This window comes from Pygocentrus nattereri, chromosome 23 (genome assembly GCF_015220715.1).
Source record: "Pygocentrus nattereri isolate fPygNat1 chromosome 23, fPygNat1.pri, whole genome shotgun sequence".
NCBI classification, from domain to species: domain Eukaryota; kingdom Metazoa; phylum Chordata; class Actinopteri; order Characiformes; family Serrasalmidae; genus Pygocentrus; species Pygocentrus nattereri.
Window position 1 is genome coordinate 12,601,615 of NC_051233.1, and position 144,179 is coordinate 12,745,793.

General features: G+C 39.6%; 1 protein-coding gene across 1 annotated transcript; it reads right to left on the reverse strand.

Annotated features, from left to right (window-relative positions):
• Positions 1-5,152: 5,152 nt before the first annotated feature.
• Positions 5,153-118,356, reverse strand: spns2 (spinster homolog 2 (Drosophila)). The gene is made up of 13 exons (XM_017701737.2): positions 117,840-118,356; positions 90,442-90,507; positions 51,719-51,855; positions 44,305-44,456; positions 36,209-36,275; positions 30,596-30,738; positions 29,805-29,957; positions 29,348-29,537; positions 24,630-24,695; positions 22,355-22,453; positions 15,936-16,099; positions 11,742-11,778; positions 5,153-8,258 (listed from the first exon to the last, which is right to left on the reverse strand). The coding sequence occupies exons 1-13, from the start codon at positions 118,072-118,074 to the stop codon at positions 8,247-8,249; spliced, it is 1,521 nt and encodes a 506-aa protein (XP_017557226.1). The 5' UTR covers positions 118,075-118,356; the 3' UTR covers positions 5,153-8,246.
• Between the last annotated feature and the right edge of the window lie 25,823 nt (positions 118,357-144,179).

Genomic DNA, 144,179 nt, shown 5'->3' on the forward strand with positions numbered 1-144,179 from the left:
TTCAGGTTCCTGGTCATATTGAGCGCAATCCATTATATCATATCAAAATTCTTGTTCACCAGTGACTGGGGGAAATAATATTGACTAATGATATTGTGGAGTCGCTGAGTCTGGCAATATAAGGCACTATTGTCATATTCTCTGTAGCTGCCTGTTTATCTGAGGATTCAATGTCTCTGTTTGGTCAGCATTGCAAAAAGCATGTTTTCTGGTTTTCTATACCAGTATGTGTTCTGCCCTCACATTATTTTTCACATTATTAAGTGTTTATGTCTAACATCAGTGAGAGTCTAGCTTCTCAAGTTCTGTGGCTAAACCACTAAGCAGACAGTTTTATGCTGTTTTGTGTTGCCAATAAAGAGCGATTGTTAAGCGATGCTTCCAGGTTAAGGACCGTCTTTTACTATTAACTACTAATTGAGATTAACAGTAATACACATCAGAGGAAAATGAGTGTCTCCCAGAATCATTTTCCCTAAAAACAGTTTTATTTTTTAAGCTTATATGAGCATCTAAAAGAATCTGCAGTGTAGATATTTTATTTTACTGCTTTATTTTAACAGTTCAGGGTAAACAGCATGTAGAATTTCTAGCTGACTATATGGAACCATGATTTCCTGTCTACGCCCTGCGGTTTCCTGTCTGACCTGTGCTCTGGTGTGTTGAAGTTTGGAAGCACTCATATTCCATCTCTTTATGACTCCATTATTGATTTATTAAAATGAATATGCACCTACTTCATAATCTCTTCGTACAATGTTGTCATTTAGGGGTGTAAACATACATCAGTGCGTTGTGATTTTGAAGGTGGCAATGAAACTGCATCAGGTTTGGAATGTTATGATAGAATCTAATAATAATAATTATTGATCATGAGAGTATTTAATGAAGTACATGCTCATTTTTTGCCAAAAAAGAAATGGTTTAATCTTAAAAAAGCTAAGCAAATTGTTTCGTCTGGATTGCGTATGTAAGTAGTTCCTCCAGGAACATTTATGTGGTTTATTATTTTTTTTAAATGATCCTGGAATCCACTGACAGAATGAAATAAAACAATTCAAAACCATGGTGAAGTGTGAGATTTCATGATACGTTAAGTTGCTTCATAAAGAAACAGAATTGTACTGAGTTCAGAGATTTACACCTTTATTATCAATAGATTCATAAATCTTTCGCTTACTGTGTTTGTCTATCAAAATTTTCCCTATTTGTGGATTTTGCAGATATTATTCAGCTAATATGTCCACATTTCAGGGCTTTGAAATTAGTACCCCAATGATGTGGCTGTTTGATGCGTGTTGTTTCTGACAGTGCTTTCTTTTTCTTTAAATGCCAGGCATCTGGTCAATTAGTGGATGGCTTTGGGGATGGGAAAGGCTTTGTAATCGATAGCTTTGATTTGGTCTGAGCTCAGTAAGCACATCTTCAGGGCAGTAAAAGCCATGCTTGAACTTCAGGCCTTTTGAATCATCAGCAGTTAACTGCAAGAAGCTCTGTTTATTGAAATCAAGCTCTGTTTGGTTGCTGATGTGAGATTTTTTTATGTTTTGTGTGTCTGATGGGTGTCGTCAGTCCTAGAACACTGAACAGCTGCGTATACCATACATGTAGTTTTAGACCACGAGCACCAGTGTATGGTAACTGGGTGTGTACCTTAGGCTCATGTGCAGCTGATATTCTATGGACAATATACTAGCTCTGTTTGCTCATTTGAATGCCCGTGTCAGCAATGTGTGAACCCAAAAGTAGCTGAACTCACTAACTGGAAGTGCTGTTGGTACTTGTGGACATGGTGCAACGTGAAAATGCCTTCAAATATTGTGATGTTAGGTGTTTTCCAGATCACCCTGCACCTCAGAAGGTTGCTGGTTATGACGTAATTCTCTATGCAGCTGTGGCGACTTCAAACAGGTATTTGTGAACTTTCTCATTTTGCTTTCAGATGCACTTTGGTGTGAAACGGTTCCGCCTTGGGCAAATATTGTTTTTTCATATGTGATATGTGCGAGTGTGAACAGGGCCAGTGTGTGGCTGGCGCAAGCTTTTCTGTATTTCCTCCCACATAGCAACACTCCTGTGCTTTGTACAAGGGTTTTGTGTGTGTGTGTGTGTGTGTATCCTAGGGTTTCAGTCACAAGACTTTTCTGTTGTGGCTGCCATTTTTGGCACCAAAATTCTGCTGTCACTGCTCCATACAAACATAACTGGAGGTGAAAGGTGGTTAACTTTACTCACCTTACCTTGGAGGAGAAAAAAAGTTACCTTGACAAAGTCCATAAATTAGGCTGCAATCCTTATACAGTTTCCCCCGACCTTCTGGTCCCACTTAAACTGGTGGACAGCTACCAAATTTGTGTTCTCCTGACATGTATATACATTTATATTTATCTCATACAGAGCCCCTCTCCCTATTCTGGAGAGTCAAAGCATTTAAAAGCACAGAAGCCCACCAGCTCTTCACAGTTCAGCTCCAGTCCTGCAACCCCTGCACTGCGTAATTGTGGTTTCGTTTCCCTGGTTAAAATACCTGATATTATTAGCAAATTAATCCCTTCTTGAGCTGAACGAGGTGTGAACAGGAGAGAAAAACACTGAACTATACAGTGCAGTGGCTCCAAGCCTGGAGTTTGAAAACACTGAATTAAATGTCTGTGTAGCCTCTTGTCATTCTCAGCTTCTGTCGTGCCTTGCAGGTGAATGCTACACACATACACACACATATATATGTGTGTGTGTGTGTGTGTGTGTGTGTATGTATATAAACTATGCATATCTTCTCAGCACGTTGCTGAACTTCTTTGCAGGTTACCAGCTAAACACTTCTGTCCTGGGTTAACAGAAACCGTGCACCTTTGTAAACAATGTAGGGCTTCATTCAGGCCTCTAAATCTGGACTGCCTCTTACACTGCCTGATCAAAAAAACTCCTCCCTCACTTGGAAAGAAGTGAAGAAGAGAAAGTCTTTTCTGTTCTGAGTCTATGAAAGTCTCCATTCTGACTCTCAGGTATTTGCAGTAGGCTCCTCTACATTAGAGCCCATTCATGCATGTGGCTTCTCTGTCTAGACCCCAGATAGAGTATCCTGCCACAAATGACCGTGAATGAGTTACATTTAGTGACTTTCTAAATGTGACTGAATTGGTCATTGATACTCTGTTGACAGGAAGAGTGGTAATGACTCAGGCTTTGTTCATCGTAAAGCTTTTGGTGGTTACAAAGAAAGGTTATAATTCTTTTAATAGTGATGCAGATATGCACACTAAAGAGTGAAAGTGTGTAGGTACACTAGCTAGTAGTGTCCAATTTCACAACTTTCATACTACAATTTAATGGAGAAAGTGAAATGTGTATGAAAATGACATATTGCATTGAGACTGATTAATATATTACCAAAATAGTAAAAACATTATTTTTAAGACTTACACTTGTTCCTGAAATACTATATTTATTAAGCAATACAAAATATTTAGCAGTGCCCTCGGCTTTAGTTTTTTTCTAAATCTACACTGCTTTACTGCATAAACATTAATAAGACAAATGACTGTGAAGATACATTTTATTATTATCATGTTCTATCAGAGTGGCCCAAACTTTTTATTTTAGTGGGCCAGTGTTCGCGGTGGGTCTAGACAAAAGACAAAACATACATATATGTAGAATAGCAATGTCATTCATAACATTGTACTATATTTGTTTTTAAAAATTTCAAAAACAGTTTAAAATGATATTCAAATGATATTAAAAGTTATATCTATGGACAAATGGTTATCCTCTCATTTGTTGAATGAGAGACCAAACACTCTCATGTGTCAAGTTTCTGGTGGACCAAAATTAAATGTCTCTCATTTGTCATTGGTTAAGAGGTTAGGCCCACACCTCTGTGATTGGTGTGATTAGAGGTCTTGTGTTTATTTGCTAATGACTGTGTCTTTGTTTAGCGCTGATGAAAGTCTGTGGAATGAAATCTGCCTTGTTTTTTCGTTCACCTATGCACTTTGTGCTTGAGTATATGTGTCTGGCAACAAAACAACAAAAAAACGCGTATCTCAGACTTTTTTTTGTTCGTTTTTTTTTTTTTTACTTTGTGGCTTTTTGGGCCCGTTTTGTTACTTGTTACAGGGCGGAGGTGGAGGGCAGCAGAAGCTGTGGATGTGGCTGAGTCACGAATACGACACAAGGCACTGGTGGGAGTAGTGACTCATCAAAGAGCTGGCCTGGGTAGCGGTACAACATCTCGCTACAACAAGGCACAGGGGAAGGTGAGTACTGGTGCAGTGAGAGGTGCGGGCATCAGTAGAGGAGGAGCGGGCCAGCAGGATGGTTGTAATGCGGCAGCAGGGAGCATGGACAAGATGGGAGCATGCAGTGGACCGCAAAGTCTCATGGGCGGAGCTGTGGAAAGCTGAACCCCATCGTATGCATTGCCTGATCCAGGCTGTCTACAATGTACTACCCAGCCCATCCAACCTGTTCAGCTGGGGATTGGTGGAGTCACCTGCCTGCAAACTGTGCCTGAAGAGAGGGACCCTGGAACACATCCTCAGCTGCTGTTCGAAAGCCCTGGGCGAGGGGTGCTACCGCTGGCGCCATGACCAAGTCCTGAAGGCCATAATGAACACATTCAGCTGTGGAATTGGCCACTGCAAGTGCCTCAGCCAGTTGAAGAACACCATTGCTTTCGTCTAGGCTGGGGAGAAGCCACTATCAGCTGCCAGGGCCACCTCATCTGGCCTGCTAGCAACAGCACAAGACTAGGAGTTGAAAGTTGACCTGGGGAAGCAACTGAAATTCCCAGAAACTATCACCACTACAAACTGTGCACGGGTGAGAGTGTATGATGTTCGAAAGACCCAAAACACTCCATGACCCCAGGTAACATCACTGATGATGTGTCCAGGTTGCATCAAGTTGATGTATGTTACAAGTGTGGTGTGTAGTTGTTTTTGATCTACACACACAAATCTAAATGTTTTAAATATAGTGTGGTGGTAGTGTATCAGAATATACTTTGGTTTCTTTTTCCTGTTTTGTAAAGCACCTTTATTTTCTCTTAATTGCATGAAAGGTGCTATATAAATACATTTCATTAAAAAAAAAGAATTAAAAAGAAAAATGAAAAGGAAATAAAAAAACAAAGCCACCAAACTCAATATTCTGCTTTGATTAAATAAGTTTATTTTGATCATTGACATATATGTTTACATCTCATATTACTCCCAGTCGGAGCATCACAGTAACTTCCTAGATAGCAATAATAATGGTTTCTTCTATTTGACCTATTTGTTCTTTTCCATCACGCTCGCTCTTAAAAATAAAATCCCCTTTTTTAGTTTCTGCACAACATCAGAAACATTTTCTTTGTACAGAACTCTTGTATGACAAGAAAGAACACATTCTCAGTACACACCATCACCCCCATGACTCTTCCATTAAAACAGTCTCACAAATAATGGATCTAAATAAGCAGGCTGTGTTATTAATGATCTGAATTTGGTGTTGAGTCTCAGGCCTGCAGTTTCAATGGCAGGATCACAGAGAGCGTCTACGCGTGGACAGACAGCATGTCGCATGAATGAGAAACGTGACTTGGATACTTAGGTACAGTCCCTTTAACACTTACAAAACGCCAGTGTACAACTAACAAATTGGAAAAGAAAAGAAAAACAACCCCTGAACATGGCACACCCAACCGCTTGTGCAAAATCTAAATAACGTAAAATAAAAATATAACATTTCATTGGTCTAGAAAACCTGTTGGAGGACTCAAGTGTGCTGTAAATCTGTGCTGTGCTGTCTTGTGGTGTAAGAGATGACAAACTATCCAGGATTCTTCACTGACAATGATACATGTAGATTCATTTCAAACCCCCCCAAAATTGAATATTCATAATATTCAGAAAATTTTTGTCCCTTTGTAAAATCTTCCTAACAGTAACAAATAAACAACAAATAAATACATTGCATCAAAGCTGTAGTTTACAATATATTAAAATCGCTGCATAATATAATTGTCCATCTTTATAGCATCATTATATATAAAACTAATATCTGTAAAAAGAAAGGAAAAAAAGACATCCATAAAAAGAATGATAATACAAAAAAAAGCTTAATTATAATGAATTTGCATGTGTAAACACATTGGACAGAATCACATTCAGATAGCTTTACACCCGGCATGATGAAAGAACTTAACTGGCAAATAAGGACGGTATCCCTCACTCCCGGTGATGAGTCACACCTTCACAATACAGATGATGTCAGAGCTTGCTTTGTTTTGTTTTTTTCCCTCAATCTCTTCCAGAACAAACAACACCTTGATCCATATGCAGGATGCCCTGTTTTTCAATGTGAAAAAGGTGGTCTGCTCGTCTCTGAGAGGACGACTACGCTATACAAACGGCTTCAAAGACAGATCATTTCCATTTGGTAAAAGGTCTCAAAATGTGACTGATATGCACCAAAATGAAAAAAGCTTAACGTCTGATCAGTAGAGCTCCAACTGAAAGTGAAAATATATCAATTATTGCCTTTATCAAAGCTTTTCACATCTGCAAATGATGTCAGTTCTATGAAATTGCATATGTTACAAAGTCCATTTGCAAAGAATTTGCGAAATCAGCAATAATATATATTTTCACAAGAGAAACAGTAAACATGGCCTAGTCTAGTAAGTTTTCCCTCAGTTTGTCCTCATTTCCCCTCTTCCTACTTTAAAAGCAAAGTGCTTCAGCTAATTTAACATTATTTTTATATTCACATCTACTGTGTAGTGTTAAAAATATTAAATCCATATCTTTTGACAGGATTCGCCTCTCAAACTGTGAACCTTTCATAGTTTTGTTACAAAGTTTATGAAGAAAGGTTTTCTACAAGAGGTCAACACCTTTCCAAATTTGATTCTGATGCTTTTACAATCCAACTTCATTTGGATAATATAACCCAAATGTAATATTGTCCCTTAATAAAAGCGACAGATACGGCTTAAACTTCAGAAAGATGGATTACGTTAGCTAATTAACTTGCGACTGAGCTAGATTCTTATCAGCTATTCAGGCTGGCTCTTTTGCCTTTTCAGAAAGGGGATATCTACGACTGAACGAGTAAAAAAGCCCAGTGCACAAAGATGACCATTATTATAGACTGGTGCTTGTGAATCTTATCCTCCGTTAAATAGAAAATGGACTCTTGGTTCACATGGGTGGGCGAGCCGCTGCTGTGTGAAGAATCCATAAGAGGAAAACAGTATCACAAGAAAGGCGTCCAGTGCCCAACAGTACTTCTGTTCCCCCTTTTCTCCTTGGCATGTTAGTTGAGGTGCCTACGTCCTATTAATTCTAATATGTAGTAATTCATCATTTGTGAAAATTTGGTAGAAAGATTGAAAAAAAAATCATTTACAAAGTTGATAAAAGTTCTAATATTTACACTCCAGTGTTTCTCTACTTTTATCCAGCAACCCCTCTGAAACAATCATAGGTAAAGACCTCAGGTTTCATATTCACACACAATCAGATAAGTGTAGCACAAAAAATATGAGTGGATTATGTTGGCTGACTGCATTAATAACTGGCACTGCATTAAATCAATAAGTGCTAAGACAAATAGATAAAAAAAAAGGAAAGACACAGGGAAGCTAAATGAGCAGGGGACCAGACGTTTGCCTGTGTTGGCATTATTAAAGCAGGCTTACCATACAGCCGGTCATCCGTGAGATTTCGTCACTGATTCCTTCATTTCCATATTTACACAATTGTGGCTTATCAGTGAGCTCCACTTGGCTGTAGGTGTGGACTGGACCCGTATAGGAATGTGATGCTATGGCACTTGGTGCAGATTGACAGGCAGCGTGACTGGACAGAGTGTGTCCGTGTTCAGTAGTATGGCACTAAAGAATTGACGCCCCCCCCCAAAACCCTTTACTGTACATTTCCATATGCAAGCTGCCCAAAAGCTGCTTATTGGCTGCCTTTTGCACGCTACGCCACCCCTTGCATCTTGCCCAGGACTTGGTCATTCTTGGGCAAGCAAGGTGTCTCAATGGCTCAAGTTCAGGTCAGCCTCCATTTGACTGATGAGAGAGAAGTCAGCAGTGAAGTTGATGGGCGGTGATGATGTTGGTGGTGATGGTGGTGTGCAGCATGGTTATCCTGTGGGTCTATTAAACTTTATATATTTTTTCCTTTTCCTCCTTCTCTTCATCTCGGTCCTTCGTCTTGCTCTTCAGTCCATCCACTCCAGTTCTCCTCTCATTTGGTGACCTATGAGACAACAAGAAAGAGGGTGAGTGAGTGAGTGAGAGAGAGTGAGTGGCTTCCCAACAGGATGTTCTCATGTAATTATCACTTAGAAGCCACTGTGCCATCTGTCTGCTGTTCCTTGTGGGTCACACTGACAATATACACAAACACAGCTCTTCTTCCTGGCCACATACAGGCACAGCATTTCTCCTTATATTGCAATTTAAAAGCGTATTGCAGTGGGGAACAGTGAGGACCTTCAAGGCCTTCAGAGAAGGCCTAAAGATTTCTTTGAATTAAAACAAAATTTCTGTGTTAATTGTTATTTTATAGAATCACAGTGCTTCTTGTATTTAAACTCTGTAAGTGTTGTAGTAATATTCTTATTTCTTATTTAAGCAACACAATATAGTGTAATGGTAAGATGCACATCCCAGAAACTTCAACAGATTACTTCTTACAGTTGACTGAGGACTCCTGGTGATGTCGAGAGATTCTGTGTCTTTCTATGGACGGTGCTTCGTACAGCCATTTAATTGGATCTGGGTTTATCTGATCTCTGTCTAGGACTACATCAGCTAAAGCTAATGGATCATGATGCGGCAAGACTTCAGCGATTAGCACACCCTTCCAGCTGCCTTTTACATGGACTAAATTACTAAGTTTCTTCCTTTCTCTGTTACTGAAGAAATGTGCCTCATTAATCTTCCTCCCTGGACATACCTTACATTCTTGCCTCTCATTATAATGTCATCTGTAATTGTCAGTGTGGGGGCTGCTGTTGGTTGTGTAATATACACTGCTGTCTTCACAGAGGGCTCTGACCCCTAAGGAACCCACCGATTTGGAGCAATAACCAATTTACATAAGTAACCAAGACAGGGCAAAATCACTGTTACCTTTTATATGCTAATAACTGCATCTGGTTGGTCAAGCATCATGTACAGGGTAGCGCCAATCACTAATAGCTGATTGATTTCCTCTTAAATGGCAGAAGGGGAAGGTTGTGTTGGACGTTATGGGTTGAGTCTGCACTGGTTTTTATTACCGTTCTTATGATTAGTGATGCAGTTTAGCCTCACAGTCAGCTTGGCTTTAAATCAGAATAGTAGTTTCACTAATTAGAAGCTGGAGAACGACAAATAGAAGGAGACGTGTGCATTATGAATAGGACACTGCTGGCAAGTATTGCTGCAAAAATATTTCCTTCCATTTAGTCTCTGGCTCAGAACTGGATGAGTTAATATTGTAATATGCTCTGCTAACTTGGCTCAGACTCAAGAGGTCATGGGTTCAGTCCTAGCTAATGGCTGTTGGCTTCAGCAAGACAAGGCCCCTAAGGCCGTGGCAGAGGGAGCGGCAGTTTGTTAATGTTGGATGCTTTAGGCAAGCGTAACTACAGCTACTGTAAATGTAATAATGTCTGCTACAAATGGTGATTTTTTTGTCTCAATACTATAATGTTATACATTCTGAAAGGTGAGTGAAAAAAGAACATACGGCATTTATTACTTGAACTGTGTTGAATTGAAGCACTGTGTATCATGGTATCTTAAGATCTGGAGACTTTAAATCTCCCCTTAAGACTTTTCTCTTTTCTTTGGCTTATGATTGTGTTTAATTTGTGTCTTTTTATGTTAGTCTTTTTTTTTATTTTAGCTTTATATATTACTTCATGTTTTTTTTTATTGTTTTTACGTTTTAATTGCACTGTTAGTTTGTGTTTTTACGATCAAATTTGCTTCTATTCATAAATGTTTTCACTTTGATTAGCTGTACAACACTTTGGTCTGTACATATGTGCTCTAGACATAAACTTGACTTGACATGTGAAAACAAGACTAGGTGGCTAATTAACAATGTAGTCAACCTTAAATGGTAGACTACAGTGTTACTGTCTGGAGCCCACCACTTAGGTTTTTTACAAGCCACTTTTTGTCAAGAAATAAAAGATCATCTACTGTACTACTACTATTACTTTTGAGTGTGTAAAACAGCAAAAACTACTCGCTCTCTTTGCCATCATTGGGTAGTAGCGCTAATATTATAGCTTCTGAGCTAACTACATTACACTGGCAGACTCTACAAAGCAATAATTTTTAAAAATGGCAATCACTCACATCAAAATACTACTCCAGTTTTCATTCACGTAGTGGTTATATACCAGTGCTTGGAGACTTTATTCTCACCTGGAAGAGTGAAAATTGCTAAATAAGACTGCTTATAAAACAAGGTGAGCCCTACATTTGGAGTAGAGTATGTGGATAACAATGTAGATGACAGTGTCACTTAATTTATGTTTGTATATCACCATCCTTGTGTTTGTTTGCGCTTATACATTTTGACCATGGGTAACAGTCAGTTAGTCAGTGACTTAGAAGGAGAAAGGGACTCTCACAGGAATAAGCCTTGTAGCATTAGCCCAGAATATCAAAACAGTTGTTTTGACGGGACTCATGGCTTTCATGTCTACGCATGTGACGTATGACCCCATATTCACAAATTCACAAAGTCATTAACACCCCTTTTTCACACCTGACATTATGTTCTATGACATGACTGTCCTGAATGTAGTTCTATGTAGAGTTCTTATTTAGAAAGACATTGTCAATATCCACCGCTGCTGATACAAGTATGTCTGAAAAGCTTCTGATATTATTTAATTTACACAAGTCTGAGTCAGTGCAACCAATCAATGTCTATACAAATACAACAGAAGGTCCTGGTGTGGTGACAAATCTTGTCCTGGCTTGATAACCTTCCAAAGTGGAGCCACAAGAACATAAAGAAAAAACTCTGGTCTTGTTATTTTTAGAGAGGTACACCCAAAGGTCTATTGTGAGTATCTACAGAACTGGAAAGCTTGGAGTGGCTAGTTCCCTGTCTGTAGTGTTTTTTTTTCTCCTTTTTTTCCTCAATCTTTTCTTTTTCTGAACTCCGGTAATTACATACACAGGCTCGAGCGAAGTGTGAGTGTGTGAGGCTGATAAGAGAAGAAGGAGGAAGGGCAGGAACGTGCTGTTAAGAGTGCAAGATACCAGAGTGAGGTCAACTACTCCAGCCTTAACCCTGGGCCATGAATAACAGGAATACAGGGAGATCAAGTACACCGAAGGTTAAGAATCAAATTTGGTTAAAGTTTTCTATTATATTCTATTCTAATCTAATATGTCTGCAGCTGGAAACCCAACCCTACCATGAGCCTCTGATATCTAAGATTAAGATCAGAAGATTTTTTGTCATCCGAGTCAGAATGTTGTGAGTAATTTGAGGAATCAGAGGAAACTTTGTTTGATCTCTTTTTGAGTTTCAAAAAGCAGGATGTCGTCAGTCCTCTCCTCATTTTTCCTCTGTAAACTTTCCTCTGTAAATTGTTACAAATAAGTATGAATCATCAAATTCTCTTCGGCTAAATGTCACTGAAATTACAGATTGTGTAGGGAAATTACTTTGAGAGCTTTCAGAGGACAGATAACAGTGAAATGCAATTTGACTCAGTCTTACCTTTACTGTAGATGGGGGCAGAGAGAGCTGATTTGTCCTTGGGAAACAAAGAAAAAAGGGAAAATATGATGAGATATGGCACTATCAAAGTTACGATTAGAGATTCAAAAGAGTTGTGCATCTTAGAACAGTTACACACTCTAAGACAGACATCACTTTGAATTGTAGAGGTCAAGTTAACCAATACAAATTACAGGGGCTGTGGAGAGCAACATTATTGCTCTAATGAAGGGATAAGTGGAGCTTACATATGTCTGGTCTCTTATATAAAATGTCAGACTATACACTCGTTTCCCTGATATTCTTGAGGTTCTTTAAAAAAAAAATATATAGTATTATGGCTGCCCCAAAATGTGATCTTTTCTGTTTAACCTGATTGGATTAGATCAAATAACTGCACTAATTTTGTACAAAATTATACTAAAATATATAAACTATACACATTAAAATTACATGATTTTCTGTTTGTTTTTCTTTTTTTTACTTCATCACCAATAGAAATTGTTCAAAAAGACATATAACTTGCATTAACAGTTAAATGCCAGTAAAGTCGCATAACTGCTGGGTCATTTTTGTCCTTTCCAGTTCAACAAACCACAAAAAATCTTTGTATTTTGTGTTGAGTGTTATTGAGTGTAAATGTTATTACATTATTACATTTTAGCCATATCGCTCACCCCTAGTGCGATGTTCAGGCCAACTCTGGATCTTTCTATTTAGAATGAAGACATTTTTTCATCAGGTTTCAGAGAGGTGTTCTTTCCCCTGCACTTAAATACATTTTCTCCTAATTTTGACTTTGATTTTGACTGCAGTTCCTAATATAACTGCTCTTTGCTATAGGTTTTACATATTTTTACATATTTTTTTTCCTCACCCTTTCTCTCTGTTGTTGGGTAGCCACAATTAACCAGGCAGTCTGCTTGCTCCTGCCCTACATGCCAGTAGCGGTTGAGACTATAGTTCATCTTTACTTATACACATGGAGGCCTCTGCAGGCACTAAGCTACTTGATGCCACAGCAGCAAAGTAAATGAGACAGATGATGTTCTCACGCGTGTGTATGTGAGAGTGCATCTATGAACAATGTTGTACTCTGTTCTATAAATGGCCTCCTCTCAGCCAAAAAAAGCTAACAACCTAGAAATAACAAGTCACTCTTCTGGCCCTAGGAATAGATGGCATCACGCGAGCGAACGCTGTTCATTCTGCTTCTTGGGCCTGTATAAATAGAGGGGATCTCTGAGGACAGTGCATTTTTGTGTTGATTCCTATTAGAGATACGTGTGAATCGAGAGCTAGCTCCAAGCTTGAAAAAGCACAGCAAAAAAAGGATCCTATTTTTGGACTGGCTCTGATCCCCTGTTGTTGCAATTTTTTTAGATGCTGTTAGAAGCCGATTATGTAAGACGGTAGCAGTTCAGTTTTGCAATATTTTTGCCTTTAGTATATCTTCTTTGAACATCAGCACACTGGTGTACCCTCTGCAGCAAGTATCATAGCAAATTATTAAATGAATGATCAGTTATGAATGCCCCTGTCAGTGCAGTACAGCCGAGCTTAGGAACACTTATCTATGACTACTGTATGTGATAAAGCTCTTTGGAATATATGAGTTCTGCAGAAGTATCCGTCCCTTGCTCTGTATCAGGCCTGCAGTGTTATCTGTTACTGCCTTCATGGCACAGAGGTTAATGTGGTTAATAACACAGGATGCAATACAGTGGCATGGCTAACCTACGCTGTACAATAATATGGTAATACTTAAACCACAAAAGGAAGGTCTATGGTGCTGTAAGACAATGACGTAGTTCTTTGGCAGTGCCCTGCATTAACCTCTAATGTTTGCCTTCCAAACATGTATGCAGTCATATGCAAAAGTTAGAACATCCCTGGTCAAATTATATGCTTTCTTGATTTTGTAGGTGAAAATAAGTTAATACATCCTCCAAAATTTTTGGCACAATTTCTATTTATTTGCCGAGTTTAATATATTGGGAAAAATATACATATAATGTAAAATGTGTCACAATTATTGCACAGGCCACATTTTATGTTTTACTTTTTCTCTGCTTTGTTAAATTTGACAAACAGACATCAACTGTGCATTGAACTGTGTATAAATGTGTTCTGAATTATTAATTTTCACTTACAAAATCAACAAAGCATGTAATTTGACCAGGGGTACATACAACTGTATGTTTAACCCTTGCAGTGATTGCTATTTTAATCTGTCACTCATAGCTCACTCAAAGCTCTGAAATTTGCATATTTATGTCATTTCTTTTTAAAGTATTGAAGTATTTTAGTACTAAAACCAGCAAAAAAGTCTGCCAATACAGAATATACAATAAATTTGTATAAAACAAAAACGATTTGACTTGATTGAGCAACTAAATAGCTCCTTATTGATATAACCTTCAACACTAAACTGTAAATATTAACAGAGATTCAAACCCTGTGACATTATTGATTGAATGAATTCCCAGTTCAGTCATTGATTATTGCTCTAGGGTCAGTGCTGTTCAGACTGATTAGTTCACTTAGGATTCCTGGTTTAAGGCCAAGTGCCACTGAGATCCCATCGTGGGAAACTGAGGAGCCCTAGTCTTCAGGGAGCATACATACAGACGGCAGATGGCCGTAGACGTTAAGACTGCCACCCTACCCAAAAATGTCTATGACCAGAGTGGAAGGAAGTCATTTCAGAACGGAAGCAAACACAGGAAGTGCACTTGATAAAACAATGCAAAGGAGAATGGCGTCTCGCGCTCTAGGTTCTGAAATTCTCTTTGCCTTTTAAGGCACTGAGATTCTTCCAGCTCCTGAGGGATATGTGTCATGTGTTTTTGAAATGGATCATTTTTACTTTAATATATATATAGTCAGAGGCTGCCCTCCATTTATACCATTTCCAGTCAAAACTGTAATTAAACAAAAGTTAATAATTTTAGGGAGATTTCTAAGGATATTATAGATCTGATCTCTTTGCATAAGGTAGTGGAGCATCAAAGGATGCTAACTGAAAAAAAACAAGAGTTTCAAAACTGGAGTGTATTTTTTTAAAAGATACAAAGAAAATGGGACTCCATTGACAACCACGCAAGATCTGGGAGACTGTGAGAAGACTGCTTGACACTAAGAGGATATGTAGCTATCAAGAAGCTGTTCCTAAGAAAAGGAAACAGAAAAAAGGAAATCTGTGCTAGAACATAGGAACTGGACATCAGAGATGTGGAGTGAGGTCTTATGAACTGAGGAACTATATTTGTAATTGAGATTACTTGGAAAGTGCAGCCATCCTATTTGTGTATGTATATGTGTGTGTGTGTGTGTGTGTGTGTGTATATATATATATATATATATATATATATATATATATATATATGTGTGTGTGTGTGTGTGTGTGTGTGTGTGTGTGTATGTATATATATATATATATATATATATATATATATATATATATATATATATATGTATGTGTGTGTATGTATATGTACATATGTACACACACATACACACACACATATTAGTGTAGTTTTCTAAGTACAATCTAAGCAATGTAACATAGCATGTGTGTGTGTGGTGTGAGAACAGCTTTTGTCAGCAGTGCAGTTTCACTGACTTACAGCTCTTTGTCTAAGATTCTTGTTTTTACTAGACCAAACGTCGCCCTGAAATTCCTGGGGCATGAACTCGTCTGACCACCCTGTTGAAATGGTAACAAGATGTTGCTCTTTTATGCTGCTCTGACATCTGCAGTGTTATTTCTGGTCTTGAATTAGCACCACTACTGCTATTCAAGTCTCCTTTGCTCTTCTAGTTTTTTGTCCCCATTGGAAGTGAAATAACCTCCTTTAGAGGTTATTATCCTGTGTTACCACAGGCCCATTGCCTATGTGATGCAGAATCTCTTTGTTTGGACAGAAGCGGATTTTAATCTCCCTTACTCTCATGGATTAGCTAGCTCCACCTGAGGCCTTTCAGGATGAGGGCTGCCAATGTTGCCTCAATCACCATAGCAACAGCCATTTTTCTAGACTCCCATTATGTGGTGAAAAGCGAAAAATTATAGCCCTGTGCTTGGATACAATGGGGGGTTTCATTGGGATGGAAAATGTGTTCAAGTGTCAGTTTTCATAAAAAGAATATGCGTATTATGCATTTGTGATGAGTCAAGGAAAAGCCACTCACTGTTGCTCTGCCTTGTCTCGGTCGTCGAGGAAGAAGAGGGCGGTGGCAAGGAAGAACATACCCCCAAGGACGATGACGAAGGGGCAGAGCATGAGGGCGTAGCCTAAGCTCAGGAACTGCCACAGCACTGACGTAGCATAGCTCTTCTGCAGCGCATCTGATATCTGCAGGAACACAGACAAACATGCATTAGGAAACAACGACATGCTGCTACTCATTCTTGAGGCCTATGACCAAACATGGTTTGGACTGTTGATAATTCTTTTAGAAAGTCAGTGCAGTATCCTTATGCAATGGTAATTGACGATGTGAACAGTCATAAACACGTCGCCTGATCAATGAAAAGGTCATAACAAGGTAATGATTAGAGCCTGGGTAGCCTACATGAATTCCCTAGTTAGGGAACTCACAGTGTCAAATTAGTTGTTTTGAGCAATGCTATAAAGCAGTGGTCACCAACCCTCCTCCTCTACGTTCCAGATCTTCAGAGTGTAGTTTCAACCTCCATCTGACCTGCAGCTCCACCACCCTTATGTAATGTGATCTAATGTGTCTGATTCAACCCATCAGGAACTTCAGGAAGAAGTTTACTAGCTGGAGTAGGCGTGGCTGATTGTGTTTGGAACTACACTATGCAGGAAAATAGAGATGCTTTTATGTTTGTAGCTCGATTCTCTTGGTCCAAGCAGAAAGTGATTGTTACATTTTAATTTAATTTGACATGACACCAACAGGTCATACGGATAAAAGTTGCAAGTAATTTGACAGATTTTGTGACATACATTTGGCAAATTCTACTGGAATACTGTCCAACAAACGTTCTGAAGCATTTTGTTAGTAAGTCTGGCTTAACTGTGCTTGTGGGATTTATGCATGTTTTAAAACTGAAACCATGTATTTTCAAAGGATTCATTCATCAATGGATGCTTCTTTAAGAATTTTGTTCTTTTGTATTGTAATGAAATGTCCAATTCTGAAGAATTTACTAAAAAAAGTCTGAAAAACATTGCAGCTCATGTTGCACATCATATTAGCACAGCTCATCATACCATATCATTTTAGTGGGAAAACAAGAAATATGTCATCTTTCATCAAAATATATAGATTTTTAGCCACCTCTAAAACATCTTGTCACAGTGAGGAATAAAAATGTATTACAATTCACATTGACTTTTAAGGCTTTCCACTCTGGAACCCTACTAGGAACGAGTTAGGAGCCTTTATCTTTGTGATAAAGAAGAAATTATGAAATAGGTCTTTGAAGGCATGACCGCTAAAAGACAACAAAGAAGCATGTAAGATGATTCTTACATAAGCTTGGCTAGAAGAATGCCTCAGACCATGCTAGCATACTGTGAAGCAAAAAAAAGTTCTGTGGAGCCAAGACTCAGTACAATCACTAACCTCACTGAAGTGATGTTATGGAATTGTACTAAGAATCACCTCAAACGGCCTGAAAATGGAAGGGCACACTGCCTGCCGTGATTTGCTAATGTGTTAGCATCAGCACTAATGCATGTCTCCCTTGGGATAGGAAGGTCTGCTGAGTCTAAAATGTGGGAGACTGTGCACTGTGCTGACAAGTGAGGTCCAATGTGTGAACTTGGAAATAAGTGTGTGTGTATATGCGTAGCAGGCTCAGGTAGTCTGCCAAATCACATTAGCGTTTAGCTATTTCCACCGACAAAATGGAGGCTAGGCTGAGATTATGTAGCTAGCGCGTGTCTAATTACGTTTCAGAATAATGTTTCTTCTGCGGTAGATCACTGCTGATAGCTTATACCTGATTATACTGCCACCCACCAGGCTGAAAAATATTTTTCATACACAAGCAGGTGTTACAAAGGAGATAGGAATTTTTTATGCTTTGAAAATGAAGTGAGCCATTTTCTGGTAATCATTTTTTGGTGTTGTATACAAATTACCCTTCAATTACTTTAATTTCTAATCAAAATGGTTGTCAGCCAAAAGAAGAAAAAAAATGTTTCAGAAAATTACACAGAACCCTATATATATATATATATATATATATATATATATATATATATATATATATACACACACATATAAGCATTTAATGTATCCACCATTTGCCCTTATTATAGCTTCCAGCCTTTTCAGGAGACTTTTCCTCAGTTTTTAAAGAAATCCGCAGGGATTTTTCTCCACACATCCACACACACCTCCTCCTAAGCCACTTCTCCTTCTGGGTTGCGGGGGATGCTGGAGCCTATCCCAGCTGTCACTGGGCGAAAGGCAGGATGCACCCTGGACAGGTTGCCAGTCCATCGCAGGGCTCCACACATCCAAAGTTCTTACATCTAATCTATCCGAAATATGACTTATCATCTCTTAATGTACTTTACGATTGCATATTTATCTTAAATAACAAAGAAATAAGAATTTTTAAAGATGACCAAAATCTAAGGTACACTAATCTTGCAAAAGTGTCTTCAGACTGAAAAAGACCAAGCAGTCAGTCAGTTATATATATCTATATATATCTATATCTCTCTCTCTCTCTCTCTCATATATATATATATATATATATATATATAAATATAATCTATTTGTCCACTCTTCATCTTGAAACATTTTGTTCAAGACACATCATTCCAATATGCATTCTCCTGCAGGGATTTTATTTACCCAGCTCTCTGTAATTTTGCATTTTGAGGGCAATTTGTGAGCTCTGTACGTCATCGTTTTGCTCACACCAGGTTGCTAGACCTTTGGCGTGAAATAGTCGAGTCACAGTTGACGCATATTTCTATCCGGCCACTGACAGACCTGATATGTGTAAAGTCATCTGAGGGAGAGTTTTTTGGATGCTTTTCAGAAGCATCCAAAACCATTATTTGCTGGGTCACCAGTTATGCGACATATGACGCAGACCTTTTACGGACCTTCCTAAAGCAGCAGCAGTGTCGTGCTAAAGTCATCTTGTGCTTTTCAAATGTCAACATGGTGTGGACATTTCAGCTGGGTGGAATGTATCAGTTTGGTGGGACTTGTCCTCAAAATATATCTGTCAAATCAGGTAAGCCAGTCAGACCTTCAGGCTCCAGAGCTGTCAGGTTCAGGAGATGGTGGAGGGTGCAACAATGCATAGTCAATCTTCTCAGACACTTGAGGAAATTTGACATTATTAGCGCATTATGTAATAAAGTATTCAATGGCTCAGGTCCAGTCTTTTGTGAGCCCAGATTTGCAAAAACAACAAAACCACTCAGTTTGACTTATCTGTGTTTTCTGTTTTTTTTTTGTTTTGTTTTGTTTTAGTGTTTGTTGTCACACTTAAAAAGCCTGTTACTGCAGGGAAGCGGTGCATGCTTTAGGGCTTGGATAAGTGCGTGCATGTTCCATAGCTAATTGCTCACTGAGCTGGCAGTATTAGGAGACTGCCTCATCAGCGTGCACATTTCCTAAATACAGTCATAGCATCCTTTAGGCTTGTTTTGGAAGCAAGTACAATGTATCTGAATATGATGTTAGCATCTAGTACAACATTCCAGCAGAGTAAAGCAGGCTGGAGGCAGTGGCTCACCACTGAACAATAATCTGACCTAGGGCCTGAACGCTGAGATTCCTAGTATTTCTACAGTAATTCTGAAATGGCCTCTGACTGATGCCATTAACTGAGTTACGCTGATGGGCAAACATACAGCACATTCTTGTCTGTGGTAACTGAATGGTTTGCTTCAGAATGGTAGGCTGTTAAGACAAGTTAGCACTCTGAATGCAGATGTTTTATACCACAGTAAGGAGTAAGGTAGGAAAGCCACATAGCTAAGTTGCTACACAGCTACTGCAGCTGTCCACACTAGCTTTATACAGGGCCACACTCTAGCTTACAGTGACAGCAGGATATCACTAGTGTGAAGATTTTCTAGAAAGTCCTTTTCAAAGATACATTGAAATAGGCCTATTTAGCTTTTTTGACAGTCATCTTGTGAGTCATGACCTCTCCCATGGTCTAACAGCGTGTGCTCTGGTGGATTTAAGAGACTTAACATGAAGTTGGAAAGTTAGCAATTACTGCAGTTATCTTTATCTTTTTCCTCATTTTTTCTGGCAAATAACGATTTATGATGCAAAATGTAAACATATTACAACATCTGACAAATGCAAGGGAAAAATTCAGATCCCATATGACAGCCCTAGTATGAAATGATTCTATTATGTTGCTACTGCTCTACAATTTAACAAATTTCAACAAATTAGTAGGAAATAACTATAGCTGTAGATGATCCTGAAAAGGCTGTACAACAAGGATAAATTAATGATTACATAATGTAAAGCAAATGTAGAGCTTAATGTTAGACCTTAAGGCTTTGCTGGCCTATGAGTGAGAGTTTCATCAATATCTATATAATGTCTAAATGTGGTTACAGATTTTTTACCATACTTGTCTATTTGGTATGAAAAGCCTGTAAATACGTACGTTATCATAAGGAAGGAAAGGAATTTTGAAAAACAGTGCGCGGTAAGCAGAACAATGGAGCTGACCTCAATGCTAGCTGTCAGGTCAGCACCACGCAAGGCAGGGGTTATGAACCTGTCGAGAGCGTGTACAGGAGTTGTTGTTTAACTTGGAAAAGCTTTTGACATTCCTTCACAGAATGCCAAGAACACTGAATGGGTGTCGGTGGGGGAAGTCTGGTCTATTGCTGTGGGGTTTTTCCTGTGTTGGTGGAAGTACTGGTTTACCAGTTATGCCATTCTTGTTATAATGTGAACCGGATTTGGTTGGCTGCTCCAGTATAGGTGCTTAATGACACGTTCTACACAGACCACCTTTTTCCTTTGATAGCCTAAAGAAAGCACAATAACACTGGGTGTAAAAGCATGGAATGACGGCCCATTGTCTGCCAGAGGTGTTCAAAGAGGCCAAAGGGAACAGTTTTGTGTATTTATGTCCTTGAGTGTGCCAGTAAGTGGCATTTACAATAGCTGAATCTGCATGGAGCCCTCTGGGTGGAGGCATTACTGGAAAGAGAGCTGGCACTCCAGGATAGGAGAAGGAAACACGTTGAGAAGCCTTTTACTTACAGCACATACTGAAGCCTTTACTTAATTCATCACATTTCCACTTTAGGTCACTAATGGCCTCTGGTACTGGTAAGGCATGATTTATATCAGTGAGAGAATCCCTAGGTCTTCTAGGCTTTCAGAAAGTGACTTAATGAGAACTAAAGAAAATATGAATTTTAGTTCATTTATGTTATTTCTTAAAATCATTATGCTTGCATTTAAATACAGCAACTATTGTAATAATACTCAGGAGTTTCAATAATCAGGAGTTGTTTTTTCATGGTATCTAGGTAGATACAGCTAAGCAACTGTTTGGTTAGGACTTCAGGAACTAGACAGAAGGCCTCACACGTCAGATTTATCACCATCATAATTGGGAAGTAACAGTGGAAACAACCAATTGATTTTAATTTTATTGGGTAGGACTCATTTAGCAAAAATTATTTAGTCCTACCCATTAATATGTACAATGCCAAAAATCACACAAGCAAATCTGAGATTATTTATGTAAATGTTTTTGTTAAACTGAAAGAAATAACCTACTGAGTCAGGACAAATTAAAAGACACTACAATTCCACTGCTGCAAGTCACCCTGTAAAGCCTAAAATAATATTTTTTGACTTTGCAGGGTTTTTTTCTAGATTGCCTCATTTATCTTTACGTATTAGCATCACACACACAGACTCAAAAAGGAGGTCCAGCTCTATTTTATGTCTCAAATGCAAAATCATTCTTATAGTGATAGACTTGATGGCAATACTAGATAAGTCACTCACATCTTCAGAAGACACGTTAGCTAACCTTGTAGCTCCAGTGCAAAATTAGAGAAGCACTCTTCAGACACCAAGCATGTTCAGCCTAAATTTGATGTATGGCCAAACTATTCCTGTAAGCCTTCACGTTATAGGCTTCTTTCTCATGAAACAGACCATCTCTTTTATCTCTGAGAACTGCTTGTCTTCCAATCTGAAGAAAGAGGCCATCCATTTAAAGTGCTAGGCAAATATTAAGTATTGATTTGTGTGGATATGTACAAACACTCAATAGTGGCGCTCAATACACACAGCAGTTACCCAATACAGTGGCTGCAGAACTCACTACTGCAGTGCTTTCCAAGTCTAAACATAGGGGACCCCATGTTCTGAACATTTTCATGTTATTTTTCTTCAAGCACACTCTCTGCAACTCATCACCTCATTATCGAGCCATGTGTAAGCTGGTTTGGGTGTGCTAGAGCAGGGAAAATACAAAAAACATGGGATCACCAGCACTATGATAGAGACCCCCTGCACTAGGCTGAATGAAGTCATTTACATGTGATCAATCATTCTTGAGGCATTTCAGTACACAGAGGTGGGGGCTGTCCTGTGTGTGTGAGACTTACCAGGCCTATTAGATACGGACTCCCAGCATCCCCTAGCAGATGTGAAGTGAAACCCTGAAAGGCTACAGCAGTGGCTCTTCTGGTTGGTATGACAACGTACTGCAGAAATATAGAGAAAGAGAGAGAGAGAGAGAGAGAGAGAGAGAGAGAGAGAGAAGGGTGGGAATGTTGGTATATAATAGAATTTGAATCTTGTATTTTGCTATGCTGGCTCACCTGCATGTAACTGTGGTCTTATATCTGCAGGTTGTGTTTGTTGTGCTGTATGTTTGTTGTAATATTAGATTGTAAGTGTATAAACTCTCTTTATTTAACTTGGATTGTTAATGTTAAATAACATCAGGGCTCAGTTAATTTATGTGCATTGCCCCAATACATGAATTAAAAAAGCAATAAATTAAGCATGTCATAATCAGTCAATTATTCTTTTAACCAATAAATGATATAAAAAAAGATCTTCTCAGTGAATCATTAACAGGTAGTGTGCAGGATAGTCTCGTACATTGAGAAACAGCCTAATGGACCTCCACTTATATGCATTTCTCTGGCACATAGTGTTTTATATAGTTTTAGTGAAGTCTTTTTAAATCTTTAAGGCATGTCTACATCTGCTTTTCTCCATTGTGATTTTTCAGTGCTGCTGTGCATTAATTTCATATGTAAACATATATGATCTAAAAAGAAAATCATAGATTTTTGTTGTTAACATGATTTTTCATACTCTTTCATGCTAAACCCACTCAGTAATAAATGAGCTTTCTGTTAAAAAAATCACAGTGCATCTATAAAAGAAGTCTCACACATCTTTTATCCACGCTAGCATGCAGAAACCCCAATTCTTTGTGTTGCCATGTTGCAAATGCTGTAACTCCTCTGGCAGTAGATTTAAACGTGTTTAACATGACATTTCCAAATTTCAGAATGAATAGCCAGCGAGGTGCTTGGTATGACGGTTAAAGGATTCCAAGTTGCCTTTGTATCAGGAAGTCTTCTGTAATTTTTGAAAGGGTATGCATGGCTTGTTATCATTCAGTTAAGTCAAATGTTATTGTTTGGGCTTCTTTAAGGTCAGTTTTTCAATTAATAATGTAATAATGTAACTGACAGCACTGAAATAAATGAATTAATAAAATAGAATAATTCCACAAATCCCTCCACAGCAGAAATACAGAAATTCCAGGAGTGCTGGATTATGCAGAGGTTGTTCACCTAATTGCTGTTGACTTCCAGCACTGTCAGTTTGAGTTAAGCTGGCTGGAGGTGAACACTGAGTGGAGCCTGACACTGCAATGCTGGTGTATCTCTGAAACAGTGCACTCCATAACCTCTTACCACACACACACACACACACACACACACACACACACACACACACACACACACACACACACACACACACACACACACACACACACTCTCACTCTCTCTCACTCTCTCACATTCTGCTGTGTTTGTCCGCTGGGCAGGATAAGAGGTCAGCTGGTTCCTGCATTTTGCGAGAAGTCCTATTTCATTTAGGTCAGTCAACTTTTTGCTCCTGTCCTGTCTATGTCTGTTCTCTCTCTGACTCTCTCTCATCCTGCCTCTTTCTTTCTTTCTTTCTTTCTTTCTTTCTTTCTTTCTTTCTTTCTTTCTTTCTTTCTCTCCTTCCCCCTCCTTATCACTCACTCTCTCTCTAGTCCTGTCTGTTTCTCTCCTTCTTTCTCTCTAGTTTGTTCTTTTCTCTCTCTCTCTTTCAAGCTCTTTTTGTTTCCCCTTCCCCCTTTCTTTCCTTTTCCTTCTCACTCCTTCTGCCCTCTCAAGCTCTTTCGCTTCTTCTTCCTCACTTTCTCTCTTTCTTTCCTTTTTCTTATTCCTCTTCATCTTATCTTCTCTCTTTCTCTCTCCCTTCCTTTCAACTTAATGCAATTCAGTGAGGTTTATCAGAATGACCATATTTAGTTTTTGGTTTAGATTTCATTTGAAATATTTCTTCCACTCTACTCATTCGTTCTCTCTCTCTTGGTGCTCAGCTCTGTCTAGCTCTAATGCCCATCCCTCAGTCTTCACCCAGATTCAAAAACATGGCCTCTCCTGAAACTGTTATTCCGTTTTATTTTCCGCGAGTGGTGTTCACATTAAGCTCAATCAGAGGCCGCAATTATGGCCTGAGCTCCACCCAGCCTACAGCTACCACGCCAAATGAGAAACAAGCCTGAGAATACGACCAGCCTTCTTTCTGTGAGAGTTATTCCCTTTAAGCCTGGTGGATAAATACAGGCTTCTCGATACATACCATTAAAATGTCTGCCGTTATGGCCCAGTTTAAGAAGAGCAGCGTTTCTCCTATGAAGATGCAGACCTGATGGAAGAGAGAGACAGAGAATTTGTGAATTTCATTATCTTTGCAGTGAAACGCCACTGAATTTATCATCTAAGATCATATTGCTGTCAGCTAACTGCAGGTCAAAGATGAAGCTTCGCTCGAATCAAAGAAGAAAAACCCACAGAACTGTTTTGGAATATGAAAACATGCTATTATGTTGTGGTCGCATTATTTTGGAAAGTAATACTCAATTTGGGGTGATTGGGCATATTTCTTTTTTCCTCCAGACCACAGAAACAGAGGAAAAAATCACCTAGAATGGAGCTTTCAATGAGATGCTCAATTTAATGACTTTCTTTTGAGTCTGCAGAGAAAATTAAACAAGTTCCCACAGCAAATAACAGCTATTCAGCTCTGTCTGCTTGTTGGGACATTCATTGCTTAACGGTGAATTAAAATGCAAGTATTGAGTTTCGTAAGCGATCGCTGTGTGAGTCTCCAAGCTGCAGACACAGCTGGCAGCAGCTGGCAGGCCTTGTGTCATTGTCTTTAGGGTCAGCCATATGAGTGTTCTAGCAGAAAGTCCCTAAAACCAATATTGTGTCTGTATCATTTCAGTCTGCTGCTGCAAAAGACTGGAACACACCGCAAAAAACATTCAAACTGGAATAAGAGCTTAATTTCTCAATTTAAGATACAGAAAGTTCCATGCTTTTCTTGACTTTCTATGCACAAGTTATAATATATTAACATGTCCTTTTACATATTTTAATACACAATTACTAGTTATTTGCCACATTTAACATATTGGAGGAAAAAACATGGCCTGTGCAAAAGTTACAGCACATTTTATATTTTATGTTTCTTTTTTTCGCCCCAATATGTTAAAGCAGTATCTTTATAGGAATGTCTGCTCACTCAGCGGCCACCTTGGCAATAGCCCAGGGCAGTTACATCCAGTCATATAAGGCCAGGCCTTTCTCTTTGAATAAGGAGTGACCTATTAACTTATTTTCATTTCAAATCAGGAAAATTGAATTGTTCTGGGAGTATTCCAACTTTGGCATAAGACTGTATATAAAGCATATTTGTATAGATGCAAGTACTTGCTTTTTTGATGAATGCAGACCCATCATTTGTGTTTATTTTTCCTGTTTGTCAGTTTATGTTGACAACCTTTTTTGTACTGTAATTGATTATATCATTGGATTTTTTTTTGTTGCTTGTCAGTTATTTTATCCCTCTTTTGCATTTCACTCTCCCTCTAATAGCTTCTCAGGCATTTGCATTGAAAATAAATATATAACTACTTTAACGCTTAAAAGGGAACTTGAATATAGCATTTTCCCGCAAACTGTAGTCTATGAAATGTGCCAGAACTTTTGCAAATGTCCGGATTTATATTTTCCCAATATGTTAATTTCAGCACATAAACAGTAACTGTGCATTAAAACGTGCAGAAGTGTGCTCCAAAATAATTAGATAAGGGGCGCCCAAACATTTGTACACGAGCGTATGTGAAGCCTGTCTTTAAGGAGGATGTCTCCCTGCACGCCTGAGTGGAATGTAAGAGAGTGTGTGTTAGTTAAGGTTCAGACAGCGTGACTGACACACTGAGAGAGTAATCCTGCTGGACTGTGGAGGCCTGAAGTCTGATCAGCATCTCAGCACACAAGATGGCAGCTGTCTCAGCTGGAACTCTCTCTCTTTTTCTTCCTTCCCTCATTCCCTGCCTCTCTCTCTCTCTCTGTCACATTCTCAGACTCCACATCTGTCGCCATCACACTTCCTCTGCTACTTGAAGTTTTACATTCCCTGACTACTGTTTGTTATTCACAATATGGACACCACTACAGCCAGGTCGTCAGATGGAAAATTCCAGAAGCCTCTATCAACTTCTTGAGTGACAAAGATCTGCATTACACACGATACATGTATTACATTCCTGCGTCCTGTGTTAAAGGAAGGGTTTTTCTCTCTTAGCCCAAATAAAGTCGTTTGGCCAAGACTTGTTTGGTGTCTGAAATGTGCTTTTTTATGTGTAAACTAAAGCTATGAGGCTAATGTAGCTTACACCAGAACAATTAGCACTGTGCAAACTACACATCTAAATCTAAAGATGTTACATAATTTCAAATATGTCTGAAATTGGGTAATTTTCAGATGCCAGCTGTTATTGTTCTTAACTATTCAATTTACTTGCTTCAGTTTATAAATAGGTCTAAAATCTAATTGTGGATTTTCTAACCAATTCTGTAAATTGCGATTTTGATATAATTCATCATTCAGCCCTAGATATTAAAAGATATCTACAGTAACCTATTCCCACCAGATAGAGGAGGGAAAAAATAGATTCTGAATTATTTTGAAAGAATGACTTAATTTCTCAAGATTTTCCCTTTGTTTTAAAATAATGACTAACCTGAATAAATGAATTACACTTGTGGGGTATTATGATCGGTTGCATTAACATCATAACTCCAGTACAAACCTAAAAAAGTAACAAAACATTTGGAGGCAAGGTGGAAATAATTTTTTTCTTATTAGACAACGGCTTAAAGCTGAAGTATCAGTCAGGTATATTATTGTTATAATTTACACGCTACAATATGAACTGAGTCTTAAAGTGATGCTGAAAGGAAAACTGTTTACGAGTAAAATAACGCCAGGGCGTTTCAGTAATTTCCTCCACTGCATGCGCAGGATGCTGTAAACTGAATAACAGCACTTGAACTGTTTCTCAAGACCTGACCAGACCATTAAGTGTCACTAAAAATATTGAGCCTTTTAATCACAGTCATTTTTTCATATGGGAACTCCGGATGCTTTGGAGTTTTTAATTTCTCAAAGTGTTGACAGTCATGTTCCAACTTTATTGTCTCTCTCGGCTGACAAAACGCAGCCAGGGGTGACTTGTTTTCTTGTACAACTCAAGTTTTCCCCTTTGTCAGAGTGGTCTGTCCAATAAAATGCCACAGTCCATTGTTTTCCACCGCTGCCTGGTGAAACTGCACCCTTTTCCTGGTTAACATATCCATTAAACAAGCAAACAGCAGCATACATTCCACAAGGCTTCCCCTTATTGCACACAGGGGTCCTTTCCACCTGAAAGGACCAGAGCTTTTTAGACTGTTTTAAAATAATATAAAACATAATACTCTTACTTCAGTGTACTTGGGTGAATCCAGTAGTCATTATAGAACTGTGCTTCCCGGGTTTTAGCATTTGGGCATTATTTGCATCAATGGAGCAGAAAGTTAGGCTAACTCTTGGCCTTGTGTACAATAGGATCATTATATAGAGCTCATTTTGCAATGGAAAAGTTAATGTATGTTCTAGGGGCTAAAAAAGGAGGCATTTGAAGAAATGTAGTGTCCTTTTACTTTATTTCATTTTAAACATTAATTTATTTATTTAGGGTCTCTTTTTTTATTATTTGTTACTTCGTAAGATTATGTTCATTGTTAGAATAGATGCTAATTGCACATTTGCCTGTTTAATGTTTGGGTACTGTGTAAAAATTTGTATAAATATTGGAGGAAAAAAACAACTCGGGAACCAAACTGTCAGCCACATTTACAAAACCCCACTTGTACTTTACCCTTATGTCTAGGTAAATAAAGTAAAATAAAGAAACATGAAAGGAAAAACCCTGGTGAACCTTTAGTTTAAGATTGTTTAGGGCAAAAGAGGACATTCGATCAATAACAGAAGGCCATACATCCTTAGCTGAGGAATGACTTTGTTTTGAGTGTGAACTGAGTAAGGACTTAGTGTAAAGTGCCTCACTGTTCAATGTTTTATGAGGAAAAACCCCACAAAGAGGTACTGAGCTCAGCTCAAATGAGATCCATTGCAACTGGTTGTTGTTAGGTTGTGGTTGGCATACTTAAGAAAGAGTGTAGTTTGTGTCCTATATGTAGCACATTCAGTTCATCTTTAAAGAGCTTGGTAATGAACTGGAGACTTGAAATGGAGTAAAAGAACTGGGAAAACACCAAACTATGTGATGCTAGAGTGACACCCCTGGTTATAGAAATAATTTGCCAAAAAATTATTTTCTCATATCCCAAATGCCATCAATCAGCCAAGATGTTTAGTATATGAAGTATTTAGCCTTACTGCAGCTCTGATGATAATATAGATTTAGATATAAAATTTTATTTCTCATTCAAAGCATTAGCATGCTTAAATCACTGCCAAAGCCATGTCAAGTTCTTAATTACTCAAAGCCCCCATTTACGCCTGGTCGTATGAGACGTGCGGCTTGTATCTGTATTGTAAGCTAAGATTTTAACAACCTGCATTCACTCTTTGATATTAATTTTGTATGACACACTGTTATCTATACAAGAGTACAAACAAAATTCAGGCTTTACGAACGCTGTCACTAGAGTGTTTAGTTATGCAGTGAAGTTCTGTTTAAACTCTGGCCTCTACTACTGCTGTTTTGCAGCAACTTGAAAATGTAGAACATTTTAGGATATGTTCCTCTAGACATTTTCAAGGTCTGAATCAAACAGCATCATTGCTGGAGCACCTTAAAAAGCATGTTAACCTACTTTGCCGTTCAGAGATTGGCCATCCAATAGAGTCCAAATAGATTTTTGTGTTACTACACAACAAACCCTAACCTGACTCCTGTCTCCTGTTTACTCCACTCTAATCCCCATGACTGAGGTACTTACATATGCTCCTATGATGCTCTTCTTGGCCACAACGAAGATGAGGCAGATGAAGATGGCTGAACCCAGCATGCTGACGGCACACACCAGCGGGTCGGCTCGCTCCGTCTTCTGCCGGCAGAACCGTGTGGTGGCTGCGCCTATGACCACACCCAGCAGCCCCGTCACGCACGTGATTGCCCCGAAGATCAGGCTGGACAAAGAGAGAAACCACACAAAGACTATAACTTAACCTGCTTTTTACCAGTCATTAAATGACAATTACAACGATAATAAAACAGTTATATTTGGATGTTTCTGTTAGCCTAGCCATCTAAGAAGCAGTCTTTAACCTAATCAGTTCCACCCATCCTCCCAAATTACTGCTTCTCAATTCTTTGAAAACAAAATATTCCCAAAAACATTCAATCAAAATATATACATAAAGTCCCTAACGTTTGCTCACTCTGTGTGTGGTTACCTGTCTCTGCTGCTGCAGGGCTGGATAGTGCAGCTCACGGCGGTCTTCTGCACCACCTGAGCTCTGAACAGATACTGCGGGATCCAGATACCAAACGCCCCCGTTGCAAATGACACGGCTGCCGAGGCCAGAGAGGAGAACATGTAACTCCGGCTAAAGTAGACAAAAACAAATAAGGGTAGAGCTTCATGATATAAGGAAAAAAACATGATGTACCATGGTTAGAGGTTGCCTTGCGTGATTTCTATTCAGTGGTGAGCAATATGGCATTGTATCATAATCATGATTAATCACACGGTTTACATCAATCATAGAGAGCCAGAATAAACAACCAATGTTATCGTGAAAATTGTGTATCGTGAAAAGTATTATGATGTTATATTTTTGACCCACCTTTCTTTCGTTAGAGGGCTCATTTACACAATGCAATATCAACATTGCAATAACTTAATTTATACGCTAAGTCTGAATTCCCCTCACAAATTTAAATGTTCGTTGATTTCCAAAGTATATATAAAGTATACACGGGCTCCTAAATGTTTGCATACAACTGCATACATTGTGCAGTTCTATTTTCTGTTTCAAGGGTGTTCTTAGGGGTGTTCTCTCTCTCTCTCTCTCTCTCTCTCTTTCATACCTTCTGAAATTAATTAAAACCCCTCCACAGATCTAGAATAGTGTGTGATTTCACAAGCCTGCTTCACAAGCCGCCTCTACTGCTTCTGCATTTCAGCATTTTTTCTCCTACTCTAAATTCCACAAAGAAGACAGAAAGCAGGAGGATGTCTTACTTTTTGCCAAGGGCCCTCATGTCACAGAACCAGGAGGTGCGAGTTTTAATGCGGCCACTGGGCTGGTCAACACTGCCTCTCTTGGGTTCAGGAACGAAGAGCAGGATAAGCGCTCCGGCGGTCATCCCCAACAGTGGAGACACCTAGACACAGGAGAGGTTGGCTCTTTAGCTACTTGCCAGCTGGAACTAGGGATGGGCAAAATAACCATTCATGTACATCAGGAATTTACATTATTATGCAAATTTGTTGTGTATTCAAAGAGAAAACTATAGTATATAGTACAGCTTTAAGTTTACAGACAAAGGCAGAAAAGTGTTTCAGCACACAGCCTTCCTCAGCATGCATCACAACCAGGTCACCAACCCACTAAACAGTTTTACGGAGTATATGAACCCACCCACTGAGGACATCATCAAAATAAGTGACTATTACCAAATACAAAACTGACCTTTGGTTATGTGTGACATTTATATTGTGCATAGTCAAATATTGATCAAATATTGATTTATAGCACTTTTTCCCCAGTTAAACTTTAAAGAAAAATATCAGCTCAGTATCAATATGGGTGGATACTGAAGGTTTCAATAAAAGTATTAGTGTGCAGAAAAGAGGAAGTGATATCATGTCATTTCTAACCGTTGTACTTTTTTTTCTATGCCGACGAAGTTGACCGTTTGGTGCTCGCATTGAAGACCAATCTGCGTTTGCAAATCTGGCAGAGTTTTCATACCTTAATGATGCAGCTCAGTGATGCATTTGACCCTGCAGTGTTCAATAGACTCAACTCATGCTTGGTCTTCTCACACTCTTTCTCTGTCTTTCACACTCACTCTCTCTTTCCATGGGGAAGCAGCTGCTGTCCACCAGGCCACTAGCTATTATTTTCTTTAGCATTTTTTTATAATAGTCTCTGCATTGTGTGCATGTGTGCAAATGTGTGTATTTATATGGGTGTGTGTGGGGGTGTGTGTCCACAGAGAAGCAATGCTCAGAGGTCCATTCCCGTGTGAAAGCAAAACCAATTTTGTCTGTCAGATGGAATCCTCCTGCAGATATTTTATGCCACTTTAATTCTCAGCTCTGGTGTGTGTGTGTGTGTGTGTGTGTGTGTGTGTGTGTGTGTGTGTGTGTGTTTACTCTCACTTGCTGCATTATGAATCTGCGGACAAGAAGAAAGAGTGAACGCGAGTCTCATCCACTTGACTGCTGCTGTTTGATGCATTAAGCCTTGCTTCCTTTGCCATGCCTGTGTGTGTGTGTGTGTGTGTGTGTACTGCAGGGCTTTGATGAGGAGCTGTAGTCTGTGCTGTAATTCAGGCTTTGGTTTATTAGCCCTGTATTCTAACACACCCTAAACACAGAGACCTTTACAGAAGCACTGTTGTCCACTCTCCCCTCTTCCTTTTGTCTTCACTGCAACATTAAAGCAATTGTTCATTTAAAAATCCAATGTACACAACTCCAAATGTACTTGAGTAGCCAAAATATTGATGTCTGAGGATGTTTGATGTTCAAAGATGACTTCTTTAGTTTTGGACTGGAGCTACAAAGCTAATGCAGCCATTAAGCTTATTGCTATTGTGTGCTCTAGTTTTGCCATCCCAACAGATTCAAAACATCACAACCAGTGGCAATCATGGCAGATGGTGGGTTCAGTCATCAACCAAGTGATGCTTTACAGAGGTACTATATTATTTTGTGATGTAATAAACTATCTTTCTTATAACCGTATGTGTAAATATAAATAACTGATTGATTTTTTTACAAAATCATACAGTGTCAGAAACCACAAATCCATTTAAGATTAATTCATGTTGTGCAAAAGATGAAAAATCTAGACAATAATGTCTATACAATAATGTGGTAAAGGAAGATTCTGCATAAATTGGATTTACATAGCGATTCCCTTAAAGGTAACATCTGGACCAACTACAGTCCAAAGAGCCAACAAACAACTAGGCCTGCAGATGATTAACATAAAATATGGCAGCCTCCTTCCTCCCTAACTCCTCTATAGTTCTCCACAGGTAATTCCATCTTCCAAAAACATTTTGTCCTACATTCAATCTCTCTACCTCCCTTTTTACTTTAAAGGAAGACTGCCACGTCCTCAGGAGGGGTGCAAACAAGCGGAAAGCAGCACACAGTGTTTTTTCCCCCCCTCTAAAGCAGGATACGGCTGGTAGGGAGCCCTTTCTCATCTGATTGTTATTTTTCTGCTTGTTTAAAATGCAGTCGATGATTAACTGCCCTCAGAATCCCGAATCCCTTTGCAAACACCCCCCCACCCCCTTTCTTCTCCAGAAGTCTCTTTGGCAGAAGGTCACTCTTGAACAATGTGACAGAGAATTTCTGTTTGGATGAGAACTTTGAAAAACAAGCCGCACAAAAAAATGGCGCCGACACTTCCGAAGCCCTCTTAACTGTCATGTGGAGAACAGCTCTTGTTGATTTGAGACCACCCTGAAGTGCATGGCTAAGACAAGCGTCAGGTGACAAATCCCATTTATGAAGCATTCCCTCAAATCCAAATGTTATCTGGAAACCCAGTGGTTCTCAGACTGGTCCTCAGGGACCCCCAGACAGTCCACAATTTTGCTCTACTCCTATGTGTTATAAGTTGGATCAAAAATCACTAAGGACTGCTTTGAGAATCACTGGATTATCTACAGTAGCTGGAGAAGATTATATACCCTAGTTAAAACAGTAGTGGCATCTTGAAGCTTGAATTTTGTCTATTTTTTTCCCCATTTTTATTGATATTTCCATCTCTTGCAGAAAACACATGAGCATAAATATTTGAGACTAAGAAATGTATGTGTTGAGACTAAGGCACATAGTTTGTGCAATGCTATCTTCTCCTGTTAGCTATATTAACCACCCTGATCCAGTGAGCAACTAAAGCAACATTTGGACAACAAAGCTGTGTAAATTTGGCTCTTTGCCGAAGTTCATCCTTTATGAGGTGGCCACACACTGTGGTTACCAGTGGTGGACAGTAACTAAGTAAATGTAATTCGTTACTGTACTTAAGTAGTTTTTTCATGTATCTGCAAGTATTTCCATTTTGGTCGACTTTTAACTTTCACTCCACTACATTTCAAAGTCAAATATTTTACTTTTCACTCCATTACATTTTGAGTCGTTCCTTTTGGTTTTTGTGTGTATAAAAACGTAACATGTCAAAACAAAAGAAGTGCAAATCAAGAACACCAATCAGGGCACAGCGGTCACTTTGTTCTAAGCATGTTTTGACCTGTTGGTCAGACCAACCCAGTGCAGCACATGGTTCAACGTCAGTGCAGCAGTGTAAAAATTTGGGAGCACATACGTCACCTAAATGATGGAACTAACCTAACTTTGTGTAAATAGACCACAATATAGAAATATGTACACATATGCAGTCGTGACTGGCATGTTTCTTTTTTCTGAATTCATACAAACACTTTCATTTTATAGTAACTTAGTTTCGGTTTGTTGATGTTTATGAACAGAGACCTACAGATCAACATAGTAAAGGAAAACGTATTTGTGATCCTGAGTTTAAAGACAGTTTTCATTAAACTTGTAACTTGTAAATTGCAAATAAATCTTAAACTGAAACTTTGCTTGTTTGTAAAAAGTGATTTCAGAGCCACTCGGTTCTCCCTGATGGAAACTGTTTGCCTTCAGTGTTTTGTACTTATGATCATTTTAATAGACATCAGCTTCACTAATTAATGATGTTCTATTAAAAGACACGTTTACCAAGAGAGACACTGGAGGATTTTCACCTGAAATGAGTTCATAAAGCGAGTCTCGTTACAAAAAATGATAGCAGGATATCAGAGCCATAATTAATCTTTTAGTACTTTTACTTTCGATACTTAAGCCAAATACTTTTGTACTTTTACTCAAGTTGAGGTCTAGAGTAAGGACTTCTACTTTTACTGGAGTAATATTTTACCTTGGGTATCTCTACTTTAACTGAAGTACATGATTTGTGTACTTTGTCCACCACTGGTGGTTACTATATAGCCATCTATATAGTACTATATAGCTTTTTCACTCCTTAAGACACCACAATAGGAGCTGGTAATGAACTACACTTGTTAACTTTAACACTCACCTGTTAAAGTTTATGGAAAGGAAAGAAGATGAAAAAGAGACCAAGCTTGTGTGGTGGAATGGACTTATGAAATGAAGCAAAAGGAGAAGAATCCAAAGTACATCCTTGGGGGCCTTTTGCCATTACAAGGCTCTATTAGAGTTTTCCTTTCTCCCGTTTCACTGCTTTTCAGCCTGAGACTCTCAGCAGCCTCTGCATCTCCCATTTCTTCCCTGCACCTCCTCTCTGTCCTCACAGAAGGTTGAGGACAGTGTCTATTTCTCTTCCTCTCATGCCTAAATACGTTTGGCTGGTAGCATTACAGAGAAGGTGGCTATTCACTGTGTTATTTTCAGAAAGGAACTGCAATATATCAAGCGTAGTGAGAAATTTCCTGAAACAGATGCGTCTTTGTGCTTCTCCTGCCTAATCGGGAAGAGTAGTGAAAGCCTATCTTTGGGTGGGAGCTAGCAGTAAGACCTAAGTGTAGTGCTAGTGGGGATATTTGATATGTCCGGCGTGAGTAGGACCCCAGAGAGATGGCGGTAATGTGGAATTAAAGCGCTGCTGTTTGCTCGCCTGTCAGCACAGCCCCTATACAATCGCGGAGTAATGAATGCTCTGTTGCTTTTTCCAGAAAGTATTTTGGGATTCACCTGTCCACTCTGGGTACGATGGGTGTTTAAGAGTAGGATGTGAGGAAGAAGGGGTGTGCATGTGTTAGAGATCTGCTACCTGACTCGAGCCTGATAGGACCTGAATAAATATTGGGTTTCAGGTTGGGTTTGGGACGATTTTTCATGTGCAAATTTGAGCTTCTAATAAGTGATTTTCCGCGGCCCTGACGGAGAAGCGGCTTGGAAAATGGATGGATGGATAAGTAATTTTCTGTATTGGAGATGTTTTTCATTTGAAGGAATATGCCTCTATCACACATAAGCTCTCTCTCTCTTTCATTCTGATGTGATGACTAGCAGGTGAGCAGATAAAGAAGGAAACACAAGATGGAGGTGCTGTCTTTCACTCTGGGTCGATGAGAGTACCAAACTTAACTTGTATTGTAATGGGAGCAGAAGTAAAATGGAAAACACTGTATGTATTGATGTGCTTTTCACACTGGGAATTGCACATCACTACATACAAAGTAATACAAGGTAAAATTGGATCTGATCTGGTCACACTGTGGACACATTTTAGTGAAAAGTATAAACAGAATCTGACCAATGTTTATCCAGGTACATCATGAATACTAAACACATGCAAATGCAATGGGTAAGAACAGACTAGTGGTCATATTTTAATGGCTCTAATTACAGATGTGTAAAATACCAGTTCATCCCAGCTTGACAAATCCATAGTAACATAGCAAAGCGGTGTAAAATTATAAATATATTGTGTTTTCATTTGTGAATGTGCTCTTTTTTTCAGCACTGCTCCACCACTCCATATCCAAAATGCCACTTTTGTCCTCATTTACTGTCACACATACATAGATACACACTTCAAACAGAGCTAATTCTTACCCTCAGAGCCCAGTGCCAGTCCCCTGCAGCATCCTTAGCGCTGGATCCCAGGATGTAGCCCAGTCCACTGAAATGAGAGAAAAACATGTTTATGTAAACATAACAGAGTAAACAAACATTTCATGTTTGAGTCAAAGGCTAAAACAGATTTTACCACAGCAGTTATCCCTAAATAACTTTTTCAAATGTATTTGCCTCTCTCTCTCTCTCTCTCTCTTATATCTCTCTGCTCTCCCTCATTCTGTCACTCTCTCTGCTCTTTATTCCTCTCTCGTTGCCCTCTCAGAAGAGCAGAGTCACGCTAGGTGAAAAATTCATGCTGTGGGAGAGCAGGCTGTTCTCAGATCAGACACTGTGCATACTAATGACCTGCACTGGCGATCACCTCTGGCAATAGAAGGGCTTCAAGCACTTATCAGTGCTCTTTAGAGAGAGAGAGAGACAGACTCTGGCCTTTACTTGGTTTTGGTCATTTTCAGCTACGTAAATGATTAATACCTCAACTTGGTGGGTGAGCTGCCCATATCTCTCAGAATGGAACATTCAGCACATTCTTAAAAAACGCCATCTACCCAAAGTCCACCTTAAATTCCTCTTTGCTAAAATACAGTGGTTGTTAAGAGTGGACGATATGGCAAAAACACACCACATTGTTTCATGATATTTAGTTTTTCTGAAGTTTATAAACAAGCTGTATTGGACAGAATGCACCAGCAAAATCCATGTTTACAAAATGAAAAAAATCCTGACTTTTTTTTATTATTTGTTTTGGCTCTAAATGTGTTGTTTTATGATACATTTTGTTGTTCAGTGTTTGAAAAGTGGAAAGTATACTGTAAAGCAAATTTGTAAGTTATCACAATAACATCATCATATCAGCCGCACACAGTGAAAGCCCACAGTTTTTTTGTTTGTAGAAACAAATCTATCTTGTTTGCTGTCTCTGTGGGCTCCACCCACCAGATTTCTTGTTTACACATTTTTGATTGTTCTGCAGAATCCAATATCTCTAATAACGACAGCATGGGCCTCTAAAATTCTTCTAGGGAAAGTCTTTGTTGTTAGAGTGTTTAGCTTGTAGTGTCTGAGACGCACTTAAGGTGAACCAACGGCTGTTGATATCTGAGGAATCTGAGTCACAGCTGCTCAGACGCAGACCAAACTCTCTCAGCTTTGTGTCCTGTTTACTTTCTGATAATGTTCAAATTTACTCTGTTATGACCCGACTACTGAGGAAACCGGCACATTCACTCTGATTGCGGTGACTCCTCTATCTGCAGACAGTCTGAGGGATTATCTGACAGTGTTGCATTGTTACAGAAGTTAGCAAACCAAACTGTCAGTGTTAATATAAAGTTTGCGAACACCTGATTGAATGGATGTTTTTATAATTAAAGACATTCTGATCTACAGGTGGATGCGTAAATGCTTAGAATTTGCTTCTAAAGATGGACTCAAATGGATGGACGCATGGTGGAGGGGTACATGCAGGGTGCTGTAGGGCAATACAATCCCCAATGAAAACCCATTTTTTCAGATATCCCACTGTTTTATCATTATAAACATTATCCATAAAAACTCAGACACATGTAAGTTTACTATAATTTAATGGTTACATTTACATTGTAGACATCACAACCTCTGGTTCCTGTTCACACCACTGTACAGGAATCCAAGTCAGTGAGTTACTCTACAATGAACCATTTCACATTAAACCATTATAACTGACTTTGTTTATATAGCAGTGATTGAATTATGTATTTTGGTTTACGCAAATACATTTGATTCTCATCAATAAATAAAAAAAATAATTGGAATAGGCCTGTAACAGCATCTCTGGTGGCTCCTCAAGAAGTTACCTGAAACACTACAAAGGGTTTTGGGACCCTGCCAAGTCCATGTGTTATTATGTGGTTTTGATATCTTCAATATTATTCTAAATTTTTTTAACATGAAAATGCGGGGAACCGTTTTTTGAGCAACACTGTTCCTGTTGTAGCAGATTGCAATTAGATTTCCATGTTGATGCCTAGGTTTCATTTACTCTCTGATGTCCTTGGACCTTCACATCATTGTATGAAAAAGAACTTCATGAATAGCAAACAGAGGTTGCAAGAAATTACAAAGTACATTTCTGAATGGTCACCGTGCCCTCCAGCTACTGAAAAAGCTCCTCAGTGCTATCATAACCATGAAGATTTATGATTATGACAAATTGCAGATGGTCTTACAGCCATTAGGGCAAGTGTGTTTTTATGTCACAGAGATAAATACTTTCACTACGATCAGAACAAACATTCTCCAGCTGACTTATGATAAGGTTGAAATATTTTAGGACAAACATTTATCTGCAGGAGCCAAAGAGTCCGACCACCATAGAAATATGAGGACTGGTTTTGATAATATAGCAGTATAATATTAAAACAGGAAGGGCGTCGCATTCCATAAACTCCATTTGTCTTGTGTCTGAAAGGTCTGGCAAGTTTAGCCTAAGCTGTTCCAAAACATTCCTCGTTTTGCCGATTCATAGAGACAACGGATAACATCATAGCTCCTGAAGGACAAAAGGGATTTAGATACCATTTGGAGACTCACACTGAACCTGTAGAGGAGAACAAGGCAAATGAAGCCCCTGAAGGCACAAATGCCTCACTGATGGAATAACCTTGATGTTTCTACTGACAAATGTGCTTAAGAGCTATTATGATCAGAAATGCAAATAAAGAACAGTATGCTGTACATACACTGACATCAATAGTCTTGTACTAGCACATTTCTTTTGTAATCAAGCAAACTAGGAATGCATCAATATGGGGATTATGTGCCGAAGCTGATATTTAATATTTTTCATGTATCTGCCAATGCGGATACATAAACATGTATAAAATATTGAAACTGGGACTAATCAGCCTGAAGAAATTGTCATATGCCTGTAAAAATACATGTTTTGTTGAAGTAGAAATAAGTTAACACATCAGCTACAGGGAACAAACTTAAATAGTTTCATATTTTAACATGTTGGAAAAAAATAAAACATAAAATATTGAATGTGCTATAACTTTTGCACAGGTCATACTTTTCTTTTCTGCCCAATATGTTAAATTCAGCAAATAAAGAGTCATTGTGTACTAAAGTGTGCATAAATCTGTTCTCTGTAGAGGATTTATACTTAATTTCACCTCAAAATATTTCAATGGGGTGTCCAAACTTTTGCATATGACTCTATATTATTTCTGTGGGGTTACAAATGCAGGAAAATACAATGAATAAAAAAACATTTTAACACAATAGGCCAGTGTTGCCTAAATACTGCTTTTTTAAAGAACAATCAATGCGTCATCAAATATAAGCTTGGATGAGCGGTCAAACTTAAACGTCTGTCCAATAATTTTTGTTCAAAGAGCAGCTGATACCAATATGATATGATCGTGTTACTTGATATTACATATTCATCAAGATCTTCTACACCCATAATAAATGATCTTAGTAATGTTCAGTAATTTTCAACCACTGTGGTAACTACATGTTTACAGTTTCTTGAATTAATGCTTAAGTTGTTGTTACCCAAGCATTATGTTTTAACTAAATAAAGCTTCTACTAAATGTGAACCAGTGGACTCCAAATTTAACAGCAGTATGGAGAGGGCGATTATCTAACATACCTACAAGTACTGATAATTACCACTCTAGTATCATAACAGGCTGTCAGTTACTATTAGCTTTTAAATAATTACTGGTAGTTAAATTATGTGTTTGCATGTTTAATGGCTCTGATTTCCACTTTACTTGTTCAGTCGCAAAGAAATATTGCCATATTAGTAAGGAATATCTCAGTAATCTTAAAATAAGAACTGTGTAAATCAATAGACGACATGTAGATAATACCAAGGGTCGGTCTCTCAGATGGGGATTAAGCTTAGTCCTAGACTGTATACCAATCCCAAAGGTTCAAAATTAGTTATCCAGACTATACACTTTTTTCAGCACAGTAGTTGGTCTTAAAACATGTAGTTAAATATTGATTGGTTAAAGACTGATTACTAAATTATTACACTTTTGTTCACACTGCAACTCATTACACAGAGGAGAATGTGATGGTGAACTGATATACTACTTATCACTAATTTAAGCACTAGTTAAGGACTCTTGTAACATACGTTTACATGTGTGGTAAGTTTGATACCTAGACGTATAAACTTTAGTCAACCTGGCAATGAAGAACTACTATGGCAGAATTCAATATCTTTCTACTAAGTTAATAAGAACTTAAACATAATATAATGAACCATCTTATAAAAATGATGCTGAACTTTTCACTTAAGTGATTTCTACTAACTTTTTAAAAGAACCATTCATTGAAGTTCTTTAGAAACCCAAACGTAGAATCCTATTTGGCACTTTGTATTTTGAAGAATATACTGTTTTATGGGAACAGCATGATATGGTGACAGCCTTGTGTCACTGACAAACACTAAACTCAAACAGCCTTTGATAACCTGTTGGCCTTGTTATTTTGCAGCAGTGTTTTTATTTCATTCCATTCAGGTTGGAACATTCCATCTCACACACGCTTCCTGTGTTCTCAGGCACAGGGCGACAACCAGACTCAATGCAGGTAAACCTCATCGTTGACAATTAACCGCCCAGATTTGGCAAATAGTGTAACAGCCAGCCAGGCCCGAACATGCCTCACAATGGAACTGTGGGCATAATTGTGTGCACACATGCTGTTTTAATGCAATACTTGGTGAAAAAGTTTACACATTTTTTCCCTCAAATTTAGCCACTTAACCAAGACACACTTGGTAAGTTTGTGGCTAATAATTGTGATTGGTTTGAGTTGTTGAGTAATCTGTGTGGTCTCAGACACTGTATGACATACTGTTATCTATAAAAATGGCTATATGTTAAAAAATAGTAGTAGCAAATGTGCAACACCGAATGGCTTATCGACTAATTCCTCCCTTTCCAGACATGTCATATGCCTACTGACTGAATGACTAATGACTAACCTAACCGAGAAAAAGGCCACAGAGGAAGAAAAGAAGTGAAAGTGACGGAGACAGATACTGGAACAAGGTGGAAATATTAAGCCAGTTTTGGGCCTTGAAGCATCAGTTCTGTTCGATCCATACGAACAATGTCATTGACCTCACAGGCTCTTTCTGGAGAGATTAACTGGCCAGAAAGAAGTTTTCCCTCTCATGAGGGGAATCCATTTCCTGATGGGGCTCATGCTGAAGCCTGAGTTCACTTCCTGGAAACGGTCATAACAAACTTGCAGATAAACAATCGGTGCCTGGAACAGGAAGCGGGGCGGCAGCATTCGGAGTTCCAATCATTGGCCACTTATTGTTTCGGCTGATGAACGCTTTGTTGGCTCTGAACCTTGTGGGCCTTTGCATACCGCAACCCTCATGTGCCACCCATTTCTTCTTCCTGACCTTTTCTTCAATTGCAGTCTGTCTTTGTCAATACTATTAGCAGCTATGCTGCAAAAACTACCATGGCTAGATATCTGAATACACATTGTAGAGTTGTTTTGCTATGCAACTGTCAGACTTGTAAAAACTACAGGCAGTGCAGATTTATACTGGACTAAAATCTTATATCTTCATTTTTTTATAATTGAAGTTGTCTGATGTGAAATGCCGCATCGTAGAGGAACTTACTGGCTTGCTGACTGATTTCTTTATGGTGGTGGTGATAGGAACCAGGGGGTACAATGTCTACAATTCAAATTCTTCCACTGTATCTGAGTTTTTTATATAATGTTTTATATAATGTTTATATAATGTAAAAATGTTGAGAGCAAGTGTTAAACCTATTTTTGGGGACTATTTTGCCTAGCACCTTGCATGTACATCTCCACTATGAATGCATTTAATAAAATCTGTTTAGGCCAAAAGATTTTCTCAAAAATAAAACAATATTTCAGGCTTCAAGCAGTGTATTAGTAGCCATTTAAAGTGATGGTTTCTTTGTTTTGACTGCTGGGATAGCCCCCCCCCCCGGCGGAGAAGCGGCTTGGAAAATGGATGGATGGATGGATGGGTTTCTTTGTTTTAAAATTTTTTAAAATTCCCTTTAAATTATAAATTCGAACTAATCCAGCTCCAGTAGAGTTTTAATCTTTGACTTTATAGCTTGAACTGTAGCATTTGCGAATGCATGTTCTCTTGATTCCCACTTGTCTTGTGTTGTCTTGAGAACATAGCAGTGTTATGAATGTTGCAGTATGTGTGGTTGTCATTTTCTGTGTCTTATCTCTCACCCTCCTATGGGTTTTGGGCTTGGAGCAAAAAACCTCATATAGCTCAGGAAACAGCTCAGCCACAATGCACTGTGGGGAGTTTTCACGGCATGTAAGTATACACCCACCGCACGCATCCATTTTTTATCGCTTTTTCTATGTTTGTTTTTCCATCTTTCTTCTTCATGCTCATCTTTTTCCATCTCAGTGAACAGAAGAAAAATGGCAGCACTTTTCATAAGTGACTAAGAATAAGGGCTTTGAGTCTTTTTACTAACATAGCCATCCATGCGCATCCATCTCTATTTTGCTCATCCTGCCTATCTTTCTGCCTTCTGGTCCATGGCTGGGACCACATAAAAAGGTCCCCGTGCCACTGCAGACCTGACCTTTACTGAGCTGAGATTGTTGTGCAGATAATGCTGCTGTCAAAAATCTCAATTTGCACAGGCCCTCTAATTTCAATGTGGCCTGCCTTTTAAAACTATTCTGGCACAAACTTTTTTAAGAATGTGAGAAAAATGGAACTGTGGTGAAGTACCATGGAGGCCTTGACAAGTCCTAACAGTTTGAAATTTGAATATGCTTTCAAAGTCCCTTTTTTATACTTTGTATGATCTTTCTAAGGCAAGTCAAGTGGCAGCCTTGTGTCCATTGTTGCCATTACTTTTAGCATTAGCTTTTCTCTCTCTCTTTTTTTTACTAAAAAAAAAGGTCTCACTTTATTTGGGTAGTCCACTATAGTCCCTTATAGATTATCTACAGATGTTCAAATTGTTAACAAACTATCTGTTGACACTCAGTTGATTCTAAGCAGTGGTGGGGTTAGGGTTAGTATTTGGACCAGGATTAGGGCTAGGACCAGGGTGAGGGATGGGTTTAAGTTTTAGGTTGAGGTTAAGGTTAGGATTAGAGCAGGTTTAGCGTTAAAGAAAATAATGACCAGTTTAGTATTTAGTTGAATGTAACTTGAAAATAAATTAAGTATCTACAAAGCATCTAAAGTTGACTATCCAAATAAAGTGTTCCCAAAAAAAAAGAATGAGGCAATATGGTTTGATCCCATTATGGTCCCTAAAAGACACTTTTCCCCGTACTTCCAATGAACAGACTGCCTTTATAACAGACGCCAATGGGCAGAATCAGCAGTTTTTCTGCCCTTTTGTAGTCCACTATAATTGATTTTAAATTACAGGTGCAACAGAGAATTACAATTCAGTGTTCCACTACCCAATTTAGCTTGAACCTTACCGTCATATTCGGCTTTAGCCCACCTGGTTGCTAAAACAACCTTTAGATGTTCTACATGCAGTCGTGTAAAATCAGTTTAAGTGTTGTGAATAGCCTGAATTTCCATTTCCACTTTCCAGTAGCATTGGTGGGAAAGTTCAATGTGTACTGCAGTGCCTACCTGCAGTGCTCCTTTCTTGACTATTAATTGACAAGTAGATAAACACAAGAATCCAATTTAAGAGAGCATGATTGACCAAGACAAGTCATAAATATATTTCAAAATAAATTGAAAACTATTTTTTCAGTTCTCCTTTACACTAAGTGTTGATAGCCCCAGGAGTTTGAAAACAGACAAAGCTATTTTTTCTCGATTCATAACTAGGTCATCTTTTATACCGACCTATCACCTGTGATGACATATGGTGCTTTTTGTGGCACTCAGCAGAAATTGCAGGCTAGAGCAGTGCTTTTTAGTCATGGTGCATGCTGCTTCCTGGACAACATTTAAAAAAGTATGCTTGACAGAGATACGTTCTTATATAAGTTCTATGTAAGACCACAAAGATTCCATAGAAACTTTTTGGTACTATTTAGAAAAGATGAAGCTTACCTTCCCAGTGGAATGGCCAGGTAGAAGACAGAGAGCATAATTGTCCTCTTGTTGCTGGTGAACAGGTCACCGATGATAGTGGGAGAGATAGAGGAGTAGCTGGACTCTCCGATGCCCACCAGGCCTCTGGACAGCACAAACAGCCAATAGTACTGAGGGATGAGAAAGATCATGGGGTCAGATAGAAGGAGAATGTAGCAAAAGGATGTAGATATACAGAATATAGCTATGTATAAGCTTACCATTTGGATTCTCTAAAATACATATCATCATTTTCTATTTTTGAATATTTGACACTTTCAACATGTTTCTTTTGCTAATTCTGACACGACACTAAGTCATGATCATGAAAGAGACTTCATTTTCCAAAAATAGATCACTACTCCCACCCTTGCCCAGAAGACCTATCTAGCTTATTCAGCAACATTTCTTCATAAATCTGTTCTCTTCTGTTGAAGGTAACGACACTGCTGGGTGTGGATTTCCCAAGAATACACAGATTAGTTAAAAAAGCTGAATGCAGAATGAAAGGAAGATGACCTTTTTGTATGACCTTGCTATTAGGAGGCTAAATATTCATAGGGGATATGGTTTATAACAATGGGCCTTGAATTAGCATTTAGCTGTGGTCTTGGAAAAGGAGAAATTGATTTAGGTTTTCAAAAGCGCTGCTAACATGTGGACAATGCACTCTGACCCAAGAGCGCTGGTTTAATGGTTACAGCAAGGGGAAGGAAACTAAAAGAGCCCTTCCCAGAAAGGGAACTAGACTAGGTGGGGTACATATATAGCCACCCGTGTGGAGTCATTGTTGAAGCGTATGTGCGTGGGCCCAAATATGAGCATGAGCTGGCTTAAATATGGGTCAGTATATATGGACCCTTGGAGAGGCAGATTTCTCTACACCCCTGTGGCCCTGTCCTCTTTGCGTTCAGCTTCCTCAAAGATTTTTTCCCTCAACTACCAGTGTATATTTTACTTGTAATTCTATGGGAAGTGGCCACAAAGAGGTCAGAAGCCTACAATAGACAGTCTACAATATTTCGGCTTTGTTAGGTCACGCTCTTTACATATCATGCAACAACAGCGCTAATGGAGAGTATGAACTGGAGAAATAAATATAAATATAAATACTAGATGCTCATTTAAAGTTATTCATAGCTAGTGTTGGATGCTAATGTTCATTTGACAGTGCTATAGTGAATGTAGCCAATATGGGAATTCTCCCGGGAAGTGGCACATAATCAGAGAGAGAGTGAGTGAGTGTGTGTCACTGTGTGTGTGTGTGTGTGTGTGTGTGTGTGTGTGTGTGTGTGTGTGTGTGTGTGTGTGTGTGTGTGTGTGTGTGTCCAGGTTTGTGTAATGTCTCTTGGGTCGGTTCATGTAGCTACCTGGGAAGCCAGCTGCTGCTTCCTGTAGATGCTAATGACTGAGTGTATGTGTGTGTGTGTGTGACAGAGAGAAAATAACACCTTTAAATGATGATCAAGGAAGGGATTTCTATGCAGTGGCATAAATTAAATGTAATAAATAAAGTGATCTATCTAAAATGTATTTATTAATATGAAAAAATTAAACGTTTAGAATGTATTTTGGAATGAAACACGCACACAGATTGTCTAAGCTGCTTATCCTTCTGGGTTACTGGGGGGAGCTGGAGTGTTGTTACTACACAGTATACATACAGTATTTAATATAAAGTACACTGTACATCACTAGCAAAAATGTAGTACACTTTGTGATTAGTGCAAGCTAAACCTGGCCTAGAACATTACAGTACATCACACCTTGGGTCAGCTGACACCAATTAATAGTGGACTAGAGGAGGTAATTGATTGGGGCTGGAGGTTAGGGATCTGACCCTGTGACCGGAAGGTTGCCGGTTCGATCCCCAGTGCCGACAGTCCATGACTGAGGTGTCCTTGAGCAAGACACCTAACCCCCAACTGCTCCCCGGGCGCCGTGGATTGGGCTGCCCACCGCTCCGGGCAAGTGTGCTCACTGCCCCCTAGTGTGTGTGTTCACTAGTGTGTGTATGTGGTGTTTCACTTCACGGATGGGTTAAATGCGGAGGTGGAATTTCCCCGTTTATGGGATCAAAAAAGTATCACTTAATCACTTATTGTGCTTCTTAAGGATTTCAATACATTATCCAAAACATCTAACATTTAAATAATATTAAAAACAATGTTTGAAAACTATGTCACCAATATGCCCTGCAGTCATTTCTGAAGGTCTTTTGTGGAAACTACTGTAAAGGACCAAAAGTGCTCAATTGCACTGTTGTATAAGGTCTTGCTACTTTGCTTCTTTTGTTTTAAAATAAAATTGTATTTATTTTTCAGAGCTATACCAATCTGTGTAGAATAAAATCAGAGTTACATTTTTAGCTGTTTGTTTAAATTGTCTTAAATTGTCTAAAAACTGTACTTGATCTCAGAGCTGAACTCAAAAACTGCAATGTGTTACTCAGTATGTGGAGCTTTGAACAAGCCGGGATGCCACTGCGTTGGAGCAATGAGGTGGGACAGCCGTCGCAACATTTAACCTCCGTTTGCAATTTATGTGTGCATGCCCTGTACCCCTTCAAGTGTCTGGCAGAAAACAGAGATCACTTCCAGCATCGCATGTAATGCAAAAGATTACACATAAATCAAGGTATATAGCATATTTGGGGCCTCTTTCGAGTGAATCTCCCTGCATAAAGTATATTGTGTATAAGTGTGTGTATATGAGTGTGCTATAAGTCTATTTTTACTGAAGAACAATGACATCCAGCACAGTGCCCAGTGTTATCTACTCTTTACCCCATTACTGGATATCCTTATTTTCTCTCCCTCCTTTTTTCATTCCTCCATTCTGTTTTACCTGTCAGCCTTCAAGGGTGCCAATCCTGCTGTATGTTGAAAAAAAAAATCTCGCTTATTGTGGAGTGTTACATAATTCCCAGCAGGCAAAGGGAATTACTCTGGAGTACGTGACAGGAATCGCCACTAAGAGTAAAGCTGGGCAATCCACTTCCTCCACACACACGCTTCCCTCCCCTATACACTACGGCTTTATATGTGTGACAGCAAACTCGTTTGCTTGGGAGCAGACAGCTGGTGAGCTACTGGAGCCCCTGCAATGCAGAGACAATGATGGAGGGAGGAATGGAAAGAGGAGGAAACAAAGGGAGGATGTGGGTGATATGAACACCAACATGAGCATATATACTGCCCATCAAAAGCTTGTGGACACCAAGCAGTTCAAGTGCTCAAGAGTTCTCTCCTCTCATGCAGTCCTAGGATGTCTTCCCACACTACCTCCACATGTTGAAGGTGGGGTCTGAATGCTAACCCCACACGTTTTACCCTTTTCTTGTGATGTCAGCACTATCAGCACTCAAACCTTTCAGGTGTTTAGACCACCTTTGAGACTAAAATAGTTTTAATATATTCTTTTAACAATAGCCTGGAAAACTGTCGATTATTACAGGTAAAACCATGCTGAAATAAAGGAAGCTGAGTGCTGCAAAATATATGCAAGTGTATGACATTATATTTTGAAATATCTTCAAATCTGGACCTTGAATCCTGGCCCTGGATTTTGTTCACAAGTAATTTCATGTGAGTCTGAGTCATGTTTCGAGTATCTGGGGCAAGTCAAGAGCATGGAGTCAGGTCTGGAGGCTTTAGTAGAGAATTTTACTTTACCTGCAGGCAATGCACTGTACACAGCCTCAAATACCATTTTATTTTAGAAAAATATTGAGTCTGATAGAGAATAGATCACTGTAGTTGTGTCGTCATTTTGTATTCAGCGCCATGCTTTTATGCCCATATTAGGAACTCCGAATGAATAAGGTTTTTCAAAATAGCCTTTAATGCACCCTGTGTTAAATAAAAATGTTCAGAGCCCGATACGTTTTGTCCTGTGAACATTCTTCTTTCAAATACCAGCTACTGCGCATCAAACTAAGCTACACAAAACTAAGGAAGGCTGTGTCGGTGGTCTGACGTGATGTGCTACCTTACCTTTCAAGTTGTTGTGCCTCTTTCCTTTAAAAATACTGCATTTACTGTGTTTAGCTCTTCATTCTGGCTTTCAGACTGAAGATTCAGATGTCTAACCTGACAATACTGCGAGAGGCTACATGATATGTTAAAGCATGGTTATCGTCATTCAGTTTACACACTTTTGGTGATAACTGTGTTAATGTAATATGTCTTTATACTATTAACTATATGGAACCAGTGTACACGTTTGAACCAAGTAAATAAATGGTTTTTCAGTCCACACGCATGCTGAGTAAATATACCATTATCTAGCTTTGCTGTCACTCTTTCCAGAACGAAAACTATGTTCCTGAATCCTTAATATAAAACCTACTTCATTTATTTTTAACTTGAGTTAGTTCATGAGTCAGTCAGGTCAAGCTTATTTATTTTAAATTGGCGAGCCAGCCACGAGGAACAGGGTCTTGCTCTCTTCTTTCTTCCACATTAAAGCCATGAAGTGGAGAATGCTAAGCGGCATTCGGTCCCATCCCTCAAAATCACATGCATAAACATGAGTTTCTGAAACATATTCCGCTTGAATATGTGCATATTAAACCACAGCCCTGCCACCAGCATCAGTCTTTTGTCAAAAAGAGACAAGATTATGCTAAATGTAGCTGGGGAAATAAAAGACACTGTGCAATTGTAGACAAGCAGACTTTGGCTTTAACTGCAGTCTAATTTCTGGTTAATCCCCCCAAAACACTTTGTTTAACTAATCCTTTAGGACTGTACTTCTTATTTAGGAATCTCTTTCAGGCATGTCGGTCTGTGGAGGCCTATTGAATCTCCACAGCCATGAACAATCTTGTTAAAAGTGTCTGGCTCCAGGAGATCTGGGGGAGTTTTGGGAGATGAGTTCATCAGCTGTAGGGCAAGAGGTCAGTGTAAAGTAATAAAAAGATGTGTCAGAGATATTCGCACTAAAAGACAGAGTGACCCAGGAGGGAAGAACCTTAAAGGAACTAGACCAAAGCAGGTGATTTTTTTTATTTTGATTGTGATCATCTTTATCATGTAGAAAACTTCATAATTAAAGGTGGTTATCTGATCTGGGCTAAATTTTCTTCCTGTAAACAATTATTCTATCAGCTATTATTCAATCAACTGATTAACCAAAACCTCAGCTATCATCATTTTTGTTTTAATATTCACATTTTAAAAAAGGATAGCTCCAGTTTGACTAAGCCACTTTTGAAGTCACTCTAAAAACTGACTAAAATGAGCATGCATTCATGACTGTACTGAGTAACCTACTTAGAATTAATTAGTTGTTAGTGTAAACAGCTATGCTACCTTCTTTACATTGGATCGAGTAGTGTTGCAGTGAAGGAAAGCGGATTTTGGTTCCATTTCAGAAAAGCACTTCTATACAGCTATAAGTAAAATATGTTTCATAGCTTTGATCCTCTCTGATCGTCTCTTTTAACAGCAGTCTTTGTAGCAAAGTGACAGCAGAAATCACATCTGAGGTTTTGTCTTCTTTTCATTCTGGCTGGTTGGCCATTTGAGCTGTAGTTGAAGGTCCTATAAAGTCAGCCATACACTTACACTGTACATTTGAATAGCCTATATATGGTCCCTCCTAAACTTACTGCTTTAACTACAAAAATGTAGAAGCCCAATAATCCAACACTTCCTGTAATTGCCCAATAATCCAACACTTCCAACACTCTGTCAGAATGACCATGTGTATCATATTAACATTACAGAGCATAAAGTGTTTTTTATGTAAACAATATGTCTTCCACCTATAATCAAATCTAATTAGATTTGTTGAATAACATGCACTGACCAAAACACACATTATGTCACATTCTCGGTTCAATTTGGCGGTGTTGAAACATTGCAGTTGCAATAAGGCTAAATACATACAACAGCCAAAGTTATTGTGTATATAATGGATTTTACAATATTGTTAACTGTTAACATGATTACGTAAGCGTTGACAGCTGTGATGTGTTCTGACTGACAGATATTAGAATACTTCACACTCATGACTGCATATATATAAGTGTGTGTGCTCTGAGGCACGTCAGGAAGGTTAGTGTGATGCGGAATGGCTGTCAGTGTCAGTTCAGTTTTATAGATTCTGGGGAATTTATTCTGTTCTTGACCCCAGGCAGGGGACAGCCTTGATCCCGCCAGAGAAAAGAACATACAAATACACTGAAGAGGTCAACTGGCAAACATTCAAACGCATGCACACATGTCCAGTGGCATATCGTAGGAATCTGTTCTTCCTCCAGGCTGCACCAAACATTCCTCAACCATCATTTTGCTGCCATCTCTCTGTTAATGTGGCCTTTTAATTAGCAGTCACTGGAAATCACTGTCTCCATGCCCTCCCTTGAGACTAGGCAACACACACACACACACACACACACTCACACAGCCTGCAGATGTGTACTTTCCTCAATATTGTCTGAGTTTGACTGAAAGCGTCTGTAATGAATTGCAGACAGCGTTAATCAAAAGAAAGCTATCCAGTATCTCTGCTTGAGCTGCCTGCTTGTGTTCCCCTAGGGCCTAAATGTCCCTAGAATTTGTGTTGTGTCAACACTTGCATATTTGGACCACCACAGAGTCATACGCAGCCTTGTTGAAAGGCCTATTCACTTATTAGTGAACTGTCTGATCTCTGTTAAAGCCCCTTCACCTCCGTTTACACAGTGAGATCAGAATATGTCTAAAAGCTAAAGCATGAGGAGATTGTAAGTTTACCTTTGAGATAAAGGCTGCAATTTTTGTTACTGTTCTTTTTATAAATCATTTTGAGTTATGTTTATAAATAGAAACCTCCGCTCATAGCAGCCCAGTATTATATGTGGTTATTATCCAACACCTGGGTTGTATAATAAATCCTTTTTATATTAGATGAAGTGCGTTGGTGATGAAATTTGATCAATCTAGGTCATGGCTGGGGGCATTCAGGAGACATATGGTGCCAAACTCTGTTCTTCAAAGTTAACTGTTTTTTGTTAAAAAATCTGTTACTATTATACTGTATTAATTTTTACTTTGTTTCACAATATAATGAATCTTTCATTGTTCATATAAGCCCTTTAAGGTTGAAATATCTTAATGGACCTTAATTATTAAATGGTAGAGCACAGGTCCTGATTTAGCTGTGAAGTTTTATAAGCTCAGGTGCCAAAGTACAAAGTTCCACGGTCATTTCAAATCTGCCCTGATAGTTTTTCACTCGGCTATTAACTTTAAGTGTCATTTTACAGTCGTTCTAAACGAGCTGGCTTAAGATTTTCATTTGAGTTCAACAAAACCTTTAAGTGCTTTTGTTTTAGCTGCACTAAATGGAGCGCTATTTCATCTCCAACTCCATGATAGGATTGTCATGTGTCTAGGGCTCTTACCTCTTTGGTGATGAAGGAGCTCAGCAGCGTCACAGCTGACCAAAAGAAGATGCCGCAGCTCAGAATGATTTTCCTGTTAAATCGGTCGCCTAGGTAACCAAAAATAGGCGCAGCCACCATGAAACTGCAGATGAAAACTGGAAGATAAAAAGAGAAATTTCATGTTTAGTTTGTTTACAGTCATAAATTCCTGCTCAAATGACATTTTTGGGGGGTAAAATTAAGTCGAAATATCCTGTACAGAGAACCTAAATATGGTATTTCTGTGGACATTGTAGTGCAAAATTGCACCACTTTGTGGAATTTAACATTTTGGAAAAATATAGACATGCATAACCTCTCCGAAACGGTAACAAATTCTATATATAGGCAAATTTCTTAAAGGGAAATTCCACCTATTTTTTTTATTTTTCAGTTTAATGTAAAATGCTCTATCTTTTTACAGTGTTGGTGACAGAGAACAGAGGCTGTATTAAGATTTTCATATTAAAATAACTTGTGATAAGATAAGATGTGATGAGTTATGATTCCTAAATTAAGATAAAACTTGCTTCTGTAATAAGCTTTTGTAAAATATCCTTTCTTGACCTGAAACATCTTAAGTTCACAGAAAAAGAGCAGAGGTTTCTGTAATACGGTCCAAGGTGTCACAATATCTACAGCGCAAATATAACTATTTTATTTGCTATCCAAAATAACCAGTGCAGCTACATGTGTCTTAAGAGTTTTTATATGTAATGTTGATGATGGTAAAAGAAGTGGAACGATTTTGCTTTACAGCACCATTCATGGACACCTCCATCATGAATGGCTTTAAAAGAAGTACATTTTAGGCCAAAAGCTTATGTAAATGTGTAAAATAACTTTCTGTGAGGGAGCTTTTAGAAGATTTAAACTCTTTAGACATCTGTTTTCTATCACCAATACTGTGAACATTTCTGACACTCTGAATTACTGAATTAGGATTTTATTATGTACAAGTGTTGAAAACTCAATGGATTTCCCATTGAACTTAAAGTACGTTAATGTAATAAGCTTTGCTTCTAAGTCATTTGGATGGTTCTATTGATCTGTTGGTTGTGAAACGTTCACACAATGTAAAGGGTAAAGTCACAGCTATTACATTCCTTTGAATCTGCCATCATCCTACTTAAAAGTCCCATACTGTCAATTCTGAGCCTAAAGCTATATAAAAAACAACACATATGGTACATATAAAAATTCAAAGAAGAGCTGAAAATGTATGTAGACCCTTCAATATCTTTCACTATGCTTTATCAAATTGACTGTGCTGATGTAGTGGGGGAGGAGGCTCCAAGGCTGCTCAATTCAGATTCCCTGCCCACTCCCCACCCACAAGCCCCTAGTGTCCAAGCAACAGCCGTTCTTGGATATTAACATATGATCAAGTGCATCTGAAGGTCTACAAAGAAACTGGTCACCGCTGGCTTGAATACTGCTGTTGAGTATGAGTGTATGCGGAAAAGCCACTGCATTTCATTTGTAATTCATGATATTACTTAGTGATATATGACTGGATCCAGATCTTTTCAGATTCCACTGGCACTGCCTCTGAAAGTCTTGCGAAACTACATGGCTGACCTTTCATTTTCTGTGCTGTCTGCTGTGGTAACAGAGGAACTGGAGGTACTGAAAAAAAACCCTCTTATCTTTGAATGGAACTTGCTGGAAACATGCTTTTATCACGAGCAATAGTGGGCACTTTAAGGGTTTTTGCTCTTAAGACTGGTCTCTGGGCAGGGCAGAGGATATGTCCACTCATCTGAAGGTATTAGAGGCCAAACAGTAGGATTTGAATTTCATAGTTTAATCCCATTGTGCATTGTCCACTGAGAACATCATCCAGCATGATGTGCATAAAGAGATTCTGCAGGGCGGATGAGTGTTATGTAACTCGGAGATGTGTGTGTTGCATTAGAGTGATGTTTAATGATGATGCAGCCATGACCTTGACCACAGCCTTAAGTGAATCTCTCTCTCACACATGCACTCTGTATAAATATATAGGCCTTTTTTTGCAATGCATCATGAAAAATGATGTAATTAAAATAGTCGATTTCCACTTAGATCATTTATAAAGAGTGCACATGTAGGCACCAGCTGAAATTGAAATAACCAAGAATCTGATGGCCAAGATGCCCTCATTTCACCCTGCAGTCACTATCACTATTTTTTCAGAGATTCCTTCTGTTATTGAGTGTATTTCAGCAAGCAAAGAGCTGTTTCTCTAAGAAATGACAGCAGTGAGTAGTGGAACAAACCCCCCAACCCCTTGCTTTCCCCCTTACTGTCCAGGCTGAGCTTGGCCACACACAGCTCCAACAAAGCCAACATGGAGCACGCTGCCAGATATTGATGTCTGCATTTGGATCTTTAATAACTTCCAATTTTTGTGAGGAAGGCTGAAATTTGCTGAAGCCACAAGAATGATGCAGTCTTGGCTGCCTGCATCAAGGCATCTCTGGGACTTGAGCCACATGCGTGCAAATATTCCATCACTGCAATACGGTGCTGGTTTGATCAGCGACAGTGTGATATTTGGCAATAATTTTAATTATTTGACACAACTTTGATTTGTCATGTAGCAAAACAATACATTGTATTTTATAGTGTTGTTTTGTATCATGATTTGTATGGTATGTTGTGGCTAGATCATTAGATTGTAAAGTTTACACACTACTAGACGCTACTCCTTATTTTTGGCATATTGAAATATATATGTATAATAATTTGAAAATACCAGATAGCCTTTGTATGTAAATTTCATGATGAATGGACCAGAACAAAAAGGCCCAAAATTATTTGGAAAAAACTCTGGTTCCATTAATATTTTATTATGTTTGTATTATATGTATTATGTTCTGCTTTAGTACATTTTAGTACTGCTTAAGTCCATTTATCCTTTGCAAAGTTTTGTAAGAACAAAAGCAACAAAGATTGAGCAACGTTTAGAACTAAAACATCTGTCAAAACTTAAGTATTAGTACATTTTTAGATCTTATTTAGACTTGGAGATGGGCTTGAGATCACACTGAACACAAATGAAGACTGAAAGAGTGAATTCAATACTGGGGATTCTGCTGGATAATAGAGAGGACCACAAAAAGCATTTTATTTACTAAGAACATCTTCAGGATGCCTCTCAATGCTAGTAATATGCAGTAACGGGATATTATTGGATGCTTCTTTTTAAATGATGTTTTTAGAATCACTTTAATAGCTGTTGACTTGTTTTTATGCTTGTGTTTTCAGGCTATGCTCTGTTTATTGCTATTGTCTTACGTCTTTATGCTGTTTGTTGTTCTCACATTTCAACACTGCACATGTATCCGAGAAGGCCAGTTTTAGAGAAGATTTTCTATCCAGGCTGAATGTGGTAGACAAAGTTTTTTACTTCTGATTCTGATTTGAAGTCCGCTTTGCTAAGTAAGCAAATTTTCCCTCAGTCTGCTCGTTGCGCAAACAAAACGTAACAAGCGGCTTTGTGGCGTCTGTGGGGTTCGCTTTGCTAAATACAGTTTTAGTTTGCAAGACATGTATGTCTTAAACAATATGTATTCCAGTAAATGTCGATCGCATAGCTGGCTCATTACAATGAGGTTAAGGGAGTAGGTGGCGAGTGGTGGGGGTGACTTCTGTTTTGGGATATTTTTTTTAGCCCATCAATCTTTCCTTACCCTTTTTGTTGTAATAATGGCATACCCCAGTAGTGTTTCTCTCCTGATCTTGTCCGCTGACCTCAGTAGTGGTCATAATGACTGAAAAACAGCCACTGCAGTTTTTCATTTCTAACAACTAACTGAAATGTGGCAGAAGGCCTATAGTAACATTACTTCTCACAAAATCTGTCCCATTCAATGTAAATCGAAACCTGACTGGTTGATTCCACTGTCACTTTTTAATTATACTGGTGGTCAATCTGATGTGTGATGTGTTTCAATCCAGCTCCTGAAAAACTAACCAGTGAGAGAGGCAGTATCTGCTTAGATACCAAGGATAAAAAACCTGGACAATTTTCTGTTGAGCATTTCAAGAGTTTTTGGTTTTAGTTTTCACCCAAAACTATGCAACGAGATGACTAGAAAAGATTCCCCACTGACTAAATTCAGAAATGGAAAACATGAGATATGAGACACGAAACCACCACATGAGCCTCAGAACCAAATATTCAAGTCTGATTCTTGTGTAAATGCAAACACACAAACAGCGGAACAAACACCACGTTGCCACTGTTGACTGACAGATGGACTCTATGAAGTTTCTGCCTTTAATTTAAGTGTCATTATTATCTACCACACCTTATCTTGAAATCCTAATCTTGTCAACAATAAGGCAAGACATGCTGCTCTCTATGACTTACTGGCTGAGGAATGCCCAGTGGGCTGGCTCTCGATGCTCTCAGTGACTAACCCGTCATTGACAAAGACTGAAGGCCAGTATGTTGACTGAAACCAAACCTTGTTTTCTAACTCTGTCTTGTGCTGCATTACTGTCATAAGCTGTAAATCTGTAAGGCCTAACTACACTGCTTGATATGTTTGTGTATCTAAATTATCTACCAAACTCTGAATAGGCCTTAAAAGCATCATTGTTGTTGTCGTACAGGAAGGAAGTGCTCATGCTCACTAATGGTACGCGGCACATTTGCGCTGTGTATTGTGCCTCTGATCTATTGTGTAATGCTAAATTAAGCTGATGAGCATACAGCTGTACTCTGCTGAAGGGCTTTTAATTCATTCCCTCCAGGCACTGTAGAGACATCCCAGAGAGCTAGAGAGAGAGAAAGCGAGGTCTTGAAATTTTATATTGATGCTGTTGTGGGAAATAATCTCTAAAATGATGACTACACAGATAGAAGTTCTTAATTATGATATATTAATGTCATGTATCTTAATCTGGGTAATTCTTTACCATTTCTATTGGTCCATTCATCCTGAGATGCTTACTCAATGTAAATTGGAATCTGGCATTTTCAATTTTACTAGAAAAACAGAAGGAATGCTATATACAATATTGTGTAAAAATCTGATATTTTTAAAAGGAAGGGGAAGTCAAAGTAAAATAAGTGAAAAAACCTGGAGTTCAAAAAATATACTGTTATAGAAAAATGGAGACTGCTAACACCTGTACAAGGCCTGACAGACCACCAGAACAGTCACCATCAGATAAACAGAACTTTTATCTCTGAGAGATAATCAAGCTTCACTTTTGCTACAGATCTAAAAAAAAGTGTTTCTGTCCATCCTTCCACTGTGAGAAGATAACTCTATGGGTCTGAAAAAGGATTAGACAAAAAACAAAATTTGCAAATCAAATAAAAAAGCATTTGGTGTTCTCCAAACAATCGAATGAGTACCCCAGAGTCCAGACCTCAACACTTTAGAATGTATTTGGGATTCTTTAGAATCTGGAGGTGTTAAAATGATCAGCTTTCTCTGAAAAAAACTGAAAGCAAGTCTCTAGAAAACTAGGAAAGGTGTAAAAAACTGGATACTTTAAATAATAAAAAAAATGATATATTTAATTGTTAAGGCTGTGTAATGTTCTTCTTTCTCTTTTTTCCCAGAGGCTAAAAAAATAAAACCTGTACTTTGTGTCAGTTTTGACTGGAAGTAAATAATTTTGCACAGTATTATGCAACAATCAGAATCAGAAGATTGTGTACAATTTTCTCTCCTAATTCACTTCATTCAGGCCATTATCACCTCCACAAGTGCAGAAATCTACTGAGTCTCTCCAGCCAGTGTAAATGTGTGAAGAAAGAGAGGTAGTGACAGACACAGAGAGAAAGAGAAGCGCTAAATGTGAGTTAGCGGCATAACCCTGCCATTAACCTACTTGCGTGTGAAAGGTCGAAACTGTCTCTGATAATGACTTTGACTCCCTGTGTGCATCCGTCGTAATACAAGTGCTTATACCACATGATCTGTATGTGTCTCAGAGTGAGACAAAAGACATGAGACAAGGCACGGCACATTACAAGACCAATTGCACAACATGTGGTGGAAAAAGACTACTGAAATATTCATCTCTGTACCTATGTTATCTATGTATTAACGCACCATTAGGCACGAATATTCAAATCATTGTGTAGCCATGCTCATTTGTCTAGCATGTTAAGATTGCATGGGGCCACGAGGTCAGAATCAAATAGATTCCCCGGTGAAGAAGCTGAACTAGTAATGGGACATTCTTCTGCAGTTAAGCTCTTTACCTCCACAAAAGCGCAGTTTCACCCACTTTGCTAAATGTCACGGTCATTATTTTACCTTGCAAACATGTTTGACGTGGAATACAAGTGCTTAGAAATGCGCCCTAATGGTCCTAACTTTAAAAAAGCTAAAGCTAATCCTCAGAAGGTGGCATTTTGCCATTTTTGAAAATCATTTTTCACTTTAAAACCAAAGAAAACCTTTAAATACAGAATATATGAAATTAATTATGTAACAATGCAATAAATATGTAACTGCATAACAATGTGGTAGTGATTACACAGCCTATTTGGTGCATTATGTATTGCAAAATAACAATAACAGACATCTAGATGTATAAGGATTTAAAAAGGCGATACCACTAGCTTGTATGTAGTTATTACGCAGCTGAATGAGGTGAGTATAGTTTCTGTTTGCCGTTGTATCTGTTATACATGCTTTCATCTTTAGTCATCTGGACTACTCTAATTCTCTCCTTGCAGGCATTAGCTCTTCCTCCCTTCACACTCATACTTGCTCTCGCAACCACATTACACCTCTTCTCCATGATCTCCATTGGCTTCCTGTTAAGTACCGCATTCCCATTTCCAACTCTCGGCTCACCCTCAGCTGATCTACTAAAAGACCAGAGTTTTGGCAATCAAACATTTCCTAGCTTCTCTCTGGCCTATAATTTTTCCTATTGTGGTTTCTTGCTCATCTTCATTACAACTGTTAGCATCTTTGGGGTCTTGAAAAACACTACATAAGAATCATGCAGTATTACTGTTTTTATTATTAGAATGTATTACATTTGTAAAGTACACTAAATGTACTGTACAATAATAATGCTGGTCTTCTAATATTAATAGGATTAAAAAGACAATTCCATGTTTCTACAGAAGCTTTTCTGTGATGCTGGAATGTGGACATTGCTGGACTTGACCCACTTCACCGGGCAGTAATCCTTATTGAAATTCAGGTGGCGTGGCCCCAAGAATGCGCTTAACCTTTCACAATCGAGAAAGAGAAGGAAATTGGTCTGCCTCTTCACCGCACCCATTCTGATCAAACGGTGGCTCACCTGAACATGGCCCACATGCAATATTTCTCTTGAAATGAACTGGCCTGAAGGTGTAGCGTCTCTCTCTCTCTCTCTATCTCTCTCTCTCTCCGCTCTCATGCCAAAGTAGAGATGTGCCAATACTATGATTAATCGCCAAAACGCAGTGTAATTTTTCAGTGTTTCTTTGAAGGTGTGAACCTTAAATTTCTTTTGTTTATTTATTTACCTGTGCGTTCACATACATCCCTGTAGTTCAATCAATATAGGTGAAGTGCCTACATAACCCCTGTAGTGGCTGCAAAAGGCCAGTAAATGTTGTAAACCTTCTTATTTAACTATTTTACATGGTTACATATTTGCCATGTTGGAGATACAACCAGCAAACAACGTTAACCGTCATGATCCGATTATAATATTATGATGTATGACAATATATTGAATTATGGATGCAAAAAACCCTAATTCTGTGATAGTCAACTATTCACAGAGATGTACTGACTAATAATTGTCAATATAAAGGTTTAGAGCTGTAATAACAAAGTAATTGCCAATGTTCTCACAAACTGAGGCAAAGTTTACCAAGAGCCAAATTACCACCACAGAAAAAAAAACGTGGTTTGTTTAAACTTGCCCATTACTTTGAGCTAAAGTAAATAATAAGCAATAGCTAAAAATTAATATTTTAACATGCTAGTTGACAAGCTTCAAAACACCGGCATGGAGGGAAAGTTAACAGAATCGACACCAGCATTTTTTCTTTTCTGGAGGTCGAAAGTGGCGCTGTGCTTCTGTGGGAAGCTAAGTCAGGCTTGCATGTGTTGTATGCGACTATTTTCGTTTAGAGAAAATTCTGCCAGACTTTATTTCCTTATTAGCTTTCAGCTAGAATTGTTCTTTTGCTTTCACTATCTGCTCACAATAGTTATGACACTATGAATGAACTGTCCTCTTCAATTGGCTAACTAACAGTAGGACATCACTGAAAATGTAAACGAAAAGTCAACAATGGAAATATTTCTGCATCTCAGCCCTAGGTTAAAGGCACAAAAGTTAAATGGTAGATCTGCACCTTTAAAAACATGCAGGTCATTCTTTTCAGGTTGTTCTGACCTGGAGCTTTCTGGCTTAGTAGCAAGTAACACCCTAAACACTCACGTTATCTGAGTTTATGCAATTATTCTGCCATTTGGCTCACCTGACCTGTCCATCCAGTAGATTTATAAATGAGAATTACAGGTCCAGGGTGAATTTCTTATGAAAATGCTCATGGGCTTTGTTCACTTTATCACTTTCAAAGAAGAAAAATATAGCAAATGTTTCATACTGCTTGTCTTTGAGCCGCCAGACAACATTTTTTGACGCTTGAAACGGACCATTGCTGCTGACTCACTCTCCAGCACTATCAAAGTGCTGCCTGTTGTAACATTAGAGAAGTCTCTTCTGGGAAATGTTACCACGTTTCTCTGCCAAACATTGGCCTTAACTTGCAATTTTGGATTGACAGTGAAGCCCAGAGAAACAGCAGGAACAGGAGTTGCTGTCACCTTCCTCTTTTTCTACTTCTCTGGTGTGAAGTAAATAAAAATGGGCCTGTTCCCTTCAACATGTTCTTTAAAGAAATGTGAATTTCTACTGTGAAAGCTACTGTGCCCCATTTAGCATAGTTTACATGGCTAAAACATCACATAAAACATCAGGTCTCAAATAACATTAAATTGTTGGCAGGCCAGAACAATTTAACCACTGCTACATCTGTTATAATCATGCCTACTCAGAACCAGCAGTAACGTGTCTCTAAACCAAGAATTTTGAGCTTGAAGTCGAGGAAACCACCTTCTGGTGATGTATCTTGAAGGAGTGATTCCCATGTATTTGTGCAATGCATGTTGGGTTTTGTAACGGGAGGACACGGATAAGCAAAAATGCAACAAGGATGAAATATTAAACTGTTGGAGCTGATGGATGTAATTTTGCAATACAGAATTTCATAACATAATATGACAAACGGCATATTAAAGGCTAATTCAATCAGGTTTTGCGGTTTCTGATATGATAGCATACTGTAATCTGTAATAATGAACAAAAGTATGGACAAAATTTAGGCTTCTGAAAGCCTGCCATTGCTTTTTTATAAAATATGTAGCTCTACTCACCCTGTTTCCAGTGGAAAGCCACAAAGTTAATAGCCATTGTCTTGGATTTCTCTGTTTATATATATTGTTTCTTACTGCTATGGCTCTTCTCTTAACCAAACTTAACGTTTTAATGACGTTATGCTGGCAGGGCCAACAAATTAAGATAAATAAGACACACAGACACATGCATCAGGGTCCAAGAGTCTGCCCGACACTTATCTCCAGCCATGTTTTCTTCTTGCTTTCCGCACATTTCTATTGAAGTTGCTGAAGTGTTTATATTGTGAATGCTCTGAATACGCTACAGGAAACAGCTTTGATGACTGTAGCACAATGGCCTGTAATGAACTCTACAATTGGCTCATTTCAAACAGAAATAAGAAAGCTACAGTCACTGCCACTTTCGGCCAAGGAGAGAAAGACTCCCTTATGTAAGAATTCTGCTACTGCAGTTCACTTCAATATGTAGAAGTAGAAGTAAACATGTTTACTGAAAATCTACTGGGGTATTTACTTTAAGTTACTTCGTCTACTGCTCAAGTTTTCACTCGGTTTAATAAGCTACCCTATTTGCTGACCCTCAATATTTGTTTTTTCTTCACTAGCATTAATGGAATATATTTTGATGAAAGGTTGATTTACAACCTGATTTACAAAACTGCCGTTGGATTTTTGTTGTCGTAGGTGAGCAAGTCGTGTGTTTTTATTGTGTATTTTTATTTTATTTTTTATAGTGTATTTCAATGCTGTTCTTTTATTATGGCAGTGGTGCGCATTTTATATGGAGAAAGCTGCAGTTGTGCTGTTCACTGTGTTTTGGCCTGGGTTTCCTCTTTATCATTCCTCGCTAGCAGTTCAACACAAACACACAACATATCACACATAGACAGCTATCGATGTCCTAGTTCATCTGATAACAGGACTATGGGGGAAACTATTTTATTTGATGATACGAGTTAAAAATAACTCTATTCCACCAGCAGATTGGCTCCTGGGGGTTCTGCAGAAAGAGAATTGAATAAATATACATTGATATAATTTGACTCAAAATTTTATTGTTACAGGGGAAATGCAGTCAAGTACTGTAACATAATAATTATTTTCTTCCTATCACTTCATTTGGTCCAGTTTGAGCCAAGCTGCTCTCACATTCTGCTGGCAACATGAGGATCTGTACTACTCCAGTACTACTACTACTCCAACTATCTAAATATTTAACATTCTAATTATAAAGGTTTCATTTTGTTGAAATATCAAGTTAACCAAGCCTTGTGAATAATGCAGCCATTGTGTAGTGACAGGCAACGAAGTCACTGTAATTATTTCAGCGTTATCTGAAATGGATCTTAATGATACACATCAGACGACCGAGGACATCCCGTGACAAACTTAATTACTGTAAATGCTTCATCCCTGCTCTTGCTCGGTGCTTGTGTGTGTGGCCATAATGTCTCATTCTCTGACACACAATCACTCAAAAGTCACTGCAAATGTTAATTACAACCCCAATTCCAATGAAGTTGGGACGTTGTGTAAAACATAAATAAAAACAAAACCTTGCAAATCCTTTTCAACTTATATTCAATTGAATACACTGCAAAGACAAGATATTTAATGTTCAAACGGATAAACTTTATTGTTTTTTGCAAATATTCACTAATTTTTTAATTAACAGATGCCTTTAACTAATGAGTTATGTTTGTATTTGTTCCAGTGTGCTCGTCTATATGTGTATCATTTGATACACCAAGATATCAAAGCTGCGAACTGCCTTTTGTCACACTCCTACTTGCAGAGGTTGCATAATGACTGGTGTCTACATCAAACCACAAGAGAATTTATTTCATATTCAAATTTCTTTTTCCCTGTGATGTAACACGGAGGCTGTATTGCTTCCTGAGATGAAAGCCGTTGCTGATCTTTCACTCAGTGTATTAAGCTACCAATGGATTCCTAAGCATGATGTTTCTGATGAATTCCAACCTGTCATCCTCCTGCTTCAAAGTCATAATGTCATAATATGTATCATTGTTGGTTTGAACACTTTATTCTCACACTGTACACTAGAAACATCACTCTCTAGTTCTGTAGGATAGTATTGTCTTAAATGGAATTGACTAAACTCAAACAAGACAGCAGAAAATTGGTAAAATCTCTAGGTGTTTTGGTTTCTGTTAGCTCTGATTTTTTCCTTTTTGTTCATCATTCTCTTCACAGAGAAAGTTTTTTTGTGTATTATAGCATGTTTTCACATGCTTATGGGTGAGTTTGACATGTTTTGTTTTTCAAGCCATGCTACATTTTTAGATTGAACAGTTCAGCCTGTATTTCTGACATTTAGTTGAAAGTTGACCATAACTTTCTAAATTCATCTTTCTATTAATCTAAGTTCAAGCTGCTATTCATTGCCACATTGTCAGTGACATCTTTACCAGTATGAATAAATAGTTTATCAGCACTGGCCGATATACTGATTTGCCTCTAATTTTTACTCCTAATTTACCACCTTTTATAAAAATGAGTGCAAACTGCACTAAAATGGGCTGATACACTATGGAAGTGCTTCATCCACGATAGCCGCTGTCACACATGACAGCAGGATGCACAAAGTTCATCCTTTTCAAATTAATGTGGCCTTTTTCAGAACGCCCAAGTTATCCTTCTGCCAAAGCAGCGTTGTTTTCCATTCTGACTACTGTCTGACGCCTTGAGAGAGAATGTGGTAATGGAATAGCGAGGATGCTGCTCATGCTTCAGATTCAAGAACAGAAAAAGATTGGCTTGAATTAAAGCCATTACTTTAAACCATGTAATTAAAGTGCATACCTGAGGCGTAACAGGAACTGATGCGGGTGTGACATAAAGTGAACCTGGCATGTGCATGAATGTCTCATTTTCTTCCAATGCTGTCAGATGTTTTTGGAACATACCGCTGTTTATTTTGCTCTATTCTTCAAACAAATCGTTTGTCAGCTTTATCTTAACCTCTAATGCTTGTTTAGATTTTCTTTAGTTTTTTACCAAAGTTCATAAAAACATGCTATACTCTGAAAAATAAGGGTGTCAAAAAGAAGTTTTCGTGCAATGTCAGAACTATCGTTGGTTCCCAAAAGCAGGGGTTCCCAGTCTTCTGTCCCCATGCTCTGCATATTTTTCCATTCTCCATACTCAACACACCTGAACGAACCCATGAGAAGCCTGTTAATTTACTAATGTTGGTTGACCAGGACTGAGATTTTGAACCCTGCTGTAAATGACCTTTCAACTGATTGTTCTTTAGAGCAATTGTTCTCACATTGGCCCTCAAAGACCTAAACGGCCCACATTTTTGCTCTATCCCTATAGTTGCAGTTGTAAATTATAGGTGGAAAGAATCGTTTAACCCTGTAAAACCAACAAGTCCATTGGCGGACCGAAGTGCACTCATTTAAATTGATGGAGTATCTGTGTAGTTGTCCATCTCTGTCTGTCTATCACATAATAAACACCACAATATGCAAAGGACCACAATTCAATTCATTCCCTTAACTACATGGCATACTAGTTATATTAGTTTCCTCTTAGTTACCCAATAATTTATGTTTACTGACTAAGTTTTAAAATTAATGTTGTAATAATAAGCCTCCTGCTTAAGGAGTTATGCTACATTAAATGATTAAAATACATCTCAGCTCAACTGCTTACATAAGTTTTCATCACTGTTTCATCAGCCTGATGTAGTCTTATTCAATCATGTAGATCTGGATGATGCCATAATGGCAGGCACAGCCTTTGACTATCGACACTTTCCAACATCTTTTGATTGGAAAAGACTATAAAACTTTTTGAGATGTTTCATTTGACAGTTTCAATTGAAATGTAATCTCATTTGACAGTCTGTAACTCATACAACTCACGCAGGACGTGTGTGTGTGTGTGTGTGTAAGTGGGAGCTGTCATGTAGGCAGATTATGACTAACCACACAAGCTCGCCAATGCCAGATTACTGCCTCTCCTGTTTTTATCAGAAACACGTTACTATGACAACACAGGGAACAGTACCTGTGTGTGGGGGGTCTGGGTGTCTTTATTGTTGCTGTAGGCAGCTTGTGACTCTAGTTCTTCCTGACCAATCGATAAAAAGCATGGTCACACATGCAGCCTTCACCTGAAATGAATAATGGCCTGTTTGTCCAGTGCTAACAGGCTTTTGGACATGAGTATGTGTGTGGGTGTTTGCGTAGTAGAAACATCGTGACTAGCAGACATAAGAGAATAAAAAAACTTGGTGCAAATGTTTAATCCACTTACGCAATGCTGGATATTCTTCGTCCACCCCAGTAAGTTCAAAAGATGTCACTGAACCATCCTACTCTTTTCATTCATATCCTCATGCCTGTACGCTGCACTTATGCACTATATGTCTTGCATGCAGTACTGGGTTTGAATGACTGAAAATACACTGCAGAATGACGTAACTACACTAACGCAAACAGTGATTAAATATAACATGTTAGCACTAAGCTAACGCTTTATAGAGAGAGCAGTATTCTAACAACTACCTAAAAATTGGCTAGGCCACCAGTCACATTCACAGTTAATGTCATGTTTAGCACCTCCAGGAAACCTAGAGCGGTGTTTTTTCTCATTTTTTCTCATTTCCCACCCATTAGAAATCAAAACAAGATTACTGGTTAATCTGACATATAAGGACTTCACTTATTGTCCTAAACAATGGGAGCGCTAGCTCGATTGCATCAACCAAGATGCTACTGAGAAAAGAAAGCTGATTGGACAAATTCCCATTTCAAGAATTTAAGCCTTTTGTTTCTAACCAAAATGTAACAATGAAGGCAAAGTAATATTACATTAGCTGTAGAATTTAAAAACACTACAAGCGTGATGATTGTAATAAATAAAAATAAATATAAAGATACATGTATCTTCAGTTCCCACAAATCATTAGGTCTTCTCAGAAAGCATACTCTTGGCATTCTCAAGCAGCCTAATGAGAAGCCACCTGGGATGCTTTTATAACAGACTTCTTCTTATGCTCTCTATTCCTAAATACTACATGGTGGGTGAGCATCTTACAAGTTAAAATTTTAGGTAGGCATCATTGTCACTACTTAGTCTATAAGTCCAAACATTTAGGTATGAGTTTGTGTTTAAGCTTGTGAACTTTCAACCACTCCAGACTTTTGATTACTGATAACTCCAACAACTCCAACAGTGTTTTTCTGTAGAGGTGAGAAAGTTAGAAGATTTGCGGTGAATTGCAAGCGGTGAAGACATCACACTTCGCCTGCAGAAAGCTGGGGACCACCCCCCCACACGCACGCACTCTACACTGATTAAGAAACACACAGCGCTCTGTTCTGATGCTCTTACAAAGTGATTAAAATCTGCCTTTTCATCTTCCATGAATAAAACATTGGCGCTGCTGAGGAGACTGCAGTCAGTGAAACAGAAGCTCGCTCTCTCCTGTCTGGATGAATTACTTATTGAAGTATCACTCACTACATCGCACTTAACTCTGTGCTTCGCACTCACTCTCTGGCCAATCACTGCCCAGCCTGCCTAACTCAAATCATAAAATCCAGTGACTCTCACTTATGCTAGGCTATCTTCAGATGCCAATTTATTAGAAATGCCCACCTTCTACCAACAATGACTGGTCTTTTTATCAGAAGCACCTACAAAGTCTCTAATCACTTGCCCTGTTGTCAGGGAAATGATTAACAACAATGCCAAAGCCCATACTGCATAAATGGGCTCCTGCTAGCTAAAAAAGTGTATGGGTACTTGTTAGAGGTGCTAGTGTTCAAACATGGAAATCACTATTGAGGTATTTGTTACATTTCATTGTAGGAAGATGGAGAAAATATGCAGGCTAACAATTCAGTGAAATATGAAATTCTGCTTTATGAGTATTTGTGAGTAAGCATGTTATGTTATACTTTGTTACTCCAAAACATGAATGCCTGAATATGAGCCTGTTGTCAGGAATGTTTTGTTGAGAATGTGGCTGAGAAGGCAGAGGTAGTGCTGTTTTATCACTAACAAGGAAAACAGCTCTAGCTGATGTTAGCTGGGTCCAGGGTATTGATAATATATGTCTCTGGCAAAGAACATGTTGACAAATCATCCACTGAGGAAAAAACAGTGAACTCTTCTGTATAGAAGAGCCTCCATTACTCATCCAACACGAAAACTCACCAGTATGTTTGAGTAATAAAACATGTTCCTCTGTGTGCTGCTGTTTTTTGTGCAACACCAGTGCTGTTACCTCAAAAGGCAGGCCTACAGCATTACATTATTAACATTAATTGCACTGCAATTAACTGGATAGCCAGTTATGAACTTTTACATATACTTGAATATCAAAATTGGTTGAAATGCACATTCCTACTGTTAGCTGGCATATATGGCAGTTAGGGTTCTCCTCAAAGTGACATGCAATGATGTTGCATTAGTGGCAGTTTGAAAAAATGTGGTGCAACATCACATGACTTGGAACAATCACAAGCTAGGTCTTGGAATTAGGGCCAAATTTGAAAGGAAAACTGGGGAAAAACAAATAGATAGCATATAGAAACACTATAAGTTCACAATTACTGACTGCATCCCATCTGTGGCTGCACAATTTATCACCCCCCAGTACGCTCAAATGGCTTGTATGTTAACAAAAAACATAATTTATTAGAAAAAGTTAATTAAAAAACAAACATATAGTTTGGGTGATAGTGATACTGTGGCATGGTAACAGTGTGTGAGGTTACTAGATGTGCGTCAGGCAATGTTGTTCATTGTCATTGCTGGGTTGAAAACCAAAAAATGTGGTGCTGTGGTCGGAAAGTGACCACTGGTGAAAGGCTGGATGACTAAGAAAAACTGTACATGGAAAAAGCTAAGCTACAGTCTCTAACTGTAGTCCTACAAGACATACCAGCAAGATAGGTGGATAAGGTGGTCAGTGAGTGTGCATGTTCTGTCTGTACTGCACTGCGCTGTGGCCTGTACCACATTACATTTTGCTGCCAGAGGAAACTCCATTTTTGCATTTACTTTAAACCAGAAGCAATTTAGATTGTGTGAACACTGACTGTCTAATACATGGCTAGATATGCTGACCCTGACTTTGCATTAATGAACATTAAAAATAAGAATGAGTCTTCTTTCTCTTTTACAGTTACTGTTTTTATGGCACAATTTTTATGTTTTCTTACGACAGCAACAAACTGTATTTTACATGTCGCTGCTGTTGGGAAGAAAACCTTTTGCTCCATTTTTGTCACTTTAAAGTATTTGACATAATCTGAAAATGTCTGTTGCCTTTATATAGTGTGACTTTCATAAAGAATGGACAAAAAGAAATGGCCCAAAATTACGTGGAAAAAAGTCTGGTTCCATTGACTTACATTAAAAGTAAAGATTTTTCCTTTTGCTATAAAGTTACCATTTCGAAGATCAGTGGTTTTCCTCCAACAATAGTGATGTGCAATATTTGTAATGTATAACTATTTGTTATCGGTTACACTGTATCAAAGGGGGATCTGTCTTTCATCCTTTCAGTATACTTTGGGTGTGCAATGACACTTTAGCATGACTGCATAGAGAAGATAAGATTATCTGTCACCGGTGCTTGTACTTTAGAAACACATCACTGAAAAACTACAGTGATATTAATCACTATCTGCTTAGCCATCAGTGTGTTTTCAGTGTTTGAGTGTTCACTTTCGCATAACCTAGGTATGCTGTCAAAAGTTTGGCAATACCTTGCCTCCTTTTGAAATTGGAATGTTTCTACTATTACCTTTCAATTAAAAGAAGAAAAAATTCTGTGAAAGTTGTGTTAGCATAAAACAGCTTTGCTTAGTGATGCAATAATAATAATAATTCTGAGATGTGCTGACATCACAGCAAGAGGATAAAAAGCACAGGGTTTGGTATCATTATTAAAGTAGATTTATGAGCTGATAAATAGGAACTCGTGCAAGTTTCTGCATAATTACTCAGAGAAACTGAGTCAGAATAGTTTATAGTGGTGGTGATAGGTGGTGATAGGTAGAAGTCTGAAGCATTTAATGCCCCTAAAAGCATCTTCGCTGATGCTTGCACAACAGCTTTGAAATACCATTTTGGCTAAAGCGTGCTTTTTAAAAATCCATTCATGGTGTAGCTGTTCGTGCAGGGTGTTGTAAGGCAAAGTAGCATCTAAAGAAAACCTATTTCATTCAGATTTGGCACCATGTTACCATTTACAACACTGCATATAAAAAATGAAAGGCACATGTAGGGTTACTGCTCATTTTGGACAGTACATAAAATGCCTATATTTGTGTTGTTTATCTTGCGACTTCTGGTTCTCATCACCACTACTGTACACAAACCTCTGGTTAATTTCTCTACAATGCATCAACCTTTCCAACTGACTTTCATCACCATCATTGAGTTACGTTGAAATTCCAATAGCAAGGAACTTTTGCAACTTTTGCAACCTTTGCATTGAAGGTTATATGTAAGGTACATTCCAGTTTTACTAAATAATTCAGAGAAGCACCTGTAAGAGCAGGTGTGGCAGTTGCACTACAGCACAAGGACAACCGAGACAGAGAATGAGTAATACTGTATTAAAGGCCTCATACATGCCTCGACATGTTTACTGACTGCTGTCTGTGGCTGTGAGTTGCCACATCCAGTATGGTTTAGTGACATGCAGTATTATAGTACACATGTCACATTCAGAAGTGATTATGTGTCTGAAGTAAAGTTCACTGCTATCCATCTCCGTCCACTCAGAATGTGTGTTTGGGCCGTTGTGCACAAGATTTTCAAGCTTGGTTAGTTTATAGTGATTGTAAACACTCCTATAATTATCCCCAAGCCATTGTCTCTATCTTACTGTCTTGCTTTATTTACTGCCGTTCTCACCTCTTCTCAAGGATATCTGCTCTGGGCTAGTGAAGTGTGCTCGGCTTACTAACTACACATGATCACTCTTCGCTTATTCCCTTTATCCACAGCCTGGAGACGTAATGATTTCATCTGCACTTAAAGAATTAGGGGCGATTTTCATATTTGATTACGGACTCATATGCACTTTTCTCACTTTTTTGTGAAATAACAGAATTTGATGTCATTTGTAAACCCTTACAATTTTTAAACATACTGTTCACTCTCCAGTCTCATGCAGTCACCATGTGGCAAAATTTCCTGAATTCATTGTTTTTGTGATTTTGCAAAGAAGCAACTCATTCACATATCACCTATTCAACCTACAGTACATTAGCTCATTAACGCTGAAGTTATAAGGAGTGTTTCGGCCTGGACTGCCTTTTTTTTCCAGATTTTCTCGCCAATTTTAGTCGTTTCCAATTCCACCTGCTACTTAGGACTAGCCCAATCACACGATGCCACCAACGCTAGGAGGGTGGGGCTAGCACAGGCTTCCTCCGAGACCTGTGAAACCAACCACCGCTTCTTTTTCGAACTGCCGCTCACGCAACGTCACGGGACATCTGAACGCGCTCGGAGGACAGTGCCAACCGCCAGATATGTTACGTCAGCTAACAGACGCCTGCGCTGACTAGCATCGTGCTGAATGATGGGAGGAGAAGGGCAGCAATCCTACCCACCCAGAGAGAGCGAGGCCAATTGTGATCTCTTGATCTCCCAGCTAAGGATGGCTATAGCATCACCAGGGATCGAACACGCAATCTCCTGATGATAGGGCCAATGCTTAGACCGTTGCGCCACTCGGGAGCCCCCCCATGACTGCCTTTTGTGCCTTTTCTGTGCACAAGGCACAATACAGGGCAGCCAATTAGGACAGAGCTCATTTATATACAACCCCCATTCCAATGAAGTTGGGACGTTGTGTAAAACATTAATAAAAACAGAATACGATGTTTTGCAAATCCTTTTCTACCTATATTTAACTGAATGCACTATAAAGACAAGATATTTAATGTTCAAACGGATAAACTTTATTGTTTTTTGCAAATATTCACTCATTTTGAATTTGATGCCTGCACTACGTTCCAAGGAAGTTACATCACCTTTCCTTTTAATAACACTCAATAAGCATTTGGGAACTGAGGACACTAATTGTTGAAGCTGTGTAGGAGGAATTCTTTCCCATTCTTGCTTGATGTACAGCTTCAGTTGCTCAACAGTCCGGGGTCTCCGTTGTCGTATTTTGCGCTTCATAATGCGCCACACATTTTCAATGGGAGACAGGTCTGGACTGCAGGCAGGCCAGTTTAGTACCTGCACTCTTTTACTATGAAGCCACACTGTTGTAACAAGTGCAGAATGTGGCTTGGCATTGTCTTGCTGAAATAAGCAGGACGTCCCTGAAAAAGACATTGCTTGGATGGCAGCAGATGTTGCTCCAAAACCTGTATGTACCCTTCAGCATTAATGGTGCCTTCACAGATGTGCAAGTTACCCATGCCATGGGCACCAACACACCCCCACACCATCAGAGATGCTGGCTTTTGAACTTTTGAACAATTTGAAATGTGGACTCAGGACCCTTTTCTACTTTGCGTCAGTCCATCTCAGATGAGCTCGGGCCCATAGAAGCCGGCGGTGTTTCTGGGTGTTGTTGATATATGGCTTTTGCTTTGCGTGGCAGAGTTTTAACTTGCACTTGTAGATGGAGTGACGAACTGTGTTCACTGACAGTGGTTTTCTGAAGTGTTCCTGAGCCCATGTGGTAATATCCGTTACAGAATGATGTGGGATTTTAATGCAGTGCCATCTGAGGGATTGAAGGTCACGGGCATGCAATGTTGGTTTCTGCCTTGCCGCTTACTTGCAGAGATTTCTCCAGATTCTCTGAATCTTTTGATGATATTATGGACTGTAGATGATGAAATCCCTAAATTCCTTGCAATTGCACATTGAGAAACGTTGTTCTTAAACTGTTGGACTGTTTGCTCACGCAGTTGTTCACAAAGTGGTGAACCTTGCCTCATCATTGCTTGTGAACGCCTGAGCCTTTCAGGGATGCTCCCTTTATACCCAATCATGACACTCACCTGTTTCCAATTAACCTGTTCACCTGTGGAATGTTCCAAACAGGTGTTTTTTGAGCATTCTTCAACTTTCCCAGTCTTTTGTTGCCCCTGTCCCAACTTCTTGTGGTGCAGGTGTCAAATTCAAAATGAGTGAATATTTGCAACAAACAATAAAGTTTATCCGTTTGAACATTAAATATCTTGTCTTAGTAGTGTATTCAATTGAATATAGGTTGAAAAGGATTTGCAAATCATCATATTCTGCTTTTATTTATGTTTTACACAACGACCCAACTTCATTGTAATTGGGGTTGTATGTGTGTTGAGAACAGGCTAAAATTTATATTTTTAAAATCTGAAAGGATTCAAAACATACCATTCACGTCACAGTCCATACAGTCCATATGGAAATGAATTAATTAAATTAATTATTTTTATGCTCCAACATCCAACTATTCAACCTATATAAACTCAGGACTGCTTTTGAACAAGACAGAATATAGGGCAGCCAATCAGAACAGAACTCAATTACATATATTAGTCTTGAAGTCACAGTAAAAGAAACAGACTCTTTTAAAAAAGAGACAAAAAGTGGGAGCAAATGGTCACGTAAATCATTGTAAGTGGACCTCGGGAGAAAAGGCAAAATCCTATACGAAGAATGCAAGTACTTTATTGAACAGAAAACCCATTGACTTAAAAACCATTTGTAATAAAAGGCAGGTACTGAAGTTTTAGCGCATTTTGAATAAATCTTTTGACAAAATTAATATTGATTGTACACTACAGATGGAGCAGATGGAGATCAGATTAAAAAATTTTGGACTGTTGCTTTAACCTTTTGTGCTGTGGTAAACAGTCATTAACCGTTCATGCTAAGAAGCACTTCTAAGCAATACAAAAATGTGGTGTAACCGCTTCAGTCAAGAAACAGTTGGAACTAGACTATGCAGGTAGGCCATTCCCTTCACCTCTTTAAAAGAAACATCTTTATGTGTTATTTTTCTTGCGAAATCTGGATGAACATCAAAATTACATTGCATTTGGTTTCCAAAACTAAACAAACTAAATCTAAGGTACTACAGGTAGTACAGTCAGTTGGTGCTGTGATCCAAGAACATAAGATTCTCGTCATAAAGGGTTTTTTTTTACTGTTCTTGCATCTTTCTGGCCTAGCATGTAGGTGTTGAGTTAACCATATTTATTCACCTAGACGGCCGACACTAAATCCATGAGACTTTCACAATCACCTCCCCCTACAAACTATGCAAAAATATTGGGTTGTGATTGGTCGTTTTACATGTCAGTCAAAAAGCCCCTTTCTTCTTGGCCATGGTTTGCATGGTGGTGAGATGGAGAGGCGTTACATATTACTTTAGGGCAAAACTCACTACAGTTTGCAGGAAAACTACAGGAAAATGATATTTTTTCATCTTTTAAATTATAAAACTGTACTTAATCATATCCCTTTTTATACTAAATGTTTCAATAATTGGCATAACTGGAAAGCTAAGTTTGTGCTGAATCAATGGACATAGATCACTTAACAGTAAAATATCTCGCCAAGGTACATTCAGAAATATGAAGATAAAAGTACACAAATAATATAATTTAGATGTTTTCTTTGGAGTTATCATGCAGAGATTTGTTTTGTGAGTGGATTGTTGTGTGTGTGTGAATGTATTTCTTGAAGCTTGTTGATGAAATTCCCTCTTTGAGACAAATACAGCTTTTTAAATTGATGTACATAGATTGTTAGTCAGTTATCAAGTTAGTTAGACAATTGAAAGGCCAGGTTGGCCTCCTCTAGGCTTAGGTCAACTGGGATAGATTTTTCAGAGGGTCCCTGTCACACCACAATAACGGAAGAATAGCTCAGCCAGTTTGCATTGCTTTTCATGTAATTACTGAGTAAAGTCTCAGGATGTCATAATCCTGATTTTTTAAGGGGTTCATGGGTTAAGGAGCTTACATTCTGTGCAAGTTTGAAGAAACCTACTGTTCTTACTGTACTTAAATAAGACAGTCCTCATGCTTTAAGAAACTACATTCTACATCTGTTAACATACACTAGTGACCAGATACTGTCATTTAGTCATTAATTACTGAGGTCAGGTGTGTGTGGCTTTATCAAAGCCCATGCACACAGTTTGGCTCTGGAGGAAACAGGATTAGGTAAGTCATTATGCCTGAGTGACAAGCTGCCACAACAGGGCAGCTTTTTTACATCGCTAAGACACCACACCTTCAACCAAAAGTGCTGAGGAATCCCCTTCAAACCCGGAAAGAAATTTGATATTTCCTACTGAAACAAGCAAACATACCAACTGCTAAGGTTTGAACCATTTCAAATATGACAACAGCAAAAAGTTCTCAAGAAGGATCAGATGAGTTTTGTTTTACTTTCCATTGCTGTGGGTTGGCTGTTTGCCCTGAGATTGGTGTACAGATTTGAAAGGTCTAAACTAAGACTAAAGACCAGCTCAAACAAATGACTGAATAGACCCTGCAGGTGCACTGCGCTGATGCAGAAGACATGGCATTTTACAGGAAACTCTACGTGTCGACAGATTTTCCATAAGCCTCACTGTATTCTGTAAGAGCCCGAACAGTGCAAAGCGGATGTCAGACTAAGATAATCTATAAAAAACAGAAATGAATAGAGTCTAAACAAACAGACAGAGCGCCAGTGGAAGTGGCTCTTTCTGAGAACAAAGAGAGGCCCTCCCTCAAAGTTCATCTTTTCAATCGAAAGATAATGGCATTCAAAAAAAGGCAGCATATCACCCACTGCTTCTTTACCTCGCCACTGTTTACGAAACTTCAAACGAAGGGTCACTTATTTAAAGACGAGTCTCCCCGTTCTCAGAGCCAGTGTCATGTATATGGTCTATTTACAGGAGTACAATACAACTTACAAAACAAGTCAAAAGCATGAAACACCTTAAAGAAGAGTTTTCTTCAGTTTTAATGTTTTATACCTTGAGAATGATGAAATAACACACCTGGACTCCAAATAGCCCACCATTTACAGTGTTCCAGGTTTATACACTAGGAAATCTTACGGAGCCACACAAGATGCTTTGCCAAAAGTTTTGAAGAAGTTCTTCACATGCTAAGACCTTGTTATTCTGTTAATACTTCAGTACAGGAAGGCATTATAATGCCCTTGCATTTCTCTTATTAAGCCTTAAAAAGCCAGCATTTGGTAACTAACTGACAGCTTATTATTAGTGTATTAAGCGTTAACTTGAGTGAATTAAGCATTTCCCAAAGCACATTTATTTGTACACTGTACATCATAATCTTTGCACAACATTTTAGATGTCTGTTATTATGCCTATAATAAGCCATAACAAGCCAATAACAGGTCTTTAATTGGCTGTTCATTAGTACTTTATTAAACAGTAACTGTGCATCATTAAGCATTTTCAGCGCACTTTTATTTTGTTATACTTAATAAATCTTTTTAACATCATTTATTGATGTGAGATAATCCTGCTAGTGCTTTGCTAAGAAAACCTGATGGCGATCTAACAGATATTGACTAGAATCTATATACGCATGACAACCATAGTTCATGCAGACGAACTGTTCCAACATGCATATACCGAGAAATCTTTACTTTAAAAAAGGTCAGTTTGTCTTTAACTGGTGATTTATTACTGAAGTACTGACAGGAATCAAAAGGAAATAGGCACATTACTGACCCAATGCTTAGATAAAGGCACACAAGAGTGTGACTATATATATAAACAAAGGAGCTCTGAAAAATGTTTAAATCACCCTTGTGTAATAAAGTAGTAATCAGCAGCCAGTTAATTACTAGCTACTGGGTTACTGTGCTGCCGAAGATAAAAGCTACAGATCACAGAGACTAATTATAATGGACCCTTGTACTCACTTAAAAATGAAGGTACTGCAAAGAGCTCTTTGGAATGATTCCACTGTAGAACCATCGTTCATTTCAAATGTACTAGAATCCACTTTCTTTAAGAAACATTCTGTGGCCACCCTGCAAAGAGCCTGTTTGGCACCTTTATTTTTAAGAGTATAGACTTCAAACTCCAGTAAGTCAGTTGTCCTTTGCTTCTAAGGAAGGAAGATGCTCAAGCTTACATAACTGTGTGGACACTGGAAACTGGAGAGTGCCCAATGGTCACCAAGTTTGACACTCCACTTTGACTAACTTGGTGTGTTGTTTTCCTACATGACGAATAAGCTTGGGCCCAAGAGAAATGAGTGTGTGACTAATGCCAGCCATGTTGGGAAGCTTTTAGAGTGACCAATTATTCTCCTTCAGAGCAGAGAGCTTTACAGCTGATGACGAATGACTCTTAGGGGCAGCTTCATGACAAACCCCCGCCTACAGTACTGCCCACAAACGTCATATTATACAAAGAACACTCACAATATGGATGGAGTGTTTTTGTGTGTTAAGGATCCTTACGAACAAAAGCCTTTATCACAAAGGTATAATGTCTCATCTGAAACTTATGAACCTATAATAAAATAATTATTCCATATGACAGAATTCCAGCATCCATAGCTAAGTAGGTTCTGGGAAGCCACAGTTTTCACCTGCCTTAGCAGTGTTTGAATCAGAATTTAATACAATTGTTTTAAGCATCCAAAAGAATTAATCTATTTCTCTGGTCAGTGTTTGTTTTGCACAGAAAAAAACACTTATATTAGAATAAATACAATTAATATTAATATGATCAGTAGTGTTTCTTAACTTTTTTAATCTTTGTATTTATTCTAATGTTCAAATAGAGTTTTAAAAGTTTTTAAAAAGTTGCTTAGGACTTCTGCTCAGTATTGTAAATGTACATAATTATGTAACTCACTGCGTAATGATGTTTAAATAGTCAAACAACTTCTAACTTCTAAGTGTAAAGCTACAGTGTCAAGCTCTGTTCACGCTGAGAGGTGATGAGAGATGAGTGGACTGAAGTGATTTAGCACATCATTAGGGACCACACTCACACTGCACTGACACATTCACACTTTCTTCATACAAAGTGGGGAGCTGGGGGTATGGGTGTGGTATTTGAGTGCTGGGGATCCAGAACTGATGGGATCTGGCACTAATGTGTGCCACAGGGATCTTGTATATATATGTGTGTGTGTGTGTGTGTGTGTTTGTGTGTGTGTGTGTGTGAGTGTATATATATATATATATATATATATATATATATATATATATATATATATATATATATATATATACACACACATACACACACACACACATATACATACATATGTGTGTATAATATGCCCTGTACATTGGCAGAAAATGTGAACATGGGAAGAAAACATATAAGTGTGTAAGCCTCTTAGTCCTAGAGTTGAGACGGGTTTCCCTAAGCTCCTCTTTGGGTGCACTATAATAACTGCAGACGCAAAGCTGTGATTTTAAACAGACATTATCTTGATAAACACCACAACACTTTGAGACATTTTAGATTGCTTCATTTATTCTATAGTGCCTTTAATGAGAATGGCAGGATTATTAGGAGAGAGAGGCTGCTCGTTCATTTTCAGTCTCCGCAGTCATAAATACAGAACAGAGAAAATCTAACAGCCATAAAGCTGAAAGCTAATGCCTTGGGGCAAAATGTACTATACTACAATTTAAACAGTTTGTTCTGTAAACAGAGAATAATCTGGGAAGCGCACACACAGTTAGAGAACAACTGGCTGTGGGTTCATAAAAATATGAAAAAATGTTTGTGAAAGAGGAACCTTTGGTGTGACACAACATCAGTCTTCAGAATCATGTTTTCAACGGCGCTGAACTAAATCTGGCAGTGGGGTGCGATATGTTCTCCCTGATGCGTCACATAAGCATATAGACAACAGCAACAACCAAATAAGCGCTGATGAAAAAAGAAAAGCACTGCTATATATAGGAGCAGTCGTGGGCTGGAAGTTAGGGAACCAGCCTTCTGACCAGAAGGCTGCCAGTTCGATCCCCTGAGTTGACAGGACATGGCTGAAGTGCCCTTGAGCAAGACGCCTAACCCCCGGGTGCTGCGGATAGAGCTTACTGCTCCCTATTGTGTGTGTGTTCACTAGTGTGTATGTGGGTGTTTCACTGCACAGATAACTTACTTACTTATATATGCATGTGTTTATGATTACATGAATATAAGGGTCCAAACTTCAACGTCACCGAATGTGTTTAAGATTACTTGGATTGTGAGAAGCAGAAAATGCAACCAACTTCTTAGACTGAACTTTGGAGGTATGGAAAAATGTCACTGCAGATTTCTTTAGAAAACAAAGTCTCCAAAAAATGGATACAGTATTAAAGGTACAGTGTGGACACTCTAAATACCAAGAAAAAAAGAATATTATATTTAGTTGGTGAGGCTTCCAGGAAATTTTCCTGTTAATATGCTTTCAGCTTTTCCTGATGCTTGTATTTAATAACCATTTTGACTGGAAATTAAATACATGAAGGGTGGTCTCTGACTATTGCACAGTACTATATAAGGTACTGTAATACTGTAAATACCAATGTACAGTAGATAGACATAGTATGTACAATAGGACACAATTCCTCCTTAATCTCACAGAATGACTAGAGAAAAGCAGCCAGCGCATGACAGCTTGAGTGCAATGGGGTTGAAATGGTGCTTATGTTGGACCCTTACAGGTTTTAGATAAAGACACTCAAACAAAGTAAGCTGAGGAAGGCGAGACGACAGACAGTAAGAGGCTGTTGTCATATTTCTCTGACGAATGTGTCTAAGCAGCTGAAGTTCTCAAGATTTGATCCTCTGCTCAAGATTCTCGCACCTAACCGTCCTGCTTCCCACATACCTCATTCTGAATTCCTCTCACAGACTCACTCTGCATTGGAATATGCGGCAAACATCCTTAACATTCCATTTGCCCGGTGGATCCCAAAGCCACTTCAAAAAAGCAAACACATGTATGTGTGTATGCTTATGTGTCTAAGCTTACAGCAGCCCATAATTTGATGGATGTTCTTTATGGCTAGAACTTCACTCTGTACCTGAAACCAGGCGTGTTTAGGACTAACCGGAATGTTGTGGTTGAAACCTACTTTCAGAAACACCCATGCAAAGCAATGCCAAGTTTCTGGAGTATGTGACTATAGAGTGCATATATCTGGAGCTGCCTCTGCATGGTGTGACAACCAAGGCTGTAAAATGATATCGATGTATGCACTCATTCATTCCAAAATAAAATTTCATGATGGACTGAATCAAGTCCAAAAGAACTGTAAACACAAAGTCACATTGTGGTGAAATCTGAGCTGCAATTTTGATGCAATTGGTTACTAATGAATTATAAATTAGTTGGATTATAGTGAGGTCAGAGATTTACACAGTCAGGTCCCCTCTTCGTAGATGCACTCCTGGCTTTTCGCAGATAGCAGGGGGGCTGTTGAAAGTAAAGCCCAATTCAACACTTCACAGCTGATGAGTTGTTTGGATGAAGTCTGAGGTACATGCATGTGCTTCAGTGAGAAATGGCAAATGTTTTTACACCCTGTCATATAGCAACACTATTTAGGACACCTAAGACCTACACCACGAGTTTCTGGACCTACAGTGATGCTCACAATATATTCAATCAGTGTTTTCCATAAAGAAATGCTACACATGCACATTCCCAGTACTTTCAATTAACTGCAATAAAATAACAGAACAATATTTGCTCTATAATGGGAAAAAATGGCATTTTGAATTCTTAAAAGAAAAATCTGCTGCATATAGTCGAGTGTTATCTTTGTTGTGCATTCCCAGTATTTATCAACACTGAAACGCTAAGAGTATTTAGCTTTTTTTGTAATACTACAGTGCTGTGAACATCCTATCATTTTTACTTGTTTTTCCACTGGGAACATTTTCTTCGGGAGCTGGACTGAGAAGCTGGGGGGAAAAAAGGGTGCGGCATTTTCCTTTCCTGCTATAACTAGAGGTACTATACATCTAATGACAGAGCAGAGCCTAAATGATAGAGCGCACTCTCATATGTGCGTTTGTGTAGTCTCCCTTCCAAAGCTATTCAAGTTAATAGACTAAAACACTTACGCTTGCACAAATACTCTGCTGCTGTGCTGTGCTGTCATGTGGACATGTGCACGCCTGCATGCTGCATGCGCAGCACAGACACACACGCACTCTCCTCTCTCCAAAGAAACGATGCATATGACCTTGATAGATGGAGCTGTATATTGCAGGGTAGTGTGTCCCATGTCTTTGTGGGGGGTGTGGCTGAGACTTATGGCTCATATTGATTTGTTGATGTGCTCGTCAATCAACAGGAAATACCCAAGCCAAGCTGAATTATTGAAGGTACTGACTTGGGATCAATGCAGCGTAGGTCAGAGAGAGAGTGGACATTGCATCAGGGAGACAAATCTTGTAATTATTGAAGAGGGCTTGAGAGTTAGGACAGAATCCTGTCAATCTCATCTGATGCACTCTCTTTTCTCTTTGTTTCCTATTCATATGTTCATATGTTCATCTTCAAACTCCACTAAATCCTAACAGATTCCCCAATGGAACCTGTGTAACCTCTTTATTTAGCTTAAGGGAAATTAATGGCACTTTATTTTGTTGGCCCAATTCAGATAATTAGTAAATTAGTCCATTTTAAGAGAAATTGTGTACTTAATATAAGTGTGAATTTGTAGCATGCCAAATCCCAAACTATGTCCTTCACTCCCCACTCCATACAGTCCACATACAAAAATTAAGCTGCAAAAACAGCTTGAAACATTTTCAACCCATTTACATATATCAGCTATTCAGCTTAACAGAGTTTAGCTCCGCCCATTCAGGCTGTAAGCTATAAGGAGTGTTTCAGCCCAGATTGCTTTTTAAATCAAGCACGATACAAAGCATCCAATTAGAACAGAGTTCATTTACATATAGTCATAAGTTCAGTTAGTAACCATTTAGAATTTTTTTTTTACGTGAGCCATAACTTCAGCATACTCTTACTGATCTCTAGAAATACTGTAACTGTATTCTTCTTTAACCATAAAACTACTGTTAGTAGTTAGTAGAGAAATGAGAAATTGTTACAGAGGAGTGTTTCATGGACAAAATCAAAACATCGGAACAAAAGATGCATTCTGGAAGTCATCTGATTGGCTGAGCCACTGGTTCTGTGATGAGGTGAGTTGGCTGAGGATCAGAATGCTTGTAGCCTGTTTGAGTTACGATGGGGGTGGCTAGTTTGGTGGGGGTATTACCCCCTTTGGCCTACAAACAGAGCCGTAGATAAAGCACAGGGAGGGGAATTCACGATTAGCATTCGGACCACATTAAGCGCTTGACGCTTTGCGTCACTGGTCCCTGGTCTGAATAGGACCTGGCTGGCTATTCATAGCAGGCAGAGATGGAAGATGGAGACAGACTCTTTCCTGAAGTCTGAGAGAGAGGTGAAAAAAATCAATAAAGCCAGGGATCATTAGATCTAAGAGTCATGCACGGTGGGAGCGGCGAGCAGGTGCTTGGTTCTATTCCACTCCTTCTTTCAATCTATTTCTCAATCACTATTATCCGTCTCTCTCTCTCCCTCACCCTGTCCCTCTGTTTTCCTCTTGAGAGTGCATGTTTTTTACAGAGTGCCCATCAAATTGACAGCTGGGCAGAAACAGCTGCCAAGCAGAAAGGATACTGTGTCATGTCAGGTGCCTAATCACACAAACACAGAAAGAGGAGAGAGACAGAGGGAAAAGAATAAAATAGGATGGCTATACTTTGAGATTGCAATACTCCTACAATATATTAAAAACTCATTATTGGCTGACCTGCATTATTTTGACCAAACACCCCATAAATTGTGGGGTGGGGTGGAGTTTAGGATGATCTCAACCTTTTCATGACACCTTTTTCAGATTAGACCTTTTTCATGACATTTGTAGGATTACAACAAAGATCTTAAGTGAAATGTTTCAGTCATTAGGTAAGTAAAATACTTAAGAGTATTTTGCTTTAAGATGATAATGTTCAGAGTAATGTGGAGGTGAAGCATCTGGTCAGTTATTTTATCTGGTCAGTTATTTTTTTGATGCATTCACTTGATATTTTATTAATTATTTGTTTATGTGTTTATTTACTCATTTGATACCCATGCCAATAAAGTCACTGGAATCTGAACTTCAGAGACTGTGAAACAGAGGGAGAGAGACAAGAAGAGAGCGAAAGAGAGAGGGAGGGGAGAGAGACATAGAGAGACAGTATTAGAATTAGAGCGCGAGAGCGAGAGGGAGAGAGAGAGAGAGAGAGAGAGAGAGAGAGAGAGAGAGAGAGAGACATGCACAGGCAGCTGTGGTGTGTGGGTGTGAATGGTTAGCACAGCTGATAAGACATAGACAGCTATTCTCAGTCCTAGCCAAAGAAATCAGGAACTGGAGCAGGCTCCATTAAAATGTAAGTTGAGAGTAGGACATTTGTGACTGTGTAAACACACAGTGGACATACAGTAGCATGACACAACTGGCCGTCTGTGTGTGTGTGTGTGTGTGTGTGTGTGTGTGTGTGTGTGTGTGTGTGTGTGTGTGTGTGTGTGTGTGTTTGTGTGTGTGTTAGTCCCTGCTTCTTGACTTTGGGCAAGACTTACAAGACTGTGTAAGCCAATCCACTGAAAGTCTCTCTTGAAACATGCTCACTTTTTAATTCCCTCATCATCTTCTACAAAGTATCATATCATATTCATCAAATAAACTACACTTAGAATAGCCTCAGTGTCCTTAGGGGACGATCCACCTGTGCTATAATAGCTCACCCACAGCCAACACACCCTAGTGTGACAGCACACACTGTAACTGAATCAGACATGCGGTCCAGACAGAGCGGCTAGACGGGGCTGCAGACGGAGACCTGTCACGTCACGGTTTGGGCCGGAACACACACGGACTGTGGCTCCGGACACACACCTCGCGCACAGACAGCACCTGCCTCCTTTAACTTCAGCCACTGACCTCCTGACCTCTTACACCAATGCAGGCCGAGCTGGGAGCCTTACTCTGTAAGAGACCTCAGACCTGTATCCCTTTTGAACTGTGATAAGTCAAACCTCCCACTGTTAAAGTTTACTTACAAAGTCATCTCTGGATCTGTTAAAGTACTGGGTTTACGTTAGTGATCTGATGCACCTGTAAATCTTTAGAGCAGATTCTACCAACAATCATATTCAAGCATTTTTACACCCTCATTCAAATGATGTGTTTTATAGATGTTCTAAGTGAAAATAAGTTCACACATGCTATACGGGGAATAAAATTCAATAAGGCATTTTTTCTGAATATTTTTGTGCAGTTACTATTTATTTGCTGAGTTTAACATATTTGAAAGAATAAACCATGAAATGTAAATGTAAAACTTCCACACATTTTATGTTGTACTCTTTTCCAGTATGTTAAATTCAACAAATAAACAATCTTTGTGCATAAAATGTGTATTAAAATCTGTGCATGATTCTCAAATCTGTGCATTATGATTTTCACATAAATATTTTCTATGCCTGCCAGCTAAACAGGCAGTTTTTTGTTACTGTGAATTTAAGATTGATATGATTGTAAATAACCTTGGTTTGTTTGCTTGAATGATTAAGACTCAAATTCTGAGAACACTGGAGAAAATAAACTTCAGCCACTTCATTAATATCACTACAACATAAACACTCTAAACACTAGGCTAAACTGCTGTAATCTGAATGTAAAAACGTCATCATGGTTGTGACTTCACAACTCCAAACGGGCTGTTTTCGCAGCTTAGTTTCCATATATAGATGGTATATGTTAGAGCGTCATTAAAATAGTTTCAGTTTCATCTCCCAAATGGTAACTTTTACATTTGAAGAAAAAATGGTCTCAACTTCTAATGTAAGTTAATATAATTAAAATGTGTATTTTGAGTAATTGTAGTATTTCTACTGGTCCATGCACTATTCAATTTTGACACAAAGTTTTCAAGTGGGACAAAAAAGACAAAAATGAAGTTTTGTTCTGACAGCGACAATATGTCTCTAAACTATAATTGTCTGATGTAAAGACGCATTTACTCTATTTCGGTGCTCCCCCCTTCTCAAATACCCCTGTCGCCCATCAAACAAAGAAAAGCTTGACATTGCTTCAGGACTGTAACCTCATCCAAGTTTCCCCCTCTCCATTTTTCCCCATTCCATCCCCCTATTCATCCCTCTCTCTTCATACCATCTTGTCTCAGCAGCCAGAGGTACCCTGCAGGTATCCTGACTACCAGCTTGTTAGATTTGTCTCATTAGGAGCCCCTGATTGCTCCCTCCTATTCATTAGGTCACTGTTTTCCTGGGGGACTGTCATTTAAGGCTGTTGCAGTTATCTGAGACCAGCTGCAGTGCATCTTTTAGTGTTTAAGCTTAAACTGACCTTCATAACACCTTTATGACACAACTCATAAAATTTCAACATTTACTGAATAAAAATGTGAGAAACAATTTACAAAGTAGTGGATTGTAGATGATAAAAATAATGCACCACGTATTTTCTTTATTTACATCTGAATTTGAGGATTTATTTTTGCTATGGAATGCTATAATCATCAGTTATAACATTCCAGTGCCGTTGAATTGACATGTTCATACTTGTTTACACTCCTAATTAAGTTTGACTTTTATTGAAAAGCATCTTGGTCATGTTAAGCAGTAATCTGTTAATTAATATCCCCCAGCATCACTACTTTGACAGAATTCAAATTTCTATACTGTTTTCTTGTTCGCACTGATAATTGTTCTCTCGCTACAATTCCTAGTTCGTATCTCTATGTAAGCTAGTATTACAACCAAGCTACAGCCATTACCTCATACACTTTTAGCCAGATAAACAGAGACAACATATCTCAATAGCCAGAAAAGTTATCCCTGCTAACCTTTAGTTTGCTGTTGTCCTCATCTAACAAATAATTTCTCTGCTTCATGTACTTCATTCTCTCCAATGTAATGACAATTTGAAGATCATCTCTATATAGTCACTGTTCAGCATCCTTACATGTGCTGTTTGGCTTTATTCATCCAACCCCAAAGTTAAGCCCATAACAATTGTAGTTTTTCAAAAGGTCCTTCCACTGTTAAGACATGTCATTGGGTGGGAAGGATGTGAGGTTTGTTATCTGTCACCTGAAAAAGCTCACTTTTGAGACTCCTTTGGTTCTGCTGTTGGATGTGAGGAGGCCTGCTTACAACAGATGTAGCAATGGTAAGTTTTCATCAGAGTGCCCCTTTAAGACGGTAGCAGTTTTAACACAGTCAGTTTCAAGACATTAATAGGACTGAGCCATGAGATGTGACAGGAGCCCAGTGATGAGGAACTGGCTGAAGGGAAATGGTTATGGAATGCTTACTGTCTTGGAAATGGAGCTGACTGACAGGTGTGTTGTGTACAGGCAAATGCTCACACCATACAGCTGAGGAGAGGTGCTTTAGAGTGGATGAAGTTACACTTTGTCGAAGTGATGACACATAGATATGTGACACACTCTGTCACTTGGGTGACATTAACCAGACCTGTGTTAGACTAAGAGTCAATCTGAGCAGTTTCAAGCAACCATAAAATTTAAAAACAAATTTACACAATTTTCTCTTTTTCCCCAAAATGTAGCAATCCAGCCAAGACATGTTTGGTATGAAGTTTGCTTCTTTAGTTTTACACTGGAGCTATGAGGCTAATGTAAAATAATGAAAGCTTTCAGCCCAAATAATTAACATTAGGTGAACGGCTAGATTTGCTTATGCTGCTTGTTCTAACATGGTATCGCATACCGTTCTCTATAATAATGGACAACAATTCAGATTTCGAGATTTATTTTCACTTGGTTTTACACTGAATAGTTACAAGTGACCAAATCCAATTTGTATGAGTGGACTGTAGTCACATTTGCTCGCATATTCACACTGGTTGTCATAGTAACGATGCAGGTGTGCGCACGCTGACTAAGGCAGGGGAAGCAAATGTCGGACGTTGAGAAGCACAATACACCAAATCAGAGAATGATGAGAAAAAAAACATGAAATCCAATTGGTCATACAAATATGGTTGTCAAGCATGGCTGCATGTCCAGAGATCCAGTTTCAAACAGATTTTAAACATAATACAAATGTGTCTTAAATCAGACTGCAGAAAGGTCTGACTTCATGTAGATTCTAGCCATTCAGACTAGGGATGCACTGATATAGACTAAGATGGGAATTCCGCATTTATCAAATCCAGAAACTTGGATTAAATCCAATGGGGTCAGCATGAAAGAGAAATTGGTTTATTTGAAGCGGGCTACAGTAAAATGGATAAAATGCAGACGCCACTATACCCTTAGCATAGCAGTGTAGCACTAATGCTCTTCATGAATGACAAAACGCATCATCAAATGTTTAGAACTATGCAGGAGACGCTTAGATGCTGATTTCTTGAAATCTGTCCATATTGAAATGATCCTGATATCATCATGAATCCAGAAGATTTTTCCATTGCAACAAGGTCTGTGGCTGCCTGTCAGAACAAAGACAAATATCATTCTGCAAACACAGATTATTAGGCACTTACTGTATCAGATCAATCACGTCCAGGTGTCATTTCTCAGAGTGTCTGGTGTCGAGGTCAGGCAAATGTGTGTCACTGTTTGCTGTATGACCTCATGGTTCAGACACCTGATACTTCAGTCTAGCCACAGGCGTGCACTCACTGGTACTGCACTATGCAGTCCTTTATTGTGAAAACTGAAGACAAACTGTCACAACAGATATTAGTCCATCAGTACTAGACACACAATATGTCCAGCTAAAATCCAATAGAATATTGAGCTCCTCCTGGCTGATTGAACAAATCTTGGGTAAGGGAGGAAGTTTGATTATTAGCTGAATTATGTTATGTACATTATTGATCTTACAAGTGAAATTTGTCATTGTGCTGCCTAACTATGCCCAGCACAGTGTTGCCAGCTGAGCAGAGGGTTAGGTGCCTTGCTCAAGGGCACAACCCTTTATGCAGTCAGTTCTGTGACATGCTGGCTCACCTTGAAGTAGATTACCAGCTATCCCACAAAGCACAGAGCTATTGACACAAGGTTGCAGTGTTTTCAGAAAGAGATATTTCTTTCAGAATGATGCAGAAATTAGTGGAAGGTTCATTAGTGGCCCTACGTAAATATCTGGGGTACATTAGAGCTGACAGCATTAAGATACTCACTAGCCTGGATGGTAAATTAACACCATTCCCCAGCCAAATGCAGATACATATTACATCTGGTAGGTAGATTTACTATTATCAGACACTGTGGTGGGTTACAAAACATAAACTACATAAAATCAGTTTAGAAGATGACAGCGCACCCTGGTACACCAACTCACAAATGCAAAGACTGCTCTGATTAGACAGGAATATTTAATAAGCTTTAAACAATTTGCCTATGTTTAATCAATAGTTATAGTACTAGCAGTACTATGATAGAATGTGATTCTAGTTTTCTGAAATCTGAGTGACTAATAAAACTGTGTCGTTCACCAGACACTGCGGCAGGTGCACTAAAAGGTTAATTTGCCATTGTGCTGCCTAACCACCCACCCACCGCAGCTGCTCCCAAGTGACCCCACTCTTTCCTCTAACTGCTCACTCAGCCAGTGGCCGAGGCATATGAAATTCTGCAGCAGTGTGTGAGACTGAGGTCAGATGGGGATCAGAGGCCACACAGAATCTGATCTAAATACACAGTCGTTCTTCATACACTCTCCATTGCAACCTATTGTCATCTCAAACACTCACAGTGTGTGTTAGTTCGTTTCACTGTGCCTCCTAATTATTGTGTACAAGTTCTCATTCTGTACCTGATTCCAGCATGTAAAGGATGTTTATAGCGATATAAAACAGCCTTTCTGAGACTTTATTGTTTCAGGGTTTTTTATGGAGAAAGTTTTGTGACATTTACGCTTGCAGGCACTCGCGGAGGCAGGAAGCCAGTCATGCGCAAAAAAAAAAAGTCCAAACAAATGTCAACCTTGTCTCTAACTACTCAGTGCACTGCTGTGAGCATCCAATAGCTGCCTCCGCCTGCTGGGTATAAACCAATAGTGCGCGCTCCCTGCTGGGAATGAACCAATAGCCTGTATCTCCAAAGCAATCATTCAACCACTAGTTGGCCTGAAACAAAAAACTTTCATACAGATTTAGTATCTCCACTGACAGTGTAATTCAGCTCACATCTAAGCCAGACAATCTAAGCAACTCCTGCTAACCAAAAAAGGTTCTGCTTGATGATGTCAAACTGTTTTGGTGCTATATAGAACTATTTTCAAAAAGAAAAAAGTTAGAACCTTATAAAACACATTCTCTGACAATCTGAATAAATATTTCCCCAAGACATTTATGCATGAAATGGTTCCATATAGAACCAATACCTTTACTAAAGGACCCTTAAAGACTTGAAGAACCATCTTTTTAAGTGTAGAGTTAACTAGCAGCAAGTTTTGCAAAGTTCTGCATGAAAAATGCATAAAGCTTGAGCCGTTCAGACTAAACAAAGATTACACAAAATCCAGTGAAAGATTTATTTGAATCTCTTTTTTTTTGGTCCCAAAATGAAAACATCTAACACTTTGCAGCTGAAAGTTTTATAAGTAAATGTTTTTTCAGGCGCCCATGGGCCAGTGATTTTAATACTTTCAGACCAAGTGAACAGACAAACATTGGCTGGATCTGAATCCCAGACTTCCCCTGCCTAGCATGCGAGCACTCAATGAGGCACTGTTTATGCACGTGTACATAAGTGTGTGTTCTTACAGGCTGATGTACAGGTGTGTGTGCATGTGCACTTGTGTGCATGTGTTCAAGTTTGCCTATGACATTTAAAGCACTAAACAGACTCGTCTACCAGCAGCCAATGGGATTTCCACATAACGGCGTTCGAACACAAAAGCCTAATTGAGGTGGTCTCGGCATCGGCCTGGCTCAGGAAGCCCTACCCAAAGCCTCAGAATACCCATGCCTGTCCCTGCTTGCCCACCCCCCCCAACACAACATTGGGCTCTCCACACTGAACCCACCCACTGACCAGAGCCTTTAGTGATGCACAATATGCTTCTACTGTCTGAATACCAGCTGAAAATAGCCTTTAAAGTGATAGTTCAGTAAAACACAAATGTTTGTCGCTTACCCTGCTTACCCAAATGTAGTCCATCGGCCAAGACTGGTGTCTGGAGTTTACTTTTTCAGTTTTGCACTGGAGCTCCAAGGCTAATGTAGCTAACAGGTAAAGGATGCTAGAGGCTACAAATTAGCTTTGTGTAAACTGCACAGCTGTTCTTAGTGGTACAATGTAGTTCTGTCCATATTTATAGAAAACAGTATGTCTCCAAGAGTCAAAAAGCACATAAGCAGGAGAGTATATAACAGCTCAACACCATTCGAAGACTGTTTGATGTACTAATTGATGAGGTAAAAGCTTGAATTACTTGCTACCTACTTTAACTTTGTAACTGCAGGACAAAAGACAAACTTCAGAGAGACATAAACTTCAGAAACCAAACTTTTTTTTTAAGTGGCCTTGCTTTGAGATAAATAGATTGGCTAAAATCTGCATACTGCATAGTGGAAAAAAAAGGAAAGAAGAGAAAAAGTGAATGCATCGAATGAATCAAATGCAAGAACGTACTGTGCTCCAGTATAAACCAGGCTTTTCCTCCTGGTGGCAGGAAGCAGAGAGTCAGAAACTTGGGAAGCAGAGAGCTCTGTGATTACTTGTCCTTTTCACAACCTCACTTAGAACAACATTCACTGCAGTTACAGTAGTGAAAAGGTTTTTTATGGAGTCCAGAATGAGTCTGTCACACTGAGCTATCCTGCAATGCAGGGGAAAGGATATCTATACCTACAGTGTGACAGCTGTAGGCTGAAAATGAAATATCCTGTTATATGTATATGTGTGTTCAGAGTACGCTTTGATATGTCTACAACATTTGACTTTTTATAGAATGGGTGGATCTCAACTGGTCCAGAATAGCACTGCATTACCCAAACAAGAGCCATCCATTTCCCAGGCTTAAACCAAGTAAGAAGGAAACTGAGGGGAGAATGGAGAGGTCACTTGTTTAGGAGAGGTGGCAAACCTTAGCCAGATTTTTTATCCCTTTGCTGTCCCAATAGCTCTGGATTTAAGAAGCTTAGTGGCTGCTGGTAATAGGTCCCCTCATGCATGAGAAATGTGTTTTGGCATGTGTGGGTGTGAGAGGCATCTGTGGTGGATGTTTGCAACACTACGTAATTATGGGATTTTGAGACACTTACCTGTTTGTAACAATCCAGCGCCGCTATCGGGTACCTTGAAGTGGTGCTGAATGTCAAGCAGCACACCTGAGAGAAAGAGAAAGAGAGGATTAGTGTTGGTGTCCCGTATGCAAAGTTGCAGCAAATGCTTTCATTTCAAGAAAAGCTGTCACCTGCGCTGTGAGGAAGTAGCAGTTATAAGCAAATCCACTGACCTTTTTCAAAAATTCTAAATATGTCAGTCATTAATGGAAACAAAGTCATCCAAGGGTGGTTTTCTTTGAAATGCTCTGTTCTAAAGAAGCCCATCAAGTCAGAAAAGTTTACAGCGATGGTGACAGGAACCAAATGTCTCAATGTCTCTACAAGCTCACAAATTTCACACAAGATGGTTATGAATCCATTCTCTGACGTTTGAGACATTGTTTTCCGGTAGTTTTCAAGATGGGTTTTTAGCCTAAAACATATTTTGTAAAATGCATTCATGGAGCAAAGGTACATGCAGGGTGCTGTATGGCAAAACAACCCCATTCATTTTTCAGATTTACCACTATTTTATCATCATCACTATTACATAGAAAAACTCAGAAGACGTATAGGTTCACTGGTCATTATATAGTAAATAAAATGGCTAAATTTACTCTGTAGACATCAGAACCCTTGGTTCCTATCACCACCATTCTAAAGGAACGCAAGCTGCTAGGTTTCTCTACCGTGCAGTGAGTTTTTTAACATCTAAGTTAGCAAATTTCTCTTTAACAACACAGAGCATGTGTAAGTAAAGAATAGAATGATAATAGCCATTAATACTTAGTGATATGTTACTTGAAAACCAACCTAAGAGCTGACAAGTTGCATATGTAATGAATAAAAATCTTCTTTTGGGCAAACAGGGTTTTTAAAATGTTGACCTCTATATATTTGACTGTCTTTACAGAGGACTTTTGCTTCTGCATTATGACACACACACACACACACACACACACACACACAAACACACACACACAAACACACACACACACACACACAGAGACCAACCCCATTCCACCTCATAAAAGACCATAACAAAACCAAATGACCAAATTAACTCTGTACATCTGAAGGCCAGAACATAAGAAATTAACTCAACTATGAAATATATTAGCTCTGTTAGGTTCTCATCTATCAAAGGCAATAAAAATAATTCTTTGACATGCAGGTAATTAATCATCTTTTAAAATTGACTTCCTGTTTCCGTGTGAGACAAATTTAAGTTACCTGCATACCAGCAAATGCTGATTTAAGGAAGCAGTAGTGTAGCATTGCATGATCCCAGAATGTACCTGCAAGAGGTACCTAAGAGATTACCCTACCAGGGAGGTTACCAATCAAACATGCCTAGAAAGGAATTGCAGTTATTTTTCTAAATGTTTAGTTAACGGTTTGGTTTGGAAAGTTCACAAAATGGATATATAATCCTTTCACATTAAACCACTCTGATGTTTACATCTCAACAATCAAGCTATTGCAGGAATTTTAGAAAAATCGCAATAGCACCCCTGCAGGAACATTGACACATTAAATTCAGGCTTCCTCAACATAAGAGGTTTTGATCTGTATATGTGTAATAGATCTGCTTATCTCTAATATTAAAACTGTCCTTTTCACCTCAACTAACCAGATCAAGACTAGCACTAAGCTTGGCTCATCGTCAGTACGTAGACTTGGTCATCTTATGTTTGGCAAGAGTGAAAAACCCTGATTTACCAATAGCACTCATTATGACTATGTGTGCAAGAGACATGGTCTAAAAAAGCGAACCCGTCTGAAAAAGAATCTGTTCAAAAGAATCGATTTGTTTACGAGTCGAACATCGCAACTGCTCTCTTTGCTACGCAACAAATCGACATAATTCATATTCAAATGTGATTATAAGTCTTGAACCTATATCAAGTTTGTAAACATTTTGTACAGTCTTGCTACAAAATAGTTCGGTTCAACTGGGCGTGTGAATCGGTGTGATTGTTTTACCGGAGACTGACTGTCGAGCTCTCCTACTACCCGCTTCAGACCAGCTGCCCACGCCCCAGCTACCGCCATCAGCCTTGGACTAGCTGCCCACCCTACATTGAAGTTTTCATAGACTCCTAGATATTACTACTACTAATAATACTGCTATTAATATTAGTAGTATAATAACTTTGTAGGTAGTCTGACCAGAGGAGGATGGGTCCCCCCCCAAGGTTTCTTCCTCAGCTCTGAAGGAGTTTTTCCTTGCCACTGTCACCCCTGGCTTGCTCACCTGGGGGTTTTTACATTCATGTTAAAACTTTGTCTTTTCTGGATTTCTGTGAAGCTGCTTTGTGACATCAACAGTTGTAAAAAGCGCTACAAATAAACTTGATTTGATTCGATGATTTGTTTTTAATAGAACAGAACCGATTCAAAAGAACTGATTTATTGACCAATCAAACACAGTTACTGCCCGCATAGCAACACGACTTATCTGTGTTTACTTGACTACGGAACGGAGGTAAATAGGTTTTTTTTTTTTTTTACTTAACTCCAAATTAGGCTCTGAAAAGAGGAAAAAACCTGGAGTATTCTTCCTGTTCCGTTAATTTAAAGCCCATTTTGTCGTTTTTTTTTTCACGCAACTAGCCTAGCTTGCTGCTTAGCAAGTGTTTTGTTCTTTAAGGCTGACAGAAACAGGTCAGTGCTGTTTGGTGCCGCCAGATGTAGTGTTGCTAACGCCTGCTCGGACACGGCCCTTCTATTTCTCTGAGAAAGGGGTGCTCTAATTAGCCTGGTCACCCACCTCCACAGCCCCAGCCTTCGCTCTCCCCGTAGGGAGGGGGATTCCTGTGCCAGATGGCGCCGCGTTCTCCACGCTCAAAGCCCGGCACCTGCCTACCCAACTCCCGCCAAGAACCACACGCTATCTACCACCTCCAGTCTCTCCCAGGCTAGAGTAAGATGAGCAGAGTAGCCTAAAATCACTGCCAAATAAAAAAATCAAGCTGCAGAAGAAAATCAGAAACCAACTTAAAGGGGAATTCCACAAGTTTTTTTGTTTTATTTTTGCGTAATTCTCTCATTAAGATGTGAACAGTCATTCAGAGTGATTTGATATGAAATGGTCAGGAGTAGAGAAAACTACAGACTCCGATTTCTGTCCAGTGGTGGTGATGGGAACCAGGGGTCACCAAATCACAAATAAGTTTAAGTGAGACTTTTTAATCCCACAAACAGGGAAATTTCACCTCCGTATTTAACCCATCCCTGAAGTGAAACGCCACAGACACAGTAGTGAGCACACACACACACACTAGGGGGCAGTGAGCATACCTTCCCGGAGCAGTGGGCAGTTCTATCCACAGCACCCAAGGAGCACTTGGGGGTTAGGCATCTTGCTCCAGGACACCTCAGTCATGGACTATCAGCGCTGGGGATCAAACCAGCAACCTTCGGGTCACAGGGCCAGTTCCCTAACCTCCAGCCCACTGTTCCCTTTTTATGTACTCTCCAAAACTACCAGTGAACCTACACGTGTCTTCTGGTGTGTTTATTTGTGATGTTGACGATGGTAAAATAGTGGATCCATGAATGGATTAACATAAATTGATTAACAATATGTTTTAGGCCAAGATGTTATCACAGAAATATCCTAAGACATTGTCTCAGGCTACAGGCAGCATATTCATAATCATTTTATATAATAGTTCTGTCAGGGAGCTGGCATTAAACTTCAGAGGCATTAAACTTCGAGGCATTCTGATTGTCAGTTTCTCTACAACAGAGCATTTCACACCAAACCACTCCAAATGACATTGTTTACATCTTGACTATTGAATTATATGGGAAAAAATGGTGTTCTCCTTTAAGTATGAGGTCAGAAACTATTCAATTAGCTACTAAATTTCCCTCAAAACTAAAGTGGAACTTCTTAGTGCATCAAGGGTTTGTTAGCATTAGGAGAAGTTTCTTGGGTTGTTTTTGATCTAAAGTAAAATGTTAAAGCTTGAAAGAAAGCAAAGCTGAACCATTGACACAAGATGAAATACAAGAAATTCCACAGCGTTTAGTATCACTTGAAATCCTCATAAAAGTGCACATCTATCTGAATTATACATAAGTACACAGAAGTGAAGAAATCTAAGTAGTTACTGCTCTTCTCAAACTGCTAGACAATAGTGTGCTTGTGTGTACATGTGGGCTAATCTGCTAATTAAAGCATAATAAAGCATTATGTCTCTTTAGAGTTACTTAAAAGATAAGCACTCTTTAAGACAGACTTTCCTTCTTAATAAGAGGGTATCATAACCACACAATGAAGAGACTGAGATAAGCTTTATGCAGGTGTGGAGAGGTAATCACTGAAGTTTACTGAATCTTATCTAAAGTGTCTTGTACAACCAGGGCAGTGTGTCAGTGCGGGGCTGTTAAGAACCATTAGGCAGCTGTCATATTACTGAGCGATGGGCGCACTATTTGGCAGGCAGTGCTGAACGTCTAGGATTTGCCCTTGTCCTAAATTCCTCTTCTCCCCTGCTAACTTCTCTTGCTCTCATTCTCTCTCTCTCTCTCTCTCTCTCTCTCTCTCTCTTTAACTAACAGAATAAACAGCAAGCTGCAAACTGCCTGGCTAAATCATCACACTTTCCTCAAACTACACTGTAATCTCACACAGATTTGTTTACGTTCGGTTACCATACTACTGGCAACAGAAATGGATGAAAGGATGTTGCACAACTGAAAACAGTAATAGCAGCCATGTTCTAGGCTGACTTTTGTTCATTTTGACTGATGACCTGAATCATCTGCTTGTGCCATGTCTAGCAGTAACTCAAAACATTCACTAAACTTGCTGTAAGACTAGCCACCTAACACGCCTTTTTACTTCCGAGGCCAGAGTAAAACAGAGGGTGATGGCTCTGACCACACCTTGCATCAGCGCTTCAGGGAGGTGACTGCTACTCTCCCTTGTCTCGGCAACCTCGCGAGTGTGGGCGACATCACACAATGCAAATGCCCCAAATGGCCGAACTGGCATAGATGTCCTTCTGCCGCCCGTCTCGGTACCTCCGGTGCTGAGGCGTTGCCATGGTAACAGGGCACAGGCACACAGAAAAAGAAAGGTCGGGGTTGGCCAGTTAACGGTCAAGTCAAGACATGGGAGGCCGCAGGGAACGACTGGAAAAATATAGCAAGAATCACTGGAACAACTGTCCATGTATTATAGCAACATGTTTTTGCCCCAAAACTCCATCAAAACGGTTCATTAAAGAACAACCAGTGACAATTATTGGCTCCTGTAGTATTTACACTATTGAATTTGGCCCTTGTGTTTGTCCACAGTGCGCTGCTTTCTGAGCGGCTGCAGGAGTCATATTTGTAATATGAGAACGACAGAAGGCTCTTTCGGAATTGGTTCCGAAAGAAAAAAAAAAAAAAAAAAAGATGCCACGCCAGATACTCGCATAGGTGAAAGAATGCTGCCGTGCCTGTTCCTGATGCTTCATCGTGCTGCTTGAGTTCATACCCGGACACAAATAGAGTGACCAAGCAACAGGCTATTTCCAGAGAAACTGACACAGGATGTAAATAGCCTTGACTACAGATTGTGCTTTGAAGAGCTGCCCACATATTTAATCTGATAAGTAATCACTGAAGCAAAACTTTCATATCAGATAGAAACACGGCACTTTGTACCTGAATAAAAGCTCCATGAGGTGTGCTAGTTTAGTGACTTCTGTACATCATTTACTTCACCGTGCAGGCCACAATTTTTTTTGCTCTATGCACTGGACTAGTTTCATTTAGATGTTTGTATTTCCGATTAATTAATAGCAGATCATATATCTTGGCAGCGTTTGCTTTAAAATGACTCCAAACCATATAAATATTTGGCTGTAATTTGCACTTTTATTTACAATGCATTCATTTGTAAAGCACATATCCAAGACACAGCAAAAGAGCAACACACAGCCTTGGTAATAGATGGGACACTGTCTATTGTTGCCTCAGTACACTAGTGTCCTTATGCTGATGCTAATGACTATTTGACCCATTCATGTGTCATCCTATCTTATCAGTGGATTGGTGCAAATCAACCACGCTATATACGGGCTAGCTGGATAAAGTAACAGACCCATTCAAAGCACATATAAGTGAAGCCATTATATGTGTGGATAAGATGCTTTCACCACATAGGTTTGTCCCAGAAGATCCATGATTTGTCCGTCTACCACCACAAGTCAATATATGACTAAGCGATGTATTCTAGCACATGGGTCTAGAACTGTAAAGGGTCATGACTCTTGGCCTGAGGGAGGATTACATTCTTGGCTCGGAATCCATGATGATATCTCAGAAATGTTAAATATAGCCTCAAGTTTGTTTGCTCTGATAATGACCTGTTTCAGAAGAAGCAACCTAGGAGGGTTAACTCTTGTTTGGACAGAGAAACCTCCTCTGCAGTGTAGATCTAGTCTATGCCAAGCAACAGAAGCTGAGTTTGGACAATCTGACCCGTTCTACGGTGGAGTAGATATCCATCAGCTCTAATAGGATGGGAGTGGATTCTACTTAAGCAATGTGCGCTTTTTCAGCCTGTTTTGGTTTGAAATATCACCAGTCTCATAACTGGCCAGGACAAATTCTTTCCCTCTGAGGAGTCAGACCAAAATGAGATGACAATTTGTTTTCCAGGTTTGAAACTCAAACACAGTCATCAGTTCAGCCCAGGCAAATACAACCATTACTCTCTTCCACACTTTTACGTGTCAGACAAAGAAGAAAGTCTATGTTTTATGAAGGTTTTGGGTTGTTAGAATTAGAATTCATTATAATAATATTCAGTGAAGTGTAATTGTATTCATTGCCACCATTTCCACTAGCTCTTCCAGTCATTTATTTATTTTTATAAACGAATCAAGGTGAAATTTTTATGATGCATTCAATCATTTCCTCCAGAATCATCATTGATTGTTGTGAGGTCAGACATTTACACCCCTGATACTCACCCAAGGCTACCTTTATTTTAGAACATAAATGTTAGTGTGTGGGCCCAGGGGTCTCTACAGAAGTGAGACAGAGTTAGAGAGAGAAATAAAGTGTTGCATGGCAGGCTAGGACAGACCTCGTTTTGCAGTTCCCCAGAGAAGGCTGTAAACCTGCACACCCCTGTCATGCTATTTCAGGGCTATGAGAAGTAGGCTATGAAGAGGGCAGAGAGTTGATCGGCCTATTTACTAAAGCAGAGAGTGTGGAAGAGAGCTAGGGAGAGTTGAAGAGGAGAGGATACGGTAGTGATATGGGGCTGTACAGTAATGCTGATGTTTTAGGTGTTTGCAATAAATATTGCAATGTTTGAAAAATTTACCCTGAAAATTTGTTCCCAAATAAAAGCAGTTTATCACTCTAGCAAAGGGTATGTTCAAGGAGAATTAAGGCAGCAGTTTGATAGTCTGATTAGATATACTACAATATTGCTACATACTATGATTGTAATATAATGTTTTATATAATAAAAAAACATTAGTGTGCATTAACGTGTAGTCAAGAATCGGCCTACATCATTTTCTGTGTGTTGGGTCGTGGGAATGCCTCATTCCAAACACTCAAAGAACATCTGTGATTGGTCAGAATGCTCACAGCGCAGTAATTTGCTAGAGACATTTTGCATATTGCAATTCTGCAATATCTGTATTAAAGATTGCACAGTGATGTTGGAAATTTATTGGTGTTGGCAGATAATTGGTTAAAACATTTTGGTGGCATTAGACAGGAGGTTTAGATTTGATTAATAATTCACACTTTACTGGTAAATGTTTGTATTTCAGATAAGCATTTATTTCCATTTGTAACCCTCACAAATATTTATTTACAAATAAATGTAACATTTCTCCATAATGCTAAGCCAAGCATATGTAGTCACAATGTCTGCATTTTATAATGTTTATGTATAGACTTTGTCAGATATGTACAAGAAAAATATTGATACGATTCCCATATTGGCCCATCCCAAATCAGCATTTCGAAGGCTGATATCACAATAACGATTAAAAAAAAGATGTACTGTGCAGCTCTGCAGAGCATGGCTGGAAAGAAAGGGAGGCCTACAGTAGTGAGAAAAGGTGTGTGTGTGTTTGTGTTAGGTCAAACTGCTGTACATGAGAATTTCTTGGCCAAGCCTACGTTTCCATATCCTGTGTAAGTGTAATGCTATGCTGTGTGGTAAAAGAATGTTTCCTCTCTGGCATTTTCTCACCCGTTCCTTTCATACTGTTAAAACTACTGGCACACAACACTGTTGCTGCTGACAGAGAGACTTCCTGCTGCTCCCTTCATCTTTCACCTCTCTTCCCTCTCTCATCCCTCCTTCTCTCCTCTGCTTCTAAAACATGGGGGCGATCCCTCTTAATGTGTCAAGGGGATCAATACTAAAGCCGCAGCCCTGGGAAAGAAGAGTGTGTGTTTGAGAGTTCTTGTTTTTGTATATTTTCAGGACAAAAATGTCCTAAATTTGTTGAAAAACCAAAGCCAAAAAAGGGCCTACAATAATTTACAGTACCCTACAACTTACAGTGACTCTGTAAATTGTTCTTAATTTTTAAAAAAGCTTCATGTTGTGTTTTTTAAAACTGCAAAGGCAAAAGCATTTCTTTTTGATAACTAGGTTAGGTTTAGATGTAGGCTGAATAATTTTCATTTCATAAAGGTACATATGAGACATATAGGAACTTACATGTGTGTAATATATGTGTATATATATATATATATATATGAGACACATGTATGACCCCATTTGTCTGCCATTGTCTAAAAACAAGTCTGTGTGTGTGTTTGTGCATGCGTTAGCGCAAGCAATTATGTGTGTGTGGCGGGAGGGGGAGAGAACAGCACTCCCCACAAATCATGGTCTGTCTCTCAGCTCAGGGTTCTGCAGCGAGCATGCAAGAAACGAGTACAGCAGCACAAAACGGCCTGGCCACAAATATGCCTGACTGTGGTCAGCGGGCTCCTGACCGGCGGGTCCTTTCCTCATCCCGCTGGACCTGGCCATCAGCCTGTAAAAGGCGGGAAGGGGGGACCACTTTTTCCACTCCGCTACATAAACCCCCACACACACTAACGCAAACGTGAGGCAGATGTCAGAGTGCCATGTCTGTGGTAGAGAGAGAGAGAGAGTGGTTGTGTGTGTGTGTGTGTGTGTGTGTGTGTGTGTGTGTGTGTGTGTGTGTGTGTGTGTGTGTGTGTGTGTGCAGATGTGTTTGGGAATTCCTGTATCATTTTACACTAGTAGTTCTTCATTACTAAGAACAGACATGTTTGTTAGTGTATATGAATAACCAAACTCAAAATGTGTTTACTTAATTGGTTATTTGTATAAGGATGCCTAGTAAAAACTGTCATTTTTTACACTTTTGCACATTGTCATTAGCTAAACTGTGTAGTTTTTATACTTCACAGTAAGTCATACCACATAAAAAACATCATCATTAAGTCTTCATGACCTTAACAAAGACTTTGAAAGACTTGGGTGACTACTGATTTTATTATTTGTTAGCAACGTTATCCTCATTGCTCCAGTGCTAAAGTAAGAAAGAATATTGGGATATCAGATGCTGTTTGATCACCTGCATGAATATTCACACATGCAAAAACCACATAGAGCAAACATCTGACTCTGAGCAGTACGTCTGTTCCCAAACCAGACTCTACACTGACTAGTGTGCTATACATCTTCACACAAAGGTCACTCTGCTATACCTCAGCCAGCTAAGTGACTACAGGTAAATATTTTATAACAAAAAGTGACAGAGTATAAACCAGAGATGCTATAGTACATCAATAATGCATAGTGGTGTGGATTGTGAGCTAACATGCTAGACATATAGACATGCTGAGAATACACGGGAGCAAAGCAAAGATATTTCATATTCCCCCACTGCATTCTCACACAGGCCCTGTTCACATTGTGTATTAACATCCACCACAAGCGATCTGCTCATACGTGGTCAGCAAGACATTTGGCCGTTCACACCTGGCATTTTCATGTGTCTCCAGTAATCGGGTTTTGTGACTGGAGGAAGGTACCGCCCACGTTAGCCACATCAGTCTCTCGGTGCAATTGTTGTCAGACAAATGTTCCATGAGTCTGTGTTCATTTAAATGAACGGGCTGTTACAAATGTTTATACCACATGAACCACTAATGCGACTTGTAAACAAACAGAGAAAGCTAAAAATGAAACTACGCATCTACTTTTGTCTCTGCTGTGAAGATACAGCTGATTAAGGCGGGTGCCGTCAAAGATGCATCAAGATGCATCCCTGACCACTGTTGAAGGTGGTTTGAGTGACCAGATCACAACATGTCTCCAAGACGCATTGTACCCTATTTGCACCTGTACTTAGTGCTGCCCACTTATGAACGGATCGCCCAGGGAGCGGAACAGGCCTACACTGAGCCAAGATGGTCCCCAGTTTCATAGTTTGTATTAAAAAATAAATTGGACCAAATTAGCCTATTCAACACAAGACATATAGAGTCGAATCGTTTCAAGAAACAACAAACTGTGTGCTAATGAAAACCACATTTTCAGACAGCTCTTCAGCTAATCCTGCCACAAATACATCCCAGCCTTTAATTGAGCTGAATGGACTGACCACATCAGTTCTTCCGGGGTGTAATGAGATCACACATTTGACAGGACAGACAGACAGCAGTGCTTGTACAGTGGCTCAGAGACAAGCAGCTCAATTACCACTGCCCTGTTCTACCACTAACATCTGTCAGCCTGCTCTGAGGCTAACCCTGACAACCATCCAAATGGCTTCAAGCTTGCAACAGCACCAGCTAGCTCTGATGCTAACCCTGCCAGTGCTGCTTACGGCTTTTAGTTAGCACTAATGCTACAGTGATTTTGCAATGTCTTTGGCTTGTACTGCATTAAAACTACACTATACTCAATTTTATTCTATTTCATTTTTACTGGACTGAAAGACAAACGCAAATCAAAGTGAGTAAATTCATCGCAACCTGATAGCCTGCTTGTCTGTGCACAGAACACAGACTGTGGAGTTTTTGTTTATTACCCTTATGCTCCACTTCAATATTTAATTTTATTTTCTTACATAACAGCATGGGATTACAGTAATTATGTGGGCTTTTTAAACAAAATTCCGTTTCCTCCCTCCTCTGATTCATCCTCTTGTCCCCTCTGATCTGAAACAGCAGAATAGGCTGTGGGAGGGGGGGTTCACCCGGGGGGGTCAGCAAGAGCCTGGGTCTCAGAATAATTAGTCCTGAATGAAGGGCTCAAGTGCTTGATTAGCTGTCTTAATTACTAACATTTACACGCACAACGCAGAATGCATTCTATGCTAATTAGCCTAGCTGACATCTCCGAGGCAGTGAATGTGTGCCGGTAAATTGAATTTTCTAAGACAACGTGCTTTCTCCCTTGTTAGCAGCAGCCGTGGAATGTGGAACACAAAAGGTCTTGTCTGACTTTTAACAGGCTTTAAGTTTTGTTTCTTTGCCGATGACATGATGAAACAAAGGCTTTGAAAGTGAGCGCTCTGAGAATGGTGATCAGGTTGGTGGTGTCTGAAGCTAGCTACAGCAGCTGAATACTGAAGGTTTTCAAACTTGTGTTGATTGGCTGAGAGACCTCTGCAGCTATTCCTAAGTGTCTGAGGAGAAGAAGCAGAGTGATCAATATGGCTTCAAACAGCAAGGCGAGAAGTGCTAGTCCCAGACCCAACAAGACCATTAAGCATCGGCATGAGACAAGGGGTAAAAAGAAAAAAGAAAAAAGTGAAAAAGGAATGAGTGAGAAAGAGAGAAGGAAGTGTGGAGGGCTAAATTGGACAGGGCTGATGTTTTCACTGTGCCCAAGGCTGGAAAAGCCCAGCTGAAGGCTGGTTTTTCAAGCTCAATTTAGCATCAACAAACTGCAGCCTTTACTCTTCTGTCAAAGTGACCAGGGTGCTTATAGAACTGCCAGAGAGCGGAGGAGTGCTGAAAGAAGGGAGGACTAATGCATAAGTGCTGTTTGGCTGCACAGTGACAGTCTGACCTCAGAGATTGAGGATGTAAGAAAAAAATTGGTCGGTTTAATTCAGGATTGGGATCAGGTACCTGATTGTTCCTCGCCATCATTCAGCATGAGGGCTGCGCATTTCTGCTTGTGATTTGTGACCCTAAATCCAAAAAGCTGAGTTTCAGTCTAACATTTCTGACTTGCAGGCGGCTGAATACCTAGATTTGCTCGTTCAGGTATACTCTGTAGGGCGTCTACTCTACTCACTTCTGCTCTACACTATACACCATAACATCCACATACCATGATGCTGAACCAGACAGTAGCCACTAGGAAAGTGTAATGAGGTCTGGCACTAAGTGTGTTATTTCCCTACACAAACACCTGACATAAACACTTCTCTCTCAACCATAAGGCCCACCATCATGCACCATAATCAACCAACGTTCCCTGCTATGAACCTATGTCTTACACTTAGTTCCTATGGAGTATATAACTCATTTCTTCCACAGCTCTCTTTGGAGAGACAGCACTGTTATTACCGGCGTAAACTGTGGCTTTGTCACTATTCCCAATACACAGAGTAGAGAGAGGCTGCACGGTTCAAATCCCACTGTGGAATCCTGCAGTGAAACAAGGCCATTTCATCCATTTCTAACCCATTTTAGAATTGTGTGAGGAAGAGAAAAATAGGAAAACTGACCCAATTTTGGAGCGCATCATAAATCCGAATATAGTAGTTACCAGCAGGCGATATCTGCAGCAATGTTGGTGGTCTCTGAGTAGACGTGGACATATGCTTCAGAAGGGGCCCAAGCGAGATCCACGTCCACATTAGAAACATATGTGGGGTACAGACAAGGGCTACTATAGTAGATGTAATTCACTGTAGCCCTATAAACCTTCACCTCACCCCAGTCAACACAAGCGCGCACTCCCGTCTTGTTAAATCTATTTCCTCTCTATGGAAAGTGCTATTTCGATCCACTCGCTGTGCCCTCATGTCAAGCGGCAGAGGGCCCGGCTCCAGCTCTGCCATTCATCTCTCTTTCCCCTTCATGAATTAGAGATAAAGCTCATCTCTATACCGTGGGACATGTGCCACAGAGACATATCTTAGGTTTTTTCTTTTCCTTGTAGAAAATGATCCGCTCTAATATTTCACTGCTGGAAAAAAAATGAAAGAACATTGGTAGGACATTGTTGGAATGACAGGATGACAGGCAGCAGAGAGCAGGTGTGGTTTTCAGAACACGTTGTTTATATTTAGATATGCTCTGTGACACTGTGGTCTGAATATTGGACTGATAAAAGTCTTTTTGTAGTGAAGACTATGGGTGGGAAGAGAGTGGAGATTAGAGGTAATTGACTGTGTGGGAAAGCAAAACAAAAACGTTGCCTCGCGCATTCCAAACACTGCCGCTGCTGCATTCCGCAGCTGTGAGAACGCAACACACCTTCACGGAAGAAAAACCCCAACTGCTCACCTACAGACGTGTAATAATCTCACGTTGAGAATATTTAGCATGGTAAAAAAGGATTTTTTTGTGCGTATGTTCACGCATTTGTTTTTCTGTGAAGGTTTGCTCATTAAGCATGCATAGAAAGGTATTTCACTAAGACTACTCAGTGATTTGAACTGTTTCGACCAATAGCCCTAGGCTTTAACTCCTAATATATCTAAGTCACACTTAAGTTTTTTAGTGCTTACCGAATCTATAACCATTACTGGATAATATGTCTTAATAAGCAACTAAATCATCTGTTTAGGGTTCAAGTGAGGACAATCTTTCACTTATGATTGTGAAAAATACTATGTACATGGATACGTGTTAATATTTATTTTTATTAGCTGTTCTATATAAAGCTTGAATTTGGGCTTAGGTCCTCTGGCTAACTGAGGAATCCTGCTTTATGAAATATTCCCATACTAATGTGTTCCCGCATCATGCTGTTTAGACATGCAGACAGTGGAAGTTGTATCTGCTTTCTAAAGTCATTAAGTAAATATCTATAGAGTTGAAGAATCTGTGGAATGCTGAAATAATACAAGCAGGGAGGAAAGCTGAGGTGTGACTGTCCAGCCTGAGATATTACAGGTCTAGACACACACCCCAGTGTAAGCCAGTCTGTCCAGTGCACATCCGTCACTTATTCTGTAGAACAATAGAGCAGAGGTGGACAGCAACCATCTTCAGTATCATGACCCAGTAATGAAGTGATATTGGTTTTGATGTCACATTGCCGGAATTTAAACGTGAAGTGGACGAGTTAATAATATGTAATTATATGCATCCGTACTCAGCGATGTGTTCACCAATAGAAACAAAATGACACTCTGTTACATAAACACACACCTTCAAACAAATATATGCAGATGTACTCAAACGGTGTAGGCAATGAGTTTTTCATTAACTTTTTTGTACAACATCTGAATAATGTTAAACTGAGAAGAGTCATATTTGACGAGGGGCCATTGTGCAATGATAGGCCTTTGACCTCTTCATGAACGTTGGTCCCTGATTTTTGCACAGTACTGTACACTAGCAAAATGGGAAGGCACTTGGCAATGACTGAGGTCAGAAAACTGCAAGACGAAAATGCATACATACATACAGATGCAGATTTCCCCTGGCTTGGGCATAAACACATTACATAACCCCCGCTGTTGATTATTTACCCAGCCACTTGTGAATGGGAGGAAAGATGACATGTTCCCTTCCTTTATAAAGACTCGGCAAACACAGACACGCTGAAAAGGCCAGTCTAAATATTAGCACCGCCACTGTGGAAAGCTTCCAGTGGCTACTTTAAAAACAAAGCCAAGCTTGATTCTTGATACAAATGTCTTCTTGTTTAGAGGCTGTATTTATGGAGCTTGTGTGGAAGGCTTATATAAAAATGGCATGGCTCATAAATCCTGTCCACACGCATCATCCGCCCTCATGTAACTGCAAATCTAATCACATTGCATATAGGCTCAGGTCCAGGCATCTACTGTAAGGGACTTCAAGAACTTACTTGACAACCTTTTGTATTAAGCTGAAAAGAAGGGATATGACTGCATTACCTTTCGAATGTGCACAAGTATACATAATTACATCATACCCCAAATGAGATCAATCAGTAGAGGTATATTTGGTGTCCAGAGTTTTCTCCTTTAGTTTTCCACTGATGCTAGGAGGCTAATATAGCTAAAAGTAATCATATCTTGCTGCATTTGACTTTATTTGGAAGCTGGTAGTTGGAGCTCACAGTAGGAACATTTATGATATATTTACCTTTTCAAAACAGCTAACTTTAGTCAGTGTGATAGATTTAACTACTGTGTCTTTATGTTGATCTAAAAAAAATTTCATTTAAAAATTCAAAAAGCTCTACTTTTGAAAGGGTTAAACTCTTGAGTTGAGAACACCATCCCGACTTTCCAAGAAGAAATTCACGGAGTGCTTTCTTTAAGTTTTTTTTTTCATAGTTGAAGGTTGGCAATTCCAAATCACAAGCTCTAGCTGAATGTAGCATACAGTCATATTAGCATAATCATCACACACTTTGTCTCAAATCATGTTGATAAGTAATCTCAAATGCTAATAATTACAAACACTTTGTGACACATTGTTTCTGTACAGATGGAAGTCACAAAAAGGTAGCAGCGTGTACATTTGTCCATTTATAGCTCCAGAGCAAAACTAAAGATGACTCTTATAGCTCATCAACTCCATTACATTGCATAAATTAGATTTTTTTGCCAGACTGTTCCTTTAAGCATGGTGATGGGGGTTACTGAGTTCATCCTTGTGTAGGAAACATCACAAATGTCATGTTCACACTATGTGCTGCCACGGTTTCTCACACACCTCCTGGTGAAGTCCCCTCTACCCCCCCACCCTCTCTTTTTCTCCTACACAAATGCTCTTGCTGACCCTAAATGTGAAAAATGTAACTACAAAGCTTGTGACAGTAGGCGAAAACTAAGCTTCTGGCCCTACTGCACCAATTTGGGGTCTGTGTCACACATGGTGCTACAGGCATCGTTTGGAGTCAAAGGTCAGTACAGCTCAGATCCGTTAAGTCGTGAGAAGAAACTGATCTAATACACTCTGGCACACCAACCACGCAGGTGTGTGTGTGCCTCAGGGGTCGCCTTGTCCGCCCCCTATCCTGTTCCTCAGCTGTCCGTCAAACTCACTGCCTCACATTCCAAAACACACCCTGTCAGATGGACACACATCAGAGAAGTGCCTTTCTGAAACAGACACATATGTAGACACTCTCGCTCTATATCTGTTGGGACATGCAATGAGCTAAAAGCAAGCCATCAAATCCGCTATCGGGGTCAGCACAACTCAAACAGACCTGGCAGGGCGCGGCTATAGAAGGAAAGGAAACAGCGGCGCCTCATTTAAATAGCATGACTGAGTGAAAGAGGAGCTCATCAAAACATACTGGACAAAACGCACATGAGTTTCAGCAAGACACTAGCAGCCAATGTTCAGATGTGGTTTATTTTTGAATGATGGTTCACTGAACTGTTAGACTGCTTCAGAACCTGTGGGTTTTGGCCCTACATGTCTACAACAGGACAGGTTGGAATATCTTCCAGTGGATGTCATGCATCTGTGTAACTATGCTAACTTTGCAAACAATAACCATGGAAATTGCATAATAAAATTGTATTTTATTACCACATTGACTAAAACTCTGCAGCAATAATGTCCAACTAATATATATGTATGTGTGTGTGTGTATATATATATATAAAGTATATTTTAACGACTGCTTGTCTCCATACCTATGGCTTGTATTGTGTGTGCACACATAGAGATGGCTGCATCTGTTCAGTTTACTGGCCAAGCCTAAAATGAGGCCAAAAGTTGAGTTATTCTACAGGTACATTTTCTCTCTCTACCTCCTTCCCTCCTTTACTCTGTTCCTCATTCTGTTTCCCTCTCTCTCAGGGCGAGGCTAGATCTCCGTAGAGGAAGCGGTGGTTGTCACGGAAATAGCGTGGCTTGCCAAGCTAATAGCCGCCGCGACCACAAGAAAAGTCTCGTTGTGGAAAAGGGGGGTAAGAGGCACCATCCAGCCGCTCCTGCTTCACAAGGCTCGAACGTCAGATAAACACAACCTAACAAAAACACACGCACAAGACGAAGATCTCCCAGCCAGAGTGATCTGTGACTGGAGGAAGAGCTCTGATTAAAAGAAAACAGGTCAAAGCTGTTCCCAGACACTGATGCATATTCTTCTACAGCAGCGGCTTGCATTAAAAATCCAACCTTGACATACAAGCACACTTAAGCTTTTAAAATACAAATGCATATCGAGTAGCATAACAGCACCTTAGCCCAAAGTTTTAGACCCAGTTCTAAAAGGAACTCGGCGGGTTTCTGAGCCTTGAGAACCATTTGCAGGCATATGGAAATAAACTTCAGCAGGAATGAAAGACATTTTTTGTAGGGGAGGGTTTAAGAAAAGCTAGACAGCTCCATAAAACTCAATTGCTTAGCCTTTTTTTAACAGTTCCAGTGCTTTTGTTGTTTGGGAGCCCTTTAATATGCGGGTAGTAAAGATAAAGAGAGAAATGAAAAAGTAGGAGGCAACAGCCTAGTCTAAAGTGACTGAGGCTGACCTCAAAGTTTAATTCTGACTCCAGCTGCCAATTTGTAGCTGGTATATTTAAAAAACATGCTGCTTTGATAACTGGTTCACAGTTCTGTGGGTTCTAGTTGTCAGTTAGGTGTGTTTTTTTCCCTTTTTTAATCTCTATCTATTTATCTCTTGCTATTTTTCAGTTCACCTTTCTTTTTGCTCTTCATAATGAACGAATGCACCCCGATCTGATTCACTATGATGAGAAATAGTTGATATTAACTTAGATTACATTCTTTGTCTTAGGAGAGGAAATGTGTATGTCCAGTCTGTGTCATACATACATTTGTTAAGATCGAAAAAAAGAAGAAAAAATACGCTATGACTGTCATCATTACACAGTATCTTGCTTTATAAAAACAGACTAAGGCCGAGGTGGTGTTTACAAAATTTAAATATGCATTGCTGGTTTGTTGTGGGCATGATTGTTGGCAGAGATCAGTGCAAGTAGGAAGCTCATACACATGAAAGGTCCTCAGCAAAAAGTACTAGCAGTTGCTGCTCCTTTTATCAAAGGAAGTAAAAACACATGTACAAGTTTCAGTCAAAGCAGTCAGTGTCATACTATATCATTAGAGCTATACTGTATAGCTCTGGATGTTAATCAACAGCCACAGTTAGTTTCTTCTCCATGTTGTTTAAAAGCAACAGGACTGACTGAAGTCCCACCCCACACCCCACTTCCTACTGGCTGATGCATTAATACATCAGACTGTGCTCTGTCAAAAGTTCAGCTTTTACACACTGTCATGTGTTGGTGTCTGCTGTCCTTTTGGCAAGAGATACCAAAATGTTCTTGTGAATATAGTCTAGCTGTAGAATTACAATAACAAGTGAAAAATAACAAGGAGCTGATTGGATGTTAGCCCATTAGGCCATTATGTCTTATTTATTTTAGCCATTTGTTTGAGTTTTTTGTGTTTCTTATTGCAGTGAACATAAATAATAATCATCTTATATTTAACATTTTTGGCACCACTGTTTACTGGTGATTTGTGTCTAGTCTTACTTGTTAGCAAGCCTCAGAAAAGCTAAATAGCATGATACTGTACATGAAGATATTCACAATGGGCCTTATTCACCAGTATCTTCCTATGTTTTTTAAACATGTTTTTAAGGAAGGTCCTAAGAAAAGCTCTACGTTAAATTCATGACGTGTTCTTAAACCGCAGAATTGTTCACGTTTGTGCTCTTAAATGTGTGTAGATTCCATTCTTACCTAAGAACAAATCCCAAAAAAGTAAGCATTGGTGAATGTTAAAATCTTCATGAAAGCTGCGTAAGTGGGTTTGAAGAAGAACTTTCTTCCTTAGAATGGTTTGTGAATGAGGCCTAATATTAGTATCATGATATCACATTTTTTCCACCAAAAATAAGGGAAAACCTGGGTCCATATTCATGGAAAGTCACTGAGTGGTGATTCAGGAACAGTTTTAACTCACTTTTACTGACATAATGGATAGGTACAATACTGGCAAGGGGTCGCTGATCTTAGTTCAGCACTCTTACTGATGCACTTGATTCATGGCTGTGCTGGCAATGGAGTGGAGGGGTGAGTGGTGTGACGTAACATTGCTGGTGTGTTTCTATGTGTGTGCAGTACAGAGAAGCGCCTTGCGGGTGCTGATAGGCATTATCACCCTCTCAACTCACTGCAGCAGGAACAGGACTGCAGATCACAGCCAGCATGTGAACATGAGTGTACACTGCCCATCAAAATTCTGGGGACAAACTTTTTCACTGTTACATTTAGATTAAGAATACCTAACCATGCACAAGAACAGCTGTTTATTACTCCTAGGGGTGCATTTTATCTTCATTAAAGCTTCTTCCTTAGTATAAATAATGACCTGACAGGTTTGCATTCCTTTCTTCCTCATAATGAAGACATTTGGTAAGTGCAGGTATGGTTATAAGGGGGTTTGCTGTGAGTGTGCAGCAAAGTTATTAGAGACAGCAGTTGGACTGGATGATCTTGTATAGGACAAAAACTTTGCAGCAAAGCACAGTAACAAAGGAGAAAAGGCTTCTTTCCTTCACTTTGTGTGTGTGTCTGTGTGTCTGTGTGTCAGACAGAAGACTTGCCAATTTTTCCTTCAGGTAACTCTTCAGGCTGCTGGATTAGCCATCATACCCAGCCTAATTAAGCCCTCTGTTGAGAATGAATGCTCTCATTCCACAGATAAAAAACTTAAAAAAAACCCTAATCTACTGCAACCCATAATCCAGATTTTAATGCTTTAAGAACTGGTCAATCTGCCTTTTTCAGAGTGGCAGCTAGGCTACATAGGAGGAAATGAGGGGTCTATAGACCAAATAACTTTAAGTGGCCTCCGTCTGCACCTCCTTCTGATGTTCTAATCCCTGTCTGGATGATAATCTGGGGCTCAGTGGTGTCTGTCTGGCAGACCGTCCAGCCAAAAGGGCAGAAGCTGCTGGAGTCGAACCGCAAATATAATCAAGTTAAATAGTTCGCCACCTCAGCTCCATCAGTTTGATTTGTCTGCCTTGCTGGAGGTCGTGTCGGGCAGCGAGATAGATAGGCAGTGATAGAGAGAGAGAGCGATAGTAGGGATCATTCTAATGGGCCAATGGGGAAATGAAGAGGACAGAGGGCACAGATCAGCCAGACTGTCGTAAATCTGCATCTGTCTTGCAAGCACACACATGAAAACTCCTCTATATGTCTGCCTCAGCCTTACCACAACAAATAAAACCCAGCTTGTGAGATTTGCAGACACAGTTTCTGTTGAAATTTTCAACATAATGTTTGAATGAATTTCATTACCTCTTACTTTTCAGTTATGTAAAAAGTGAAAAACTACATCAGCTTATCATTAATGCTCTGGCCTAATTTGTAGCATTCAGCTGTTCATCAGTGTCTACTGCTTAAAGCATGTGTTGAACCTTTCGGTCCAAAGGTAGTTTGAACACCTCAAAGTTTCTGGATTAGTGCAGGTAGTGCTGTGCATTCTGACTACTGACTAATTCTGATAGTTGAATATCCATAACGTTTAATGATTGGATAATCAGATAACTGTGAAAAAAGGGGGGAGGGAACAGATATTCCCTGAAATTAATGTAGGGATGCAGGCTTGCCTTTTTAGGCACCTGCAGTGGTGTTGCACAAACAGCAGCACGCAGAGGATTACATGTTAAAACATCTTTTATTATTCAAAACTAGCTGAGGGTAACTGGTATGTTTTTATATCAGACAGCTAACTGGTACAACACTGGGCTCATGGACTTTTTCTCATTAGTGGACGACGTGCCAACATGTTCGTTTTCTGGAGAAATATATTTTCACTGTTTCTGGCAAACATCAGCTAGAGTAATTGGTTTAACCCTGTTAGCGAAAACACCAGAATGACTTTCTCAGTTACATCCTTAACAACGCATCCTTGGCAACACACTTGTGATGTATAGTAGAAAAGTGTATTATAATATACATATAAAACCTGCAAATACTACTTGCAAAGAATGCCACATCTTACAGTCTTGTTGAAACAGTGTTGGCCTGTGTGTTTTATGTCTTCCCATGATGAAACATTACAAATATCCGAATAGTGATTTCAGTCTACAGATACCAGCACCTCAAATGGGTAAGTAATATATATGGGATCTGGTATTATTCCCAAGGTAGCACTGTCACAAAGTTTACATGTGCGGAAAAATAAATCCACATTTGCACACCAACGAAAAAAAATTCTGTATTAAAAGTAATAAAAACTTTTGAAAAGCTAGGTGATGTCAAAATTTGGACAGGTGCTGTATATGTACACAAGGCAGTTCACCAAGGATGCACGATGGTGTCGGAATCATATCTATATCAGCAATTAATTGCTTAAAAATGATCTGCGTCTGCATGAACAGATGTTTAGATTCAGCTAATATACCAAACTGATGATGATGTATTTATAGTACTCTAGAAAATGATCATATTTATGGGCTGTGTTTTATTCATTTTACTGCTTTTGTAGCCCTACAGAAATACATATTACATTTCCCTGCAGTGCCACTTCAGGTTAATTTAGTCCCAGTTTCTGCATTTTTATAAACGTTTATGTATCGCTATTGACATCAGCAGATATATACATAAAAAACAGCGGATTTCAGCCACAGCCCACAATTCCAGTATCTACAATGAACTAATAGAGTAAACAGATACAATATCTTTACAGAGATGTTACACTCATATGTAAAGACATCAAAACTTGGGGGTATTTTTATCAGACACTATTGGCCCTGACAGTCAGCAAGGGCTGTCTAAAGGGCTTTTCTGACACTGTAAGCTGTCAGGCCTGAGTTATAGCAAACACAGCGCACACAACATAAATAACCTACAGCGATTTCTCTACCAGTCTGAAAACACTCCATTTCCTTCCTAAAAACAGACTTATGCTAGTTGTGTTTACCATCCTTGCAGACAGAGGCCAAATTAGAACCTCAGTATACCCTTATCCCTAACATGTACTAATTAAACACAGAAACTGAGCCAAAACCACAGGCCAAAAAGCCGCAACGGATATTCAATGCACCAATGCACTTTCCCTTTTTCCTTTTTTTTCTTCTTATTTTTAAAGCTGCATTTTGTATTCGGTTTTGGCTGATACAGATGGGAGAACCTGGCTGCTGCCAAGGGATCCATTTGAGGAAAAAAACCCATGCTGGATCTGCGGTGGTAGGAGCGGCAGGATCTGCTTTAATTGCTTTTTTTCCGCGTCTGTCACAGCTTGTAAAGCGTCTCAGTTTTTGAAGAAATTCCTCGTAAAAAAAAAAATATGGGCAGTAAATGGATATGACTAGTTAAACTGCAAAAATCTCATCTAGGGTTCTTTGTTTTTTTGGCAATGTCTGTTGGTGGCCACCATCAGCGCTTTCTTTTGTTGTATGAAATAACAGCTTGCGCCAATAAGAGCTTTACTGCCTTTGGATTTGAGGATGTACAATGTGTGTGACTGTGCATGGCCAGCAGGAGAGTGGGTGTGTACTGACAGTGGCGATTCAGCTGCACAGATCTTGGAATGTTGGAATGAAACTGAGTAGGTTATAGGCTATTTGGTAACATTTTACTGAAGGGCAACATTCATATATGACACCTTCATAAGTTTTTTGACTGAGAACTGACATAAATATACATAACCTTTTATAAAGGCTCGTTCCAACAAGCAAGTTGTCATATATGTGCTTTTGTCCATTTACATGTCATTTCTCCTAAGGTAGTGTTACAACAGCTGATGCTTGTTGGGTTAACCTTTTATAAAGGTTATGCAGGTTTACGTCAGTTCTGAGCCTCTGTAAGGCTTATGTAGGTGTCATTTAGCCTCATGAATGCTGCCCTTCAGTAAAGTGTTACCAAATGTTCAATAAAGTATTGTTCAACCACAATACATTTCTGGGGCTATTTTCACCCATATAAAAACATAAAAATGCTTGGCGTGTTGTTCTGATTGTCTATATTCCACTACATTATAAATCCTTCCTCCAGTCACATTGTTTTTAGTGCATTTTTAAAAACTTAACCAGAATAACTGGATCAAATCATGATGAAATAGCTTGATGGTTCAATTAATAGTTTCTTGAAGAGTCATATTTGAATGAAATCAAGATTTACACATGACTGTATACAGTATATGTGTGTGGGGGGCATGGAATACTTATGCGTCTTTGTGCTCTTCTGTTTACACACATTGGTGGAGGAACACACACAGCCAAACAAAAAAATGCCCACATATGACCTCATCATGGTGAGCCCGGAAAGATGACATCCCCTCTATTTGTAGGGGGCAATCCATCATCGTTTTCCCGGCAATGTGGTGATGTGGGCAAGAGGTCGGGATTACCTCTAAATTACCCCTAAAGCCCCTCTTCCAACCCCATCTCACTCACGCACGCACACGACTCAATTCCACAATGCTTTTGTCAGCCTGACTGCAGTGGAGACAACTGAACAGGGATTGGGTGGAGTTTTCACTGACCATGTGGACCGATAAGTGGTCAGCCTCATCACTGCAGGATGGCTGTGTCAGCTCAAACACGCATGTACACACACAGCTCATGAATAATGCATGCAGAGCTGGGCTGTAAAGTGCAGAGGAGAACCCCTCCGCTCTGTACAGCATGTACTAGTCAGCTGCAGCCTACTCTCGCTCACACACACACACACACACACACACACACACACACACACACACACACACACACACACACACACATATACACACACACACACACCTTCTTCTGCTACTGCTGCAATCTCCTTGCAGTCTACAACATACATCTCTCTTTCTTTTTCTCTCTCTCTCAATATCCTTTCACTGGCTGAGTACACTAGCATACTGAGAAATTTGTCTTGGTAAAACCAGTCCTTATGTAAATGAACAATATAGAACACTAATAGTAAACAAATAAACATAAATATATACAATATACAGCCAAAACCCATATCAATCAATATACGAATCCACAGTATCTCTCTCCCTGAATCACTTTATTTGGAGTACACTGGTCCTTCCATAAACAGACAACAAAAAACTCAAAAAACACAATATCTCTCGCCCCTTCTGTCCTCTATACATTTTTCCTTCTCTCTCCTCTCTTTCTCAGATTTTTTTTTTCTGGTACTTGCATATAATGATTTTCTCTTGGAGAAACTGATGCTTCAATTAATGGCCAAGACAAAATACTATTAATGATGAATAAAGACTACAACACAATAAAAAGTCCCAATATACATATCCACACTCTCTCTCTCCTTTGTCCTTACACAAGTATCCAAAACTGTAAACAGCCATAACAACCTGTATCATTATAAAATAAACTGTACACATAGAGTCTATATAAACACAAAGAATGAGGCAAAAAGAAATTAAATGAATGAAAAGGCAGTTATTACATATTGTTTTTAGCCATCCCCTGACGCTCATCACTCTTATCTGTGAGTGGAGTTTGCATACCTGTGTTTTTGAACTACCTGAGATAAGCCAAGACCAGCTTTCAGATACTCAGATAAGATAAACTGTATATCAACACTTTGTTTAGCACGGACGCACACAGTTCTCACAGTGGGACGGGCTTGGGGAAATCTTATGTAATGCAGCGCTCAGCCTGCTCTGATCATCTTCAGCGCTTCAGTACTGCAGTCTATCCAAGAGGATCCAGCTAAATGGAAAAAAGCTTTGCTTCTTACCCTTTTACAGCCACAGCTAACCATTACTCCTGTTATCTAAAGCTTTATCCTATTTTAGATTACAAAAGTATGTAGTTATATATTCCTGAATTCCAAGTATGAAATGCAATATGACCACACAACTAATATGGTTAATTCCATTGCTGAATTACAACCATTTATAGCAGTAAGGCTTGGTCTGCGTTATGTGTTAGTTATTCTCCAGCAGCGCACCTTCAGGGCTTTGCTAAGCAGCACTATGCTCTTTCTGCTCAGCCTTTCTGCAGCGCTGTGTTTAACCACTTCTTGCCCAGAAAGCTGAGTGTATGGAGAGAAAGCTCCAGGCTTGGACGCTGCAGAGCTGCCACTGCAGCATAATGTTTAGCCCTGTTGGTAGGCTGGGCCAAACCATTAGTGAATGCATTTACACGCTACTTAAATGTTTATGAATAATTCAAGGTTTTCATCCTAAGTAATTTTGAAAATAAAAGAAAATTGCAGGTCACAGTTGCCAAAGAAGCATTCAGACACAAAAAAGACATACTGCTCATAAGATAATAAGAATAATAAAATGACTGTGTATAATATTATGTGGCATTCACAAATCCTGCATTCACAAATGATGGCCCAATAGCAAACCACGGTGGTTTTTCTTCCTCATTGCTTCCAAATTAGACCATTAGTTATTCATGAAAATTGCTCCTGGTGGGGTGTGTTGGGGCAAAACGCCAGCTGACGTGTCGCCTGAGATTATCCACTTCTCAGATCATCGCTCATGGTCAGTAAACGCGTTAAAACCACCAGAATAAAGAGTTTTCTGAGTGAAAACCTCCTGCCAAACGCGTTTAAACGCCTGTGCAAAGTTTACTCGCATTTGGTGCAGAGTAATTGGCCAACTCTGGGCTAGTTTCTATGGAAACGTGGCTGTCTGCACCAATGATGGCCAAGAAGCCTCAGACCTCCGGACCTAATTGGCTCCAGCGCCGAATAAACTCACTGACCAGAACGGCCGTGATTCTCTTATTTATCCTGGACGTTTTTATGAATTAAACAGTGACTGAAAAAAAACGATCTTTACAAACGCTCACAAATATCGCCAGGAGAGAAATACTTGTAGGAATCCCGCTACTCACAGGCTACAAAATGGCTCTCGCCCACACTCAGAAGGCGAGTACAACTCATTCACACGAAAGGAAACTACAAACTGCAATTAATTTAGCCGTTTTAAATGAGCCAAATTAAAAGTCTGTTGTACAGATAAGGCGCGTGGTGACGCAACAGGGCTGTGCATGTTTAGTTCACACTGGACTGTCAGATCCTCTCTATTAAGGTTTTCCTATTAACAGTAATATTAACCAGAATAATTAGCGCAATTAATAAAAAAGCAGCTCGTTTTCTGCAGCGTCCAGGCCATTATTGAAAGCTTCAGTCAGTCAGGCCGTTTAGTTAATGTTTCACCCTCTTTACCGCTGAGCATGCGTGATCTAATCACCTGAGACTTAATGCCATCAGTAGCCGTAATGTGTGAAAACAGCCAAGGCCACAGTTCCGTTTTAATCAGTTTCCTGAGGTAAACTGTTTGGTCTGTCAGCTTTAGAGCGCGAATCTTTAAAACAAGCTCTAATATATGAAAACCGGCAACATTGAAAAACAGTTTAAATCAGTTTTCTGAGGTAAACTATCCAGTCTATCCAGTCAAGTCCATGTCAGTTGCTTTACTCTAGCAACCCATAAACCATCAAAATCTCTAAATGTGTGAAAACAGAACATTAAAACAGCCTAATTATGTGCCTCTTCTGAGGGAACCTGTCAAGTCTGTCAGTGAGCACGACCCTCACACTGCAAAGCTAATGAATAAAAACAGACACTAAAACCCAGTTTAATCATTTTCCTGAGGCAAACTAAGTCCAAGTCCAAGCTCCAGAGTACGACAGCATAATTTATCCACATCTGAATATATGAGAACAGCCATGACTAAAAACAGTTTTAATCAGTTTCCTGAGGTAGACTGTCAGGTCTGTCAGAGCACTGAGGAGCCCATAGCCCATCAAAACAGACGACACTACAACAGTGTTGACAAAAATCCACTAAATCCAGTTTAAATCAGTCTCCTGACGCAAACTGTCAAGTCCAAGTCAATCACTTTCAAAGACCACAGTTCATCCGAATCTGAATGTATGAAAACAGCTCTAAAAAACTGTTTCCTGAGCTAAACTGTCATTTTAATCACCCACCTGAGGTAAACAGTCAGGTCTATACGAGCATCTCTAGGTGAGGAACCCAGAAGCCCTCACATTGAGTAATATATGAAAACAGACCACTAAAACCCAGGTACGTTCTCTAGGGGAACCCGTCGACTCAGTAACTTAAGAGCACGAGCCTCCACAGCTAATGAATAAACAGAGACTGAACTAAAACCCAGTTTAATCGGTTTCCTGAGGGAACCTGTCACGTCTTTATCAGCAGCCTCTCTTTACACTATAAGGTTCTACCTGCCTGACTGGTCCGGAACGCGCGCGCACGCCAACGCGCCACACAAAGGGAGAAAGAAACCGTAGAGGCTCTTACCGGCTACCGTGTATCGGTCCATGTAGTTGAGGACGTTTCCGAAGCTGAGGATGCCGGCGGCGGCGGTGGGGGAGCGGAGGCGCATGAGCGCGGCGCCGCACTTCTGTCCCGGAGAGCACGCGCCCAGCTCCCGCGCGCTCGGTTCGAGAGCCTCGCTCATGCTCCCGGAGAGCGTGCGGACTTCATCCGAACTGCTGCACGCCTCCAGCTCGCAACCGTCGCTCTCTACGCACATGGCGGGTGGCTCTCTCTCTCAGGGCCGAGAGAGTGAGGGAGAGAAAGAGAGAGAGACGCGATGGAGGAGAGAGAGAGAAAGGCTGTCGGTACCGGGCACGCGAGGTGTGTTATAGACGATGGAGAGAGAGAAAGGCAGAAAGAGAGATTCCTCGGCGGAAGCTGGACTGAGAGTGGACGGCTCTAGTGGCGGAGCTGCTGCTGAGTCGGTAGCTGGAGCAGAGCTCGCTCGTACTTCATGTTTCTGCGGCGGTGCAGTGGCGGAGCGCTGCGCTCCTCCAGCCAGTTTTGCCTCCCTGTGTGGTGCGGGAGGGGGCGTGGCTGCCTGAGCTACGAGCACGCCCACACAGCACCTCAGAGTAGTGAAAGAGGTGTACTCGCTTTGTGTGTGCGCGCTAGGCCACGCCCCCACCCACAAGCCCTTCGCGGCTCTTCGAGGCTTCTTTAATATAGGGAATGGTTGTGTTTAGCACCATGAGTTCTATATTTGCATGCCTACATGGTTCTTTTCATCCTGAAAAGGTTCCTCGGACTGATGAAGAATGTGTTGTGTACGGCTTTATGTGGAACCTGTTTAAAAATGGCTCAATATAGGACTAAGCTTGCTTGTATTGTTGCAAGCTTGACATCATAGCAATAGCAGAACCCTTTTTGCTGCTATATAGAACCACAAAAAATATTCAGAACCGTATACGACACATTCCATTAATCAATTTAAAGACTTTTTGTGATGAAAAGAACCACAAATGCAAATACAAATGGTTCTTTGTCTTTACTTAAGAACCTCTGAAGAATCATCTTTTTTTAAGAGTGTCTATAGCACTAAAAAGGGTTCTTCAATTGTTAAAAGCTTGACACTGTAACAGCAGCAGAACCCTTTTTGGTGCCAAATAGAACCACTGTCAAAAAGGTTCTATGCAGAACTGTGAAAAACACACTGTCCTTCAATCTGAAGAAAGCTTTTCATGATGAAAAGAACCCTTTATGTGTACATATGGTTTATGGCTTTATATAGAACCATTATCTGGACCAAACAGCCCTTAAAAAATAATCTTTTTTGAAGAGTGCATATAGCACCAAAAATGGTTCTTCAGTTTTTATGGTTCTAAACCGAACCATATACAACACATTCTCCATCAATCTAAAGAACAATTTCACCATACAAAGAAACATTAAAGCATGAAATGGTTCTATGTATAACTCATGGTTCTACAACCCCAATTCCAATGAAGTTGGGACGTTGTGTAAAACATAAATAAAAACAGAATACAATGATTTGCAAATCCTTTTCAACCTATATTCAATTGAATACACTACAAAGACAAGATATTTAATGTTCAAACGGATAAACTTTATTGTTTGTTGCAAATATTCACTCATTTTGAATTTGATGCCTGCAACACGTTCCAAAGAAGTTGGGACAGGGGCAACAAAAGACTGGGAAAGTTGAGGAATGCTCAAAAACACCTGTTTGGAACATTCCACAGGTGAACAGGTTAATTGGAAACAGGTGAGTGTCATGATTGGGTATAAAGGGAGCATCCCTGAAAGGCTCAGACGTTCACAAGCAATGATGAGGCAAGGTTCACCACTTTGTGAACAACTGCATGAGCAAATAGTCCAACAGTTTAAGAACAACGTTTCTCAATGTGCAATTGCAAGGAATTCAGGGATTTCATCATCTACAGTCCATAATATCATCAAAAGATTCAGAGAATCTGGAGAAATCTCTACAAGTAAGCGGCAAGGCAGAAAACCAGCACTGAATGCCTGTGACCTTCGATCCCTCAGGCGGCACTGCATTAAAAACCGACATCATTCTGTAACGGATATTACCACATGGGCTCAGGAACACTTCAGAAAACCACTGTCAGTGAACACAGTTCGTCGCTCCATCTACAAGTGCAAGTTAAAACTCTGCCATGCAAAGCGAAAGCCATATATCAACAACACCCAGAAACGCTGCCGGCTTCTCTGGGCTGTGGAAAAGTGGAAAAGTGTCCTGTGGTCTGACGAGTCCACATTTCTAATTGTTTTTGGAAATCATGGACATTGTGTCCTCCGGGCCAAAGAGGAAAAGGACTGTCGGATTGTTATCAGCGCAAAGTTCATAAGCCAGCATCTCTGATGGTGTGGGGGTGTGTTAGTGCCCATGGCATGGGTAACTTGCACATCTGTGAAGGTGCCATTAATGCTGAAAGGTACATACAGGTTTTGGAGCAACATATGCTGCCATCCGAGCAACGTCTTTTTCAGGGACGTCCTGCTTATTTCAGCAAGACAGTGCCAAGCTACATTCTGCACATGTTACAACAGCGTGGCTTCGTAGTAAAAGAGTGCAGGTAATCGACTGGCCTGCCTGCTGTTCTGTTTTTTTTTTTTTTTTTCACAACTTCATTGGAATTGGGGTTGAATATAGAACCACTCTCTTTCCTAAAGGACCCTTAAAGAACCATGTTTTTTTAAGGATTGTAGAAATATTTGTTCAAACCCGACTGGACTGGGTTCAGGTTCTCGTGGTTCTAACAGACTGTACTATGCATTTCCTTTTGCTTTAGTTTTTCTCTTTACTTCATTCATTCTCTCTATTTTCTTCACCCTGAATCAGATTTAATCTGCCGTGCTGGAGTCACCCACTCATGTTGACAGAAAATTCCTTCAAGTCATGTTGGAAATCATATTTAAGATGAGCGCACAAAATAATGTTATAATTACTAGCAGGGGTGGATTTAGTGATTCTGGAGGTGGGGGCTCTAGGCAAAAGACAAGAATGGGTCCTCTGGATGAACATCTTTACATTTGTTAAGGCACTGGGCTCCCACTACGCCTCAAAAGTATCATTATATCGTTCCAAGTGAAAACATCTTAAATCTAGTCTATATTTGTCATTTTGAGATCATTATAAGGGCTTTATAAGACTATCTCTCTATATTGGCAGACAATTTGGCAGATGGCAGGCAAACTTACGATAGAGATAATTTGGTTCAGAGGAATGTAGACGTGAAGTAATGCAGTATGAGATTAATAAGGAATGTAGTCCCATTACATTTTGAGATTACACTAGAGTACTCAATATGTAAGATCTTGTCTTTACGCAGGTGTGATGTCACATCACATGGAATAGTCCATTTTAACCATGACCAGGGGATGGGGCAGCATTGAAATGACCTAGAATAATCACTACAATCATAAACAACTTACACTACATATACAACAACACTAGGCAATTTAACAGCAACACATATATGTAATTAGTATTTTCATGGGGCTCTTGACTCATTGGGTCCCTAGACGACGGCTTGCCATTGCTTAGTGCAAAGACTGCTTGTGATTATTAGAGAAGAAAACCTTTTCTTGAGTTGGGTGTCAGCAAAAAATTGGTAGCTGCTTTTTTTACACACACACACACACACACACACACACACACACACACACACACACACACACACACACACACACACACACACACACACACATTTCACTGTTGTCAGGACAAAACCTTGTATCTCCAAAATGGTAACTTTACAGCAGAAGGAAAACACACACTTTACTTTCAATGTAAGTCAGTGGAACCAGACATTTTTCCAAGTCCTTTTGCTCTATTCCACATGAAATTTACACACAATGTAAAGGACAACAGACATTTTCAAATTATGCCAGAAACTGAAAAATGACAGAAATGGAGACACAGAGTTTTGTTCCATCAGCAGTGTTTTTCTAAACCACGTATCCTTCTGGGTGCTGGAGCCTATCCCAGTGGTCACTGGGCAGCAGAAGGCAGGATACACCCTGGACAGGTCACCAGTCAATCACAGGGTATTGCACACTGCAGCCAGTTTTTTATTTTCTTATTCTCATCCACACAAAAAAACCTGATATGAGCATATTCTATGCCATGCCTCTACCTGAATAAACAAACATGATTCTAGTCTAATGAGTCTAATGCGCATTCTCTGATTAGTTTCAGTAACATAAAACAAACGTATTCTCTTTGACAACTGAAAAACACAAAAGTAAACAAAAAGCTTAACTGCCAGCATATACACCTTTGTTCTGACCTCAACCACTTGGACAAATGTCACCTCTGAAGTCATAAGTAGGAACTTCTGAGGAGGACTTGATGACAGCACTAGAGCCAAGGTCCACAAAACCCACACTCACGAGAAAATAAATGCTAGTTACTTGAAACGTGAATTGATTCAGGACAAAACAATTTGGTGCAGGCAAAAAGATGTTTCTATTTCATTTGTTTGGCCAAAATATATATTTGTATGTTATATGTAATATGCTTTATGAGTTCTATAAAACAGATGAAGGCTAAGATCTCGATATATAAGAACCACGCAGTGTGAGAACAGCACAATATGAATACAAAACAGAATTTGAACTTAATTCTGGATAGATGATTGTGTTATTAACAGTAATTATGTGCTTTTACTGTTTTTATTTATCGGTAATCTAATGACAGTTGTTATTATCACACTTTGTATTATCGCACTATGGTATTGGCACTTTGGGTGATGTTGAGCTGATTCAGACTCCAGTGTGTGGCCTAAGCCACGCCCCACCAAAGGCAGCTCATTGTAGTGAGACATGAGTGTGTGGATCAGGTATATGCTGCATTGTGGGGACCAAAACCGATTCCTGTTGTGGTGACCTTTCCTTTTGTGGGAACGTAAACCAACACATTTTAAGGAAAGGGTAAGGTTAAGATTAAGAGGTAGGATAAGGATTAAAGTAGTTCTTGTTAAGGTTTGTTATAGTCTCCAAGAAATGAGTGGAAATCTATGTAATAGCCTCACAATGCACGGAAACAAGAATGTGTGTGTGTGTTAAAACACGCCCCAAGCCCTCGCTCTACTGAGACGTGCACGCTGGTGGGCATGTGTACGTCTGCCAATTGCGACGCCCCCAAGCGCTCACTGTTGTGAGGGAGATGTGTGCGCGCCAAGCCACGCCCCCGAGCTCAGTATGGTAATAAGATGGGCGCGACTGAATGCTCTAAGTCCCGCCCCTCTCGCCAAAGCGTGAATGGTGGCACCTGTCGTGAGTACGGAATGTGAAGAGCACTGAGCTCCACACGGGGGGCGGCTTTGTCTCTGTCTCTGTCTCTGTGTAACGTGTTATTTTACCTGAAAGAGGAATCTATCACAGAAGAATCTTATTGTACACATTCTACTACCTGTCTTTGGGCGCTGTTTAGTGTCTAGCACTGAACACCCTCTTTTTCATACGCGCTGCTTTAAAGGGGAACTCCACCGATTTTTCAAAAATTATACATAATTAAAAGGCTGAGATCTAAAAATGCTCAATTAGAGTTCACAGTGGTGCTGATACGAAACAGATGTCTGAAGAGCTTAATGCCTCTAAAGGACCCCTGAGAAAGCTAATACACTAAATAGATATGCTGCCTGATGTCTGAAACATTATTTCATGATAGTTCTGTGATTAAATCTTTTCGCTTAAAATGTGTTTGAATCCATTTATTTTAATTCATTCTTGACAGAGGGGTACATGAGGGGCATTGTGGGGCAAAATAGTCCCCAAAGGAAACTTACCTTTTCAGATTTATGAAGTTTTTACCGTCATGAGTATTACATATAAAACTTACATATAAAGGTTCGCTGATAGTTTTGGATAGTAAGTAAAATGGCTATATTGGTGCTGCAGATATCACGACCCCTGGTTCCTATCACCACCATTGTAAAGAAATCAGAATCTGTAGGTTTCTCTACAATTAACCATTTCACGTCAAACCACTCTGAATGGCTGTGTACAGCTCAAGGACTCTATTAGGCAGAAATTTAGAAAAATTGGTGGAATTCCCCTTTAATGGGTGATGACGTCACTTCAGCATGAATAATGCATACCCTCATGCGCACGGAGGCCACTTTAACCCAGCTGCCCTCATCGATGCCTATATAAATCAAATGGCCACTTCTCTGTGCAGCAGAGGTTTAGCTTTTCTGATAAAGCATGAAACTAAACTGCACTTGAGTTGTATAATATAAACTGTACCTCACTTGACGCTCAGCCGACTGACAGAGTCTTGACTTCGTGAGCAGGATTTCACAGCCAATCAAAACGCAGACAGCACATCACATGACCTTTTCAAACGGCAGCCTTTTTAACGGTTGACAGCCCTGCAGTAACGGACAAGAAATCAAATCAAATTAAATCAAATCAAATTTATTTATATAGCGCTTTTTACAACTGATGTTGTCACAAAGCAGCTTTACAAAAATGGGAATCACAGCACAGAGAATCAGACAAAACACTGAACATAATATACAGAATATACAGAACCCCCGTGAGCGCTGAGGCAAGGAAAAACTCCCTCAGAGCTGGAGGAGGAAGAAACCTCGGGAGGACCAAGACTCACATCTAAGGGGGGACCATCCTACCACTGGTCAGACAACTTATAAGTTAAACATTGAAAAGTCAATTTTACATCCACGCAGTTCTAATATATTCAGGTGTGTATAATCAACAGTGGAACCAATTAGAGTTCATATAGATTTGGATGTGATCTGTAGTGGAGAAGCTGCGTTCCAGAAACTTCCATCAGTCTGGTCAATCAGGGGGACAGGGGGACTTGAGGGTGGGACATCCATCAGTATTGGGCCGGACCGGTGGACAGTCAGTAACTCGGAGGAAGGAAAGATTTAGGAATTAGTTTAGACTGGATTTATGAAGAACAGAAAATGTAAAAAATTATCAGAGTGTGACTAATGACTCCGGCAGGTCTGAATATAACAGCCTAACTAAAGGGAGAGAGCCAGAAGGTAACATAGACACGGAGGCTCCCTGAGACACTGGCATTCACCCACTCCACCGTCCACAAACCTGAGTGACTGCATGTAGTGAGTGACAGCAGCACCAGCATCTCAGTTTACCCACAATTCATGTCCATGAACCCCTGGATCTGCAGCCTTATCTAAAGGGAATTAACATTAACTACCAAAAGCTAAACTAAACAAGTAGGTTTTTAGTCTAGACTTAAAGATTGAGACATTATCGGGGAGATTATTCCAGAGTTGGGGCGCTTTATAAGAGAAAGCTCTTCCTCCTGCAGAGCTTCTCTGAATTTTGGGAACTACTAGGAAGCCAGCACCCTGTGATCTAAGTAATCGTGGTGGTTCATAATAGGAGATAAGGTCTCTCAGATACTCAGGAGCGAGCCCATGTAGGGCTTTATACGTTAACAGGAGAATTTTATAGTCTATGCGGAATTTGACTGGAAGCCAGTGAAGAGCTGATAGGACTGGACTAATATGGTCAAATTTTCTAGTTTTAGTAAGGACCCTGGCTGCAGCATTTTGAACTAGCTGAAGTTTATTTAAGTTACTGCTAGAACATCCTGACAGTAGCGCATTACAGTAGTCTAGCCTTGACGTAATGAAGGCATGTACTAATTTTTCTGCGTCATGTAAGGATAAAGCATTTCTTAGCTTGGCGATGTTACGGAGATGTAGAAAAGCTGTTTTAGTAACATTAGATATGTGTTTATCAAATGCTAGATCTGAATCTATGATAACGCCAAGATTTTTAGCTGTTGAACCAGGTGTGACTGAGAAGTCGGCCAGATTCAACATTAGGTGTGATAATTTATTTCTAGCAGCTTTAGGGCCTAATAGAAGAACTTCTGTTTTATCACTATTTAATAGAAGAAAGTTGTGTGACATCCATGATTTCACATCTTTTACGCAATCCTCCATTTTCTTTATTCTCTGTTTGTCATCAGGTTTGGCTGATATGAAGAGCTGCGAGAAATCAAAACAGAGATGGTTTATTGGAAGTTTGAAAACGAGTTTCTCCTGACTGACTTCATGTGAGGCTGGTAGCTTTTCATTTTGTCAGTTAGCTGCTCTGTGACCGCAAACAGACGAGTTTCTCGAACGTTTCTGTAAACAGCAGTTAACTAGCCAGCTAACGCTAATGTTTATTCTTCTTTGTTACACAGAGCTCATTTCACCCAGAGCTCAGATTCCTGTGGGAATCCAGGGATGAAAATTATGACAGAAGAGGAGTCTGAGGAGTGGCGCCACTTGAAATGGTAGTTCTTCAATGAAGGGATGAGTGAGACATAGTATAAGCGTTGTGGCTACTTGCACTTTAAAGGCTTAACTTACACAGAACAGCTTAAAAATAAAAAATAGAAACAGGTGGTCAAGAGATTCAGTGGTCAAGAGGGAGCAGGAGGACACTCCACCACACTTTCAAATTATGCAAGATCATTTCAGGAGGTGCATAACGGTCAGGGAAAAAAGTTCATAGCTGAACAAAAATAGCTAGTTCATAGCTAGTACAAAATATACAAAATTTGGAGCCCCTAAGGTGACAGGGTGATTCTTTTTAAATAAGGCACATCATTATTATATTGATTCCACAAATTAATATATTGCAGCCACAGATAACTGTATTCAGGCCATGAATTAGTAAATTGAGGCCACAAATTACTGTATTCGGGCCACATAATATGCTGAGGACACTTATTACTTTACTGTGGCCACAAATGAATATATCGCTGCTGTCGGAAGAAAAACCTTGTATGTCCAAAAAGGTAACTTTACAGGAAAAGGAACAAACCTACTTTACTGTAAATGTAAGTCAGTGGAACCAGACACGTTGCATGTTACAGAATACAAATAGTTGCATGAGAGGTTCATTGTATAAGCCCAACCCTTAAGATCAAAGTTCAGAAGTATTAGCTCAAGGCAGGCAGTAGGCTTCACAATGATAGCCCAATAGGCCTCATTGCTTAATCTGTTCAATCCATTTGGTTAATTGATTGAATGCCCTGTTACACTGGTTGAGGAGCCCTAGAGGAATGCACCTATAAACCATCCACTAGTGCATGATGACGTGGACGGGATCAGGCATATGTTACCCTATGACAGATACCCTAATTCTCTCAAGTGAAGAAAACGAATGGCCTTCAGCACTCTGGACAGCTCATTATCAACATGTCCAGTCCAAAATTATGTGTATTATGAATTCAATTCAATGTTATTTCGAGGGGTTTTCGGAGCAAATATTGTCCCAAAGAGAGGGAAAACATTCTAAAAGCGTAAGGAAGGGCTCAAGAGGAACCAACTCAAAAGGGCGAAACCCACCTTCCTTACTTCCACTTACCTTAGATGTCATCGATCAGTCAGGACATGTTTGGTGTTCAAATGTTGCTTCTTTAATTTAGCGCTGGGGCTATGAGACAAGTGTTGCTAACAAACACTGGAAGTCAATAGTCACACATATTTCTCCCATAAATATGCCATCCAAACATCTCTCAAATCAGACAAACTCAGATTTATTAACATGTTTTATGGCACCGCATAGCTCACCGCGAACTCTAAAAATAAACAGAACCTCAGTGTGTAGCTGAACACATTGGTCAGACAATGTTTTCTTCTCAAAATAACATTGAATTGAATTCATAATACACATCATTTTGGACTAGACATGTTGATAATGAGCTGTCCATTTGTGCTGAACTCCTCCTCACATGTATGCACGGCACATAGTCACACGATTGCTATAGGTTTCATTCCTGGTTTCTGTTGTTTTTATCAATAATAACTAGAGTTTTGCGAATGTAATCTAGTGTCTTATGTCCTTGTGATGTGCATACAAAGTTTGGCACAATGCATGCTAAAGTGGCTGCCCACTGCATTCAGCTACAAGGTGAAGTGCCTAATGGAACCAATCAGGTATGCTGCTGAGAAACTGATTTTGATTAAACTTTCAGTGAATGATTCTTTAAACAAACAGTTTTTGTAAATGAGCTGTGTGCATGGAAGTAAAATGTAAGCTATTCATTAAGATCCAGATGAGCATATTCATTGCAGAAGCCTGCAGTTGTTTATTTGCACTGGGCTGTTTCATGCTGTTCTGCTAACACATCTGATTCAGGTCAAGAAGGACTTGATCATTAACTGATGCTGAGTTTCAGAGGCAGGGAAACATGAAACTGAGCATTGCAATTAGAATACACAACTGAACTGCATTAGCATCTTTATTCTCTATAATTCACACCATCAATCAAGCCTAATGAAGATGAATGATGCATATTGTAACATGCAACAATGAACTGCAATTAGAGAAAAAAATTCACTGTGTTGGTGCAGATTTTCTGTGGCACTTGCAACAAAATGTGGGTAGTAACTAATTACTAATATACTGTTACGTTTAGGGGAAAACCGGTCTGGTTGGCCCTGTTTTCACTCTGTCATGTATCCCAGTCATGCCATATGTTTAGGATATAGTGTCATAGAATATGTCCTGGAATTAGTGCATTCATGACTAAATTCAGGTTGTGCACTTGTGCCAACCAGCCCCAACAAGGGATTTGTTGGCACGTATTCTAGGCTGGCACAACATTAAAAGGCTATTGTTTTGAAGAAATAAGGAACAAATAGAAAAAATCAGAGCTTTTATTTTAAACCAAACCATTCAGTAGCAATTAAATCAAGTAAATGTTTGAAATGTGAGTTGTGGGGTACACAAAAGTAAAGATAACCTTCAAAAATACTCAAGAGAAAGTGTTTATATTTCCTGTCTGAAGATATATTTAATACATATTAGTAAATAAGTAGATTGAGTTCAAAGCTGTGTTATTTTCATCTTGAGATAGACTCACCTGTCAGATGGCCTAGAGCTTACAGGTAAGAACAGCCTTTTACAAATCTAATGTTAAGGCCTTCTAGCTATGTTATTTAGTATGATATTGAGTATATGTGAAGCGTATTATATAAAATGTTTGAAATGGCAGACTGACCATGTGCCAACTAACCTTAAAATCAATGTGTGAAGCAACCCCTCCTACATCTAGATACAAATATGTATTTCATGTTAGCTACATTAGGCTGCTTTCAAATCGTTCAAAATATCAAAATATAGCTGATTGCTATTTCTACTAATGAAATTACTGTATTTTCAATATCTCTCTTAAAAACATGAAACCTGTCCCATTCTTGACAGATTATAGTGTTCAGAGCTCTTGACAAAATGGATAAACACTGTTCAAAGCACCGGAGCACATTTTGTAACGTTGTGCTTCAAACCTCTTCCCTGAGTGGGCGAATCTGATGATTGCAAGTGAGTTGAAAGAGCATTCAAAGAGAACTCAGTCAAAACGCGGTCTTCTTCCGAGGATGTGAGTGAATAAACTACTACTGTTATCACATCTTCATCAGTGTAATATTGGTTTTGCATTTGAGACCTAAACACTGAGCCAGACCTTCTTTTTAAGCCTGTGACATAGTCCAAGAAGACTACATTTTTGCAAAAACAAATCTATTTTTTGCACAATTCCTTTTGCTTCCCTCATATTTAGTTCCTGTTTCTTTTTTCAGTTTCATCTCTGGACTGCTTTGCTGTTCCCTACACCCTTCACTTTCGAGCTTTAGCATTTTATTTGAGACCAAAAGCATCCCAAAAGTAGAAGGAAAATGTCTCACAAACTTCAGCTCCTATGCTGACAGATGCTAGATGCCAAGAAGTTCCGCTGCAGTTCTAAAGAAAGCTCAGCACTTCAGGAGCTATTTAACTTTATTGACTTCTAGAGTCTTAAAAATTAAGGTTCCTAAATGGCTCTTCACTTGGACAAATGCTTCTAGGAGAAACCTTTAATTGGTACAGAACTTCAAACCGGCGACCTTCTGGTCACAGGACTGGTTCTCTAACCTCCAGCCCACGACTGCCCCCGCAAACATGCAACCTCCACACAGAAAGGAACCTGGTCGCCCGGCCAGAAAATTGAACCCAGGCTCCTCTTGCTGTGAGGTGACAGCCCTACCCCCTGTGCCACCATGCCATCCTATTGGCCCAAAGAACCTTTTTGAGTATTCAGGTTGGGTTTTAGAACCCACACTAAAGGTACCTAAACTGGATCTTTAGAGTGGTGGCACAGGTTCCTTAAGCAATCTTTAAATGCCTGGTTTAACCCCTTAAATGGCCAGGGCCAGATTTTTATAAACTTCACTAACCTAAGAATAGCACAGTCAGTTTACACTGAAGTCCTTGTAGTTACTCATTAATAAGCCTTAATATGTAATAACCCTGGGATTTTAAGGGGTTTTGAGGAAAAGGTTCTGTACCAAATGTCAAAGGTTTTTCCTAGAACCATGTGCCCAAGAACCATTTAGGAAGGTTTATTTCCGAGAGTACAGTTTTACTTCTACTTTAGTCACAGTTTTATTTGAAGTAAAAATACTTAGTCGAGCACTAAAGCCACTTTTACGTCATGTGTTTTTTTTATAATTCTATTTACAGATTTGGTTATTAGTCTAGGCATATTTTAGTCACTACTTAGAAACTTAGCTTCTCACACAAAAGTCTTTTAATCTTTATATTCCCTGAAACCCATTCATTAGTGCCTATCAACTCAAGCCTTTATATCCATAAGCATACCTTTGTTTTCTCAGAGCCTTTTCTTTGTTTATCATGTGAGAAACACTTGCACTTGAGCCTGAATAAAATGAAATGAGTGTCAAAGCATGCAATGACTGATTAAAAAGACAGGAGAACATCAAAATGAAAAATGGGGCCAAGTATAGTTTATTTATTACTTATTAACCATATTTAAAGAATTACCTATGATAGGCTCAGTATAACTTCAGGTAACATCATTTCTATAAGAAGTACTTGTTTCATGATAGAAAGTGTTTAAAGTGTAGACTTTTTCAAATGTCCTGCATAGTAAAATTGATAAGATATAAAGAGTCATTTAGAGTGGTTTGATTTGAAATGCACCGTTCTAGAGGACACTGAAGAGAATTGTTCACAGTGGTGGTGATAGGAACCAGACATCTGAGGTTTTTAATGCCTTTAAAAGCTCCCTTACAGAAAGGTATTACCTGAAGCGGTCATGAATGCACTGTGTGATGCCTCCGACAGATGTTTTGAGATAAAATAGTAAATAAAATAGTAAATAAAATGGCTATATTTGCACTGTAGACATCACCAACATTCTAATAGACATCAGAGTCAGTAAGTTTTGAGTTTATGATAATTAAGATTTATCTTGACAGCAGGGCTGTCCTGTAGGAAGTACATGGGTCAACAACTTTAGAGAAACAGGAAGAGATGGTAGACAAATCATTTTTGGACAAAGAGGCCAATTATCTCTGTTTGACATGATTCCTGCTAATCACCAGCGTGTTGCACTTTAGCTGACACAAACTGGTTCATGTTACTGCTTGTCTAACAGTGCAAAAACATGACCCTAGGTGACCAGCAGGCTGAGTTTGACAAATGTAATAAAGCGGAAGGTCCAGGCTCAGGGTTTCAATCTCTAAATAGCTGCCAGGATTTGAATCAAATGTGCTGGAGTTCGTTTGGCCTTTGAACTGCATTTACCCAAAGAATAGGTTTAAAAAAATCAACTGTGCACAGGTTCTGCCATGGACTAAATGTAGTCAATCAGACTTTGCTTCTTTAGCAGAGGCAGTCTTAGCACTAGGCAAAGGTCTCCCATTAGGTATATTGTACCTGTTGATTGTGTATGTATATATATATATATATATATATATATATATATATCTCAGAATGAAACCTTGTATCTCCAAAATGGTAACTTTACAGGAGAAGGATAAAACCTACTTTACTTTTAATGTAAGTCTATGGAACCAGACATATTTTGAAGCAACTTTGGGCATGAAAGTTTGACAAAATATAAAGGACAAAGGGTATTTTCAAAATGTATTATTTTCTAGAATTGGAGAAAATGAAGATACATGGTATGCATACAGTCTCAAATCTCAATAAGATACATCTCAATGAGATACATATATTGTATATCGACTACATTTACAGTGGCATCAGTATGATCCAGAGGTCCCAACGTCGCAATGCAAATATAACCATTTCATTTGCTGTTCGAAACAACCAATGAATCTGTTCATATCTTCTCTGTTCTAAGAATATTAAAATAGCAAAAATCTGTTTTCCTTGGGGATTATCTTCCTTTAAAACACCCTGTGTGCACCTAGCTGGATTTAAAAATATGCTTGAGGCCAAAACGTGACCTCAAATCTAGTGTAAAATGTTGTCTCAGATGTTAATGTGTTCATGGCCATTTCATGTAATTACTTACTTTTTTTCTCTAGATTGGTCTATTTTGCATAAAACCACTGCTGAATAACTTTGTTTACATTTTAATCTCTTAATAATGCAGAAATGCTCAAATTTCATTTTAAATATTTGTAAATAGACTTGTGTGGTTTCTAACAAGAAAGTACATAGGTAAGAACAGTAGTAGCAGCTGCCTTCTGTCTTGAATTCTATCCATTGAAGCCATACTTTCATTCATGTTTGTTCAAAAGTCAGACAAGAAGACAACTCTGTTCATTAAAACTTCTACTGAACTGTTGCTTTAAGACAGTAGAACATTCTGAGTGATGAAGCGATATTTCAATATAAATCAATGGCATATCCAGATGGGTCTCGAGGGCTCTTTTCCAGTTAGCAGTTCTCATTTGGCAGCCTGAAACCTCGTCATATATCCAGCATCCCTGTAACTTCACAGAAATGAATATAGCCTTACGGACCTGTGACTGGGGAGGGAAACAGGCAAGTAAAACAAGCCAAACAAGACAATGTGACCTTTGACATTTGCCCCATCTCTTGTACAGGCACGTTTCCAGCCCATGTGCCCCGCTGCCGGCCTCAAGAGGCTCAGCCCAGAGCCCCACAGTGAGTATTGTATGTATACGCCACAGCTGATAAAGAAAAGAAATGCACGCCTTTGGGGAGATCATAGGTCAGGAGTGAGTGTACATCAATGTATAGTGTGTGTGTGTGTGTGTGTGTGTGCGCTCTTGTCTGCATGTTTGTTATTGTGGATAACTCAGTGGCTGCTATCTTAAAAGGAAGCCTCCTCTGTTCTGTCCCCTAAAGAAAGATAACTGTCATGAGCAGGAAAGAGAGAGAGTCAGTTTTAGATGTAATGTCTCTAAACACATATTTCAGTGCAAAAAGAGACATGCAACAGATGTATGTATTCCCTTGGTATACACTTGGGTGGTACACTAGGTTGGAGTTTACACTGTGTTTTTATAACATTGCAGCACTTTTACAAGGCTGCACAGGGCTTCTGTTTTCCTTGTTGCTAAGCAACAGCTAGCAATAGCTAACTGGCTAAATAACATTTGCCGAAATCCTTACTTGTCAATTTTACATAACATTACAATTAGACACTTACAAACTAAAATCTCAAGCACTGCACTGATACAACCCCAGCTGTGCTAGCAATAGCATGTTCAGGCCAAAAATGTAACTACTACTATTAACTAACAAATGAGGTACAATTAGGCATGGGTAAGCTTGGGTCTACTCAGACTGATCACAGACCTGTCCAATCAAATGGGGCCATAATAATTATTAAACTGCATTTTTCAGATAATGAAATTTGGTTTGTTTTCTATGAGTGGTGTTTCTGTATTATGGCCAATTAAAATAACTTGGTATAGTGGTTGATATAGTGTAGTGGGTAACATCTTTCCCTTTCACACTGTAGGGTGGGGTTCAGTCCCCCCTGGGCATACACTATACCACGTAGATGGCTGGTCACATAGCTAGCAATGCCTCGCCTAGCTAGTATCTAAGGAAAGACAAAAAGCTTTAAGACGAACATCGATAATGAAATTGGAGACAAATTATTTGTATTTATAATCACTCCAGCTGGCTTCCTGATATGTTTAATCTGCAATGAGAAACTGCCAAATACTAAAATGTCATGTAGCTAAAGTCAGCTTCTCGCATGCCAACTTCTTGTTCAAATGTTCACATTCCACCTTAAATGGTGCAACAGTTAATGAGCTGGTGAATGAGAAATTGCCTTCAGCTTTGTGAAAAGTTGAGCATTGAGAGACTTCTTACAAGAAACTATTCTACTTCTGCGGAAAAGTTACCTGCCAGAGATGTGAGAAAAGCAGCTATAGCTGAGCTAAAGCTCAAAATGGCACTTCTTAACATTTGGGTTGCTGACCCCTGGACTACACCATTGTAGCAAACACAGTGATGTTAACAAAAACCAGCTAAACTAAAGAAGCTGCAACAAATGTTGTTTGCGTCATGATTTAAATCTATGAGGGCCACATTCACTGATCCCTCATCTATCACAACAGTGATAAGGGCTCAACAGGTAAAAACAGTGCACAAAAATGGCTCTCCAGCATGAAACCGCTCCACCCGCCAGACCACTGTTTGGTCAAGTGTTGTCGCCACACGGTGTCATTTGAGTGTCACTCCTTTGTTGTTAATGTTGTTTGTATTTACTGTGAACACAAGATTCACATGAGCGAATCTTGACCACACAAACTGAAGAGTACCCACCTACTTTCATAGTTCTGCAATGGGAAACGGACACAGGTTTTCAACCAGGGCACTGATAGTTGTAATTGTACTGTAACTTTACTTTACTGGTGGAAAACAATCATAGGGTATTCAGTACTTTTAGTCAGAAATCATTTTATTTTGTACCATTCATGTATAATTTTCATTATATTCATTATTATCAAGTTATTTGTTTTTCAACATCAAGGAAAGAAGCAGCAACAGCCTATTGTTATTAGAGTACTAACAAAACCAAAAGTGTTAAATGCAACTATGAACAACACCAGTGTGTGTAAAATTGAGCCACAAGTGTTCTTTTTAACACTACTCAGTGTCATATTAACGCTGAACTCTATATATAAACAGTGTGATTTTTACTGTCCGTAGAGTGAGACCATATATGCTCTAGAGTACTGTTAAAATTATTTTAGTGAGTACTTACTTTAGCCCACCCTTTGTCTTTATTACAGATTCCTTTCTTTTCAGGAGACTTTCAGTTTTTCAAAGGGATATTTTTCCACACCTCCACAGTTCAGTCTTAGAAGTTGGTTGCATTTTCTGCTTCTCACAAACCAAATAATCCCAAACACGTTCAGTGATGTTGAGGTCTGAACTCTGGAGTGGACGGTTCACTGTTCTGAGAACACCAGCAGCTTCTTTGTTTGATCTGTAGATTATTTTTTTTGTCTGTCTTATCTTCTCAGTAAGGGCTACACACACTTTCAGGCCCAAAGTGTTGGTTTGTCTTTTCACAATGGAAGGATGAACGGAAATATTTGTTAATTTTTTCAGATGTGAAGCGAAAGTGGAGGATGATTTTGTCCTTTAGGTTTTATTTATCTGATGGTGACAGTTTTGGTGATCTAGCAGATATTTTAAGTTGTTTTCCTTTGACTTTCCCCTTCCTTATGCATGTGGTTAATTTTTATATCTAATCCTCTCAGTTATGTCTTTTAAGAACTAATCAATGGCTGTTTTGACAGAAAATTGAAAATGAATGAAAGGTGGTCTCTGACTTGCACCATAGGGTTTATGCTAAATATACTTATCTCAGTTTATTTTACATACTTTTGCATTGTGTGCATGATTAATAAAGGATCTATACTATAACCTGCTTAAACATAATACCTATTGGATTTAGATGACGAAGAGCAAGTACAGATGTGGGCCCTCACTTTAGATACTCACTCTCATAGGTACATAACTTACGTTAGTTTAAGTGTAATTACTCTATACGCCTTAATATTAATAACTGAATAACTGAGTAATAAGTCTGCAGTGCAAGCAGTAAGAGAGGACGAACTGTGAGTGCAAGAGGAGAGGAAGCAAAGGAGGGGAACAGAGTGAGAAGTACAGGGACAGAGACAGCCAGAGCAGCAGACGCTCTTCAGATGCTGTCACAGCAGAGGATTGAGAGGAGAGAGAAAGGAGAGAGAGAGGACTTAAAACAGCAAGTCTTATTCATGAAGGAACAATGCATAACCGTCTACAGCTGGCGCGTCTTGGAGAGGTCAAAACAGCGCTCTCAATCATGGGTTCATCTAAAGTACATGCTCAAATAACTCATATTATGGCACATTTGAGTCTTCCTTGCATCTCTTAATGAAAGAGTCTGATGCATTACGTAAACAGTTCATAGAGTCTATCTGGACCATCCTACCAAATTACACTCACCAGCCACTTTATTAGGTACACCTTGCTAGTAAAAGATTGGACCCCCTTTTGCCTTCAGAACTGCCTTAATTCTTCGTGGCATATTTTCAAAAAGGTGTTGGAAACATTCCTCAGAGATTCTGGTTAGTTATTTGAGTTACTGATGCCTTTCTATCATCTCGAACCAGTCTGCCCATTCTCCTCTGACCTCTCACATCAACAAGGCTTTTTCATCCACACCACTGCCGCTCTCTTTTTCTATTCTTTTTCTATTCTCTCTTTTTCTGACCGTTCTCTGTAAACCCTGGAGATGGTTGTGCGTGAAAATCCCAGTAGATCAGCAGTTTCTGAAATACTCAGACCAGCCCGTCTGGCACCAACAACCATGCCACATTGAAAGTCACTTAAATCACCTTTCTTCCCCCATTCTGATGCTCAGTCTGCACTTCAGCAAGTTGTCTTGACCACCTCTATGTGCCTAAATGCATGGAGTTGCAACCATGTGATTGGCTGATTAGCTATTTGTGTTAACAAGCAATTGAACAGGTACCTAATAAAGTGGCCAGTGAGTGAAATTGCGGTCCCACATTTAAAAAAACAACAAAATGTTCAGGTCTTGGATATTTACAATGATTATATATATTCTATTTGAACCCAGTGAGTTCATTGAGATGAGTGTTATGAGCTAAATATACTAAAAAATCTTCACCACTTTCTATCAGGAGGTGGTTGTCCTAAACCCTAACTTTCAACTTAAGTTGGGATGCCAGGCTTAAAAAGTTGGGACACCGGGCTAAATGTAGATTAAAACAAAATGCAGTAATGTGCGAATCATTTAAACCCTATATTTCAATGAAAATAGTACAAAGACAACATATCAAATGTTGAAACTGAAATTTTTTTTTTTAAATATTTGCCTAAATTAAATACATTTTGAATTTAATGCCAACAACACATTCCAAAAAAGTTGGCACAGGGGCAACAAAAGGCTGCTAAAGTTGTGTAATGCTACAAAAACAGCTGGTGGTTGATTGGCAACAGGTCAGTAACATGACTGGGGATAAAAGAACATTTCAGAGACACAACTTTCAGAAGTAAAGAAGAGAAGGCGTTCATCAGTCTGTGAAAGACTGCTCTGTATGCAAGACAAGGTCAAAAACCAGTATTTAATGGTCATGATCTTTGGGCCCTCAGACAGAACTGCTTTTAAAACAGTCATGATTCTGTAGTGGAAATCACTGCTTGAGCTGCCTGTAGTCCAAGAATTAACTACAAAACTACAAAGGTTGGTCTCCTCAGTTCCTAAATGTTTATAGAGAGCTGTTAAAAAAGATGTGATGCACCACAGGAGTAAACATGCCCCATCCCAACTTTTTTGGAATGTGTTGCTGCCATCAAATTCAAAATGGGCATATATTTAAAAAAAACAATCACATTTTTCAGTTTTAACATTTGGTATGTTGTCTTTTTTCCTTTGAATATATGGTTAACACGATTTGCAAATCATTGCAATGCTGTTTTAATTTACATTTTGCACAGTGTCCCAACTTTTTTGGAAATGTTTTTTTTTTTTTTGGAAATTTTTTTTTTAAGACCTTTGAAAGTGAAGTTGAAAATTTAGGATTACTTCACTTTTTCAGTTAAAAAACATTTGTGTAACTAAATATAACAATAAAAATGCAGAATATGGGCCCTTTAAACATGAACTTTTCATTATACAGCAAAGTATCAGTCTTTGGGGTTAATCACAGATTGAATGCGTACCCATTCCACAGTGATGAAGAAGACTTCCTTCCTGTTCATCTGTCATTCCTGAGCTTTTCCATGTGTCCTTCACGGTCTATACATGATGATTTGTGACTGACAATGACTTGGCTACAACCCAGTTGTCGCTAAACATATTCAGAGCATCATTCCCCAGGCGGATTTGACAGGTCAAACTCTTTCTGCAGTCTCAATCATTGCGTCAGTAACTTTGCAAATAATGTTAATATTTCATGATGTCCTTCTTGCCCTCAGAAAGCCTTTTGAAACCATTCTGCAGATTACTTTAAAAGTTTCCTGCTGGAAACCGTTACTGAAAATCTGGCGCACGCTTAAAAAGAAAGATTCCTTAATGTGTGTATGGTTCTAGGACAAACTTTTCATTGGTATAGAACCGCTATTATGTGGAGATTCTTAAAAGTTTAAAAAGGTTCTTCCCCCTCTGGCATCTCTTTTACCAAAATGGTTCTTTAAAGAACAACTGAAAGGTTTCTTAAGGAAAGTGGTTTTTATTTTAAGCTATATTATAATCAGTACCACCTTTATTATAGAAACATAAGTGAGTTAACCATCACATTCTTTTTAAAAAACTGTTATAAGTAATCCTCTCCATGGATCACCACCTTATCGTGGTGGAGAGGTTTGTGTGCTTGAAGGACCCTAGGAGCTATGTTGTCTGGAGCAAAAGCTCCTGGTAGGGTCTCCCATGGCAAACTGGTCCTAGGTGACAGGCCAGACAAAGTGTGATCCATAACCACCCCTATGAGGACAACAAAGCAGGACTCGTGTACCCTGCCTGGATCAGGGTTACCGGGGCCACACCCTGGAGCCAGGCCTGGGGGAGGGGCTCGCCAGCGAGCGTCTGGTGGCCGGGCATTCACTCATGGTGCCCGGCCGGGCCCAGCCCGAAGGAGCTACATGAGTCCCCCCTCCCATCGACCCACCACCGATGGGAGGGGCAGTAGTAGGGGTGCGGTGCATTGTGGATCGGGCAGTGTCCGAAGGCGTGGGCCTTGGCGTTCTGATCCTCGGTTGCTGAAACTGGCTTTTGGAACTTGGAACGTTACCTCACTGGCGGGGAAGGAGCCTGAGTTGGTGCGCGAGGTCGAGAGATACCGGCTAGATATAGTCAGGCTCACCTCAACACACAGCTTGGGCTCTGGGTCCAATCTCCTTGAGAGGGGCTGGACTTTTTTCTTTTCTGGAGTTGCCCATGGTGAGAGGCGGCGGGCAGGTGTGGGCTTTCTCATAGCCCCTCGACTCGGCGCCTGTATGTTGGGGTTTTCCCCGGTGGACGAGAGGGTAGCTTCCCTACGCCTTCGGGTTGGGGAACGGGTCCTGACTGTTGTCTGTGCTTATGCACCGAACAGCAGTTCAGAATACCCAGCCTTCTTAGAGTCCTTGGAAGGGGTGCTTGAAAGTGCTCCTCCTGGAGACTCGATTGTCCTACTGGGGGACTTCAACGCTCACGTGGGCAATGACAGTAAGACCTGGAGGGGTGTGATTGGGAGGAATGGCCTCTCTGATCTGAACCCGAGTGGTGTTCAGTTTTTGGACTTCTGTGCAAACCACAGTTTGTCCATCACGAACACCATGTTTGAACACAAGGATGTCCATAAGTGCACATGGCACCAGGACACCCTAGGCCGCAGTTCAATGATTGACTTTGTAGTCGTGTCAGCGGACTTGCGGCCATGTGTACTGGACACTCGGGTAAAGAGAGGAGCTGAGCTGTCAACTGATCACCACCTGGTGGTGAGTTGGATCAGGTGGTGGGGGAAGATGCCAGTCAGACCAGGCAAACCCAAACGTATAGTGAGGGTTTGCTGGGAACGTCTGGCAGAAGAACCTGTCAGATTGATCTTCAACTCACACCTCCGTCAGAACTTTGACCAGATATCGGGGGAGGTGGGGGACATTGACTCAGAATGGGCCATGTTCCGCTCCTCCATTGTTGAAGCGGCTGACTGTAGCTGTGGTCGCAAGGTAGTTGGTGCCTGTCGGGGCGGTAATCCTCGAACCCGGTGGTGGACACCCCAGGTGAGAGATGCCGTCAAGCTGAAGAAGGAGTCCTACCGGACATGGTTGGCCTGTAGGACACCAGAGGCAGCTGGCAGGTATCGACAGGCCAAGCGATCTGCGGCTTCAGTCGTTGCCAAGGCAAAAACCCGGGTGTGGGAAGAGTTCGGTGAGGCCTTGGAAAGTGACTTTAAGTCGGCTCCGAAAAGATTCTGGCAAACCGTCAGGCGACTCAGAAGGGGAAAGCAGTGTGCCACTAGCACTGTATATAGTGGAGATGGTGTGCTGCTGACTTCGACTGAAGACGTCATTGGGCGGTGGAAGGAATACTTTGAGGACCTTCTCAATCCCACCGACACGTTCTCCAGTGAGGAGGCAGAGTCTGGGGACACGGGAATAGGCTTGTCCATTACTGAGGCCGAAGTCGCTAAGGTAGTTAAAAAGCTCCTTGGTGGCAGGGCTGCAGGGGTGGATGAGATCCGTCCCGAGTTCCTCAAGGCTCTGGATGTTGTGGGGCTGTCTTGGCTGACACGCCTTTTCAACATTGCGTGGACATCGGGGGTGGTGCCACTTGATTGGCAGACTGGGGTGGTGGTGCCTCTTTTTAAAAAGGGGGACCGGAGGGTGTGTTCCAACTACAGGGGAATCACACTCCTCAGCCTCCCTGGTAAGGTCTATGCAAGGGTACTGGAGAAGAGAGTCCGGCTTATAGTCGAACCTCGGATCCAGGAGGAGCAGTGCGGGTTCCGCCCTGGTCGTGGAACACTGGACCAACTCTTTACCTTCTCCAGGATTCTCGAGGGTTCATGGGAGTTTGCCCAACCAGTCCACATGTGCTTTGTGGATTTGGAGAAGGCATTCGACTGTGTTCCCCGGGGTATTCTGTGGGAGGTGCTTCGGGAGTACGGGGTACATGGCTCTTTGCTACGAGCCATTCAGGCCCTGTACAAACAAAGCAGGAGCTTGGTTCGCATGACCGGCAGTAAGTCAGACTTTTTCCCAGTGAGAGTTGGACTCCGTCAGGGCTGCCCTTTGTCACCGATTCTGTTCATAATTTTTATGGATAGAATTTCTAGGCGCAGTCAGGGGATGGAGGGTGTCCGGTTTGGTGACCTCAGGGTCACATCGCTGCTGTTCGCAGATGATGTGGTCCTATTGGGGACATCAGGCCGTGAACTTCAGCTTTCACTGGATCGGTTTGCAGCCGAGTGTGAAGCGGCCGGGATGAGGATCAGTACCTCCAAATCCGAGGCCATGGTTCTCACGCGGGAAAGGGTGGAGAGCCCTCTCTGGGTCGGGGATGAGCTCTTGCCTCAAGTGGAGGAGTTTAAGTATCTCGGGGTCTTGTTCACGAGTGATGGTACAAGGGAGCGGGAGATTGACAGGCGGATTGGTGCTGGGTCAGCAGTGATGCGGGCTCTTTACCGGTCTGTTGTGGTAAAGAAAGAGCTGAGCCATAAGGCAAGGCTCTCGATTTACTGGTCGATCTATGTTCCCACCCTCACCTATGGTCATGAGCTTTGGGTAATGACCGAAAGAACGAGATCGCGAATACAAGTGGCTGAAATGAGTTTCCTCCGCAGGGTGGCTGGACTCTCCCTTAGAGATAGGGTGAGAAGTTCGGTCATCCGAGAGGGACTCGGAGTAGAGCCGCTGCTTCTTCACGTCGAGAGGAGCCAGTTGAGGTGGTTCGGGCATCTTGTTAGGATGCCTCCTGGACGCCTCCCTTGGGAGGTGTCACAGGCAAGTCCACCGGGGAGGAGACCCCGGGGAAGACCCAGGACACGCTGGCGTGACTATATCGCCCAGCTGGCCTGGGAGCGCCTCGGAATCCCTCCCAGGGAGCTAGTGGAAGTGGCTGGGGAAAGGGAGGTCTGGGCTTCATTGCTCAGGATGCTGCCCCCGTGACCCGAACCCCGGAGAAGCGGAAGATGATGGATGGATGGATGGATGGATGTTATAAGTAATCATACAACAGTTAGTTCTGGCTATGCAAGCTGATTGGTTGAGAGGCACTTTAACCATGTTATTTCACCATAACATCACAGGTTTTTTACAAAAAACTGTAGTACTCCGCTGAGACGCTGTTGCTAAGCAACGACTTTGATAGGAGACGCTATCAAAGCTATTTGAATGTTTTTACTTCTTACTTTGCTGCAAACAGAAAACGGACACTTTTTAAGATCGCATTTGACCGACAGCTGATTTGGTCAGACTCTGAAGATGAGACTACACTAAATTCCCAGACTGCCGGGTTTGCAGCGAGTGAGCGGAGCTTGTTACTGTTACTTGCTACTGTTGTAGCGACAAGCTGCTTGTTAAGCAACTATACTTTGGTGGAAGGAACTGCAACATTAAAATATATGAAATGCCACATTCACGGCCCAGTTCATCAATTTCTTACTGTATTTATTTTACTGTTGTATAAAAGCAAAAGAACACTCGAGGTAGTGTGTTATTGCTATAACATCATGGCTGTGAAGATCTACAGTGACCAAATCACAGCTGTGATGATATAGTTATAACACACTACCTCGAGTGTTCTATTGCTTAAATATACAGTGTTTGCAATGAACCTCTTCATATGTAAATATATTTTCAGAAACCTTTGGCATACTAAACTTGAAACTCTGAAACTCCTTTTGCCAAGTATGTTACACACACAAGGAATTTGTCTTGGTGAGTGCATTCTTGTATAACATGTAATGATGATGTGGTGGTGTGTTAGTGGGTGTTGCACTGATACTAGTTTGATATCTTGATCTATTTACTCACAAAGACAAATTCATTATGCTAATATCTACTAAATAGCTGCTAATATGCTATTGTCTACAATAAAAATGAATGATTAGTTCAAGTTCAGAATTACAATGATACAAAAGCATTCCTTTAGAATGCATGTAGTAAATGTATGCAGCATAAATATTTAGACATTTTATACATAACTTTAGAAAAAAATGTAAATGCTTCTACTAAATGTAATGTAAAATGTAAATACTCTACTACTGATATACAGCAATAGGCATAAATGCCATAAGTGACTTTTAATGCATTCAGTGAATCAAAACAGTGTTAGTCAAAAGACAGCTTAAAATGAATAAACCTGGTCATATGACATGTTTTGTAGATTCTCTAAGTGAACAATTCAGTGCACAACTTGTAATTATTTCCTGACTATAATAAAAAAATATACAATATACAATATGCCATATTGTTCCTCCCAATATGTTAAAGCTCCTTTCTACTAATTTTCATACTTTTCTCTTATCTATAGTTGTTTTGATGTTTTTACTATGAATGCTCTGATCTTTTCTGTTGAGACATTTTTTAAATTAAATACATTTTTCTGCCATTTTCTTTAGTTAATTTTTAATTGGGTGAGACTAAATGTGACACAGGTGATGTAAGTCAGCTACTCACCTTTCTGTCCCTCACCTAAACTGACTGATCTCCCATTGAGTCCCAGACAAAGCTCCCAGCAAGTAGGTTATTTTAGCTTAAGGTTTTTCACAGAGTTGTTTGTAACAAAGCTGGATGCAGCTTCCTACTTGCATTAGCCACCTGTTGTGGGACTGTATTATAAGTGATAAAGTTCATTCACAAAAGTGCGATAGTTATCGGTCCACCTTAGCTACAGGAATAAAATAACATGTTAGCTTAGTGTTGTGTGAATTATCCCCAACATCAAAACTCACCATGTATCCTCACCGCAATTAGTAACACAAGAAATTTGTGTCAAAATGTGACCATGCCAACTCATACTGGGAGCTTGTATGACCTCAGGAGCATGGTCCAGTTGTCTAGCTAAATATGGGTTATGGATATAATGTTAGTACTGAGCATCAAATATTGGACGCGATATGTCTGTGATCTACTCGTCAGCCTCCAACATAGCTGCAGAGTTAGATCTCTAAAATGAACAGGCTATTAAACAGCTTGTTCTCCATGTTGCGCTTTTAATGCACCATTCGGAGAGCTGTCGAGAAGAGTGAAGTGCTCTATTTTCCTGCAGGGCACTCTTGACTTTCAAAATCAAGCATGTAGCGCTGAACCTGCACCCATCCTGCTTACTGCATGTGCCATCTTTAGCATTGTTAATGGTGTTGCACATTGCCACCGGCAACGGGATTGTTTATGCTGGCAGAGATGACACACAGTTCTGTGCAGGTTTTTTGAAGCATACATATACTACTAATTTGACAAGAGCCTTAAATTCAGCAAATTACCAGGCTTTGTGCATTAAAATGTGCAGAAGTGTGTTCTCTGTAGAGGATGTGTTAACATCTTTTCACTGAGAAAATCAACAAAACATTTCAAACTTTTGAGTGTAAAAAAAAA

Coding starts and splice junctions, on each gene's coding strand:
- spns2 (XM_017701737.2), bottom strand. CDS start 118,074: ATGTGCGTAGAGAGCGACGGTTGCGAGCTGGAGGCGTGCAGCAGTTCG. Junction 29,958..30,595: donor ATGAGGGCCCTTGGCAAAAA/GTAAGACATCCT, acceptor TGTCTACTTTAG/CCGGAGTTACATGTTCTCCT. Junction 24,696..29,347: donor AGAGCATCATAGGAGCATAT/GTAAGTACCTCA, acceptor CTCTTCCATCAG/GTCTGCATCTTCATAGGAGA.